At 45.6% G+C, this 109,872-nt stretch overlaps 3 protein-coding genes and 1 long non-coding RNA gene across 13 annotated transcripts; 2 read left to right on the forward strand and 2 right to left on the reverse strand.

Moving 5' to 3' along the window:
• Positions 1–844: 844 nt before the first annotated feature.
• Positions 845–9,434, forward strand: LOC310757188 (killer cell lectin-like receptor subfamily F member 1). Of its 3 annotated transcripts, none has more exons than XM_083602428.1 (6): positions 845–1,054; positions 3,506–3,604; positions 6,065–6,214; positions 7,125–7,279; positions 7,668–7,780; positions 9,082–9,434. In XM_083602428.1, the coding sequence occupies exons 1-6, from the start codon at positions 967–969 to the stop codon at positions 9,203–9,205; spliced, it is 729 nt and encodes a 242-aa protein (XP_083458554.1). In that variant the 5' UTR covers positions 845–966; the 3' UTR covers positions 9,206–9,434. The 3 variants fall into 3 exon arrangements, with proteins under 3 accessions (XP_083458554.1, XP_083458555.1, XP_083458553.1); XM_083602427.1 differs by lacking the exon at positions 845–1,054 and adding an exon at positions 1,511–2,749; XM_083602429.1 differs by lacking the exon at positions 3,506–3,604.
• A 6,066-nt stretch (positions 9,435–15,500) lies between these two features.
• On the reverse strand, positions 15,501–55,356 carry LOC310757344. Of its 4 annotated transcripts, none has more exons than XR_014545078.1 (9): positions 55,202–55,339; positions 45,282–45,617; positions 24,210–24,418; positions 22,581–22,783; positions 21,387–21,559; positions 20,172–20,272; positions 18,033–18,483; positions 16,724–16,838; positions 15,501–15,892 (listed from the first exon to the last, which is right to left on the reverse strand). It is a non-coding gene; the product is annotated as an uncharacterized lncRNA (long non-coding RNA). The 4 variants fall into 4 exon arrangements; XR_014545079.1 differs by having other exon boundaries at positions 21,387–21,574; positions 22,667–22,783; positions 55,202–55,336; XR_014545080.1 differs by lacking the exons at positions 45,282–45,617; positions 55,202–55,339 and adding an exon at positions 29,325–29,438 and having other exon boundaries at positions 21,387–21,574; positions 22,667–22,783; positions 24,210–24,380.
• A 2,173-nt stretch (positions 55,357–57,529) lies between these two features.
• Positions 57,530–71,319, reverse strand: GTF2H4 (general transcription factor IIH subunit 4). Of its 3 annotated transcripts, none has more exons than XM_083601925.1 (14): positions 71,189–71,319; positions 69,765–69,901; positions 68,102–68,206; positions 67,709–67,840; positions 66,375–66,471; positions 65,521–65,609; positions 64,183–64,294; positions 64,014–64,082; positions 62,949–63,032; positions 62,549–62,681; positions 60,738–60,868; positions 60,488–60,535; positions 59,357–59,435; positions 57,530–58,240 (listed from the first exon to the last, which is right to left on the reverse strand). In XM_083601925.1, the coding sequence occupies exons 2-14, from the start codon at positions 69,893–69,895 to the stop codon at positions 58,068–58,070; spliced, it is 1,383 nt and encodes a 460-aa protein (XP_083458051.1). In that variant the 5' UTR covers positions 69,896–69,901; positions 71,189–71,319; the 3' UTR covers positions 57,530–58,067. The 3 variants fall into 3 exon arrangements, with proteins under 3 accessions (XP_083458051.1, XP_083458052.1, XP_083458050.1); XM_083601926.1 differs by having other exon boundaries at positions 68,102–68,234; positions 71,078–71,232; XM_083601924.1 differs by having other exon boundaries at positions 71,078–71,203.
• Positions 71,309–105,479, forward strand: VARS2 (valyl-tRNA synthetase 2, mitochondrial). Of its 3 annotated transcripts, none has more exons than XM_083600527.1 (30): positions 71,309–71,441; positions 72,468–72,840; positions 74,835–74,919; positions 75,120–75,220; positions 76,157–76,278; positions 78,232–78,298; positions 78,502–78,599; positions 78,908–78,989; positions 79,678–79,797; positions 79,888–79,999; positions 81,690–81,778; positions 84,109–84,199; positions 85,061–85,188; positions 86,437–86,540; positions 87,432–87,513; positions 88,921–88,997; positions 90,865–90,952; positions 91,088–91,196; positions 91,927–91,997; positions 93,271–93,396; positions 95,167–95,271; positions 96,186–96,254; positions 96,364–96,442; positions 97,212–97,339; positions 98,243–98,395; positions 99,872–100,081; positions 101,658–101,769; positions 102,120–102,301; positions 103,244–103,393; positions 104,986–105,479. In XM_083600527.1, the coding sequence occupies exons 2-30, from the start codon at positions 72,562–72,564 to the stop codon at positions 105,088–105,090; spliced, it is 3,324 nt and encodes a 1,107-aa protein (XP_083456653.1). In that variant the 5' UTR covers positions 71,309–71,441; positions 72,468–72,561; the 3' UTR covers positions 105,091–105,479. The 3 variants fall into 3 exon arrangements, with proteins under 3 accessions (XP_083456653.1, XP_083456654.1, XP_083456655.1); XM_083600528.1 differs by having other exon boundaries at positions 91,091–91,196; XM_083600529.1 differs by lacking the exons at positions 71,309–71,441; positions 72,468–72,840; positions 74,835–74,919; positions 75,120–75,220 and having other exon boundaries at positions 76,155–76,270.
• The last annotated feature ends 4,393 nt before the right edge of the window (positions 105,480–109,872 follow it).

Below are 109,872 nucleotides of genomic sequence, written 5' to 3' on the forward strand. Positions count from 1 at the left end.
GTGTGTGTAGGTCAGTTGCAGTTTTACCCAGTGCTTTTTTCTGGGGATACGCAAGGGTACGCATATCCCTAAACATTTTGTGAATCTAAGTTTGGCCTAATTGAGGGGCAGTATTTCAGTATGAGTAGGAAAGTGAGAGTACCCCTAAACATATTTTTTTAAGGGAAAAAAACACTGGTTTTACCTGTGTACTGCATATGAGATCCTGGGTTTTGGTTTTGTTCATTCAGTGATATAAATTATACTGCAGGATGTGCAGGTTGAGCTGTCCTGTGGCAAAACGCTAGAACAGGAGGCTTGTTGATCGCTTTAGCAAGCCTTTCAGAGTTGCTAACAACAGGTAGCTTTCTCTAATTGCCAGGTTCTAGTTAGGAGGTGCTGGATGGAAACTGCAACAGGATTTGGAACACTGTATGTGGATTAGGCTCCCTGCATCCCTGCATCTATTGACAAGAGCTGCTGTACAATGTACATCCATTAGCTTAGTCTAGCCTGCCTCGCAGGCTGTTGCAATGTGCAAATAAAAAAGGCAGGAGGAGAGGGGAGGAAAATAGACAACATTGAGCTCCTGGGTGGAAGAGCAAGAAACAAATATATGGCCACCAACATGGATGGCTTAAAAAGAGGACTAGATGAATTCAGGAAGGATGAGGCTCTCAGTGGCTTCTAGCGTTGCTGCCAGTCGCGGCCAGTGTGCTTTTGAATACTGCTATATTGGCAGCCTGCATATGCATTTGAGATCTGGTACCCAAGAAAAGTGCTAGACCTTGCCTGCTATATACTGTGTTAGATTACTATCTATTATGGTCACTTTTAAGACCTTACCTGTGGTTTCACAGTTGAGACGCCGGAAAGGGTGCTTGCATTTCCTTTGCAACCCTGAGCCCCACATTCAAGAGAACTAGCCAACATCTAGTCAAGCTCATTCTTTTTCATAAGTCTCTTGAGATTTAACCATTTGGGGCCATGGAAGATGTAGACGGCTACATGGCGTTAAGTCCCCGGCCAAGTAATAAAAATTCTGCACGCTGGGCAGAAGCTAAGAGGATGCAAGGTATGGGGGTTTTTTAATTAAAAAAAAAATCTTCGTTTGCACTTTTATGTTATTATTAAACAGTGCCCTTTCTGGGGCACACAACCCTCTCTGAATTAGGTTTGAGCAACTTTTTGGGGTATCACTGCTAGTTCATATTTTGTTGGTTGTATTCAACTAAATTTTTACTCAATGTAGATTCGTTGCAATTTATGCACCGCAAACCTAACCGTGTCTACTGAGGAGTAAGTTCTGCTGAATTCAATGGAGTTTACTTTCCAGGTGAAAGTGGGCTTAGGAAGATAGCCTTGGTCATGTGCATTAATTTCAGTGGGTCTACTCAGAGTAACATCTAGTTGAATACCACTGCGTAAGTGAGTTTGATACTTTGTAAGCTGCTTAGCAGTAAATGCAGAGAGCAGGGAGCAGTTGGGCATAAGGTTCATTTTATTTCATACTTTGCATGACAGTGTTGTGCTAATCTTTTTTATTATTTATATTTGTGTTAAAATTCACAACATCAGGGGCATCAGTGGCAGCTAGGGAGAGGCTGACATTGCTTGTTATTTGAGATTGGACATCTGGAAAGGGAACCAAAAGGGGGAAACAAAATGATCTGGAGAGCCGGTAGAAAAAGAAGACAAGGTCATGAATACAGACGCATAACATAAAGAAAATTTACAAAGTTCTCCTTCTCTCCTAATCTAAGAACTAGGGTTCATACAATAAAGCTGGATGTTGGGAGATTCAGGACAGACAAAGGGACAGTGCATGTTGAAATTATAGAATCCACTCCTTCAAAACTTGGATGGCTTTGAAAGGGTATTAAACAAAATCATGGAGAATAAGGCTGCCAGTGGCAACTAGCAGTAGCGTCTTTTTAATCGTGCTTTTCACTGTTAAAATTTGTATGGTTTTGTTTTTAGGTTTTCATTGGTGTTTGTAATTTATTTAAACGTGAGCCACTTTGAGGTACCTTGCAATAAGAGTACCTAAGAAATATAACAATGTTACAACAGTCGTGCGCTCTCTGCTGAGTGGTGGCAAGAGGCCATGGGGTTCCAGGCATTCACCTGGGGTCTGTGTTCCTTTGGAGAATTGAGACACGGTGGAGACTGTTGTGGCTTTAAGAAATAATAAGGTCAAGAGCTGGCCGTGTCTTTGAGGCAGGAGAATCTGGCCAAAAGCAAGGCTAGTCTAGAGCAGTTGATATACTTCTGAATATAATGCACTGTCTGCTCTGCACACTTTCAGTGCAATTTTTGACAGGGTCAAGTTGTTGTTATCATCATCATCATCATCATTTATTAATCTTGAGGCCAGAGTGCTAGATACTTGTGGTACTGTTTTGTGATAAACTACTATTTCTAAAAGTACTGTACAGGTTGAACAGGGGGAGCAGGAATGAATGCATGCTGGCAGTGTGATTTCTTAAAACAGCCCTGGGCCCACAAAGCTGGCCGAAGCCTCTTGCGTTGCTTCTTGTCTATCAGCTGCACAAATGCAACATTCATTGCTGTCCAACTGCAAATTACAATAATATTCCTTCCAGCACTCACCAGAGGAAGTTGGATGTGACACAAATTTCAATGCCCTGGAAGGGACCAAGATATCTGAGGGAACTTCTGGCCTGCTGTATCCCCTTCCCTTCCCTGTCCTGCCCAGAAACTGTGCTCCTCAGATGGGGCACTGCTGAAAGTATCATGCACTCCAGAGGTGTGCTTAGCCTGGACTAGAAACCAGGCTTTTAGTGCTGCAGCTCCTGCTCTCTGGAATCAGATACCAGCCAAAATCAGATAGATATGCTATGTGTGATAATGTTCAGTCACCTGCTGAAGACTTTGTTTGGGAAGGTTTTAACCCAGTCCTTTATGGAAGATTCCTTTTGTATCTGATGAAATTGTGTTGCATTGCAAGTTTTATTGTTTTTAGAACCTGTGTTTTGTGTTTGGCTATATTTTTAATCATGGAGATTGCTTTGATGACTTTATACTGTGATGCATTCTTTAAATTTGTTTATATTATTATTATTATTATTAATAATAATAATAATAATAATAATAGCTGCTATGGTCTACCTCTGGGTACCAGTTACTGGAGATTACGTGCCAGTCAGACATTGCAAAACCTTAGTGCATGGAAGCCCCTGCAGAGAACCAATAAGGCATGCTTACAACAACAGCTTCTCTGTCCTGAATATAATGATTGTTTCTGATTCAGGACATACGGTTGTTTCCAGGATGTTGTTGTTGTTTAGTCGTTTAGTTGTGTCCGATTCTTGGTGACCCCATGGACCAGAGCACGCCAGGCACTTCTGTCTTCCACTGCCTCCCGCAGTTTGGTCAGACTCAAGTTGAGACAGGGCAATCTTAGTGCTGCGTTGAATATGTATGCTGGGGCGGGGGGGGGGGATTAGCTGCCAAGGGTCAGAACTGTGGCTAAGTTTCCTCACTCCACATTGAATTCTTGCAGGCAATTCTAGGCTAATCGCTCAGTACAAAATCTCACTGGGGATATTAGGGGCAACCTGTGTCATTCTGGGTTCGGCCGTGATTGCGCTGATCGTGTTTGGTAAGTTCTTAGATGTCTGTCTTCGTTTTCCAAAAAACAAACAAACAAACCCAAAAACCCTTTATTTTAAAACCACATGGCATGTGTAGTGCACAGTTCCTTGATCAAAACTCTGGGGGAAAACGGAAATAATATTCAGAGTGAGGGGAGGGGGAGACAACGAAGGGGATTTGTGTGCCCTACCCCAGTAAATGTTCAGGAAAGGTGGATCATCTTAAACTAGAGCACTTGGTATCTTCTCAGTTTAGATAGAGGTTGTCTGACTCTCAGGCCCGGCTTGCCCATGAAGTGAGGTGAGGCGTTGATCTCAGGGTGGCAGGCCTTCAGACAGCTGGAAGGGGCGTGTGCCCACCCAAATAATGGCTGGCTGTGCTGACCATCAGACTAGAGCATGGGTAGGCAAACTAAGGCCTGGGGGCCGGATGCGGCCCAATCGCCTTCTCAATCTGGCCCGTGGACGGTCCGGGAATCAGTGTGTTTTTACATGAGTAGAATGTGTGCTTTTATTTAAAATGCATCTCTGGGTTATTTGTAGGGCATAGGAATTCGTTCACCCCCCCCAAAAAAAATAGTCTGCCCTCCCCAAGGTCTGAGGGACAGTGGACCAGCCCCCTGCTGAAAAAGTTTGCTGACCCCTGGTCTAGACCTCAGGGTGCAAGGTGCCTCTGCCCAAAGCTGAAACGCAGTGCCTAATTCTCTCCCTCTCCCTGGTGACGTCTAGTAATGCAAAATATTATGGTAGGCTTGTTGCATGCAAAGTGTTTTTCAGTCCAGGCAAGGGTCAACCAAGGAAGCAGGGAGGTGGGGCACTGTAACATTAGGTGACATCGTATTACACATAGCATAAGATGTTGAGAGAGAGAGAGGGAAAACTCAAGTTTGCTGCTTTGGGCAAAAGACACATGACTATCATAATGTTTCATTGCAGCCTTAAGAGTATGCATTTGCCCTGAGCAGTGGTGCAGTGATGATTTGTGAAGTACATGCACTGTTAATGGCAACCAACGTAGTCAAACCCCTTCTAAGACAATATAACAAAACTGCACTGTTGAGCGTTGCAGGCATTCCAGCTTCCTAGTTAAGTCAGCTTTTTTCTATTTTATCCCTTCCCCCCCCAAAAAAGACATTAAAAGTTGAAGATAACATAGAGTTACGACCGTGAGGGTCATCTAGTTCACCTCTGTGGGGGGGTTGGGGGGGTAGTTCCCTTTCTTTCAAGGGGGGAAGAAACATTTGTGAGTGTCTATTCTTTCATCCTTCAAATCATCTCTCTGGTGCTCTATCTACACCTCACATTAGTGGTTATTGTTGGAATAGGGAGGTACGTGATTAAAAGCTCCCCTCATAAGCGAGAGGCTAGACCAGGGTTGTCTAAATTTTTTTCAAAGAGGGCCAAATTTGATGAAGTGAACCAAAGGGCTGACCACCAAAGTTGTTGACCTTTTTTTAGGATTGAAGTTGTTGAGCTATTTTTACGATTTTACCACCGGAAAAAATGTACATGCTTGGGCTAGAAGGACTTCCTCTTTGTTTCCCTTCCTCTGGCAGGTTAAGACCTTATTAATCAGACAGACCACTGAAAACTGAAGTGCAGATGATGTTGACCACCTAGCTGCTGCCAGAGCAAACTGCACTTTAGTGCTGGTTCTGAGTGTGTCTTAATGTATTTTTAACTATTGGTTTATTACTTTGCATTTTATAATGATGTTTCTAAAGCCGCCGTGAATCCCAGTTTGGAAGAAAGGTGGACTATATTAAATAAATAAGTCGGTATTTTGGGATGAGGGAGTGCAGTGTGACATGCATCTGCAACCCCATCATCTGGAGGTTTTCAAGGCTGGGAGGGTTAAATAAAGATTTTTAAGTAATGGTTCAGTTTGGCTCCCTGCCTTTGATGGTGGGAGGGAATAGAGAGGTATAGCAGGTAAAAAGGGATGGCTTAGCCCTTGCTGCTCCCATCATATTTAACTTGCAGCAAAGGTTTGCATCCAGAAAGGGGGAAATGGCCTGAAGAACAGTGTTTTTTTGGGGGGGGAGCAGCAGGAGGTGAGTTTTCCTGCAGTTTCTCCACTTCAGTGTCCCACCACCCAATTCATTTTAGGCCTCAGATGTTAGAAATCCAGTGATTGTTGTCTAAGGGCACTTCCTGACTGTCACTATTTTTGGGCGAGATCCAGTCCCCTACTGGCAAGATTCTGGTTGCGCAGTTGTCATGGATTGAGCACTTTTATGCAAGAAACCCACTTCTCTAAAAGCCTGGATTTAATTTAATTGTATTAAATTTATATACTGCCCTTCATCTGAAGATATCCGGGTGGTTCACAATATTTCTGGCAACAAAGAAAGAGAAGGGGGAGGGATGCATTTGAAATTGTGGGATAACACTTGCTTTGTGCTGCCTCGCACTGCTATTTATTGTAAAATGGCTTTCTGGTATCATCTGCCCCTCTGCGGCTCAAGCTTTGGAGAGAGGCTTATGGAAAGGTGAAACTCGTGGAACAGCTGCCAATGCTACTGAGGATGAAGCAGGAACCTTGAAAAGCCCAACGAGAGCAGATAGAAGCCCCTGTTCTGAACAGATGGCCATTCACCTGTGTGAGCCATTTACAGGTAAGCTCCCATCTCTTCCTCCTGCGATGCCTGAAACATTTGCCTATTATTGGTGAAAATGAGGTTCTTATGTAGGGACGGAGCTGAAAATAGTGAGATCTTTGAGTCCCACATCCTTTAGGACTTCTGAAACTAACCTGTGCACCCTGAATTGGGATTGAACACTAATAGTCAAGCCGTGTGGCTGCTTCATGCTCCTTCTCACAGCCATCCCCAGCAGCAATCTGGCTGCTGCATTCTGTAGTTTCCCAAACAGTTTTCAGGGGAGCTTCACATAGAACACCTTGCAGCTACCAGAGCATGGAGTATTGGTTCAGTCTTCATTTGTGTGAACAATCATAATACAGTGGTACCTCGGTTCTCAAACGCCTTGGTACTCAAACAACTTGGTACCCAAACACTGCAAACCCAGAAGTAACTGTTCCGGTTTGCGAACTTTTTCCGGAAGCTGAACATGCTCCGTTTTGAGCGTTATGCTTCTGATTTAAGTGCCACACTGAGGTCTGTCTTTTTGTTTTTGCAGCTCTTTTTTGTTTTGTTTTTGTGACTGTGTGGAACCTAGTTCAGCTACTGATTGATTGATTGATTGCGTGACTGCAGTACATTTTTGGTTTCATTTTTTTTCATTTTCAATGAATTGCTTTCATTTTATGTATCAATAGTCTCATTAGATAGTAAAATTCATGTTAAATTGCTGTTTTAGGGATTGTTTTTAAAAGTCTCGAACAGATTAATCCATTTTGCATTACTTTCTATGGGGAAGCGCACCTTGGTTTTGGAACGCTTTGGTTTTGGAGCAGACTTCCGGAACAGATTTGAGAACCATGGTACCACTGTATGTAAAGAGCTGAAATGATGACTAGACTAAAATAACCAAATGCCTTTTCTTTCTCTTTTTTCCTGCTTATAGAAAGTGCCAGGTGTAAGCTCTGTCCAAACAACTGGGTTGCACGGGAGGGGAAGTGCTACTGGCTTTCTAAAGAGAAATGGCAATGGCTTCGGGGCTACAACGACTGTTCCAGGAAGAGATCTCAAATGCTCGTGGTCCAGGATTGGGCAGAAATGGTAGGGAAAACAACACGACTATGGATTTTGCAATGCAGGTCATCAGTCAAGTGCTGTGTACAAAAATGTACATACTGGAGTTATGAAGCATGCATTATGAACCTTGCATAAAAATGCATGCATTAATAAAAATATAAAATGCACTGTATTAGGGAAGCTTCCTTTGCAAAAAAGAAAAATGTATGCATTAGGCAAAGCTGCTTCTAAAATAGGTATATTAGAAGAAATTCTCACACCCAAAACACTGATGTGAAAATGTAGAGAACTGTGTTGAAGGTTGGAAAAATTAGACACAGAGAAACTGAAACTGAACCATCCCTGCTCAACAGTTTTTGACAAAGAAACAAGAACACTAGCAGAATTACAAATTCCCTTGTGTTATTGACAGGAATTCATACAGGACTTCACTCAAGAGAAATATCCTGTCTGGATTGGACTTAATGTTACACATCTGCACAACACCTGGACCTGGGTGGAAGGCTCAGCCTTAAATCAAGCCTTGTAAGTGTTTTCCTACATTTGTACAAACACCACCTTTCCTGTACAGTAATAGCTTTCTCTGAATTGCAGATGCCTCATTTCCATATTAGTGCCTTTGTCTTCTCTACACTGTTAGCTTAGAACTAGTATTTTTCTTTTCCAAGTTTTATGTACCTCCTATAATAAGTATCTTTATTATTTTCTCCTCTACAGATCTGTGTGTGTGTGTGTGAGAGAGAGAGAGCGAGAGAGAGAGAGAGAGAGAGAGAGAGAGAGCAACAAGTAATGCCTACTCTAACCAAATTCACAAGCCGCACTCCACACACCAAATTTCAATAGCTTCAAACTTGGTGTTTAGTGTGGAATTGCAATGCTTTATTTGCTCTCCTTTTATGGGACACCCACAGTATTTCCCTTGCAGTTCTTCCACCTTTTCTCAGATCGTAGCAAGATTAACTTTTTCCTAAAGAAAAGTAGCTCACGCTTCACAGGTTTCTTTAACACAACCCTACCATGGTAAGGGGAAGAATGTGGACATGGACTTTGAGATATTGGGAACATGAACCTATCGCAGCTCAGCACGTTGTCACACAACAAGCACAGTACAAGGTCCTCAAATTGCGGGCCAGATCTCCCTCACGAGGTACATTCAGACAATCAGGCTTGAGCAAGTGAGACTTCTTCCAAGGGCACATTGTGATTTTGCTCTAAAATTACTATGGCCACTCTTCTGTCATCTTAGTTCCTCAGTTAGGAGATTAGATGTTTGTGGGGTTAAAATCTGCAACCTGGGAAGTTCAGGTTAGCTTTCACAGTTGATTACTGTTATCCATGGTTATATCTAATCTGAATTTCCCAATCTGGAGATTATATGTCTTGGAGAAACAGGATTAAATAAATGATTGGAGGATAGACTGCAGACAGTGATTAGTTGTGACCACTAATTCAGACTGCTGTGTTTTAGATGCAGTATCCCTCAGAATATCAGATTTGGGGAGCAGAAGAAGGAAAATCCTCAGGAGCTTCTCAGAGACACTAGGCTGGATGGACTAGATCAGGGGAACCTTTCTTGGTCCAGCAGGCCAGATTCTTCTCTTACGACCTTGTGGTCCAACTTCCATAGGTGGACAGGACAATGTACCTGTCAACTGACATAATGGCATCAGTTGATTGACACCTGCTGGAGTCTGTTGGCAGCTCTTCTCAAGTTCCAGACAAATGGCTGGTCCCTGTTCCTGGACAAGATATACCTTTGGTCTAATCCTGCACGGTGCTTCATGCATTGTAAAATTACTGACTAGAGGTTTTCTCTGTTTCCACAGGTTCCCACTGCCTCTTCCAGGAACTGGAGCTGGTTGTGGAGTTGTGAAATCCGGTCAAGTTCGCTCTGAAATGTGCACCGCTGAATTTAGGTGGATTTGTGAAAAAGAAGCCATTTTGTTCTAACCTGTGAAAGCCAGCCATATGCTAATATGATAGACCATTTTTATTTCCCTGAACCACAAAGGCTTCATGAGGGAGAGCTGCTGTCCCAAGTAATCATCATTCCCCCTATTAGTGCACATGAGCCGTAAGTTCCTATCAGTTTGGAAACAGGGCAATCTAAAAATTAGGTGGTAGCTTCTAAATGCTCAGGGGACTCCTTAGATATGCAGACATATATATATATATATATATATATATATATATATATATATATATAAAACTTTGTAAATTAAATGTCCAAGTATTTTTATTTTTTAGTTCCTGAAACAACCTCCTGAACTCCATGACCCCCTTCAGCCCAAGCCCCATATCTCTGTCACACTCTGCTATCTTGCAGTGTTCATTTGTTTTTCTAGTGCAGCACTGGATGTGGCAAGTACACACTTGAGGACTGCCTTCTGCACTGAAGCCGCGCTGGAAATGGGCAGGGCAGGGCAGAGTGGGATAGAGGCGTCCTACTGTATGCCATGATGTGGTCTGGAGAATTTTCCATGTCATTTCTTCACTGGTTTCAAAGTTTTTGCATATTAGTAAAATGTAAGTAAAAGACAGTCATACCTCGAAAGTCAAAAGCCTTGCAATTCGAACTTTTGGCTCCCAAATGCCACAAACCCAGAAGTGAGTGTTCCGGTTTGCGAATGTTCTTTTGGAACCCAAATGTCCAACATGGGTACTGTGGCTTCCAAGCTGAGCCTTGGTTTCCAAACGTTTTGGAAGTCGAACGGACTTCCAGAACGGATTCTGTTTGACTTCCAAGGTACGACTGTAAACATGCCAAATTAGCTCACTGTCTAGGGCATCAGAACATTTTTCTATGTACATTATCCTGTGCAAATAACCTAATTTGCATAGAAGTAGATAAGTAGGTACCGCTATGGCAGGAAGGTTAACAGCTTTTCTGTGCACTCTGGTTTCCATCACAGTCTTCCATTGCGCCAGAAGCAGTTTAGTCAGGCTGGCCACATGGCCCAGAAAGCCAAGCCCAGGGCTAACAGTCATATATATTATATACTGTGTATCTATCTATCTATCTATCTATCTATCTATCTATCTATCTATCTCTGCATAACATTATTCAATAAATAAACAAAAGAACTTTAGCACTAGAGTTTGACATGTTGGAAAAGAAAATGCACAAGCACCTTAAATTCATCCTCTTAGCAATGCCCACCAGGGGCTGCTTAGCCAGGGAGACATCTCAGTAATGTAACCAAAACATTTTTATGGGGAAGTGGCTGTTGTATTATACCTCTCTAACTGGCCACATAAGAGAAGAAGGTTCCACAGGGGTACCTGCAAACCTGTTCCACCTGCTTTTGCCCCTCTTTACCTTAAGTTTTTGCTTGTCAGCTAAGGTAAGAGACCAAACTTTGCACCCCTGTCCCTGCAATGGGAACTGCATGGATGGCGATGCACGCAATGAGGAGCTCTTTCTAGCTAGGCAGCGGTTGTCAGATACAAGATTAAGTCTCTGTGTAACAAGCTGTCTGGTTAACAATGGTTGAAACCTCCTGTGTCTGCACCACAGAACAAGATCACGTATTATTATTATTAAATATATTATTATTATTATTATTATTATTATTATTATTATTATTATTAAAACATTGTGCCAATCTGGTTACACCCTTCCCATCGGAGCATACTCTCTGAGTTGGATTCACATGACATAACTTCACTGGGATAATACTCCAATGGTATCCCAGCTTAAGCATCCTTTCTCTCTCTCTCTGTCTCACTGTTTCATCCTAGATCCCCTTACAATACTGCTCAGAAATTTACCAGTGGTTCAGAGATTTGGGATAAAAGGGCTTGATGCAGAATTGTTACGACATCCTTCAATTTGGGGCTATCACTGTTGCAGCAGCGTTTGAAAGTCAGATCCCTGCATATAGACCCTTCTTTTTAGAGCTTTGCAAGAAGTCTGCATCTCGATTATTTGCAGCCAATTATGTCACGTTTTCCTCTAGCTTAGTTACATGAGCGTCATCTAGGGGCCAACCAGCCACAAGCAGGTCATTTGTCCAATAAAGCAAATTTGCCTCCCATCCTCTGTACTGCTGCGCTTTGCAGGGGCATGCAAAGCGGGGTGCGGGCTGCCTCGGGTGCCACCCTGGGGGGGTGACAAAATGGCCCGCTGTCTCACCCCCCAGCTGTAGGACGGCTGTCTGTATGGGTGCCACATGTGCACAGTTGTGCGGGCGCTGCCGGGTGGTTTGCACCGGTCCTATAGGTGGTTTGCCCCGCCCCTCGGCGCCCCACAACAGGTGCCGGAGAGGCTTTCTCCACTACTGGTGCTTTGCCTAAGATCTCAGAACGTTGGTGGAATAAGTACAACAACGTTGCTCTCAAAAATGGATTCGGGACCTTTTTAAGTTTAGTTAAGGATAATTTATTCAGGGATGGGATCACCCATATATGATGTGACCCAGTGGCCTAATGGGTAAGGCATCAACCTCCGGAGCTGGAGACTCTGGGTTCGAGTCCCATCTGGGCCGTTCCTTGTTCTTGTTTGGAAGGGAGCAGGTGGCACTGTAGTCTAAACCACTGAGCCTTGTTGGCTTGCCAATCGAAAGGTTGGCAGTTCGAGTCTGCACAATACTTCACAGCCTTTGGACAGAGGAGAAGAGACCCAGAAGTGTTTGACGTAGGCATGTCTAACAAAGGGACTTGGGGTTGAATAAATGTGCTGGTTTGAATGTTCTTGTCTGTGCAAGCGTATTAGAGAGGCTTGGACAACCCAGTCAGATGGGCAAGATATAACTGGTTGACATCCATTTGTCTTGGGAGACAATGGAGGACTGCGCCTTTGGGGTGAGGTCAAGCTGTTGGATGGTTGCAGCTCCTGCTGTGGCTGTAGAGACCGATGTGGGAGGACATGTTTTGTTGCATCTGGGGCAGGTGAAGACGTCCAATTGTGCTGCTGCAGATGCACCAGGGTGTTTCTTCTCTCTGCGCTCCTCCTCTGGTCACTGCTGTAGATGCACGACCTGACTGTGTCTCTGGGCACTGCGGTCGTCTGCAAGGGTTTATGTTGCCAGCCTTCATGTCATGTTTGCATACATTTTTGGTCTGCCAATTGGCCTTAAGCTGCCTGGGCAGGGCATCAGTGACTTCTTCTTCTTCTTCTTCTTCTTATTATTATTATTATTATTATTATACTCTCCCTGTGCTGTTCTGGGGTTATCCCACCCACCCAGGTAATTTGAGGGGCATGGGGGAAGGAGACCCCTTGCAAAGGGATGCCATTGACAGGGGTTCTGCAGACAGGGTTTGTGAGGTGAATCCCGTAGTTTTAAATAACTCCTGCCTGGTGCTTTGTGGGTTGCAAGTGTCATGTAATTCTACTCAATATTGATCCAGAGCAGAACTCCAATATATAGTTAGCAGAGTAAAAAACTTAAAGCACATTGCAGTATTCCCAGAAATAGACCAGAGGCAATTAATGTTTCATCCAGCAGAGCTTTACTGCTACTGAAGGCAAATGAGCATAATGGTCGCAAATCCAATACATTCAGGATTGGCCCTGTCCATAAGAAATCCAGTTGCAGCAGACTATGTACAGAACACCACACCAGAAGGAGAAGGAAAAGAGTTCTTCTTTTGCCTCACCAGGAAGTGGCAGTGCGTGGCAATGAAATTTGCAATTCTAAAGTAACAGGCCAGGGAATAACCCACCTTTGCCTGATTTGACAATAAAAACATGTATCTCTTACAAGGGGACGCTCAGGGCTTCAGAGAAAGCATGGCCTCCATGGGGCTGTCCCTGAATAAGTTTGACCCAACTCATAGCCACGGACATGCCTTAGACCTGGTGTTCACCTTTATGAACATGGGTGATCCGACCCTAAGTAATGCCATGGTCAGATCAGCTCCTGGTGCAACTACATCAAGGGGGTTGGGTGAGCAGGTAGGTTCTCACTCTGGAGCTACCTCCTAGGATTCCCCTGCATGGAGAGAGACTCGGCTATAAAGACGATGCAAACTTTTCATGGGATATAATTAATGAACACCGAGGTGAGGGGGAAGGTCCTCTTCCCTTTCTAGCACCCTGCATCCCCCTCTGAAAGCTGAGAGCATGCAGCTGAACCATGCAGGTGGCCAAACTTATTAAAAGGACGATGATGAAATAGAAGTAATAGAAATGGACCGGTTAAAAAGTTAAAAGAAATGGCTTTTTAGCTTTAACTGGCTAGAAAGCACGTTAACTTTAAAAGTAGAAAACCTGGCTTTCCCAGGGGTTTCCCTGGCACTGCCCACTCTCTAGGGCTCTCCATATGGCAAAATGGCATTTTATTGCCGCTGTCTTGGGCTTCTTGAGAGTGGTTGTTGAACAGCTTGGTAGGTTTCTGGAGGAAACATTGGCTTTAGATCCATTTCAGTCCGGGTTCCGTCCTGGTTTCGGGACCGAGACGGCTCTGGTTGCCCTAACAGATGATCTCCGTAGACAACTGGATCAAGGCGGGTCAGTTCTGCTGATTCTTTTAGATTTGTCAGCAGCCTTTGACATGGTTGATCATGATCTTCTGGACCGCCGCCTTGCTGACATGGGGGTACAGGGCATAGCCCGTAAATGGCTGTGCTCTTTTATCTCTGGTCGGGGACAGAGGGTGGTGCTAGGGAGGGAGATGTCGTCGCGCCACTCCTTGGTGTGTGGAGTGCCGCAGGGTGCAATCCTCTCCCCAATGCTTTTTAACATCTTTATGCGCCCCCTTGCCCAGATTGTCTGGAGCTTTGGGCTGGGCTGTCACCAATATGCTGATGACACTCAGCTCTATCTGCTGATGGATGGCCACATCGACTCGGCCCCGAACACACTGACCAGATGCTTGGAAGCTGTGGCTGGATGATTTCGTGGGAGCCGATTGAAACTAAATCCTTCGAAGACAGAGGTCCTCTGGCTGGGTCGGGATGGTATGGAGATGAGGGACCAACTCCCTTCTCTTGCGGGGGCCCAATTAGTGCCATTGCCTTCTGTTAAGAGTTTGGGTGTAATCCTTGACGCCTCCCTTTCCATGGAGGCGCAGGTTACAGCAACAGCCAAGGCGGCCACAGTGATCCATGCGACGGTCACCTCCAGGCTTGACTACTGTAAGTCGCTGTACGCGGGGCTGCCCTTGAAGCTGTCCCAGAAACTCCAGCGGGTGCAGAATGCTGCAGCAAGGCTCCTCACGGGGTCTCTGCCATGGGAGCATATTCACCCAGTGCTTTTCAAGCTGCACTGGCTCCCGGTGGAGTACAGGGTCAGATTTAAGGTGCTGGTTTTGACCTTTAAAGCCCTTCACAGCCTAGGACCCTCGTACCTATGGGACCGCATCTCCCAGTATGCCCCACGGAGGACCTTAAGGTCCATAAATAGCAACACCCTAGAGGTCCCGAGCCCTAAGGAAGTTAGATTAGCCTCAACCAGAGCCAGGGCCTTCTCAACACTGGCTCCGGCCTGGTGGAACGCTCTGCCTCATGAGACCAAGGCCCTGCAGGATCTGATTTCTTTCCGCAGGGCTTGTAAGACAGACTTGTTCCGCCTGGCCTTTGGCTTGGAGCCAGTTTGATTCGCTCCCCCTCTTTCTTTTTCCTTTCTCCTCCTGTGATGAGGCTGCATTTTAATTGTTTTAATGTTGTATTTTAATCTTGCTTTTAAGTTGTATTCATTCAACTCGTTTTTATTATTGGCTGTTAGCCACCCTGAGCCTGGCGTCGGCTGGGGAGGGCAGGATATATAAAAATTATTATTATTGTTATTATTATTATTATTATTATTATTATGGAGACGGAGATTTGGCCTCTTAAGAACTACACGTCCCCAAGCTCCACAGCTCATCCTGGCCATTTCTGCGCATTTCCCCAAGTCAGCAGGGCAGTCAGGTGGTGGCAGGAGAGAGAAGAGGCACAAGCAAGCAGAGACATGGATCCCAGGAAGAAGGGCAGCCACAGCCACTGCAATGGCTAAATCTGCAGACCCCAAAAGAGATATGCAAGGAAATAACCTATTTTTAATGTACAAGTTTATAAGCCTACTAGAGGCGAATCCTAGTGGGATTCTGTGGTAGAAACCACTTCAGAATTCTGGACGTTGCTAGAGTACTGTGAAGTTTCCTGAACGAATAAACCCCCATTTCATATTAAAATACAAGCTTCAGTGTGTTAGCTTATTTTGTCACTTAGGAAATCTTACTTCCTGGTTATTCTGGTATCCTTATGATTTTCGGGACGCTCCCCTTCTGGCCGAGTCCCGTATAAACATTGGCACATATCCTTTTTTTTTTTAACATAATTTTTATTAACAGGCCAATCATATCACATTATTTCAATTCACATTAGTTCCAAATTATACAGCCAAATTTTTCAATTTTGTTGGGGGTACCCATACATCAAGCTCCGAACAAGGATCCAAACATCACTTCTATTACTGCTTTAATTAAACAGTTCTATCCAGTTCTATCCAGATAGTCTCTTTATTACTTTCTTCATCTTCTTATTGTTGTCATATATTCCTTTCTTTGCGATCTCTGATAATCTTCACAAGCAGGTTAGAGCAAACATCGTCTGTGTGGGTTTTACACACTCCACAAGTCATATCTCGGGACAGCCGCCGTTCCCCTCCTCCTTCAAAGATTTATCTTCGGTCTGCCCTTTAGTTTCCCCAAGCTCGCAAAAATTTATCATTTGCCCAATAATAAATGTTAGAAATGTAAAGAGACTGAAGGTACATTCTTTCACCTTTGGTGGACATGCCCAAGGATTAAGACTTTCTGGGAGATGATCTATAATGAAATGAAAAAGGTATTTAAAGATACCTTTCTGAAGAAACCAGAGGCCTTTCTCCTGGGCATGGTCGGCCAATTGGTGCCAAAGAAGGATAGAACTTTCTTTATGTATGCTACAACAGCAGCAAGAATACTTATTGCAAAGTACTGGAAGACACAAGATCTACCCACCCGGGAAGAATGGCAGATGAAGGTGATGGACTACATGGAACTGGCGGAAATGACTGGCAGAATCCGAGACCAGGGAGAAGAGCGGTGGAAGAAGATTGGAAAAAAATTAAAGTTTATTTACAGAAACATTGTAAAATTAAGGAATGTTAGAAGGATGTTGGAATGAAGTTATGTGGTTTTAGCAGAAATGTTATAAAGGATTAAGTAAAAATAGATTGTTAATTAGTGAAAGGAGAGAATGTAAAGTTACATTATATTAAGATAAATTATAGGACAAAAACTGGGAAAGATGGAAAGGATTTGCTGAAATAGCTAACCGAACTAGAATACAAAAAAGGGAGGTGTGAGGAGGTCAAGGAAACAAGCAAATGAAAGATAAGTTATGGGAAGGTTTGATGTGTTTTTTAATTGTTTCTATTTTTCTGTTTTTTCTTTCTTTTTCTTTTTTTTTCTTTTTCCTTATTGTGTTGTCTTGTTTTTGGTTAATTTAGTGTTTTCTCTTTTTTATTTTTGTAACCTTTAAAACTTTAATAAATATTACCTTAAAAAAAAGTAAAATATCTCATAGAGGGCTCTGCCAGGTTAAATTCAAGTTCAATCATCATTCACATTCCAATGAGTCCTGGTTCTCCTCCCCCCGTCTTTCTTAAACAAGCCTGTCTTGCAAGACGCCATTTTAAACTGCGTCATAGAATTTTCCATTCTCCGATATTTACCAATCCTCTCTTCATTCATCATTAATTCATCCCACACAGTTTTTGAATTCCTGCTTATGATAAATAAAATCTGGCGGTTCTTCTTTCTTCTTTCTTTGGGGTGGAGGGTTATTATTAATGCTCACAAAGGATAAAGAAAAGAAAAGTTTTTTCCTCCACCCCCCTTCTCCAAACATACCAATCTCTTAATGGCGCTTCATCGCTTGATTTGTCTTCTCCCACCGCTCTGATCCCAGAGATCCATTAATCAGCAGCCTTATCTCTCGAACTTTGCTTGATGTATGTGCTTCAGCTCCTTTCCAATTATATATTTCCAATTGTGTTTCCGAGCTGAAACGAACCAGCACGCGCAGATTGGAGACGGCGTCTGGGAAGAGCCGACTTCACCGAGGGCTGTGCCAAGTGGCTGGCACCCCCTTCTCTCGATTCTGGGGGTGCATTATGGCCACCGCTGGCAAGACTGTCCCCCATCTCCTTGGGGGGTCAGGAAGACTGCATATTTCCCATAGCAGCCTCTTAATTACCTCGTGTGGGTCGGAGAGATGTTATTGTCGGCCATCTTCCAATGCGCCACCTGGTGGCCCCCAAACATTGGCACATATCCAGTAAGATTATGTGCGCACAGAATCAGCAGAGATCAGCAGAAGCAGAGTTGTGTTGGAATTGTAGCATCAAACTTTTTTTTACAGCAAAGAAATAAAAGTAACTGTTGTGTGAGCAGCTTTCTCACACATCCTCTTTGTGAGAGACGGAAAGAAAGAACAAAAAGCAGAAGTTTATCAGCCTGACTTCTGTTTAAAGAGACATTCATAACAAATGTAATCATCTGGTCATGTGACCCTTTGGGACAATACCAGTGAAAATACTGACAATGATACCATGACTTTTATAAAGTACACGGAAAGGGCAATAAGAATCATATATAATTTTCTGTTTTACAATTTAAAATACTCATCTTAACATCCCTAAAATATCAATGATTTCCCTTCTTCTCTTTCCATGGTTCATTTTGCGTATCATAAATCCCTGCATATTTTACAAAAACTAAACCATTCAGTATTCCATTATTGCATCCATCAAAACTTATTTACACTGTTGAATTTATCTTAATGCTGCCAAGGTTTTCAAGTATACATAATTCCACCCCATATATTCAATAAACATTTTCCAATCTTCTCTAAATGTATGTTCTTCTTGTTCACTTCTTCTATATGTTAAGTCTGTGAGTTGTGCATATTCTGTCAGCTTAATTTGCCATTCTTCTTTAGTTGGGACCTCGCTCATTTTCCATTTTGGGAATTTTTCAAATTGTGAGCTTAAAAAGGGATATAATTAATGATACAACCCACTCTTTCAAAAATAAGGCACTTATTCTTTAGGACCGTGTTAAGAAATTGGTAAAGCTTTTGTTTGGGGGTTTGGGGGTTTTGTGCTTTTGTGCTTTTGTGCTGGGAAGACTCTGAGCTCTCTTCAAGCTTGGAGATGAGGTCTTCTGCATATCCAGTGTCTTTTGTTTTCACAAAATGAAGAACTGATGTTTGGGGCATTTAAGAAAGCGCAGTGGCCATCTGCTCCAAAATTAAACCTGCAACATTTATTATTATTATTATTATTATTATTATTATTATTATTATTATTATTAAAATTTGTATACTGCCCTTCACCCAAATAACATACAACATAAAAATGCAACATGAGAATACAAAATACCTAATAAAACAAAAACAAATACAACCCCCCCTCCCACAAATATATTTAAAAGGCAAGGAATCTCCCAAAGGCTTGGTTGAAGAGAAATGTTTTCATCTGGTGCCTAGAGATATGTTATGATGGTGCCAGCAAGCCTCCCTGGGGACAGCATTCCACAAATGTGGACACAGTAGAGATAGCATCCAAGCGAGGTATCAATATGCAATTTATTAAGGACTGGTTAGAAACCTGTTAAAACAACATTATGCTGCTTCAAAATCAACAGTGACCAAGTCAGGATTACCCTCCTAGGCAGGAGGATAAAAATGTCTGCAATGGGTACCAAAACCGCAAAACAGTCAATGTCTATCAGATATCCATGGAAAGGGAGTTCCACAACATTGCTGCACTAAATGTCCTGCAGTGAGGCCTAATGGAGCAGCATAACACCCCTACATTGACAGGCCTGTGGCTTGGGCTTGGGCATGCCAATCAGAAGGTCGGCATTTCAAATGGGGTGAGTTCCCGTTGTTCTGTCCCAGCTCCTGTCAACCTAGCAGCTCAAAAGCACGCCAGTGCAAGTAGATAAATAGGTACCACTGTGGCGGGAAGGTAAACGGCATTTCTGTGCGCTCTGGTTTCCATCATGGTGTCGCATTGTGCCAGAAGTGGTTTAGTCATGCTGGCCACATGACCCAGAAAGCTGTCTGGGGACAAATGCTGACTCGCTTGGCCTGAAAGCAAGATGAGCATTGCAACCCCATAGTCACCTTTGACTGGACTTAGCTGTCCAGGGGTCCTTTACCTTTAACCTTCTACCTTCATACCAACCAGAGCAGCTCCCAAACTGGTGCAGCAAATAGGCACAGATTTGGCCTGCCTCCATCCAGGGGTGTATGAAGTGGAGGGGCGGAGGGGGTGGGTCGCCCTGGGTGCCACTCGGGGGGGGGTTGACAAGATGGCCCCTGCCTCCCCCCAGGTGTAGAGCAGCCAAGGGCATGCGCAGTCAGTATGGGCACATCTCACGTGCCATCCATACAGGCGACTGTACGGGCTGCCGTGCGTGCACACTCCATACATGATGCCGCATGTGTGCACTCTATATGGACGTCATGCGTGCATCACCGGGCGATTTGCCCCGCCCCGGGTGCCAGAGCGGGTTCCTCCGCTACTGCCTCCATCATGTGACAGCAGCAGAACTGTTTCAGAATCCAATGGATCCTGTGCCCCCGCTCTTGAAACAAGTCTGTTTTGAGGGATTCTGCTGCCTACTGCTAGCACGGTTACCACTGACCAAGCTTTGGGGGGGGGGGATACATTGGGGCACTGCTTGCCAGCAGGGCTCCCTCACCAGCATAGGCCAGAGATCTGGATGGGAGGGATGGGAGAAGGCACATCTCTGCCTCATCCAAGCCCCCTCCAGCACAGCGGATCATGAGACAGAGGTTTCATTTCTAATTCTTTTAAAAAGAGACACAACTTTTCTCTCTGGGTGTGTATTTAATGAAGCAATATTTAGGGGAAATCTCTCATCACGCAACCGCCTCAAGATAATCTGAAACCTGAATCAGATGGATACCTTACCATTGGTTGAAATCTGAGCCATTTGCCCATTTCCAGGGCTGTCCTTCCTTCCTCTGTAGCCCCATCCAATAATCAGCTGGGTCCTTCTTCAGTAGAAAATCCTGCAATATTTTTTTTTGGGGGGGGTGGTGAGAGAAGCAACTCAGTATTTGACAGACCCTTTTCAGAACATCATCATTTTCAAAAAGGAGAACCTCAGAAATTCTACCCACTTGGCAGGATTTTCTTCAAATATACTAACATGTTTAAACATTTGCCACAGCAGTTGATAAAAACAGTAATATAAAAGGTAACTGCAAAAACTAACAGTCTTTTTTTTTTTTTTAGTCTTCAAGGCTAATTTATATTTTAATATTATTCATTAGGGGTTTTTTTGTAGCCGCCATTCCATGCACTCTCCCTCATACCCTGAAATGATGCTGGGCCCAGGGCATTGTGGGGGATACAAAATGGCTGCCAGAATGCTCCTATAGTTGTTTCTGTTGCAGTAGCAACAGAAACAAAAACCTTAGGCGACAGTGGGAGGAGGAGAAAGAAGCTGTGGCCCTGCAACTGCTAATGGCGAGCCCCACGTCCAAGGAAACGGTTGGAGAATTTATCCTCCCTTCAGAAAAATCTGGCAAGATGGCTGCCAAAGTACCGTATTTTTCACTCTATAACACGCACCCGACCATAACACGCACGTAGTTTCTAGAGGAGGAAAATCCGTAGGCTTGCCACCCGTAGGCATTCCCTCCATAACACGCACAGACATTTCCCCTTACTTTTTAGGAGGAAAAAAGTGAGTGTTATGGTGCAAAAAATTCGGTAACTGTGGCCAGAGGGCCATTTATGCAGAGAGGCTGGAACACGGAGCAGCACTTGGTGGAAAGGCAGGACACAAATTAAAAACAACCAAGCAAAAGATGCTATGGGTTCATATAGCACATGCCATTGCACGACGGACTGTGTTTTACAGCAAAATGTATTTCTAAACACTCATCCAGGGGAGCCTCACAGAAAATACATTACTGTACAGTCCAGTAGTCCAGTTTGAAGCTACAACAGCAGAATGGTTCTCTTAAAATGTTTTTATGCCACTTTTTAGTTGCAAAAGAGAAATATTGAAGCAATTCACACAGTATCTAGTAAAAAGCAGTGATAAACAAAGTAACGAAGAACCAGCACTCCACAATAGAATCTTGGCCTAAGTCCACAGGGCTGGAATGCTCTCACCATTTCACTTGGAGTATCGATTGCTGTCAGGGAGCCACCCTGAGAAGAGCAGTTGCTCTGACTGGAGTTCCAGGTTGCCTCAGCAGTTGAAAAATAGTAGCACCAGGCTTCATGCACGACCCAGCCTTGCGGGCAGGAGTTGGCCCGTGAAGGGCATTGATCCCTTTGTGAGGCTTTCAATAAGATACCTAAAAGAAAGAAAGAAATTTAAGAGCAGCTAAACTAACTGCACAGCTACTGCTCTGGAAGTGGAGGGCCCTCATCCCCAGAAGTTCAGCTGGGACCTGGAAAACCCACACAATATTGAAGTGAAGGAATGAGGCAGGAGTTGATAATGCAGGTGAGCTGCACACAGGTGGGCTGCATGCAAGCTGCTGGCCAGCTCTGTGGAGCCTCCTTTTATTGAGACAAATATGCAAACCAGGCAGATACATTTTGGGCTGTGACCTTTGCACATCTTCCGGTCCCGAGATTGTGGGGTGGTACAAAGTTATTTTGGCACCTGTTTCCACTGCGCCATTTTCCCCTTGCACAGTGTATGACGAAGGAGACAAAAGGTCTCAGAGACAAAGGTTACAGACAGGGCACCGCAGACTACTGAGACCGCAAAAGGTTAGACAGAGGCAACGATGTTCAGACAGCCGTGGCTTTTTCTGTGCTGGGTGTGTGTGCTCCGCACCCCAAGGTCACATGTGCAGGCAGACTGTGGCTGCCTGCAGGTGGGAAGTGTGCTCCCTCCGGACCCCACGCCCCACTCCGCAATCATCCCTACACAATATAAGGCAATGCAAGGTGAATGCCTTCCGAAACAGAAGGCCTCTTCTAAGATGGTTCCTGACACCCACAGTTTCTGGAAGCTTTCATATTAAATGTGGGGCTGCTGCCCTGATTAAACACAGGACACATTTTTAGTTGATTAAAAAGGCTTTCCATTGATCAGTCAAGTGGGCATTGTAGTCCTAAAACCGTGATACATTATAGTCATTGCCAGAGCCGTCTCCTGCTGGTCTTATGGAAGCTAAGGCTGCGGTCCTCTGCACGCTGCAAAACACTAATTCACGGGCAAGCATTTTCAGGGGGGAAATTGGTTACGTGGAAGAGGAGCCCCATCTCCCTGAGAATGCCACCTGTTTCCTCCACATTTGTGTTACCTTGGCAAAAAGGCATACAAATGCGTGTTTGCCAAGGTCCCACTGTGCTGCCTGTTAAAGCACAGAAGCAAACAATGTCCACAAGGTAGCAGTCAAAGGTAATGAATAAGAGAAGAGCTGATAACTCACCGAGAACAATATTGCTAATAACAGAGAGAGAAAGTACAGCTCCGAATAAATACACAATCCAATCTTTAAAAGTATACGTTTTCCCCTTCTTCGCCACCTCTGGTTTATTTGCACCAACTACAAGGGAGGGAGGGAGAGAGAGAGAGAGAAATGCATATGCTACATGTCAGCTCCGTAATCAATTATCTTTTGGTCAGTTTTGTGAGTATTCTGTGCTAAAACAAACTGAAACCACACAACCAGTGGCGTAGCGTGGGTTGTCAGCACCCGGGGCAAGGCAAGTAATTTCCGCCCCCTAACCCATGGATTTGCGCCCCCTAACCCGTGGATTTGCGCCCCCTAACCCATGGATTTGCCCTAACCCCAGATGTTGCGCCCGGTGCGGCCCGCCCCCCCTGCACCCCCCACGCTACGCCACTGCACACAACCCTAAGTTTTTGCACCAAGGTGATCAAAGCTATGTGCAATTCTGAAACCTGTATAGATTATGCAAGCTCAACGTATTAGCATTAAAAAGCTTTGCGGATAAATGAAGATTCACCACCACAACCATCCTGGCTGTTAAATAAAACCTTCTTAGCCATTCTTTTGCTTCCAAGACCGAGTAGGCATTGTGGCATGGAACTATCTGGACTAGAAACTTTATTTTTAAAAAAGAAAAAAAGAATGAAATGTGGGATTCTGATAAAGTTGGATTTTGCACCAAATATCACAAATCATGGTTCCACAGCAGTGTATCATTCACGCTGTCTTGGCTGTAGTCATTCATGATTCTGGAAACACTTTTCAGACTTCTGGGCAATTAAATCATCACAACGGCTACAGGTGATTTTTTGTTAATGCTGTCTGGCAAGCTCGCTGGACATTTGACCCCCCTTCACTTCAGTTGATTTTAAATTATGGTGCTGGAGGAGAATCTTGAGAGTCCCATGGACTGCAAGAAGATCAAACCGATCCATTCTTAGGGAAATCAGACCTGAGTGCTCACTGGAAGGACAGATCCTGAAGCTGAGGCTCCAATACTTTGGCCACCTCATGAGAAGAGAAGACTCCCTGGAGAAGACACTGATGCTGGGAAAGATGGAGGGCACAAGGAGAAGGGGGCGACAGAGGACGAGATGGTTGGACAGTGTTCTCGAAGCTACCAGCATGAGTTTGACCAAACTGCGGGAGGCAGTGGAAGACAGAAGTGCCTGGTGTGCTCTGGTCCATGGGGTCACGAAGAGTCGGACACGACTAAACGACTAAACAACAACAACTTCAGTTGGTAACAAAATCTCCATGAAAGTTATTTGTTTCATTTGAAAATGGCCCACATTCATTTTCAGCCACGCTATCGTGAATATGGCCCATCGTCACCCTTGGCTACATAGGCTGGGCAGGATTTTGCCAACTTCCAAAACCTGCTTACAAAATGGAATGACTGCACATTCTGCAAAAAGAGATTCTTAAGAGCTCGCTCTTAAAAAAACCCAGAACCAACTACAATCTGTCTCCAGTCTACATCTTAATACTTTTAATGCATCAGAATTAACTTGCTTACCAGAATCTCTCGTCTCTGAATGTTCAGAATTGTAACTAGCTCCATTCTGTTGAGGTAAAAACACAACTTGTTCTGCTCCATTTACAGGTTTCTCGTAGGTATTGGCCTGTTCCACCATTTTTGGCTCACCTTCCAGCAGATCTTTCAACCTTCAGAAAGATAATAGAAAACCTTATTTACAAGCAAAACAACCCTTGCTTGCCTACATGCTATTAGGAACACCAGACGCCTTTATGAGAAACAAGAGGGAAGTATCAAAAATTGAGGTTTGCAAGGGTACAAATATTTAAGTGAAGAGGACAACCCCCTCAAAAAAAATATTTAAAAAATACATTGATGTCTAAGCATGCTCAGTAGCCATAGGAAAGAAGAGAGGTAGGAATCTTTCCCCCTCAAATTTCCTTCTGTGTCACATTCCACAAAGCTAGAAGCAAAGGGCAGCAGGGCAGCTACTGTAATTTTTGCCTTTGTACATAAGCTGTACATCTATAGAAGTTTATAAAATTATGCATGCCACAAAGAATATGGAAAGAGAAAAGCTACTAGCCACCTGTCCAATTGGGGGCAGCAGTGTTTCCGAATATTAGTTGCTGAAAATAGGGTTGCTATACAACTGTCATAGCCGGTATTCAGCCCCCTTAAGCAGTGTCTGTTTGGAAATCGCTGAAAAGTGGTGTGCGGATTTTCACTTTTCGAAATATGGCAACCCTACTGAAAACCATGGGAGGTGAGAGTGCTCTTACACTGATGGTCCCCACAGGCATCTGGCTGGCCCCAGTGAGAACAGGATGCTGGACTAGGTGGGCCATTGGCCTGATCCAGCAGGCTATTCTTACAGTCTTAAGCTAGTTTATACACTACTCTCACACCTCTCTCTGCCCTTGACACAGGCAGGCAAGCATTTGGATTTCAAAGCCACATTCCAGTCGGGCCAAAAGAGTGGGTGCAAGATACAGTGGTACCTCGGGTTAAGTACTTAATTTGTTCCGGAGGTCCGTTTTTAACCTGAAACTGTTCTTAACCTGAAGCACCACTTTAGCTAATGGGGCCTCCTGCTGCCGCCGGGCTGCTGGAGCACGATTTCTGTTCTCATCCTGAAGCAAAGTTCTTGAGAGCCAGTGTGGTGTAGTGGTTAAGAGCGGTAGTCTCGTAATCTGGTGAACCAGGTTCGCTTCCCCGCTCCTCCACATGCAGCTGCTGGGTGACCTTGGGCCAGTCACACTTCTCTGAAGTCTCTCAGCCCCACTCACCTCACAGAGTGTTTGTTGTGGGGGAGGAAGGGAAAGGAAACTCCTTAAAGGGGGTGAAAGGCAAGATATCAAATCCAAACTCTTCTTCTTCTTCTTCTTAACCTGAAGCACTATTTCTGGGTTAGCGGAGTCTGTAACCTGAAGCGTCTGTAACCCGAAGCGTCTGTAACCCAAGGTACCACTGTACATCTCCTCTTCCTAATACTATAACACTCCTCTGTGGGGAGGAAATTCCACTACTCAGGGCCTGCTGCAGATAATGCCTTCTGCCAAAAATTTTCAAGGGCAGTGGAACTACCAAAGGGGACCCCTCTGCCGATCTTGCCCCCCAACCTCCCAAGGAACTGTAGGGAAGCAGTGTCACAGTGCCAACTCGCTGTGGCCTTACAGCCCACAAGAAGTGGGCGGGTTATCAGTTTCCTCTCTTTTTTTGTATATACAGAGGTACCTTGGGTTAAGTACTTAATTCGTTCTGGAGGTCCATTCTTAACCTGAAACTGTTCTTAACCCGAAACACCACTTTAGCTAATGGGGCCTCCTACTGCCGCGGTGCCGCCGAAGCACAATTTCTGTTTTCATTCTGAAGTATAGTTCTTAACCTGAAGCACTATTTCTGGGTTAGCGGAGCCTGTAACCTGAAGCGCATGTAACCCGAGGTACCACTGTAAATGAGTCCCAAGGGAGACCCGGAGGGCTGCCAACAGAACAGCCTCCAAATCGGTTCTATCCCATCTAATGCCTATGGTTTCTGTCCCCATACTTTCCTCCCCTCTCGCGGGTTTTAGGGACATCCTTTATTTGTTTACGCGCTCGTCCTAAATAGCGAGAGAGGAAGCAGAAAGGGCTTTGATTCCGAGTAAACCTGTTGGATTGGCGGCACGTGAGAGGGACGTGAGAAGGGTAGAAACATAAATCAAGTTCTGTCTTTTAATACTGCGCACCACCCCAGTAACTAACTTAGGAAAAAAAATTGGCTTTAAGGCTCCTGTCCATGCGCATTCGCCAAGCAACATCTTGTTACACAGACGGTGACAAACTTCTTTAAGCACCTCCGGAACTGCAGCTTCGTCATCGCTTGTACTTTTCTGCTCCTTTAAGTACCCTGCCCACCTCCTGCCTGCCGATCGGGCTGTGAGCGGCGAGGGAATCCAAAATACCAGTACGTGTCAGCCCACACCCTCAATGGCAACTCAGATGGTGCTCCACCTTGCCTTGGATGTGGACTGGATTGAGCCAGCCGCCTTTCCTCGGCGCGCTTTTCTATTGAACCACGCCGCCGCCGGCTGCTCCATAGCATTCTTATCTCCACGATGCCATTGGCTACTCATACTTGTGATGAGCACCTAGACATAAGAAGTTAAGTAGAGTGATCCGCTTGGCTTCCGATTTCATTCCCTCCCCCCTACACCAGAAGCAAACCTGCCCATACCCATAGAAACCCAATGAGAGATCCAGTATTTTAAAATAGCCGTGTTTGGGCATTCTCTCTCTCACTCTCTCTCTCTCTCACTCTCTCTCTCTCTCTCTCTCTCTCTCTCTCTCTCTGACCGTGAAGTTGAGCTTGATCGAGAGCATAGCTGTCAACCTTCCCTTTTTTGCGGGAAATTCCCTTATTCCAGCACCGTTTCCCGCTGCTTCCCGCTGCCATCCCGATCCCGGATTGTTAGATATCCCGTAGACTGTCCCCGGGACAGGTGAGGCTGCTGATCCCTTATTTTCGAGGCTGCTGATCCCTTATTTTCAAATCTGCAAGTTGATCGAGAGGAGGGAAACTGATCGAGAGGAGGGAAACTGAGGCTGACTGACCTTCGCTGCAGCCTGCAGGTTTGTGTACAGGAGAGTTTTGGCTGGAAATTCAGTCCCGCCGCAGCCCGCACTCCGGAAGAGCATTGTCTACACTGCAGGGTTGTTGCAAGTCTCTCTCTCAGCCCCGGCTCAACCCGCAGTGTGGACAAACAGCAGCGCGCAACTCCGAGGAAAAAGTTGTTGCAGGCCACCATGTCCGCCAACAACAGACTGGCTTGCAGGGCTTTTTGTATGCGCTCTACGTGGGGCTACCTTTGAAGGTGACCCGGAAACTACAACTAATCCAGAATGAGGCAGCCAGACTGGTGACTGGGAGCATCCGCCGGGACCACATAACACCGGTCTTGAAAGACCTACATGGGCTCCCAGTACGTTTCCGAGCACAATTCCTAGTGTTGGTGCTGACCTTTAAAGCCCTAAACTGCCTCGGTCCTGTATACCTGAAGGAGCGTCTCCACCCCCATTGTTCAGCCGGGACACTGAGGTCCAGCGCAGTGGCGTAGCGTGGGGGGTGCAGGGGGGGCCGGCCGCACCGGGCGCAACATCTGGGGTTAGGGCAAATCCACGGGTTAGGGGGCGCAAATCCATGGGTTAGGGGGCGCAAATTACTTGCCTTGCCCCGGGTGCTGACAACCCACGCTACGCCACTGGTCCAGCGCCAAGGGCCTTCTGGCGGTTCCCTCATTGCGAGAAGCAAAGCTACAGGGAACCAAGCAGAGGGCCTTCTCGGTGGTGGCACCTGCCCTGTGGAACGCCCTCCCATCAGATGTCAAAGCGATAAACAACTACCTGACATTCAGAAGACATCTTAAGGCAGCCCTGTTCAGGGAAGTTTTTAAGGTGTGATATTTGAGTGTATTTTTGGTCTCTGTGGAAGCCGCCCAGAGTGGCTGGGGAAACCCAACCAGATGGGCGGGAAACAAATAAATTATTATTATTATTATTATTATTATTATTATTATATTATGTCCCTTCCAGTGGGTACTTTCTCATGCCACCACGGTAGCCTAACTGGAGGAATCTCCGCGGCCGAGCGCGCTTACCCCACCGCCGGAGCCCACTATCCCGAAGGCCTCTAGGATCAGAGGTGCCGCCTTCTCTCTTCTCCGACCCCCCTCCTCCCCGCCTGTTTGTTAAGTGCATCTGAAAAGCAAACTGAAATCCCACTCTCTGGGACGGCCACACTCCGATCACAGTGCCTACTAGTGAAGCAGGTGCAATAAAATAAAACTATTTGGCTATAACTTCTGCTATTCACACAGTGACCGCTGTCAGAGAAGGAGCAGCGCCTATTTAAGGATGGGATGGTAAGTTTGGAGGAAAGGAAGAGCTTTACACGTGTTGGGCGCGAAACCAAGCCTACGAATCTGGGATGTTATCTAGGCTGCGTCTTTCCCGCTCGCCCTCCCTCCTGCATTAGCCCTTTCTCGCCCGGGCGCATTTCTGTCCCCGTGTCTGTGCGCACACCTTCAATGAAAAACGAACCGAAGAGGGGCGCAACCGCAAGCACTATCCAACAGCGGTGCCAACTTGAATAAACTACTTTTGCGCGGAAGGCGACAGGTAAGCCCCGCCCCATAATCAATGACAAGATGTGGTGCACGCCCACCATTTGAATGGCAATTCCTATGGACTTTGTGGGGTCCCGGCCCCTTCTCAAATGGGGGGGTCCGCCCCTATAATTTGGCTCCTACGTTATCAGAGGCAAAGTGCGAGCTTAACTTCAGACCTGGCGTGGCTGGGAACTGGGCTGCTAAAGCGGGGGGGGGGGCGCGCGAAGAAGCCCAGTTTGCTATGTATATTTAGAGTCTGACTTCCGTAGCGCTGTAAGGCACAGTGCTTTACAACTGCTAAACAAGAAGTAGAAAATGTATGTATAGTGGCGGAGTTAGCTGCATGGGCGCCCGGAGCGGCGGCTACGCAGCGCACAAGGGCGAGGGCGCAAGCACCCCCCCCCCCCGCGGTGTGCCTTTTTGTCACCCCCCCCCCAGCCTCAGGAATGACACCAGGTGGGGTGCCCCCCCTTCCTACACCCCTGCGTATGATGCCTCCCAGTCACCCCCACTCGCAGGAAGAAGACCCCCATCCCCGCAAGGGTCTGCTTACATCGCGGCAGGGCCTCGCTGAGCATCCTTCTGCCTTCGGGGGAAAGTGGCAGCTCGTCGACGTCGGACTGCCTTTATCTGACCTCAGTACGCGCACCAGCCCCGCCCCCGCTTCCCGCCCCGGAGCAGTGGCGTAGCGTGGGGGGTGCAGGGGGGCCGGCCGCACCGGGCGCAACATCTGGGGGTTAGGGTTAGGGGGCGCAAATCCACGGGTTAGGGGGCGCAAATTACTTGCCTTGCCCCGGGTGCTGACAACCCACGCTACGCCACTGCCCCGGAGCACCGCAGGCATGTCCAACAGGTCTCGGGAGTCGGAGGTGCCTCCCCGAGCCGATGGAATGGCAGTCGAATCCTCGCGCACCCCTTTCCCTCCTTTTAATCTCCCTCGCCTATTTCCCTTGTCTTATCACAGTACGGTACACGGCGGACACTTTTTAAAAAAGGACGGGAGGAAAACCGGGCTTCCTGCTCAACTTAGTGAAGTGCCAGCCCTAGCCCTCATGAGCCAAACAAGCAAGCAAGCAAGCAAAGTCCTTCCTGTAGGTTTTTAAAGACACTTTTTTTCCTTCTGAAACCGCCCCCCCCAAAAAAAACCCATTCATTTATGCTCACAAACTAGAGGAAAGAAAACTTGCTCGCCACTGCATCTTCTTAAATGCACCCAATTCCACGTAAATAATGAAATGTAGCTGCCTGTGCCAAATAGAGCTTTGCCAGTAACTCCCCCCCCCCTTATTTGAGAATTGTGTGTCTTCTCCTGTCGGTGCACAGAGTTCATTATGCAGCGAGATCTTTAAACATTTTCAAGGGTTAATCAGAGGACTCACAAAGGAGGGGGAAGGGGTAGAATTAGAGACTGGATTCCACGAAGAGCAGAACCCCGTTCAGCCAATTTTGAAACCTTATTTTCAGCGCTACAAACGCAGGTGTGACAATGCCGGTTGGTTTCCGGACCTGATTTAAGGTGCTTGACTCAGTGCTTAAAGCTCCGAATGATGCAGACCCCAAATATCTGAAAGCTCCTCCTTCCCTAAAGACCTTATGATCTTACTGTCATTCCACGGGGAATTCTGACTTGACAGCCCCTTTGGGCAACCATCTTTTCTCCTTTCTTGCTGTTGGATGGCTACAGCATGAAGGCTTTTTTTTAAAAAGTAATAAAAGCAGAGGGGCTTGGGCTGTCCCATTTGACATATGGCTATCATATGTGAAAGGTCATAAATACCCCCCTTTTGTAAGGCGAATGGCCTGCAAAAAGGTGAGGCAGATATCAGACACATCTGTCATCCAATCTTCTTCCTCAGAGTGACCTCACAGGCTATTATTTCTCAGATGGGCCTTGGCCAGGCTTGAGGAATGTGGGAACCCAGAACATAGCTGTCAAGTGTCCCTTATTTGGCGGGACAGTCCCTTATCCCAGCGCCATGTCCCGCTGCTGTCCCTTATTGATGATGTCCCTTAAATAAGCTACTGAAGGGAATGGGGCCCTTTCTATGTCCAGCTGCCCTTCGTCAACAACAAATTGTTGCTGTTTTTTGTGTTGAATATATGCTATATGGTAATTTATGGACCTAATAGGTATCTAGGGACGCGGGTGGCACTGTGGGTAAAAGCCTCAGCGCCTAGGACTTGCCGATCGAAAGGTCGGCGGTTCGAATCCCCGCGGCAGGGTGCGCTCCCAGCGCTCGGTCCCAGCGCCTGCCCACCTAGCAGTTCGAAAGCACCCTTAAGTGCAAGTAGATAAATAGGGACCGCTTACTAGCGGGAAGGTAAACGGCGTTCCGCTTCGTCACGCTGGCCACGTGACACGGAAGTGTCTGTGGACAGCGCTGGCTCCCGGCCTATAGAGTGAGATGAGCGCACAACCCTAGAGTCTGTCAAGACTGGCCCGTACGGGCAGGGGTACCTTTACCTTTACCTTTACCTTTAATAGGTATCTAAAGCCATTTGCACGCAACAAAATAGATATTTTATAAAAGTAATTGTTGATCCCTTGTTTTGGCTGCTGATTCCTTATTTTCGAGGCTGCTGGTCCCTTATTTTCAAATCTGTAAATTGACAGCTATGACCCAGAAGCAGACTCCAGCTGAGCCAAAACTACACAGGCCCCTTCTAGTCCAGCCCCCTTTCTCTTTCTCGATCCTTCTGTTCCTTAAAGTCTGGAAGTGGTCCAAGCTGCAGATGTAAGAAGGGTGCTTTATTCTGCTGCTAACAATGACAGGGCAGGTCAGATTAGGCTGCTGTCAGAGACACTTCTTGTCTTGTCCTGTTAGGAAGTGTTAGGAAGTCTCTTGGCTGTCGCAGCTCCCTCAGCAGTTTGCATAGCAGCAGGCCAGGTGAAGCCATTCCCTTTGACAGTCCCTAAGCTGGGGAATTCCCTCCCCATGGAGGTGATTCTGGCTGTTGGCATCTTCATTATGCCCCTTTTGGAAAATGCTGAGATGTACCTCTCAACCCTGGCCTTGACACCCGACTATGTGTTTTCAGAGCCCACCCTGCTTTAATTGTTTTCCATTTTTAATTCTTGAAAGCTGCCCTGGAACCTGCTGGTGAAGGGCAGACAACAAAAATAATAATTTTAATAATCCTATGCACTCTTACCTGGGAGGAGATGACATAGAAATCAGCAGGACTTGTTTCTCAGTAGTTTTAAGTAGTTTTAATTAACTTTTTTAAAATGTTAACTTTTTAAAAAGGCTCCAAGAATCAATTCTGTCTGGAAGCGATACCTTCTCTAGCCGTATTAGAGAGGGCAATGCTTTCCAAAGATTTCCAGAGGCACTCTTCCCCTCCTTTTTTTTTAAAAAAAAATCTCTCCCATGAACAGATTTGAGGTCTATACTCTGCTGCCTCTTGCAACCCCTATGTGATGCTCCTTACAACCACAGAAATTAAGGCTGCCCTTGTCTCTGCACTGCTGCTGTCCCTTCCCAGTTCTACCAGTCAGGGCTGACAATTGGAACTGTTGTAAACAAAATCTGCCCTTTTCCCCTTATGGGGTATCCAAGAGCCCATATAGAGTCCTTACGTGGGTTCCCTATTGGTAGGAGAAAATAACAGAGGCCAACCAGAGAATATTGAGAAGCAAAGCAGCTAGTAAGCCTGATCTTTATTAAAGCTGTTGGAACAGTGTGCTCTCCCACATGCAGAAGGGAGGAGGAGACCCAGAACCCAGTTGTGCCTGTCCTTACATAGACATTTTAAATTCCCTGCCCTGGAGCCCAAGACCACCCCTCCATACATCATACATACATCACAGAAGGGGTGTAACCCAAGACCACCCCCCACAAACATCGTACCTATATCATAGAAAAGGCGGTCTACAACAGAAATTTGAATGTTGTTGTTTTTCCTGTCTGCCAGGTTATCTGATAATGCCTTATCTGATTGCCTTTCCTGGTAGTCTGGCCATTCCTTTGAGATGGTGATTACCCAATTCCTGAGACAATGGGAAGGTTCCCTCACGCCCTCTCTCCTTGCAGAGAAAACATTTGGTCAGTTTGGGAGTCAAAATGGTTTCGGGGCGGTCTTCCTGTGCTGCTTCAGACATGTTGTTTATATATTTATGTACGTGTTTGCTTGGTACATTTATGAACATTTATTACATATCCAAGACTTTAAAATTCTTATAACAGAACCTACCCTTAGGGCGGACTGCATGCCCAAGAGTCCATAGTTTCCAAATAGTGCCGGAGTCCAATAGTACCAGAATTTATATTTCCAAAAACTGAGCATTTGCCCTTTCCCCGCTTTTATCTCTGCTGCCCTAGGAGCATTTTGAAAACTTCCTGGCACCCAAGGGCATACAGTGGATTCCTATACATATCTACTTGGAATTAAGTCCCGGACCCAGCTAAGTGGGTAAGGCATGAGAAGAGCCTGGTGGATCAGACCAAATCCCTATTTAGTCCAGCCAGAGGCATACCTGGGGGTTGGGCTTGCTTATTTATGTATTTGAGACATTGTAGACTACTTACAACTGCCATTATCCCTGACTATTGGCCCTGCTGGCCCAGGATTATGGGAGTTGCAGTCCAACAACATCTGGAAGGCTACACTTATCCAGAGCTACGATAAAGCATGTCATTTAAACACAAATCTACTTGTAGGGTTGTGCAGGTCTCTACAAGCATGTTTTAAAGTTATTTGAGCACTTTAGGTCAGGGGTCGACAGACTTTAGGCTTGAGGGGTCTGGACGTGAGAGGGGTATTCACCAAGCCGAGAGAGGGTTTTGTCCTGTGTGCATCATTGTCATCATCATTAATTTGTATCCAAGTAACTTTTACTCAAAGTAAGTCCATTGAAATGAACAGAGCTAAGCTATTCAGGCTGCTTAGTGGGTCTACTCTGAGTAAGACTAACAGATTCAATCTATAAATAACAACTTCTTCTTCTTCTTCTTCTTCTTCTTCTTCTTATTCTTATTATTATTATTATTATTATTATTATTATTACTGTGCTCCAAGAGTGTTTAAGGAACATGCCAGCGCTGGATGAGTTACTTTTCATCCCGGCTCACACCTCCTGAGGTGTGGAGAGTCACAACTCCAAGAGGTGGTGGAGGTGGTGGAGCACAGTTGCCCTTTTCTTTCCTCCTGGGCGAGGAAGCAAAGATTCTGCCTCCAGCCTTTTGGAGAGACGCCAGCCTTGGAGATTCACAACTCTCTTGCATAACGTCTCTCCCAAAGGCAGAGGGGCGGCTGGAGCCGGAATCTTTGCTCCTCCACCAGGAGGGAAGGAAAGGGCAACTGTGCTCCACCACCTACTAACCTCATGGCTTTTCAATGAGTCAGCTATATTAGGCACGTCAAGTATCCAATATCAAAACCTGACCGTGACCTACCACCATGCTTGCCCACTGTCATTCTTCAACTTAAACATATTCTATTTGGCTGAGCTTATAGTTGGCTGCCTCAGCTGAGGACCATGTCCAGCCCTCCTCTGCAAAATGCAGTATCTTTCCAGGGTTGAGGAAGCTGCCTTATACCAAGACATATTCTGTTCTGAGGGGTAGAGGGTCAGGAGTGCCTGGGAGTGGGCCCCAGCCAACAGAATGGCTGGGGCAGGTTGGGGGGGGGGGAGAGAGAAGTGCACTCAGAAGCGTATGAAGGGGGGGAGGGGGGCTGCCCCGGGTGCCATCATGGGGGGTGGGGAGAGGTGAGCAGGAACCTGAACCTGCAGGACACTCCACCTCCTCCTCTCCTCAGGGAGGCCACGTGACAGCCCAGCTGCGCACTGGGCACGCCTGGTCTGGGTAGGAGCAGGAGCAGCGGGAGCGTGCTGTTCTTCCTCCCTGGACGGATCATGAGTCATGAGACGTCCTTTGCCTCTCAGAACAGAGACGCTTGCTTAGAAGAGGGGGTGGGAATTGCCATGCCTTCAAAGCCCTGTTTCCTCCATTCTCTGTGTTTGTGAGCCTCCTGGAAGGCAGAAAGCAGCATGCTGCCTTCCCTTCCTCCCTTCTCTCTGTGTTGTCTATCTCTACCCCCCCTCCTCACCCGTGAACTCTTCTCAATTCTCCCCTCTCCCCTTTGCTTTTTCACACATCTGTTTCCCCACCCCTAAACATCATTATTTGCTGCTGCTTCATTTTCTTCCCTCCACCCACCCCCACTGGCAGAAAACAAAGGGGGAGGGGTGAAATAGCTTCCCTCTTCCCTCCATATTAAAAATGGGGGGGATTAAAGGAAGCTAGCTCTTTGCTTGCTTGCCCCCTTCCCTTCGATAAAATGGGAGAGATTGGTGAGAAGGGAGCTTTCAAGGGGCTTTCAATAGGGGTTAATGGAGGGGGAGATTTAAGTGGCTGCCTTAACTTGAGGCTGCTTGAGTTGAGGTACCTCCATTGAGGGGTTGGACTGGATGACCCTCTGAGGTCTCTTCCAAATCTGTGATTCTGTGATCATCTCACAGTAGTACAGTGGTACCTCGGGTTAAGTACTTAATTCGTTCCGGAGGTCTGTTCTTAAGCCGAAACTTTTCTTAACCTGAAGCACCACTGAAGCACCTGCTGCCGCCGTGCCACTGGAGCACAATTACTGTTCTCATCCTGAAGCAAAGTTCTTAACCTGAAGCACTATTTCTGGGTTAGCGGAGTCTGTAACCTGAAGCGTCTGTAATCCGGAGTACCACTGTATTCTCAAACTCCGCTTCCAACTCTGCCCTCAGCTCTCTCTCTATCTCCTCTTCTAGACTTCTCAAGACAGCAAAACAGCTTTTGGGCACTGCTAGGATGCTTCCCATTTCCCTCACTTCTCCTTTAAAGAAGCTCTTTGGGCAAAAAAACTGCACACTTTCAAAAGTTTGGATTGCCTCAGAAATGAGAAAGAGCTCTGTCAAGGCTTGAGGAAAAACACAGGTTGGGATAGATGGGATAGGATGGGATGGAGGGGGAGCTTCTGACAGGACACTGCAACCTTCACCAAATCTCTTCAGAAGTGAATCCCATTCACCTCAGTGGGACTCACTGCCAGGTAGGTGGAGTCAATCTAGGATTGTCGGCTTTGAGGAGAAGATAGGAAGTGGGGAAAGCAAACCAGGGAGACAGTGAAGAAAGAAAACAGGGGCAGACACTAAGACTAAAGCAGCCCTTGTGTGTGTGTTGCTCTTGTGGATTCACGACAAGTGAAACTGCCATCTTGAGTGAAGGTGGAAGAAGCAGGGGACCAGACAGCTAGTGAAGGGCGAGTACTAGGCATTTGAAGTCACAGTGCAAGTGCCAAGGCAAAAACCCACCTATATCTCAAATCAATGAAGTTGTGGGCATTTCTAACCCAATCATTGTCTGCTTTTGTTTATTAATCACATCTTATATTTAGCCACTTCCCGGGGTGTGGGTTTGTGCCACTATGACTGGGCCCACAATCAATCAATCAATCAATCAATCATCTATCTATCTAACATCTCGTGGTGAGTTTCCCCACCTGTTTTTCCAGAAAGAAAGCACTACTCGGAACTCGCCTTGAAGCCTCTCTTGGTCTCTTATAATGACAATGGCACCCACCTGAAAGGGCCTGGAACTGAGTTCTGGCGAGTCCCAGCTGAAAAAAAGCACTGCCCATATCTCCAGCAACCATTTTTTGGTATTGCTAGGCTTAGCAATAATATCCATCTCTCTCTCTCTCTCTCTCTCTCTCTCTCTCTCTCTCTCTCTGTGTGTGTGTGTGTGTGTATGTGTCTATCTGTCAGCCTAGCTTTCTTTAAAAACATATAAAATAGCAACCCAATTCAAAATATAAAATACAAAATATACTTAAAAGCTGTTATGTAAATCATTTCTGATGACAACTTAGGGTCCATTCCATCATTTCTGAGGTGAGAGAGTCAACGTGACTTTGGTGATAAATGTTGGTTAAGTTTCTTTTGAGAATATTGGTCTTGAGATAATTTTAAGATGCTAGATCTTAGAGCAGATCCAGCCCAGTCTCTGATCAGTGGCTTGGCCTAGCAGCACTGAAAGATGTTCCACATTGCAGTGGTGTAGGGCGGGAGGGTGCGAGCCACTCCAGGTGTCATTACTGAGGAGGGTGACAAAATGGCAGCTCCTAGGCTGCTTCCTGGCTGCGGGGCGGGGGGCGGAGAGCCACGCTGCTTTGCCAGCGGCCTCCCCTTTCCCCTGAAGGCTCCAGGAAGGCTTGGGAGTCACGAGCAGACTGTGTGCTGTTGCCCCACACTCCTGGGCTGCTCTCTGGGTGTTATGTACTGAAGTTCTCACCCTGGGCCAGCAGGGGGATACTGTAGATAGTTATGCAAATAAGGGATCGAAAGTGAAGTTCAGTGATTGGATAGTTTTAGAAAGTTGTTACAATTATATTGTACTGGAGCTCTATATAAGCAGGCTGACTGAACCCTTCAGCTCAGTTCTGTTCTGGCCTCTGAATAAACAAGAGCTGTTTGAAGAATTGCTGTGTCGTCTGATATGTTCACCCACAACTTAACACTGCGGGTGGGGGTTGCGCTGCTTTGCAGGCAGCCTTCCCCCTTGGGGGAGGCTTGGGAGGCTCCCCCCTCCCGGAAGCAGCCCGGGAGGTGGGGCAATGGCAGCGCGCCACCCGCCCACAACTCCTAAGCCTCCCCCATGCTGTCAAAACATCAGGAAGTGGAAAGATCTCTCTTGGGAGGAGGTGGCCTTGTTGGGATTCGCAGGATACTAAGTCTGCAGGCTTCAACAGGATGATGCAATACTCTGTGAAGTGCTGGGTCAGAGTGACTCAGCAGGAGTGTGATTAATGTGATTGGCTATCACCTGTTTTAAAAGGAAAGCCTGTTCAACAGTGGGTGTTGGTGGTTGTGTTGGTGGTTGTGCTGTGGTGTGGTGATGCTGTGGAGGAGAGTATTCGTTTGCCTTAAGGAGCAGGTACTCTGTACAGACTGTTGTTGTAAATACCTGTATATAGTTCACATTAAAAGGACTGCACTGGGAAAAACCTGGGACTCTGAGCGTTTCTGCTGAAAGCGCCGCGAGGATTCGCGACAGGGTTATGGGCCCAGCACGCTTCCGCTGCGCAAGAGTATAGGTGGCAGTTATCTAGCCGTGGGTGCTGGAGGTGAGCTGCAGGGATGGAGCAGTCCAGAACTGGCGTGTTGCTGGAGAAGCTCACGGCCACGAACTACAGCATCTGGTCGGTCCGCATGCAACACTTCCTCAAGCGTGAGGGCCTGTGGAAGGTGGTGGAAACTCCACCGCAGCCCCCTGAGGAAGATGAGGACGATGATGAAAAGCTGGCACTAGCAGAGGCCCAGCTAGAAAAGGATGAGAAAGCTTTGGCTACGATCATCCTTGGAGTGGACGACAGCCAGCTAGTCTACGTAGCTGATAAGGTGACGGCAAGTGAGGCGTGGAATGCACTCAAGGCTGTCCATGTGCGAGAGACAGCTGGCTCACTGATAACACTGACCAGGAGAATGTACCGGTGTCGGAAGAAACCGGGGGACTCCCTGGTGAACCACCTAAAATTCCTAACAGGCTGTTTCCAGGAGCTAGCCTTAAGAGGGAGGCCTGTGGGGGAAGAGGACAAAGTCTTTATAGTCCTGAGTTCCCTTGATGACAGCTATGATATGCTGGTCAACTCCCTCGAGTCGGTAGAGACTGATAAGCTGACTCTGGAATACGTTACCGGACGGTTGTATGCAGAGGAGGACAGGCGTGCAGAGCGAAAGATGACCTCAGCCCAGCTGTTGGAGCATCCCAGAGGGAACAACAGTCGGGAAGAGCAGAGGTGTCGGGAGCCGGAGAAACAGCCAGGGGAGCTGCTGCAGACCAGCCGGTGGTCAACAAAGTAAAAAGGTGTTTTTGCTGCAAGTCCAGTGGACATCTGCTGCGGGACTGCCCGAGAAAACAACAAAAACAGCAGAAGCACAGGAGGCAGCAGAGAGAGTCTACCGCTTGGGTGTCTGCAGATAGTCAAGAAAAGGAAGAACTGTGGGTTCTGGACAGTGGAGCTTCTCAAACCTTTTGTAAAAGAAAAGGATTGCTAACTGATGCTAGGGCTTCAAACAAAAAACATGTAAGTCTTGCTACGGGCCAGAAAGCTAATGTGGTTTGTGAGGGGGAGGTTGTGTTCCCACAACTGGGACACACATTCAGGAATGTGTTGTGTGTGCCTAGTTTGCAAAACAATCCCCTGAGCATTCCTGACTTGGCAAAAGCAGGCTTTGAAGTAAACTTTGTGGGAGATCAGTGCCAGATAAAGCAAAATGGGGCAGTGTTGGCAAATGCTAACCTTAGAACTAATATGTATGTACTGCAGTGTGAATCTAGGGTTGCAAATGTGCAAAATGTCCCAACCCATGATATGTGTATTCATCTCCTGCACAGGCGTCTGGCTCATGCTAGCTATAAGGTGCTAAACAAAACATTGGAGTTGTGTGGGGGGATGAAAAGCATAAAAAGTTGTGATAATTACTTAGACTGTAATATCTGCAAGGAGGTTAAAAGCAGGGCTTGCCCAGTAGCAAGAGCAAGCCAAAGAGAAACCAAAAAACCACTGGAGTTGATTCATGCTGATGTAACTGGTCCTTTTCCACCAAGTGTCTCCCATAACAAGTACTGTTTGATCCTAGTGGATGACTATTCTAGATTTGGCTGGGTCTATCCATTAAAGCAAAAGTCTGACGTTGCCCAAACTTTGAAGTTCTGGGTAAGAAGGGTAGAAAGGCAACTTGGCGAAAAGGTGTGCTCTATACAGACAGACAGGGGAGGAGAGTTTATGGCAAACTCCCTAAGAAACTGGTTGCGTTCCCAAGGGATTAAACATAGACTTACCAATGTGGCAACGCCTCAGGAGAACGGAGTAGCAGAGCGTAGGGGAGGTGTCTTGCAGACACAAATGAAAGCATTGTTAGCAGATGCAAATCTTCCAATTAAGTACTGGGCTGAGAGTATTAAGACCGCGAATTATATTGGGAATCGCTTGTGGTCAAGGGTACTAGATGACATACGCTATAAAATTCTCTATAACAAAAGTCCCAGTTTGCAACATTTGAGAATCTTTGGGACAAAGGCATGGGTTGACATACCTGTAAAAAACCGAAGAAAAGGTGGAAAAAGGGCACAGCAGTTGCTATTTCTTGGGTATGAAAGTGGTACGAAAGCCTACAGGTTTGAAGATGATAAAAATCTTTTGAGTTATAGTCGATCAGCCAGCTTTAATGAGCAAAGAAATTGGCCCAAGATACATGCAAACCTGCTGCCAGAAAAAGTTTTACTGCCGAGCGTACCTGATAAGGCAGTTGAAACAAAGCTAAGAATTGGCAGCTCTCCCAGAGAAACTGAAAGGGAGGAGGTAAAGGTTGAGCATTTTTCTCCAGCTGCTAGCATGGAGCAGGGGAGAGAAGAAAGTGCAACAGGGACAGGAGGAGGTAGATCTACAGAGTCAATCCACCCCAAAAGCAGTCCTGAAGGTAGCCCAGGGGGTGAGGTTACTGAACCAAGGAGGTCTGCAAGAAGTAATAAAGGTCAACCTCCAGACCGTTATGGGTTCCCAGCCACCATAAACCTGGTTTGTATAACTGAGCCAGAAAACTTTGAAGAAGTGCAAGAGTTACCTACTCTAGAGAAAGAGGCGTGGTTAAAAGCAATGCAGGCAGAGTATAACTCTCTGCTAAACAACAATGTGTTTGTACCTACAGAATTGCCTGAAGGTAAAAAGCCCATAAGCTGTAAGTGGGTTTTTAAAGTGAAAAAGCTGGCTGATGGTAGTTGTCAGAGGAAAGCCAGGTTGGTTGCAAGGGGCTTTACACAAAGAAAAATGATACATTATGATGAAGTGTTTGCCCCAACAGCAAAGGCTGAAACAGTAAAATCAGTTTTAGCAATGGCAAGTCTGAGAGGGTTAAAAGTTAATCATTTTGATGTTGCCTCAGCATATTTAAATGCTCCTATTGACGCCGAGGTGTATTTACAGCAAATACCAGGTTATGAGCTGGAAAAAGACAGCATGGTGTTAAAGCTGCAAAGGGCACTATACGGTTTACACCAAAGTGCACGTCTATGGCATGAATGCATAGACACAACTTTGAAAAAGATGGGATTCAAACAAAGCCTGGCTGATTCCTGTTTATATTCAGCAATGGTGCAAGGAAGTGTTTGTTATTTACTTTTGTATGTTGATGATATCTGTCTAATAACAACTGCACAAAAGCAAGTGTCTTGGTTTATAAACAGCCTAGGTAACAAATACAAACTGAAGCATTTGGGAGAGATTCAGAATTACTTAGGAGTAGAGGTTCAGAGAAATGAAGAGGGCATCTACTCTCTGAGTCAGAAAGGAAAAATTGAAAAGTTACTGAAGACATATGGAATGGAGAGGGCAAATGAGGTTGACACTCCCATAACTACCAAGTACAAAAATGAACCAGAAGGGCAAAAATGTGAAAATGCAACAGCATTTCATTCTCTGTTGGGTTCTCTGTTATATTTAAGTTGTTGGACAAGACCCGACATAACATTGGCAGTGCACATGTTAAGCCAAAGAAGTGCAGACCCGGCTCAGAGAGATTGGGTAGCACTTAAAAGAATCCTAAGGTATCTGAAAGGCACAAAAGATTACAAACTGGTGCTGGATACAGGATATGATCAGCAAGTGTATGCATACGCTGATGCCAGCTGGGGGGACAGAGAAAATGGAAAGTCTACCACTGGCTATGCCATATATATTGGAAATGCCCTGGTTCAGTGGAAATCCCAGAAACAAACATTTGTTGCCACAAGTACTTGTGAAGCAGAGTACTCAGCCATAAGCGAATGTGTGTCACAAATAGAGTGGTTTGCTTGTCTAACGAAAGAACTTGGAATACCTTCTGAAATGCCAATCACTGTGCTAAGTGACAACATGGCTGCACAACAGCTTGCTAACCAACAGAACTTTAAAAGCAAGAGTAAACATATAGCTATAAGATACGGAAATGTGAAAAATGCTTTGGAAAGAAATTTGTTAAAGGTACAGCACTGTAACACAAAATGTAATGTGGCGGATTTGTATACAAAATGTTTGGATGCTCCTAAATTTCGAGACTTAAGAGAATTATTAGGTCTCAAGCCTTTGACTTAAGGAGGAGTGTTGGGATTCGCAGGATACTAAGTCTGCAGGCTTCAACAGGATGATGCAATACTCTGTGAAGTGCTGGGTCAGAGTGACTCAGCAGGAGTGTGATTAATGTGATTGGCTATCACCTGTTTTAAAAGGAAAGCCTGTTCAACAGTGGGTGTTGGTGGTTGTGTTGGTGGTTGTGCTGTGGTGTGGTGATGCTGTGGAGGAGAGTATTCGTTTGCCTTAAGGAGCAGGTACTCTGTACAGACTGTTGTTGTAAATACCTGTATATAGTTCACATTAAAAGGACTGCACTGGGAAAAACCTGGGACTCTGAGCGTTTCTGCTGAAAGCGCCGCGAGGATTCGCGACAGGCCTCTACTTCCTTGGAGGTCATAAACAGACGCTGGATGGCCATCGGTCAGGGATGGTCCTGCTGGAGATTCCTGCATTGCCCCAGGGGGTTGGTTAGATGACCCTCAGGGGTCCCTTCCAACTCTACAATTCTCTGGTGCAGGTTTGTGCAGGTTTTTAGGTACAAGTTGGATGCAAGGGGTGCATAGGATTGCAGCCCGTCTTATGCACCGTCGGCTCGGGAATAAGTGCCACTGATCATGACGAGACTCGCAGGTGAGCAGATTGCTGCTGTGCAGTCCTGCTTTTTAAACAACTGTTTTCCTCTTCAGATAATACAGAGCTTGGTGAAATCACAATAAATAAAACCTCCCCTTCAGTAGTTTCAAGCACTACTACAGGTACCACATTATATCTGTACTGCATTGTTTAGTGTGGCAGCACCTGCACTTTGGAACTCCCTGCCTATTGCAACAAAGCATGTGCCTTTGCTATACACTTTTCAGGCACCTGCTAAAAGCATTCTTAGATGCTTAGGAAGTTGAAGTAATTTTAATCTGTTTTAATATTTTAGCTTTTGTATTTTTTAAAGTAGGGTTGTTAATATTTCTTGATTTTACTGATGTGGTTTGTTGTTGTTGTTACTCCTGAAATCCCCCGCACCCCCAAATATTCATCATTTTAGGAGTATAATTGTGTTGGAGGAGGTCTTATGTCATTGCCATTGCCACTGCTAAACAATTAGGAGTCAGAAATCTTTGCCAATGATGAACTTCAAAGCACATCTTAATCTACCTTCTGCTCCCCATGCTCTAAAGTACTATCTAAAACAGGCAAAGGCAAACTCCAGCCCTCCAGATGTTTGGGACTACAATTCCCATCATCCCTGACCACTTTGCCTGATCTAAAAGCCAAATATGGTGCCATGAGAAGTGTTGAATTCTGAGCTTCAAAACATTTCCACTGAAAATCCACAAAAAACCCAGGCCAATGTCACTTTTCACAGTAGCCCCCACCCCAGCAGAACAATACAACATTGACAAGACGACAGTGGGTACCCAAAGTCATAAGATGGGTGTTCATAAGAATCTTTTCCATTCAAATATTTTAAACATTTTTTTTGTTCCATTTATCCTTTCAAAACATTTACACAACATTTACACCATGTGAAAATTTTATTTGCTCCTTTATGATTTAACAACTATTATGAACCCAAAACATGAAAAATCATTTGATGATTATGAGATCAAATTTAGCTCTTCCCAGAGTTTTCTGGAATGGACCTGCTAAATCTCTATGCAGAAGCTCCAGAAGTCACTTAGAATTTCTTTCACATTTTGTGTAAATGGGAGCTGTATAAGCAAAATATTTCAAATACATACATACATGCATGCATACATACATACATACATACATACATACATATATATTTCAGGCAAGCACACATATATAAAAAAGAACAAAAGAGAAAAAAAGAAGAAAAGAAAAAAGAAGAAGAAAAGTTGGAAGAATTTCTTCCAAATTTATTCTACAAATATCTCAATATGTTAATTAATTAATTAATTAAATTTCATTGATTGACTTCCATCGCTTACACTGCACTCCCTATATACATTTTAAGTTTTCTTTGATTTCTTTCCATTTTTTGATATAGTTGTCTTTAAATAAGTTCGTATTTTTATTTGTTATCCAAAGACCTAAATATTTGACCTTCTATTTGACCTTCTAAATATACTTGACCTTCTATTTTTAGCCCTGTTGTTTTCTCTAACTCTGTCTTTCTCTCCCATATTCTTTGCCAATAGTTTCAACTTTTCTTTGTTCAGCTTAAAACCCAAAACCTTGCCGAATTCCTTCATTTTTTTCTAGAGTTCTTTGAATACTTTCTAATGGTGCTTCCGTCGTTATAATCACATCATCTGCGAATCCTTTACCTTTATAGCACTGGTTTCCTACATTTATCCCTCTAATTTCCTTGTCTTTTCTTAATGCTCCTAGAAGGGTTTCCAGCGCCGTAATGAATAACAGTGACGACAGGGGGCATCCCTGTCTAACCCCTCCCTCAATATCAAATCCCTCTGTAATTTCATTATTTATCCTTAGCTTCACTTTTTGTTTTTTGTAGATAGCTTTAATTCCATTCATTATTCTATTTCCTGTTCTCAAACTTTCCATTGTCTCCATCAGGAAACTCCATGAGATACAATCAAACGCCTTTTCAGCGTCTATTAATAACATTACTATTTTTTTACTCAGGTTCATTTCGGCATATTCCAGTAAGTCAATAATTATCCTAGTGTTATCTTTTATTTGTCTTTCCGGTAGGAAACCAGTCTGGTCTTTCCTTAATAATTCTTTTTAAAATGATTTTCATCCTATTTGCTAAGACCCCAGTAAAAATTTTATAGTCTATATTCCACAGAGAAATCGGTCTATAATTTTTAATCAACTTCGGGTCTGCCCCTTGTTTTGGAAGGAGAGTTATCAAAGCATCTTGCCAGGATTCTGGAATTTCTCCTTTGTCTAATATTTCATCCATAATCATTTTAAGTTTGGGGGCCACTATATCAGAGCTGTTGTTGATTTACACTCCCTGCAAGTATTACACTCCATAAAGGATTTACATGGCTTTAACTTCATATCTGAGCACAATCCTGGCCTTTTACTTAATGTCTGAAAATTGGCATGTCCTAAACACCTATGGAACAAATGTGTGCACTCATCATGTGGAGGCTTTCCCCCCCTTTTACATTGTCATCTCTACTTTTAAATTTTCTTTGTTGTAAGATTCCAAACAATTTCCCCTTATAAGATACAATGAATTTTCTAGCTTTCCTGTTATGCAAACCTTTCCATTTCACATTTCTCTTCAACAAATCTAACTTCAAAATTCAAATAAGTTTTGAAATGGACATTAAATTATGTTCAAGTTGAGGAATAAACACAACATTAGTTACAATTGTTCCTATACACTTTACACACATGTCTAAAAAGGCAAACAGTGAAAACAAAACAACTTGTATATTCACCTGCATAGGCCAAGGTGGTCAACGGCCACAGCCCAAGCAAAAAGGCGTTACTTCTGCAGAGATGCCATCCAGCAGACCCATCAGCAAATATAATTCCATAAATTCATGGAGCCAATAGGAAAAGATACTTTCCGCCAGATACTTCATGCCAAGTGAGGCCGAGCCTTTTACTCTAGACACATCTGCCAAGGTTCAGGTGTGAAAATTCCTGTCTTCAGTGTCTCAGGTGGGCAACTGGAGAAACTTCTTCCAACCTGTTCTGTATAAGGTTATGTGTGATGACAACAGATCCAGTAAAATAAAGGTTCTCTCAGGGGACCCATGGTTTTTATTAACCTGGAAAGAAGAGATAATAAGGTATGGTGAGATAACAATGGCTCTCAGGTTGGACTGACATGAAATTGGGCTCATTTAGACTGCCCTTGCATCAAACAAGTGAGAAGCCTGGTTTGTATGACACAGTAAGCCACACTATGGCTTACTGGAACCATGCCGATGTGTAGGCTCCCACGGAGGAACCTGCAGCCACTTTGCCCCTCCCTGGTCCTTTTTGGGTGGTGCTGTTTTCTAAACCTCTTGGGCTTGCCGCTCAGAAGGTTGGCGGTTCGAATCCCTGTGACGGGGTGAGCTCCCATTGCTTTGTCCCATCTCCTGCCAACCTAGCAGTTCAAAAGCATGCCCGTGCAAGTAGATAAATAGGTACTGCTGTGGCGGGAAGGTAAACAGCATTTCCATGTGCTCTGGCACTTGTCACTGTGTCCCGTTGTGCCAGAAGCGGTTTAGCCATGCTGGCCACATGACCTGGAAAGCTGTCTGTGGACAAACACCGGCTCCCTCAGCCTGAAAGCGAGATGAACCCCATAGTTGCCTTTGACTGGACTTAACCGTCCAGGGGTCTTTTACCGTTACCTTTTACTTGCCATGCTGTGCTGAGTTGCCTGAACCAGGACTCGAGGTTAACCTCTCTTTTCACTAACCATTAGCCTAGGGTCACATTTGGTCAAGGCACTGGAAGGGCAAACAATTTCCAGAGGAAGTAATTCATTCTTTATTGCCAAAGGTCACACACAGGTTAGGGAAATTGTACCCGTCCATGACTCAGTCGCTGCAGAAGAAAGGCCACACCCCGACTTCAGCTTACGTATCTGTGCAAGCAAACACATTCTGCCTGCATGTAACCTGCAGGAGGTGTGGACGTCTGTGACTCTCTACCTGCCTTCCCTGTCTCGCCCTCCCCCTGCACTTATTCTCCACTCTGCCATCCTACAGCCTCTGCTGCATCTGACTCATCTCCCAGCTGCAACAGGTTCCCTCAGAAGACTGATCCCTTCCTTCTTCCAAGTCCATTTCCAACCCTGCTTTTCCTGGTGCCCATTCATCAGTATCCAGCCAGTCCCAGACACATATGCACCATACATTTATAAAGCCGTATCATGCCACTTTAAATCATCACATTTATTATTATTATTATTATTATTATTATTATTATTATTATTATTACTACTACTACTACTACTACTACTACTACTACTATTTATATTTTATATTTATATACTGCCCTATACCTGGAGGTTTCCGGGCAGTTCACGGAACAAAATCAAAATACAAAACCACAAAATATATAAAATAAAAACAACAACCCAATAACAGACCCTCCCCTCCCAACCCCAATCCCCAAACCCACCATATTTTAAAAGGGCATAGGATGTAAACTGGATCAACCAAAGGCCTGGTTAAAAAGGAACGTTTTTGCCTGGTGACTAAAGGTGTATAATGAAAGTGCCAGCCGAACTTCCCTGGTGGTACACCTGCAAACGGGTATTGAAAGAGAAATTTGTTTAGGAATGTATGAGAGACCTCACAATTGGGGAAATGAGACAACTTATTTTGACCGTGGAACTATCACTGTGTGGAGTGCAACAAAGGTAATGGAAGGCTACCACAAAATAAAAGACAAGATGAATAATGCATGCTTACATCAAATAAATGCACCTCTTTGTAGTAAGTTCTGAAAGACGCTCCTCAGGTAAAACTCTTCCCTAGGGTCTTTGGGGTATGTTACACTATAGAGGCTGGAGTGCACACTTCCCTACAAAGGGATAATTTGTTTTCTTTACAGCGTGATCCTATCAAATCCTACTCAAGGTACAAACTGGATAGGATTTGAGAGCAACATTAAAAGTTTTCTGTTGTGATACAGAAATGTTAGTTGGCAGGTACAAAAGAGAAGATATGTGATCCAGAAGAATAGGGAATTGGGAACACAGGCACAACCTAGCGAAACAATTTAACTGCACCAAAAGTGCCAAGTGCTTGTAGAACAGGATGCTCACGAGGCTGCCGTAGTACAATAGCAAGAGCATTCAGCATAATCTCATGCCTTCCTTTGTTATCACGAGATGGAGTGAAAAATGCTCTTTTGGTCCCAGATATTTTCTCAGTTAAGGCCAGCAGATGATGAGTATCAGCTCTGGGTGATGTAGATAGTTTCACAAGAGTTTGCTCATTTATAAAAATATTTATATACCACTATTCAGAAAAAAAGGGACGCAGGTGGCACTGTGGGTTAAACCACAGAGCCTAGGGCTTGCTGATCAGAAGGTCGGCGGTTCAAATTCCTGCGACGGGGTGAGCTCCCGTTGCTCAGTTCCAGCTCCTGCCCACCTAGCAGTTTGAAAGCACATCAAAGTACAAGTAGATAAATAGGTACTGCTCCTGCGGGAAGGTAAATGGTGTTTCCGTGTGCAGCTCTGGTTTGCCAGAAGCGCTTAGTTATGCTGGCCACATGACCTGGAAGCTGTATGCAGGCTCCCTCGGCCAATAAAGCGAGATGAGCACCACAACCCCAGAGTCGGTCACGACTGGACTTAATGGTTAGGGGTCCCTTTACCTTTACCTAATCAGAAAAAACCCCCAAAGCAGTTTAATAGTACATAAAACTATTAAAAATAAATAAATCAGCAATCAGGTAAGCATTGTGGAAAGATGTGTTCATAATTGCCTGCATGGGCCTAACAGAAAAGATTTCAGCAGGCGTTGTACAGAAGGGCAATGTTGAATCTGTTGAGACTTTGCGTTTTCCTGCAGCTTTTGGAGGAAACAATTAGTGGGTTGGCAACAAGGCAAGTCAAACATGTAGAAAGTCTGCTTGGAGATAAGGAAGCCGAGCAACAGGCGGTGATTGGCTAAGTTCTTCCTTATAAGCAGGATGACAAAACAGTTTTCTTGTTGGAGTATTGAAGTTTTGGAAAGAAGTTTGAATCTAGTCTGTGTATATAGTAACTTGTACAAAGCTGTGCTTTACTCTGCTGTATTATAATTAAGCTAACTAAAAATAAAGTATCAACTTTCTGTAACTTTCTGTAACTATAATTTATAGTTGATTACATTTGCATAAGGGACGCGGGTGGCACTGTGGGTTAAACCACAGAGCCTAGGACTTGCCGATCAGAAGGTTGGTGGTTCGAATCCCTGCGACAGGGTGAGCTCCCGATGCTCAGTCCCTGCTCCTGCCAACCTAGCAGTTTGAAAGCACGTCAAAGTGCAAGTAGATAAATAGGTACTGCTCCGGCGGGAAGGTAAACGGCGTTTCCGTGTGCAGCTCTGGTTTGCCAGAAGCGGCTTAGTCCAGCTGGCCACATGACCTGGAAGCTGTACGCAGGCTCCCTCGGCCAATAAAGCGAGATGAGCACCAAAACCCCAGAGTCGGTCACGACTGGACTTAATGGTTAGGGGTCCCTTTACCTTTACCTAATCAGAAAAAACCCCCAAAGCAGTTTAATAGTTCATAAAACTATTAAAAATAAATAAATCAGCAATCAGGTAAGCATTGTGGAAAGATGTGTTCATAATTGCCTGCATGGGCCTAACAGAAAAGATTTCAGCAGGCGTTGTACAGAAGGGCAATGTTGAATCTGTTGAGACTTTGAGTTTTCCTGCAGCTTTTGGAGGAAACAATTAGTGGGTTGGCAACAAGGCAAGTCAAACATGTAGAAAGTCTGCTTGGAGATAAGGAAGCCGAGCAACAGGCGGTGATTGGCTAAGTTCTTCCTTATAAGCAGGATGACAAAACAGTTTTCTTGTTGGAGTATTGAAGTTTTGGAAAGAAGTTTGAATCTAGTCTGTGTATATAGTAACTTGTACAAAGCTGTGCTTTATTCTGCTGCGTTATAATTAAGCTAACTAAAAATAAAGTTATTAGTCAGCAGGTTCTGTTCCTATTCATCGTCCTGGAAGTCACTGATTTGGCAGCTGGTAGCAAGAGTTATGGTTGAGATCCATCAACAGAATCTCTACAGACAGAGTTGCGGTTAGAAAATTCTAGTACAGTGGTACCTCTGGTTACGTACTTAATTCGTTCCAGAGCTCCATTCTTAACCTGAAAACGTTCTTAACCTGAGGTACCACTTCAGCTAATGGGGCCTCCCTCTGCCGCCGCCACGCAATTTCTGTTCTCATCCTGAGGTAAAGCTCTTAAGCAGAGGCACTACTTCTGGGTTAGCGGAGTCTGTAACCTGAAGCGTATGTAACCTGAGGTGTTTGTAACCCGAGGTACCACTGTACATAGCCTGTCAGGGCAGGGTGCAATATGAGCTCAGATTTTTATAGACACTCTTCCTGGGTTCTTTCTGTCAAATACCTACTAATCCTGGAGTAGATTTATCACAAAGTGTCCCTGAAAGCAGTTGGATGGGGAAGAAGTAAAATGTTGCACCACTGTGGTACACACAATATGTATGTGCATCTACACACACACACACACACACACCCTTTATGGTCAGTGGCCTAGCACCAACCAGCAAGGGCCAGTGCCCAGAAATACACATCTTGGCAGCTGAATGCTGAGTATACAACAAAATCTGGGTTGTGAGTTGAGGACCCGCTATCCGCATAGGAGTAGAATAAGATACAAAGACACATTATTTTAGGTTAATGTGAAAAATTAGGCCACAACTTTTATTGGTTACAGCATGTGAGTAGTATTGGCTTATGCATTGGATGAGACAGCAATACAAGACACCACCCCGCACAGCCGGGAGTCATATCAGGGTTAACAACCAATGGGAGGAGCTTGTTGATGCAAATACAACTGGAAGCTCCCCCATGACGTCACCGGGGGTCGTGCCGTGGCCCTAGGCACCAGCAGGGCATCGGACAGGATCCATGACCGCTGGATTCCTTTAACCGAATACCCAAAAGAGGAGGGGTAGATGATGGCCCATACCCAATTGTCAGAGCTACCCTAGGTCCCAGCTCACAAAGGACCAGCGCTGCTTCGTTGTTAAGTATAAAAGTCTTTATTGAAGTTCAGTTTCACTTCCAGAGCCGCAGCGCGCAGCTCCACGTCTCAAGTGTCAGACCGCTGATGCTCCGTCTGAGTCTCCTCCCCCTTGACACCAATTTAAGATTCTAGCCTTGCTCCACCTTCTCCGCTGCTCCTTCCTCCTCTGGGTCCGCCTGCCCGCCGGGGTTCCGCCCTTTCTAGCCTCTTCTCCCGCTGATTCCCCTGAGCCTTCTCCCTCCCTGGCGGGCTTTAGGAGCTGGTTCCCCATCCGGGTCTCCTGCTGTTCCGCGCGCCTGCACATTTGAACTTGGCGCGCGCGCCCAGCCAGCAGCTTTCCTCCTGACCGTTTCACTGCTGCTGTCACTGCTTCCCCCTTTGGGGGGGCTAGCTGCAACTGACCTCCCTTCCGTTCCCCCACTCTCCGATGGAGGCGTGGTCAGCCCTGACTCCCTCTCTGGAGGAGACACTGCCCCTGACACATGTGACTCTTCCCCCCCACTACGCTCTGGCGGGGAAACTGGTCCCGATCCTCCACTGCTGCTTTGGGGTTCCCCTCTGGCTCCTTGTTTCTGGTGCGTCCCCCCTGGGACCCCCCTTGCCCTGACCATCGGCGCCCCCTTCTGGGAATCTTCTGATTCGCTGGAGAAGCTCATGGAATCTCTCGGGCCACTGTCATACTCCCCTACGCTGCCCTCGGATTCTTCCCCTTCGCTCTCCCAATCCTCTCTCCCCAGTGCTCCTGCTCCTGATTCCCTGACACCAATCCTCCAACACAGCACACATATTCCAACCGCCAATACCAGAAAGTTGTGACGAATTGCTACGAGGTAGGCGAAAAAACCAAGAGGCTGGTGCCAGTTTGCCAAATGGATAAAAAAAGTCCTACCAGGCCCCTTGGGCAACCAAGGCTACCAACCGAAGTCAATATGCAAGGTCAATATGCAAAAAGAAGCTGACCTAAGAGGGAGGGAGGGTGGGAGATCCGAAGAAAGCAGGAACAGACTGGGAGCTGAGCCCTGCCGCGGCTGTTTAAATACATACAGGCCCGCCCACCAGGCGGCCCTATTGCAGAAGCAAACGTGAGCAGGGAGCTGAGTACGCCTCCCAGCCCCGGCAGAAAGCTGCTCCTGCTCACAACCCCTCCCCTCTGGGAGTAGGAGAGGCCTTGCGAGGTATATTTAGCCTGGAAAATATCCAGGAGACTGAGAGGAGGTATTATAACCATTTTCAAATATCTGAAGGGCTGTCCCATGGAAGAGGGAGCATGCTTGTTTTCTCCTGCTCTGGAGGGTAGGACCAATGGCTTCAAGTTGCAAGAAAGGAGATTCCGACTAAGCATTCAGAAAGCTGAGATTCCTGCATTGCAGGGGGTTGCGCTAGATGACCCTGAGTCCCTTCCAACTCTATGATTCTATTATTCTAAATTCTAACGGGAATACATTTCCCTTCTTTTATCTGCATTTTTAACTAGAGGTGCCCACAAGGTAGAAATACCAATATCAGGACTCAGGGACAGACTGTCCTCCTCAGTCAAGGAACAGCATGAGGTGGTCCACCTTGTGAGCCATTGTCACCCACTCTAACGTTGAGCAGAAAAGCTCCTGTCTCCCTATGGAAATACAGGAGCAAGGTATATTGACTCTGCCAAATCGCTGGAGGCACAGTCATGGAATCATAGAATTGTTTTCCCATTTTTACCAGTGCGGTATACCATCTGTACATCATTTTCATGTACGTAATTCTCTTTGAGCAATATAGTCCGTTAATTTTAAGTTCACTTTCCATAATTTTTCCCAGTCTTCAAATTGTATATTATGTCCTATATCTTGTGCTCACTTAATCTTTACTGATTTAACTTCTTCATCCTTAGTCTCCCATTCTAATAATAACTAATAATTAATTAATTATTAATTAATTAATTAATTAATTGAGTTTGTTGCTACATAAGCCATTCACCATTTCCCATCCAAATGCAATTCACAAAATAAATACAAAATAAGACGCAAACTACAGTCATACCTTGGGTTGAATGTGCTTCAGGTTGAGCGTTTTCGTGCGTTCCGCAGCAACCCGGAAGTACCAGTAACGGAGCATGATACTTCCGGGTTTCGCTGCTCGCTCATGTGCAGACGCTCAAAATGACGTCACACGCATGCGCGGAAGAGGCAAACCACGACCCGCGCACTGTCGCGTCTTACGTTCTATTCAGGATGCGAATGGGGCTCCAGGACGGATCCCGTTCGCATCCCGAGGCACCACTGTATGTCCACCCTTGCTTAGTCGTCCACTGTGGCACAAAACAAATACAAAACAAAACACACGCTAAGATAAATATTCCACGAGCGCAAGGATTTCTCCTTGTGCAAAGGAATGTTCTCCCCTCTCCCCCCTGTAGTTATTTTACTCTTTGTCTGGTGTCTCAGTGTCTGGGCAGAACAATGGGGGTGGAACAATTCCTAATGGAACAATTTTTTATTTAGAGATAGGGCAAAGTCTCTTTTCTCTCTACTGGAGAAACTGTAAACCAGTTTTTCCACATTGTCCCAGCCTCTTCACTCCCAACTTGGCTGTCTCAAATTCAGTCCTGGGCTGTCCGCATGGCAGGATGAAGTGGAAATCAAGAAGAACTTCTGAACAGGCCACACAACTTTAGACAGCAGATGTCTGACATTTTAAATTATCAATTTGCAACAAAAAAACCCCTCTGTGCAAGTAGAAAACCAGGAGATCAAGGAGAGGAGAGGACTGAGCTCTAAAGCCTTTCTCCAGCGGCATGCAGTTTCTCCCCTGACTCAACAAGATTTTCAGATGTGGGAGCCTTCAAAAAGAGCACCCCTACTTATAATTTAAAGCGGTACAGTCCATCTGTTCTGCAGGGGTGTATAGATCAGGCCACAGTGCAAGGGGATGCAGAACAGTGGGGGAAGCTAGGAAAGAATCTGCTCCATAGAACTAGGGAGGGCAGAACTGCATCGCTCAGTGGCAGAGCAGCAAATCTCAAGTTCAGTCTCTCAATGTTTCAGGCAACTCCCCTTTTTGAAATTGTGAGCAGTCACTGTCAATCCGTGTGTAGGGAATACTGAGCAAGATCAGGCCAATGGGAACAGAGCCGTTTTGCAGAAGCTCTTGGTAGTCATTTGTGAGTCTCTCCTATCCCTTGACAGGGCCAGGCCAAAGCCTTTTGGCACCTGAGGCAGACCCCCCAAAATGGCATCCCATCTCCCCGCCAGTATCAGGGAAGAAAGACTAACATTGGATCTGCTGCCTCTGTGGATCCTGCTGCCTGAGGCAGTCACCTGATCTCATGGGAGAGCTGGCCCCGTCCTTTGATTCGTGGTTCGCCATGTATAAGGTGCCTTCCCTTCTTTCAGTAACAAAACCCGCTCCCCATCTTGAACTGCTGTATTTTTCGTCCACACCAAACACTGCCCTTGGTGGCACTAGGCAGGTGTATATTGTATTATTACACGTCTGCCGAAAACTCCAGTAAGCCCGATTGCAGCCACATAATTTAATTACACTTAGAATCATAGAACTGAAGGGACCCTGGGGATCATCAAGTCCAACCCTCTGCAAGGAAGGAATATATGAGGATTGAACCCTATGGGGATTGAACCTGCGACCTTGACTTGTTTTAAAATGTTTAAATTTTACCTTGCTTGCAATAATGATTCCCTACACACTTGCTTTTATTGGTTTGGTATTATAGTCGCGTTTCTAAGTAGCAAAACATGTGCCCTGCTTGAATAATTTTGTTCAACAAGCGGCTTCCTCGTTTTCCAAATAAAAGAAGTACCGGTAAAACCACATATGGAGTTTGTATTGGTGTGTGTGTGTGTGTGTGTGTCCTTGAGCAGTCCCAACAATTTAAAATGTGGGTGGGCAGATTCAGATCCACGCAATTCTGAACAGATCAAGAAACAATAATCATAATGAACAGTGGCGCTCTTTCCTCTGCCCCCATCTAAATAAAATTATCTCAAGCTTAGCTTCGGCTGAAATGTGCGGCATGAACCTCAGAGAGTTGCCGTCCCGTGGCATAAAAGACGACCGTGCGAAACAGTCCCAAGGGTGGCAGAAATATTTCTTTCTTTCTTTTGGGTTATAAATAGATACAATACACAAGATACACCAAGAGAGACTCCTCTTCGTGCGGCTCCTCGCAGCTTTGTACTTATGATAAGGGAATGTGAGGTCTGGGCAGAAATCCGAAGGAAAGGAAGGGAACCAAATTCTTTCTCGGCTGCGTCAGCCATTCGCGATGGCAGGCGGCCAGGCAGAAGTTCGCCTTGCTAGTTTTCCTCCCGCCTGAACCACCCTTACCCAGCACTATATGATTTGAGAATAGCAACGTACATATATCACCATCCGCAGGTGGTTGCGCACGAAGCAAGAAACTCGCACATATTTCGTGCGCCCTTTTGGCTTCGCTTTAAAAGACACGGAGCTCCAAGCCTCGAGACCGCCGCCTCCCCGACTGCTGCACAAGACTAGTCGGCAGAAGCAGCGGGACGCTTTTCCCGCCACCCGCCTGTCCTGTTTCTCCTGCCCCCCCCCCTTTTAAAAAACCAATTATTGTACCTTAACGGTACAACCCTCCACCCCAACACAAAAAAAGCGAAATACATGTACTTACCCTCATTGCAAGCTCATTACCAAAACTTAAGGCGCCCAAAATGGCTGCACTATTGAAAGCGGAACGGACCGTTTCCTTATCGAGCACTACGTGGCGCTTGTTTCGCTTTGCTTTTTAGGCAGCCATCCAGTCTTCTTCACAATAGCAATTTGTGCGGCACCTGTTTAGGAAAGTGTGCCATTGCATATGTGCAGAGTGCCGTATCGCCCCCCCCCCCCACTCCAAATAAGCGAATGAATGAATACGTTTCTGGGGGCGGGGTTGGGGAAAAGGATTTGTTCCATCATTACTGTTTATTATTTTCATTAATCATCTTTATACAGTATAAGTAACTGAATGACTCCTCACCCCCACCCCGCTTCAAAAAAACGTGACCGAGAGAATGTCATTTGTTAGCCTCCATATAGCTCAGTGTGGGGCTGATAACACCAAGGTTGTAGGTTTCATCTTCCTGCATTGCAGGGGGGTTGGACTAGATGACCCCCAGGGTTCCTCCCAACTCTACAATTCTATGATAATAATAAAATTTGCGCGCGCCCCCGTTTCCTTTACACCCAGGTGCTTAAATGCTTATCAAGCCGGCAAATGATTTCAGACATCTAACGAAGTGGATTGTTGCCAGTGAACCTGACCAACCTGACCATACACACCTCTCAGACTCCGCGAGACGCTTCGGTTTCACACTGGGAGCGATTTGCAACAGCACATCACTGACATCTAGTGGCGGATGGTGCGAAACCGGCGCCAAAGACGCGAGAACAGATGTTAAAACAGCTGGACGCAGGCGCCTACGGGGAGTGGAACGTGACTCACCCAGCTCGGGTCCTCCCAGCGCTGCCCCCCGCCCCCGCTGCTTAAGTTATGGTCCCTCAGGGCTCCTGTGACCACGCGATGGAGGTGCCCCATAGTCAATCTGGCAGCAAGAGATGGGAGTCAGGTGGCCCCCCCAAGGACAGCAGAGGAACCTGCTGAGTATTGTAGTCAGAAACTCCCAGCTCAGGGTGTTGGCCCTTCAGTTTTCTGCTGCTTCTGGGGGTGCTTTCCGTGCTGTTAGAACGTTTATACTTTTAGTTCACAAAATGTATAAACCGCTTGATTGTAAAAAAAACCCCACCATCCTCAAAGCATTTACAAAAAAGGGTTCCTTTTGCCAAGCCCACCCAGATATGTAAAGCTGACATGTATTTTAATACACGATTTCATTTTATAATGTATATATTGAAAGTGCGGATTTCATTTGTATTTATGTCATTCTTTTAGTTTAAACTTGTTTTAAACTCTTATTTTATGTAAACCACATAAATAACAACAATAATAATAATTTATGATTTATACCCTGCCCATCTGGCTGAGTCTCCCCAGCTACTCTGGGCAGCTTCCAATCGAGTGTTAAAAACAATACAGCATTAAATATTAAAAACTTCCCTAAACAATAAAGGGTTTTTTTTTATTAACAGGTATCCAAATTCTGTCAAATTAAAAGAAATATTTTAATACCTAAACCTATCTATGCCGTTTTCTGCCAATACTGCACTTGTTATTTTGTAATTACCTTTATATCCCACCAGTGGCGTGCAGTCAGTGGGCGAGGGGGACTAGGCTAGTTGCCTAAATTTCCCCTGGTGCCTCCTTCTCAAAGCCCAGGAAGCTTCTGCCTGGTTCAGGAAATGAGGTGTGATGTTCACGGGCAGAATGTCACACACGTGACATTGCTGCTGCCCCCTCCCCACAAGCTGGCACCTATGGCTCTGTTCCCCTATGAAAAATTCACCACAAATCACTATATCCCACCTTTCGTCCAAGGAACACACCTTGGCACTACAAAAATGAGGAGGGGGTTAAGTCTGGCACCCCCAAACTTAGCCCTCCAGATGTTTTGGGACTACAACTCCCATCATCCCTAGTTAACAGGACCAGTGGTCAGGGATGATGGGAACTGTAGTCCCAAAACATCTAGCGGGCCGAGTTTGGGGGTCCCTGGGTTAAGCCAATCCTGTGCACTCTTACTCAGAGGAGCTGAATTGGGGGGGGGTGTTGTATTTCTAAGTAAGTGTGTGCAGGATTGCAGCCTGAAAGCCCAGTCACCCACTCGCAAGGGAGCAAGCCCAGATGGGATAAAATACATTTCATCTAGATTGCTCAGTTTTTTGTGGGCTACTTTCCATGGCTGATTAACCACCTGGCCCAAACAAGGGTTGATTCAACTTTGGCACATAGTCTAGCCTGTAGTTCTTGACCTCTCTTAGGGTTTCCTCGATGTACTCAGCAAACCGGTGTCCTGAGCTCCTCCGTAACACAAGGAGAGAAGGGAAAGGAACCCATCTAAAATAACTTCAGATGTGGGTGTTTTATTGATACTTCTATCGCAATAAAAACATTACAAAAAAGAGGCTATTTACAAATCTGATCCGATGTTGTTACCCTGCTTGATCCAGGTTTTAGATCCAACTTTCTGTTTAAACGGTGTGAGTCTGTTCCAAATCCATGCTGGCACCCTGGCACGTACATTTTAAACGGCTGCTTAGTTGTCTTAACCTATTCCGTATCAGCAATAGCCCAACTGGAACAGCGGGGCCACATCCGCTCAGAGAATGAGTGGCAGCCGGCAGCCGGCAAGCTTTAGCCACTTCTGTTAAGAGGAAGCTGAACCTAGAGACGTTTTCCTGCTCCTCTTAATCAGTTCTTGACCGGAGGGGGGTCATCAGACAATCCCTATGAAACCTTCTCCTCCTTCCTCTTTGTCTCTCTGCAACTCCTTGACAATTAGGGGCAGGGGGGATGCAGTTAATACCCCCACCCTGACTCCTGTTTCCCAGCAGAAAAGTGCAAGGAGAGAGATCTGGGAGTGCCGGCAGTTTCCCAGCCTTCAGGAACTGTGTTTCTGCCGCTTCCAGAAGCGCTTGACGTCCGAGTGGCCGGCGGGCGTCACCACCATGAGACGTTTGGCCGGGTTCTCGAAGACAAGGACCCCCAGCTCCTTTGCGTGGTTGCGCAGCAGCTCAAAGTCGACCTGGGACAGGAACTGGTTGTAGAGGACACCTGGTGGGGGAGAGAGAGATAGCAGGAAGACATGGTGAAAAAGCACAGAGGAGAGCTCCAGAGTTTGAGATGCGAGGAGAAGATGGGGAGGCAGGCAGAGAAGGGTCAGGGAAAGGAACAAGGTGGCAGGGAGAGGATTGAAGGGGAAGATGGTGGATGCAAAGAAGGGGGGATGAGAACCATGGTGGAATTGATTTAAATCAAATTGATTTAAATCACTAGTCAGTAAGACTTGATTTAAATCTCTCTCTCTCTTTTTTTTTTACAAAAAGACTCATTCTTGCTGGCATAATCTTAATATTTACAACCAGAGGAAGGTTTTCAGAGTACTTTTTCAGAGTACTTTTTACAGTTATATCAAAAATTACTGATTTGGTTATACTCTTAGAAATACATAGATAATTACGAAATGATTGTGAGGTTTAATAAGTTAACTATCTATATTGGTACAACTTTTCTGCTGTACTTTATTGGAAGGAGAAAAACAATCATTTCCTTAATAACAATTAAAAAATTTTATTTAACTAAAACAATAACATTATAGCATATGTATCCATGATTGTTAACTGATGTGGTTAAACAATTTTTTTTTCTTTAATGAGTTTTATAGCACACATGAAAAACTTAAAACAAATCCTTATTTCCAGACGAATAGCCTTTGGACTATAATGTAACTTAAATAGAAAACTATCTTTAGAAAGATTTTTTCCTCCAAAAGCATGTTATTTTAAAAACCCAATTTAAATTTAAAAAATCCGATTCAAATTTTAAAAAACCTGATACGTTTTTTTAAAAAACATTGATTTTTATCCACCCTGATGAGAACACAACTGGCGCGCTGCTCTTCCGTGGTTTCCAGAATCTGGTGTTCAGAAGCATTGCTGCATCTGACCATGGAGGCAAAAGAGCACTTGATGTGAAAGGAGGAAGAAAAAACACAACATGGGGGAACCCAGAAAGGTGGATCTGAAGCAAGAAGGAAGTTGGGTGGGGTGGAAGACGGGAAGATAATCTGCCAGAACGCAGATATATTTCCACTAGAGATACGCCCCTTCTCTTTCCCGTGTTCTTCTCTCTTTTCCACCCCACCGGAGTTCCTCACCCACAGACCCTCACCCTCAGAGAAGCGGAGTCTGTCTCGTTCCAGCTCCCACAGCCGAATCTGATCTGTGATGGTGGGAGGCAGCACCGGGGTCTATGGGGCAAGACATCAGAGAAAGAGTCAGGGACGCATATGGAAAAGACAACGGGGAAAACAAAAGATGATCAACCGTATTGGCCTGAAATATAAGCCTCACTTTCCCCCCAAATTCCGACCGTGAAAAGTTAAAGTGCGGCTTATATTCACGACCTTATGGTATGCAGCCAGGAGCTTGAGGAAAACAGCACCAGGAACAGTGAGGAATGCGGTGGCTTATATTCGGGTATTTTATATCCCCCCCCCATTCTAAAGGTGCGGCTTATATTCGGGTCAATACGGGATTCCTACTGCTGCAGCAGCAGAGGCTTCCATTGGAATCTCCCTAGCAGAGGTTACCCAGAATCCTCAAGGCCACATTCCAATTTCTCTTGCCAACATGTGACGCCCATCTTTCCATAAGAAGAGCCCTGCAGGATCAGGCCAATGACCCATCTAGTCCAGCATAATGTTCTGACAGTGGCCACCCAGATGCTCACGGGAAGCCCCAAAATGTAGCCTGAGTGCAACACTATTAATTAACAATAATAAAATTATATACAGTGGTACCTCTGGTACAAACTTAATTCATTCTGGAGGTCCGTTCTTAACCTTAAACCGTTCTTAACCTGAGGTACTACTTTAGCTAATGGGGCGTCCCGCTGCCGCCGCACGATTTCTGTTCTCATCCTGAGGTAAAGTTCTTAACCCGACGTACTACTTCCGCTAACCTAGAAATAGTACCTCAGGTTAAGAACTTTGCTTCAGGGTGAGAACGGAAATCATGCAGCAGTGGCGCAGCGGCAGCAGGAGGCCCCATTAGCTAAAGTAGTGCTTCAGGTTAAGAACAGACCTCCAGAACAAATTAAGTTCTTAACCCGAGATACCACTGTATCCCTCTCCCGACTTGCGATTCCAGGCAACTCGCATTCTGCCTCCAAACAGCTGAGCTGGAACATAGACTTATCCCACAAAGTCATAAAAACAGCACCAAACCCTTTGGAAAGGGAGGCGTGATCCTTTTATGCAGCGATCCACTGAGTGACCACACCCCGTGCCGTAATCCTCACCTGCTTCAGCATCACAGAGTGAGCTCTGGTACGTAGGAAATGAATGATCTGTGGGAGAGAGAAAAGAAAAAGGGAACAAGTAGAGCTGGCCTTAATACTATTTGACTGACACCATCACTTAACCGCTTCTACTATTCCCAGTGCTGGCTTTGTCTGTGCTGGGAAACCAGCCCAGTAGACAGAAGCGAACCACACTCTGCTAGGCTCGCTTTAATCTGGTTAACCCAACAGCCTCTCCCTGGTTCCCCACCTGGTCTGCCGTGATGCCATTGGCGATGGCTTGCTGCACGCTCTCCCGGGTGACTTGAGCCACCACCAAGTTGGGGAAGCGGTAGAGCATCTCGGAAAAGAGGGCGATGAGCGCAATCTGTAGTTCAGAATCTGGAAACCAGGGCAGAGACAGAGAAGTCAAGAGCTTAACTTTTGAAAGTAAGTACACCCCTTCTACCCAGAAAAATGTCTACCAAGCTCAGATTTTTTTGGTGCGTGTGAGATGGACAAAAAGTTACTCTGCACATGCTCACATATACTCTCTTTTAGTATTATTTCACAGCTGAACCCAAGAATGGAAAATTCTTAAAACCTGGGTGGTAAATAGTAAAGTAAAGTAAAGTAAAATTTATTTATACCCCCCATCTGGCTGGGTTTCCCCAGCCACTCTGGGCGGCTTCCACCAAAATATTAAAATACAATAATTCATCAAATATTAAAAGCTTCCCTGAACAGAGCTGCCTTCAGATGTCTTCTAAAAGTCAGATAGTTGTTTATTTCCTTGACATCTGATGGGAGGGCGTTCCACAGGGCGGGTGCCACTACCAAGAAGGCCCTCTTGTCTGGTTCCCCGTTTGAACCTACCCTACCTGCAGAAGGTCTCAGATTCAACCTCAGGCATTTCCAATCACAACAGCCTCTGTCTCCCGGAAAGCTGCTGCCAATCATAGCCAAAATTGAGTTTAGTGGACAAACAGTCTGACCTAGGAGCTTCCTAATCCTGAACTAGACCCCGGTGAACCTGGCATTCACAAAAGCCCTCCAACAGGGAGGATGATGGTCCTGAATAATTAGAGGCTACCTATCTTGGTCTCCTCTCCATTTAAGTGCCATTGGGTTACAAAACCAGCGTTATCATTTTGGATCTGCGGAGGTTGTGGCAGGGAGGCCCGCAAAACCACAAACAAGAGGACCACAGAAAGCTGTCTTAGACTGAGTTGCTCCAGTGAGCCATTGAGTTCAGTATTGTCTACCGGGGTTTCCCAAACTTGGGTCTCCAGCTTCTTTTGGACTACAACTCCCATCATCCCTAGCTATAGCAGGACCGGTAGCCAGCAATGATGGGGAACAGTAGTCCAAAAGCCACCAGAGACCCAAGTGCAGAATTCAGCAGCCAGGTTGCTCACCGGAGCAAGACGGTTTGAGCATATTACACAGTTCCTGGTCCAACTGCACTGGCTACCAATTAGTTTCCGGACCCAATTCAAAGTGCTGGTTTTGACCTACAAAGCCTTAAACAGCTCAGGACTGCAATACCTCAAGGATCACCTCTTTCCATATGAACCTACCCAGACCCTGAGATCATCTTCTGAGGCCCTTCTTCGTGTGCCTGCTCCCCAAGAGGTCCAGAGGGTGGCAGCACGAAAACAGGGCCTTCTCTGCAGTGGCTCCCCGTCTGTGGAATGCTCTCCCCAGGGAAGTTTGCCTGGTGCCTTCATTATACACCTTCAGGTGCCAGTCAAAAACGTTCCTTTTTAACTGGGGATTAACCGGGCATTTGGTTGATCTGGGTTGGGGGGGGCTGTTGGGTTGTAGTTTTCATTAGGTATTTTGTGGTTTTATATCTTGATTTTATTCTGTGAACTGCCCTGAGACCCCCAGGTGTAGGGCGGTATATCAATTTAATCAATCAATCAATCAATCAATCATTAATAATATGGGAAACACGGATTAGCTGAGGCTCCCCAAGGTTTCAGGCAGGGGACATTCACAGCCCTACTTGGAGATACCAGGAATTGCACCTGGGACACATGCAGAAGCTAAGATCCACCCTGGGAGTCAGCCTCTGACCTGTGTAAGCATAGATCCTGTAGTTGGTCTCCACAATTATGAAGCCTTGGTAATGGGTGTCCACTGCGGTGCCCGAGATGCCAGAGGAAAGGTTGATGGCCAGCCGTGTGGGGTAGTAACGGCGAGATTTCCTCTGGAAGGGGAGAAGGACGGATAATGGCAGCAAGGTGCCTGCAGGCTTGAAATCCCTCATACCTACCTAACTCTGTTTACAGGTGCCACTCTAAACTTCCACTTTGAACTCATTTAAGTTCCGCACCTTCGCAGCAGGTCCTCTAAAACGTTCTGTTCCCCAGCCTACAACAGGGGGCACAACTTTCTGCTGTTTCTTCCACCCTGTTCTTTCCCGGAAAAAACCCACATACGATCTAACTCGGCCAACGTCCTTGTGGGGTCTTACCTTTCTCTGAAAGACGAGGCCAAATTCCCGAAGGTGTTGGAGGAAATTCAGCAGAGACTCGCTCATCCCTTCCACGGAATAATCCTGGGAACAGATGGGTGGAAATGGGGGCTGATTTTCACACACATACACGGTGGGGGGGGCACCACTTGGATCATTCAGTGATTCATGCCAGGCCAAACTACTGAAAACCACCAGGAGGCAATGCAAAATTTCTCTCTGCTGCAGTGATGATAGCGCATTCACACATGTGGGTCAACATCACCGCCGGATGCTGCCGATATCAAGAACCTGCATGTGTGGAAGAGCCTACGGACATAACACACTTAACCATGCTTTGTTTTCCTGAAGCCCAATATAAACATCACCTCCAAGTGACTAAAGCTAAGAATGTGGTATTCTGAAATGAGGAGGGAGATGCAATCTGATTTTGGAAAAAGCATGATTCGTGCATTCCCCGCCCCCAGTCTTATAAAATCACAGAGCTGAAAGGGGGCAAGGACTCTTTTTCAGCCTTCCACTTTTGGGCAACCGTCTAGGCTGAAGCATATTCCCTTGAGGTAATGTAGCTTATGAGGGGAAATTTTTAAAGAAGGGACACAATAGAGATTTGTCAAGTTATAAATGGGAAAATAAACAGGAATCAATCCTAAAAGGCATCTGGGGGAAAGGGGAATGTTTACCTTGCAATGCAGAATTATGGAGTTGACCCCTCCTATCCTTTTGCTCCCTGCTTTATAGGCTCCACTAAAAGAGTGCTCCCCCCTTCCAATATCAACCATCACAGACCCTACGATCGACAGGGAGTGGTGCCACTACTGGTACTGCCTGGATGGAGCTGCAGGGCCTCTTCCGTGGTGGCTCCCTATCTCTGAAATGCCTTCCCTTGGTAAGCTGTACCTGCCTTTGCCCATGATTAACACCCAGGAGGAACTGGATGGCTGAAAGACCATGCTTCCTGGCAGCCCTGAAATTCTAGAGTGTGCTTTTCCTTGTATTTTCAATTGTCTTGTTTTGCCACTTTGCTGTTTGCCAAACTGGGAGCTGATGGGGGAAGATGCTCACCTTGCCAAGAGTGGAGAAGCTGAGCTGGAAGAGAAAGGAAAGAATCTCCACCAGATCCATGCCCCGGGTCTGTAGGGGGAAAGAAGAGGAGGTTAAAACACAACAGGGAGATTGCCAGAGACCGGGGGGGGGGGGCAAAGACGGGGAGGTTGCCCCCTCTTCTCCTCACCTCAGCCGACTGGAGATACTGCAGCATGAAATACCAGAGCTGAGATGAGGTATCCAGCAACAGGAACTGGAAGCCAGAAGATGTGATGCAGGGAGGCTCCCCAGGTTCAGAACTAAAGAGGAAACACACAGAGGCTGGAGGAAAACAGAATGAGGTCCTCCTCTGTGGTGTACTTAGGTCTAGTAGCTCCACCTGGTACGCAGGCTGAGACCCTACCTGCCCGCGGACTGTCTCGCCAGAGTGGTGCATGCTCTAGTTATCTCCCGCTTGGACTACTGCAATGCACTCTACGTGGGGCTACCTTTGAAGGTGACCCAGAAACTACAACTAATCCAGAATGCGGCAGCTAGTCTGGTGACTGGGAGTGGCCACCGAGACCACATAACACCGGTCCTGAAAGACCTACATTAGCTCCCAGTATGTTCCCGAGCACAACTCAAAGTGTTGGTGCTGACCTTTAAAGCCCAAACGGCCTCGGCCCAGTATACCTGAAGGAGCGTCTCCACCCCCATCATTCTGCCCGGACGCTGAGGTCCAGCACTGAGGGTTTACTGGGCCGAGGCCATTTAGGGATTTAAAGGTCAGCATCAACACTTCGAATTGTGCTCGGAAACATACTGGGAGCCAATGTAGGTCTTTCAAGACTGGTGTTATACACTGTATGCTTCATTAACTATTCTCAAGTAGGCGGTGAATGTGGATTTTAAAGCCCACCAACAACATGCAGTTACCTATAAAAGGTAAGATAAAGGACCCCTGGACAGTTAAGTCCTGTCAAAGATGACTATGGGGTTGCAGAGCTCATCTCGTTTCAGGCCGAGGGAGCGGGCGCTTGTTCACAGTTTTCCAGGTCATGTGGCCAGCATGACTAAACCGCTTCTGGTACAACAAGACACCGTGACAGAAGCCAGAGCACACGGAAACACCGTTTACCTTCCCGCCACAGTACCCATTTATCTACTTATACTGGCATGCTTTCAAACTGCTAGGTTGGCAGAAGCTGGGACAGAGCAATGGGAGCTCACCCCTTCGCAGGGACTCAAACTGCCGACCTTCTGATAAGCAAGCCCAAGAGGCTCAGTGGTTTAGACCACAGCGGCACCTGAGTTCCTATGCAGCAATCAGCACCACCATTGTGACATGGTTTGTTATGTTGCCCCCAAGTTGTTCAAGTCAGTGGGGCCTGCCAACTAGTGGCCATTCTTTTAAGAGTGACATGGCTTGTGACAGGACCAGTACTGAGAACTGCGCATGGGATGCTGAGATAGCTTCTTTTACCATTCATTCCTACTCCCTCAACCCCATAGTTTGTCTGCCCCCTTCTTCTTTGCCACTTACCTCTTCATCAGTCCGGCTTCAATGAGTAGCTGAGCTAAGTCCTGGCTCACGGCTGCACTTGGAGAGCCCACCATGAAATGCAGAATGACCTAGGAGGACGCACAAAAATGGAACCGGGTGGGAGACAAAGGGTTTGTCCAGACTGGTTCGCCACTGGAAACAGGCCCTGGTGCATCCACACTGTTCTACCACAGCTATGGCAAACGGCCAGGCAAACAATCCATCTTCCCACAACCCAGATGAGGTGGTGTCTCCAAAAGCCTCTTACAATGGAGCCCCGTCCTTGCACCACAAGGACAAACAAAGGTGAGGATATTTATAGCAAGAGTAATAAAAAGAAATTGTTACTTAGGGGAATTGAATTTAATTCTAAATTATATTCCGGAAACATGGGAGATTACAAGGGGTCAAAAAAAAAATGGATGTACCGTGCCATATTAGAAGCAAAAAAACTTTTTTTGATGAATTGGAAGAGCCACAAAAAGATTCCATTGAGCACATGGATTGATAATATGGACAGACTAGCTACATACAAACGAATTGCATGTCGACGCAAATTAAGAATGGCTAAATATGAAGAAATCTGGAAGGAATATTTAAGCAATAAGGCTGACAGTGGTGGGAAGTAGGGGGAGGAGAGGTGGGGAAATATTGTTAAAAAGGTGTAGTCATAGGTATATCAGTATTCAAATATGAATTGTCAAATTGTGTTATTAGTGTTATTGTGGTTTTCGTTGTATGTGTCTATTGCGGTTGTATGTATTGAAAAAATGATTAAATAAATTTTAAAAAACAAACAAACAAACAAACAATGGAGCCCTGTAACAGAGCACAAGGACAAACAAAACACTCACCTCCCACCTCTCCTCGGCGTACTTGTCAAGAGACGGGACATCCCGGGCATGCTTGTCTGGGCCCAGCTGGCCAGTGTCATCAGACCAGGCCTTACCTCTGCAGACACAGGATGAGATGCAAGGAATGCTGTTGGACAGTTATAGAGCCAGCAGAAAGCCGCAGGAGGGACAGAGCTTTCTCAAAGCCATAACCCCTGACAGAATAACACGAGAGGTGGCATTCTGAAACCGGCCACCATTGCCTTCCACAGGTATGAAAGCGACAATGTCGTTCTCAGTCAGAAAAAGATGGTTGTAATCTACGTGCTCTTTTGCTCCCAAACATCTTACCTTCCACATCATGGTCAATTGCGATCCATGACATGAAAAGCTCCTCCAGCTCTCAGGGGCAAATCCCAGTACAGGACTTCAAATCAATCACATTTGCTTGGTTTGTTTTGCTTCTAGTAATCATGGTTTCTTGAAGGGGAGATTGACAAGGAATACGCAGCATGCCATTCCCAATCACTGATTACACCAGGGTTTCCCAAACGTGGGTCTCCAGCTGTTTTTGGACTACAGTTCCCATCATCCACTGGTCTTGTTAGCTAGGGATGATGGGAGTTGTAGTCCAAAAACAGCTGGAGACCGAAGTTTGGGAAACCCTGGACTAGACGTAACCATGTCTGTGCCAATGCCAGCGTGAGCATTAAACGATGGCTAAAGCAAACCATAAAAATGTGTTAGTAGTAATAATAATAATTCACATGCAAGGAGCAGGCAAGTTTCTGAAAAATCCATGGTTTGCAAGTCGCCCCACTGTATCTGTGTGGGGCCATTAGAAAAGAAGTTTTCTTTATTTCATTGCTCTATTTATTAAGAAAAGCACTCCTAATTGCAATGCAACCAAAGCACGTCGGCAAGAGGCCTGGTTTGCGCTTAACACCTAACCATGGTTTATTTTGCAAATGTCTGATTGGTCTGAATGTCTGAATCCAGCCCAGCTGATTAACCACGGTTTGTTTCCTGGAAACAAGGTGAGCCCATGGCTTGTTGCTGGCTTGCAAACTGTGCCTTGTTTCAACTGTTGTTTGGCAATATGCCTCAGCCAACAACCTTGGTTAACCCATCCCACCCCAGAACCTCATATGCTACAAAGATACAAGGAAAGAGCAGCTTAAAAACAAACACGAGTGCGGAAGAAACAATCTGCGGCTTGTTGAACAAATCAAGGTTAAAGCAAACCATGGTTTAGCGTTGTGTGTGAACACAGCCACATACGGGATTATCTCGAGTGCATTAAATGCACTGAGCCTCTGCCTTGGTTCCTAATTCTCTCCATGGCTCTCGCTTACCCTCCCAGCAAAGCGATGCGCAGGTTCTCCTTAAAGATGGGGTTCAAGACGATTCCTTGGAGGCCGCCAGGGAGCAGCTGTGTGTGCCACAGCCGCAGCCCCAGCAAGACATCTGAGCTTTCATCCTGCTCCCTGAAAGGCAAGAAGCAATTGTGAGCTAAGCTGAGTGCAAAACCGGGCTCTGGGGAAGATAAGGATCAGCCGGGCTGTTCCCTTGTCGAAGCGAAGAATGTAATATATGAATTGGACCAGAAGATACTCAGAAACTCATGTGTGTGTATGAATCACTAGGCCCCCACAGAACAGCGGCTTGGTTTCTCTTGCTGTTCTGATACTTCGCTACACAACCCGAGCTTTTGCTTCCACACTGTCCTGTCACAACCAGCAACTCACTTGGTGAATTCCTTCTTGACCCATGAGGCCACAGCGGCCTGAGGGAGGGGCTGTTCCAGGAAAAGCATCCTCATGACGTAGTTCTTGGCCAACCCTGGCAGCTCTCTGAAAATGTAAGAATGCAAGGACAGTGCTGTGAACACAAAATAAATAATAATAATTTATACCCCGCACATCTGGCTGGGTTTCCCCAGCCACTCTGGGAGGCTTCCAGCAAAATTTTACAATATTCATCAAATATTAAAAGCTTCCCTAAAAAGGGCTGCCTTCAGATGTCTTCTAAAAGTCAGATAGCTTTTTATTTATTTGACAACTGATGGGAGGGCGTTCCACAGGGCGGGTGCCACTACAAGAAGGCCCTCTGCCTGGTTCCCTGTAATTTTGCTTCTCATAGCAAGGGAACTGCTAGAAGGCTTTAAAGGTCAGCACCAATACTTTGAATTGTGCTCGGAAACGTACTGGGAGCTAATGTAGGTCTTTCAGAACCGGTGTTATGTGGTCTCAGCAGCCACTCCCAGTCACCAGTCTAGCTGCCACATTCTGGATTAGTTGTAGTTTCTGGGTCACCTTCAAAGGTAGCCCCACATAGAGCACATTGCAGTAGTCCAAGGGAGAGATAACCAGAGCAGGCACTACTCTTGTGAGACAGTCCGCGGGCACTTAGGGCTTCAGCCTGCGTACAAGATGGAGCTTTTATAAAATACTTTTATACCATAATGCAGGGGGTGGCTAATCCGAGGCCCTCCAGACATTTCTGAAAAATAGCTCCCATTTTCCTTGCCCTTGACTCTGCTGATGGAAAACTGACGGGAACGGCAGCAACATCTGGAGAGTCGGAGATTAGCCACAGCATCTCCTGCTCAGAAGGCACCATTAAGAGTTGACTGTAGGGATGGGGAACCTTTGGCCCTTGAGATGTTGCTGGACCACAATTCCCATCCCTCTTGACCATTTGCCATGGTCCAAAAACGTATAGAAGGCATCAAGTTGGGGAAGCATGAGCTGAAATAAATTGCTTAAAACACACAGATCAATGCGCGGACGGTTTAGCGTGTAGCAAAACTGCTTTCACAAGCGACGCCAATCAAGTATTTTAAGCATCTACTTTTTTTAAACCTTGGAAACATGCTACTGTTTATTTTATTTATGTAATTACAAGATTTTTTATATAGCACCTGTTCACATAAACTAACAAGGGCAATGTGCAAAATGAAATAACAGAAAACAATACAAAATATAATCACAGGAATGACTGGCTCATTTAAAACAACAACCTGTTGGAATAATACTACTAAAAAAAAAGACTCCCCTTTTCCTGTTCTTGTGAATGGATGCAATTATATACTAAAAGCACCATTTAAGCAAGACACTAGAATGCATACAATAAAATAAAATATCTGCACATCTTGTTTACAGGATTCTCACCCAGTGCAGGCAACTTTAGAGAATCAAGGATTCGTGATTCAGTTAAGGTCAAGCCTAAGGCTGTAATCCTAACTCCACTTACCCAGGAGTAAGCCACATATAAACAGGACTTACTACTAAGTAAGCATGGTTAAGCTGGAAATGTAAATAATATAGTTCGGAAGTAAACTGATTCTTTTATTCCACCCTCCGCACTCTGGCCAGCACCCCAATATTTGGGAAGGGGGTTCTCGCTCACCGAAAGACGGCTAGGCATGTGGCAGGATGGTTGTAGAGCCGGTCTAAGATGCCAGGGCTGAGGCCCCGCAGGAATTCATGAAGGTTCTTGCATTTCAGCTGCACCCTCTGCAATTTCATCACCGACTCCATAATAATCTACAGGAGGAAGGAAGTTTTAAAAGGGTTTTTTTGGGGGGGGCAGGATTCTGAATCCAATTATTATCAGCACAGGTAAGCACCCTATTGTGAATCATTGAATTGCAGGGTGGGAAGAGACCACAAGTGTCATCTATAATAATAATAATAATAATAATAATAATAATAATAATAATTTATTTATACCCCGCCCATCTGGCTGGGTTTCCCCAGCCACTCTGGGCCGCTTCCAACAGAATATTAAAATACAATATCCTATTAAACATTAAAAGCTTCCATAATCTAGCCCAACCCCCTGCAATGAAGATCTTTTGCCCAACTTGGGGCTCAAACCCACAACCGTGATATTAAGAGTCTCTAGAAGAAAGTATAACAGTCTGAGCTTGTCCTGCTATGCAAAACATAGACACAAGTAGAGTCAGGATCTTTGCCCCTGTGCAACATTGCAAGCTCATTCTTCTTTTTCCAGATTCCTTACTCGCCTTTAACCAAAAAGGTGCCATATCAGGTTACAGTAATATGTGACTACTTAAGCGGGTTTTTTAATGATTAAGTGGAATACATAATTCTGTTCCATACACACACATAAATACTTATCGGTCAAAATAATATATAATCTGAAAAATAAGGTGTATGCGTTTAAAATAATAATTTTATTGGGGTTTTTTTAAATAAAACAGCAACAGAACAAGATGTCTGCATGAATATATGCAAGCTTAATATCTTACAAATACAAAGCCCTTACCCTGAGGCGGGAACCAGCTCAAGCAATAAAAGAATATTCCATATTTCTAATGAGGAAGTCTCTCCTCCCTCTCGCTGCCGGCCTCAATTGCCCTTACAGTACTTCCACTACAGGCTGCGATCCTGCTCAGCCGGGCTCTGAAGGTGCAACGTCTACTCAGGAGTAAGCCTCACTAAATCCAGCGGGAGCTACTCCTAGGCAGTAACTGCTTGAGAGCCGCCTTCGAAGGGTGCTAATTTACCTTGAAAGCCTGGATAGGAATTGCACCGATCGTTGCATGACATTTGCAAAAAGTCTTTTGCAATTTCTTGGCAATGCATGCGGCTTTGCGCTTGCACTTCCCCGTCCCACAACTAATTCCCAGCCAGTCCCGTCGCCTCGAGGAACCCCTTCTTCCTTTCTGCAACGCCCCCTTAGTCTGCAATCCTCACCTCGCTCCCGGGAGAGTAAGTCCCATTGAATTCAATGGGGCTTCCTTGCGAGCACGCGCTCCCAAAGCTGCAGCGCTGCGCTCTCTCCCCCAGCCTCGATCCAGACCTCACCTCGCATGCATTTTCCCGATCTTCAGCTCCTCCGGATTTCTCCTGGCTCAGACAACCCAGCAAAGCCCTTCCTCTTCCTAGGGCTCTAAGCTCCCGTCATGCATTTCACACGAGACAGACAGGAAACCCGCCAGAGAGCGGTCGGGGTCGGCCTCTCGCTCTGCACGTGAGCTTCTTGCGCTCCCCCCAACCCCCGGCTGCAGAAAAAAGCCGCGCGCCCCCTTCTCCCTTTTTGCAGCGGGTGCCTCCGAAGGTAAGAGTCTCTTAGGAAACTTCATTGCAAACATGTCTCTTTCGATCTCTGACCTGATCGGAGTCGTTGCCTCTCTCCGCCCCAGTATTTCAGATTGACATTTTCTTTCTGAAGCGCAGAGTTGTTGGGCTTTTTTGGCACCGTGGCTGTTTCCTATTTTCGGCATTGATTTCTTATTTTTTTTTGCTTTCTGCAAGAAAATGTCTCAAAGTGACTTGCGAATGCCATAATGTGTGAAAAGAACGTGACAGTCTGTTTAAAAAGACACAAAGAAAATGCAACAAATGTCCTTAAAGGATCGGTCAAGACCATGGCAAATTTCAAGTGATTTTGTGTGTGTTTTGGAAACCTGTACCTTATATTGTATTTCATTGGGTTGGCTATGTCTGAAGCAAGAGGGAGAACAAGCACACTAGTGGCCAAAATTGTTGAAACCTTTTGGAAAAAGGGTATTTCTGAGGTTTGATGGCTCATAACACCACTTTTTTTTGGGGGGGGGAGTAATACCATAAAGTCATTGGAAAGACAATTTAATGAAGAATGTAATGCAACAAAGTTTGTTCAATTATCTGTATTCTATCAAATGTTATAGCCAAATAACCAGAAACTGGAAGTGCAAATTGCTTAGGTTGATATGCAATAGCTTTCCTTCATTTGAATGTAGCCAATGAGTATGAGTGTTTAATAATAATATTATAATAATTTATTATTTATACCCTGCCCATCTGGCTGAGTTTCCCCAGCCACTCTGGACGGCTTCCAAACAAGTGTTAAAAACAATCCTGCATTAAATATTAAAAACTTCCCTAAACAGGGCTGAAAAAATCATGAAATTCCCACTAGTGGGCGGTAGGGACCAAGTTGACAACACCTTAGCTAACCATTCAGTATTACATTATTGCATCCACCAAAACTTATTTACAATGTTGAATTTATCTTGCTGCTGTCCGTGTTTTCAAATGTACAGAATTCCCCTCCCCCATATATTCAATAAACATTTAGTTTGCTTGGTTTTCTTTTCTGCAGGCTCCACCCACCCACCGTGCAAAGACGGAAAAGAGAGCTTATGGCACTGCGAGACGGGTAGCTGTGTGGTCCCTACCCCATGCCTGAGAACTGAATGCGTCCAATTCCAAGCATGCCATTGCCCCAGTACAATTCTGGGCCTGTCCAGCACCTGTGTTCTCTCTGCCGTCTGCTTCTCTGGGCTGAGAAGAGGCGCTGGGGGGCGCCTGGCGTTTGGAGGTCTTACTCCCAAGCGAGGAAGCCTGAAGGAAACCCTACGGATCTCCATAGCCAAGCAGGGAAAAGCCCCCACCTGAAAAATAAGGCAGAGAAACAGAAACGGCAGCGGGAGAAGCTGGAGGCCATTGAAGCTGGGCTGCTTGCTGGGTCCAAGGTGAGGCGGTGCTTGGAGGACCAGAGACTTTGGCTAGTTATTTAATAGGGGAGAGTCGAGTGAGGAAGGGCTGTTGCTCAGAGGGAGAACATCTGCTTTGAATGCTGAGGATCTCCGGTTCAATCCTTGACAGGATTGTTAAAAGTCATGATTTTTTAAAAATAATAATTAAAAAACGGATTTTTAAAATTTAAATTGCATTTTTTTAAATTTAAATGGCATTTTTAAAAATTTAAATGGGATTTTTAAAAATTTAAATAGGATTTTAAAAAATAAAATGCTTTTGGAGGAAAAATCTTTCTGAAGATAGTTTTCTATTTAAGTTACATTATAGTCCAAAGGCTATTCATCAGGAAATAAGGGTTTGTTTTTAATTATGTAGCATGAGGCTTTATATGCAATGTTTAAATTCTTCGGTAAATGAATTCCATTAATCCATTCGCAATGTCATGCTCTTCCAGAGGTTTCTGTAAGATTATTTGGGGCAGTTTTTCTAATGAGATGCTTGTTTTTGCAGTTCTCAAAAATGTGAAATTGTGTCTGCAGAGATAACATGCCTTTTCTTCAAAGGAAAAAAATGTTATAAAATAAACATACAGAGTTGAGGAAAAACCCTTAATCCCTTTGTTCTTTTGCAAATTTATATACACAGAATCAACTCCTTACCTCTTAAATGTTAAGTTCTAAGAGGTTCAATGAATAGATTGTTTGGAGTGGAATAGATCTGCACAAGTAGCTAAGTGTGAAGCCGTAAAAATGAAAGTGCAACCTTCTGAGCAGAATACTCCACAAGTCTTGGGATCTTTGTGTAATAATTGTGCAAGTTTCTTATTCCAAAAAATGAAACCTTCATCTGGTTGTAAATATTAAGATTATGCCGGCAAGAAAGAGTATTTCTGTCTTACTGACTAGTGATTTAAATTGTGATTTAAATCGAATTGATTTAAATCATATCCACCCTTTGTCCATTAGTTAATGAATTTTGGAAACAGATTGGTAAAGAAATACTGGGAATTGTGGGAAGGAACGTGGAAATAACTAAATTAATGGTTCTTATTACCTTGAGTAGTAACTGAGTTAAAAACAAAAGAGGAATGCAAATGGGTAAAATTGGTAATTGCAGCCAGGCAGGTTATAGCGAGTAATTGGAAAAATGCAGAAGAGCTAGGGGTGAACCAATGGAGGAAAAAACTGAATAACATTATAATTTTAGAATACCTAACTGTGAAGATACATAGAATGAAAGGGTTTAAGGTCAGTGAGAAAGAGGAGGATTGGTTTGAGAAGATGTTGAATTATTTGAGTAGGTTTGAACAATTTGGGGCAATTAAAATGTTAAAAGTTAAATAAACCTTGTGGAAGGAGGAGTGTTAAGGTATATAGAAGTGTGCACATGCTTAATTTGAATAGGATATTATTGAACATGTATATTATTGAATATTGTATACCCAATGTATCAGCCGCCTGGGGGGTTTCACTGTTTGTGTTTTAAAAAGGTAAAGGTAAAGGGACCCCTGACCATTAGGTCCAATCGTGGCCAACTCTGGGGTTGCGGCGCTCATCTCGCTTTACTGGCCGAGGGAGCTGGTGTACAGCTTTTGGGTCATGTGGCCAGCATGACTAAGCCGCTTCTAGCGAACCAGAGCAACACACAGAAACACCGTTTACCTTCCCGCTGGAGTGGTACCTATTTATCTACTTGCACATTGAGGTGCTTTCGAACTGCTAGGTTGGCAGGAGCAGGGACCAAACAACGGGAGCTCACCCCGTCATGGGGATTCGAACTGCCGACCTTCTGATCGGCAAGTTCTAGGCTCTGTGGTTTAACCCACAGCGCCACCCGCGTCCCTGTTTGTGTTTTGGTGGTTGTTAAAAAATAAAATTAAAAAAATTAATCCTATCCACGCTGATCCTCAGCCTCTCCAAGTAGGACTTGCGGAGGAAAAGCATGAGCCCCGCCCTGGGAGCCATTTTGTCTCTGCTGTATTTTGCAGGAGCAGCCGCCAAGCCAAGGCAGGAGCCGAGCCTTGAAAAGCACTGTTCTGTATGACATCCCAACCACAGCTGGAGAAAAGAAAGGTAACAGTGGGGGAAACAGAACTCCTTGCCCTTTCCATAGCCTCCTGCATCTATGTCTGTTGGGAAGCCGGTAGTTTCAGAATGCTGGGTTCCACACCTTGTACATTTTATACAGATCAGTTCTGGGATTTAATGGAAATACGCATTATTGGTTTTTTTGCTTTAATAACAGGAACCCTCTGTTGCATTCTTCCCCACAGATACCTCGGCACCGCTGCCTGTCTCGTATAGCCCACAATATGTCGAAGCTGCCTGGTATTCCTGGTGGGTGAAGGAGGGATTTTTTAAACCAGAGCACCAGGTAGAAAAATCGATGCTGTAAACAAGTGGTTTTAGGTGGGTTGTGCCGTAAACAGGCGAACCAAAGGTGTGCTGCCCTTGAGAGTTGACAGATGGCTGAATGGCAGAAATGATAACCCAAGAGGAACACTAGATGTAATAATCAAAGGGCTGAAGTTAACAGAAAAGTAGGTTTTGGTGGAGAAAAACACCTTGATAGAGAGTTTGACGGTGGAACCGATGACTTACAGCTGTCAAGCAATGACTTCCAACACCTGCTGGGAATGCACTAACTCTGGATTATTTGCATCCATCACGGGGTTTAACTCAGTTGCACACAAAAGCCTCCTCAATCCTGGGATTAGATGGGTCTTGGATCCTTGCCTGCAGGTCTCCCCTTACTTTTTTTCTTTTCTTTTTTAATATTTATTTATTTGTTTGTTTGTTTATTGGTTTTCACATATCACGTTACAATGCAGATGTACCAAAACCAACACCATTTCCTCCCCATCCCCCCATACATTTACATTTATATTTTCTCAATATTATTCTTTTCTCCTTCCTCCCACTTGCCTCCGCCCCCACTCGATTTCCCCCACATTATACAATTTACAATAATCTTTGCATTCTACAATCTTCTCAAATGATCTATATATTCTTATTATCTTTCCTTACTCATTTTTCTTCCATCCAGTACTTCACATTTTAATCTAGGCATATTAGCGTATTTTTTTGAGCAATATTTTGCCATATATTCATCAAAACATTTCCGCTCCTTTTTAAATTTTTGATTTGACTGATTTCTTATTATAGCAGTTAATTTTGCAAAAAAATACTTTTTTTTTGGCAAACCTTGAAATTAGCGGTTCTGCCATGGTTACCTTGGTGGTGCAGTAGCCACCAGGCTGTTCTGACCTTGGACGCTGCTGATCTCTCTTCCTGTTTCTCTTTCCCAAAGCACCTCTTGCCCCATCGGAAGCCAGAAACGTTTTCGCTCTCTCTCCCTCCGCCAAACGTCACGGGGTCCCTGCACCTGGGCCACGCCTTGACTGTGGCTCTTGAAGACGCTCTGGTACGTTGGTAAGTGATGCTCTGCGTGGTCATGTGGGTACTTTGCCTCCAGCAGCCGATGGCTCCCCTGCAGCTTCGTGTTTCTCGCTCATGTATTCATTTTTAGATTTATAGCCATCAAGCCCATTAAGATATAAGGGTGAGTGGCTTGCAGCAGGTATACATTGGTACCTCGGGTTAAGTACTTAATTCGTTCCGGAGGTCCGTTCTTAACCTGAAACTGTTCTTAACCTGAAGCACCACTTTAGCTAATGGGGCCTCCTGCTGCTGCCGTGCCGCCAGAGCCTGATTTCTGTTCTTATCCTGAAGCAAAGTTCTTAACCTGAAGCACTATTTCTGGGTTAGTGGAGTCTGTAACCTGAAGCGTATGTAACCCGAGGTACCAGTGTACAAATATGCACGAGGGGGGTTTGCAGTTCATGAAAAAGAGCCTGTGCTTTTGATATAAGGCAGCTTCTTTGCTTCCAATGAGAAGTCTAAAGCAGAGGCCTCAAACTTCTTTTATCCGGGCCACACTTCCAGAATAAAAATTTGCTCACACCACGCTGAATTTTCCATTGATAAGAAATACATTGGAAAACAAAAGAAACAACTGCTAGCAGAGTCATAAGAGCATCAGTTGGTGCTCTCGCTGTCCCTTTGAAAATATATTCTGCCAATAAAATATTGTCTTGAACTGCACTACACCGAAATGTTTAAATGTTTCTCCGATTGTCCTTGAATTTTCCCCGCCACACTTGCCACATTCCCCTGCCACATGGGTGTGGCGTGACACATCCTTTGAGAACCACTGGTTTAGAGAGAGGGGTCCACAGTCTTGAATGTATCACAGCCCGATTTACAGGGCTCCCAGAACTACAGCTCCCAGAATTCTCTTGGGGAAGGCATGCCTGTTTAAAGTGGTATATTACTCTCTGTTCCTCCACCAAATGTCACAGTGTGGATGGGGCATTGGCCTGATCCAACTTAGGACTCTTCCAATATTCTTAACTTTTGTACAGAAGGCTATGTTCCAGCTGTGCAAAATTCATAGGTTTCGACAGGCACACCCCATAGGCATCTGTCTCCGTCCAGGAAATGGGGAGGCATTATTACAAAGCAGGGACATGTTCCAGCAAGGCAAAAGTGCTTGAGGAGGTTGCAGAGCACGGCGTGGCCTCAGCAGTCCACTGAGGGCTAGGCAGAGAGGGCTGGTGGGCTGAATTTGGCCCCCGAACCTGAGGTTCTCCGCCTACGTTTAAAGCCCTATGTGGCCTAGGACCCTCGTACCTACGGGACCGCCTCTCCTGGTATGTCCCATGGAGGACCTGACGGTCTTCAAATAAAAACACCTTGGAGATCCTAGGCCACAAGGAGGTTAGGCGGGCCTTGACCAGAGTCAGGGCTTTTTCGGCAGTGGCCCCGATCTGGTGGAACGCTCTGTCACAAGAGACTAGGGCCCTGCGGGACTTGACATCTTTCCGCAGGGCCTGCAAGACAGAGCTGTTCCACCAGGCCTTTGGCCAAGGCACAGCCTGACCCCCTCCTTCGGCATTCCTCATAGAACTCTAGCCCAATGGTTGCCATTAATTTGATTCTGAATTGATTTTAGAATGAACTGGTTTTAGAATGTATTTCAATTAACTGATTGTGATTTTATGTAAACTGTGTTATTTTTACTGTTGTTAGCGGCTCTGAGACCGGCTTCGGCTGGGGAGGGCGGGATATAAATAAAATTTTATTTTTAAAAAATAATTATTATTATTATTATTATTATTATTATTATTATTATTATTTTATTATTATTACATTGTAGAGCCTGTGCTTTGTCCTTGGGATCTGCTTCCTCTTTATGCTGTTTTTTTTGGGGGGGGGCAGCTATTCAATTTGTAGAGATGCTGGTTCTGATCTGGCATCAGGTCACTGTGTTTAGCACCAGGGCAGTTCCTGAGTTCTGCGTTGTGGTCTTTCGGTGTCTTGCAGGAAAAGAATGCAAGGCTATAAAGTTCTGTGGGTTCCAGGGTCCGATCACGCTGGCATTGCCACTCAGGTGAGAAGAACCGCTCCTATCGCGTGATTCCCCATTCCTGACACGGAAGTAAGTCCCACTTTACCCAATGGGACTTGGTTCCTAGCACGTCGTCTTAGGATGGTAGCCCTAGAGGGGGATGGAATGAGAGTGTAGGGTTCTAGTCAAGTTTCCGGCATGGGCTGCATTCAGATTCCCATTGTTTTCTACTGTTGTCTGCCCAGGCTGTGGTGGAAAGAAAGATCTGGAAGGAGAGGGGAGTCCTCCGAAAAGATCTCAAGCGGGAGGAATTCCTCCAGGAGGTCTGGAACTGGAAAGAGGAGTGAGTATCCGAGGGACTCAGACCATTTGCCTTAAATGAAGGCGGCCCTGTTTAGGGAAGTTTTTAAATGTCTGATGCTGTCTTGTTTTTAATATTCAGTTGGAAGCTGCCCAGAGTGGTTGGGGAAACCCAGCCAGATGGGCGGGATATAAATAATAAATTGTTGTTGTTGTTATTATTATTATTATTATTATTATTATTATTAGCTTCTTGCATGGCAACCAAACAGAAAAATCTCCTTCTTGTTCTTCCTTTTACCTCTGTACATAAAAGGTTTGCTTTTGTTCTGCTTTTTCTCCTGAGATCAGGAAAGGGAACGAAATATTCCAGCAGCTGAAGGTGATGGGAGCCTCATTGGACTGGGACAGAGTCTGTTTCACCATGGACTCTGTGAGTAGCAGATTCTGAAAATGCAAATGTGGTTTGTATGTAACGACGTGTGTTATAGGAATGTCAGTCCGTGGTTGATTTCTTTGGTTGCCCTATCAAGTTCTGCTTCTTTTGTGCTGTCTCTACGTGAAACGAGAAAGATATAATATAAATAGGTAGCATTTTGGAAATTGCAATTGTAAATACAGTGGCACCTCAGGTTACAAACACTTTGGGTTACAAACTCGGCTAACCTGGAAGTAGTACCTCGGGTTAAGAACTTTGCCCCAGGATGAGAAAAGAAACCGCGCGGCGTGGCAGCAGCGGGAGGCCCCATTAGCGAAAGCACACCTCAGGTTAAGAACTGTTTCAGGTTAAGAATGGACCTCTGGAACGAATTAAGTTCGTAACCTGAGGTACCACTGTATGAGCAATGCTGTTACAGTTGCCAGAGCAACATATCTTTTTCTTTTACCGCTTCGTTAACTTTGTTGTATTAAATCTGAATATAAATAAAGGTGTGTTCTAAGGGGAAATGGTGGACGAAAATAGTGCAAATTTCCGTGGACTTCAAGTAATTTGCAAGCTGATGCAGAAAAAGGTGCAGACTGTGGCTTCCGTCGTTGTCACTGCTGCTACAGACTGGCTATAGCTGCCATCATTGTTTCTTTGCCTCCTTCCACCATTACCACAGCTCTTTCCTTCTTAGGGCTTCTCCCAAGCGGTGACTGAGGCCTTCGTGCGACTGCATGAGCAGGGCCTGGTGTACCGGGAGAGGCGTCTCGTGAACTGGTCATGCGCCTTGCGATCGGCCATTTCTGACATTGAGGTGAGTGGGAGGAGTCTGGCAGCACACGGTGGCTGGGAGAAGGGGGTGCTCTTTAGGACCGAGGTGACTCATGGATGGTGTCCCTGTCAGGTGGACAACAGGCAGCTCAAAGGACGGACGGAGCTCTCTGTGCCCGGATTCCAAGGCAAAGTGCCGTTTGGGGTCTTGGTGACATTTGCCTACAAAGTGGAAGGAGAGGATGGTGAGTAAACAGCGGCAAGATGTCGTTCCTGTTGCTTATTTTTGTATCTTTATTTTTGATTTGTGTTGGAATGGTTTGGTTTGGTTGTGTATCTTTGAATGTCGAACGGAATCCTTCCCGGAAGTCCATTCGACTTCCAAAGCATTCAAAAACCAAAGCGCGGCTTCTGATTGGCTGCAGGAAGCTCCTGCAGCCAATCGGAAGCCCCGTCAGATGTTCGGCTTCCAGAACAACATTCGAAAACCAGAACAGTCACTTCCAGGTTTTGATTGTTCAGGAGCCAAAATGTTTGATAACTAGGCTGTTCGAAAACCAAGGTACGACTGTATTGTGTTATGACTACTTTTGTTATTTTGTAATGGTGTATTTTTTATGTTGTAAGCCACCCTGAGCTGTGGAAAGGTGGCCTACAAATAGTAGAATCATGGAGCAAAGAGGAAGCTGGTAATAACCTAGATATGAACTTGAATGGGGACAGTTTAAGGTCAGCTATGTTCACTGCTATTTTTACTGTTTTGATTTTGAGTTTCCATCTGTTTCAATCGTGTTAGCCTCTTTCAAGGCTTCCGTTACATATAAACAAACGGAAGGCTCTCGTCACATTTGCAACTGCTCTTCGTCCTAAGAAACTCAAGGTAGCCACACTGAGGGCGAGGTGAACCTACCTGCTTTTTAACCTTGCAACAGCCCTGAAAGGTAGGTTAGCGGAGAGATTTTGGTTCAAGATCACTGTGCTTCACAGCTAAGAGATGCGAAGGACCCATATCTCCCTGTTCCAAGGCTTTGTCTGCAGCGTTGAATGCGGTCGGGTCCAGGTTGAGACACGCTATCTTTTCATAGACGTGGAAGATACCCTCCTAGCTGTGTTTTACAGGGAAAGTCAGTTCTTGGGACTCTTGGATGTTTCAGTTGGCAACCTATTGATAAAAAAACCCACAGAATCTCTTACAATCAATTGGTTCTCTTTTGTTACCGTATTTTTCCCTCCATAGGGCACACCTAGTTTTTAGGGGGGGGAATTCCCCCCCCCCAAAGAGCAAAGAAGCCAAGACAGATGTCTTGGCTTCCTCTTTAGCCACGTGCAACCTCTCCAGCTGGGAGAAGCTGAGCGCGGCTTTGTTTTTAGCTGCGGGGCTGGGACGAGGGAAGCCCGAGCTTCCCCCAACCCCAGCCCCCAAAACAGGCAGTTATCTGCAAGCCTTCGGAGCCCGGTGGGAACTCCCGCCACGCTCAGAAGGCTTGCAGATAGCTGCCTGAAGCCTGGAGAGCGAGAGGGGTCGGTGCGCACCGACCCCTCTTGCTCTCCAGGCTTCAGCAAAAGCCTGCATTCGCCCCATAGGACGCACACACATTTCCCCTTCATTTTTGGAGGGGAAAAAGTGCGTCCTATAGAGCGAAAAATACGGTAATTAACGGGAAGAGATGCAGCTTGGCTATTGGGCAGTGTAAGATAGCAGGCCAAGATTTTGCTCAGTTGGGTTAAAGGTGGAGGAGGCCTTATGGTGAAAGGGTGTGTAAGAAATCCAATAAGTAAATAAGGCAGCATAAATGGACATCCCATTCTCCTCACATGGCTACATCCTTTTCCCCCCATCTTGTGTGCTGACGAGCCCCACAGGAACGCTACCTTTCTGGCTAAAACACCTTTGTTTCCCCCTGTCTGGTCTCTGCTTCCTTTGACTGAGGGCAGGCGAGGAACTTCCTGTGGCCACAACCCGTCCGGAGACCATGTTGGGAGACGTGGCAGTCGCTGTCCATCCGGATGACCCGCGGTATAGAGTAAGACTTCTGCGCCCTGTTCTCCCTTCCGATGGGGCCATGGAACCGTAGTTTCAGAGGCGCAGCACAAGTGGGAATGCCTGGACTCAAAGCATAGCAAGGCCCAGCTTGAAATGCATACAGCGGTACCTCGGGTTACAGACGCTTCAGGTTACGGACTCCGCTAACCCAGAAATAGTATCTCGGGTTAAGAACTTTACCTCAGGATGAGAACAGTAATTGCACTGCGGCAGCGGGAGGCCCCATTAGCTAAAGTGGTACCTCAGGTTAAGAACAGTTTCAGGTTAAGAATGGACCTCCAGAACGAATTAAGTTCTTAACCCGAGGTACCACTGGTTGGCAGAGGCCTTGGGGGAACTAGATGTGAAACCTGACATGAGCAGCCTGTGACAGATTAATTTCATGCAGCCCACAAAAATGAGGTGCAGAGGAGAGAGAAAGAGAGAGAGATGGGATAGCACACAGAGAGCAAGAGAGATGGAGTGTGATAGAGAGCTGTATAATCCTGCAACCCATCATTGACAGCAGACCTGACTAAATTTTCCTATGAGTCAACAAACATTCCTATGAAAACAGTTTCCCACTCGGACTGCGTGGCTCAATTTGGCTTAGATGCTGTTGTGCCACAAAATCTCTACCTACCTTGAGTTGTTGGCCTGTGAGTCTCTGTCTCTCTCTCTCTCTCGCTAGCTGAGTGGTAGAATCACAGTATTGTTTTGCCCACAAATAGAAGGAAGAAAAAGTCCCAACAAAAGGAGGATTGGATAACCAAGATGATAGGCTATGCCGAAATGGCAAAAATGACCGTGAAGATCAGACACCAAGATGATGAGAAATTCAGTGAAGAGTGGGAAAATTTTATAGAGTATCTTAAAGATCACTGTAGACATTTAAAAACATTAGCAAGATGGCTGAAGGCAGCCCTGTTCAGGGAAGCTTTTAATGTGTGACATTTTGATGTATTTTTAATCTTTGTTGGAAGCCGCCCAGAGTGGCTGGGGAAACCCAGCCAGATGGGCAGGGCACAAATAAATTATTATTATTATTATTATTATTATTATTATTATTATTATTATTATTGTTATTGTTATTGTTATTGTTATTATTATTATTAAAATGTAACAAGGCGTAAGCTGAAAACCAATATAAAAGGAATTTGGAAAAATGTAATTAGATGCAGCAGAAAGAATAGAAATATTTTGGAAACCCGGGGGGGGGGCGGGGAAGCCCGGGGATTCAAATGTTAAAAATGGGAAATGATTTAAAGTTATAGAACATTCTTTATAAAATAAAATAAAATTTTTTTTTTAAAAAAGAATCAGAATTTTAGAACTGGAAGGGACCCCCGAGGGACATCTAGTCCAACCCCCCTGCAATGCAGGTGGATCAACTGCACTGCATGCAGAAGGTCCCAAGTTCAGTACCTGGCATCTCTAGCTGGGAAAGACTCTTGCTTTAAAACCTTGGAGAGCCACTGCCAGTCTAAGTACTAAACAAGAAGAGCCTGACTCAGTGGCAGGAAACTTCCTATGTTTCGATGAATCTGGGTGTGCAGATGAGGCAATACTGGGCAGGAGGGATCAGTTAGTGTGAAGCAGTTGCCCTACTCACTGGGGTGGCCGGAAGCATTATTGGTAGCATATCGGGACAGTTAATAATAATAATAATAATAATAATTATTATTATTATTATTATTATTTATTAATTTATACCCCGCCCTCCCCAGCCAGAGCCGGGCTCAGGGCAGCTAACACCAATAAAACCACAGTAAAAAACAAGGGGGGGGGGACCAATTTAAAATACAGGTTAAAATGCAATTTAAAATGCAGCCTCATTTTAAAAGTAGCCGATAAATCAAGACCATAAGGGGAGGGTCAGACTGAGTCCAAACCAAAGGCCAGGCGGAACAGCTCTGTCTTGCAGGCCCTGCAGAAAGATGTCAAGTCCCGCAGGGCCCTAGTCTCTTGTGACAGAGCGTTCCACCAAGTCGGGACCAGTACTGAAAGGGCCCTGGCCCTAGTTGAGACCCATCTAACCACCTTGCGACCTGGGACCTCCAAAATGTTGTCATTTGTGGACCCTCTGTGGGACATACCAGGAGAGGCGGTCCCGTAGGTACATGGGTCCTAGGTCGTGCAGGGCTTTAAAGGTCAAAACCAGCACTTAAACCTGACCCTGTACTCCACCGGGAGCCAGTGCAGTTGGTAAAGCGCTGGATGAATGTGTGGGACCCTCCCACCACCACCAAAGGGGAGCTCCTTTGAATTTTCTCTTTCTTGAGAGCTGACCGCAGTATGACCTGGTTTGTCTTTCTGGGTATTTTTTCCCAGCACCTTCACGGCAAGAGACTCTGCCACCCATTCACCGGCCGTCTCCTTCCTGTCCTTACCGACCCCTCTGTGGAGCAGGAGATGGGCACAGGTAGGCCTGCTTTCTGGAAGCTGGATGTTTGTGTTATTGCAGTCAATAAAGACAGACACGGGTTCTCCGAGGAAGGTCAGAATTCATTTAGCTGCACGGAGGCCAGCGAGATGTTTCTCAAATGCTGAGCCCCGATTGCTCGCTGGGGGCTGCCTTTTATAAGAACAAACAACTTCTTACAGGATTAAAAGGTAAAGGGACCCCTGACCATTAGGTCCAGTCGTGGACGACTCTGGGGTTGCGGCGCTCATCTCGCTTTATTGGCTGAGGGAGGCGGCGTACAGCTTCCGGGTCATGTGGCCAGCATGACTAAGCCACTTCTGGCGAACCAGAGCAGCGCACGGAAACGCCGTTTACCTTCCCCCTCGAGCGGTACCTATTTATCTACTTGCACTTTGATGTGCTTTCGAACTGCTAGGTTGGTAGGAGCAGGGACCAAGCAACGGAAGCTCACCCCATCGTGGGGATTTGAACTGCCGATCTTCTGATCGGCAAGCCCTGGGCTCTGTGGTTTAGACCACAGCACCACCCGCTCCCTTATCTTACAGGATTACTCAAGCGAAAAAGCAGAACTTTCCTCAAGTGGCAAAAAGCAGAACTTTTCTAGTCTCTCTTTCCACCCCCACCTGTCTGCCCAAGCTGCCAGCCTGTGCAAGTTTCCCCAAACTGTTGTCTTGTGCAAATTTAAAAACAGACACGAGTTAGCTCATCCCTTGTGACTGTCTTTCTCTTTCTGCTAGTCTCCAGAGTGGGAGCTGTTGGAGGAGATAGTCTCCATTCAGTGTGACGAACAGCGGCGTCCGGCGTGGGGTTTCTGTTCTCAGAGATGCCCCTTCTCACTTTTTCTCGCCACCTTTGCAGGGGCTGTGAAAGTGACCCCAGCACACAGCCATGCCGACTACGAACTGGCTCGGCGGCACAGCCTGCCGTTCATCTCGGTTATTGCAGAAGATGGCACGATGACGGCCGAGTGTGGGGATTGGCTACAGGTAAGCTTGGCCTTTTAAGGGGGCATCCATACAAGGTTCTGGTTGCTTGGAAGACTGAAGCAAGAGCCGTTTGCAGTCTCCACCACATCCCTCTGCGTTGGGGCTGACCCAACTGATGTAGCTTGCCAAAGATGGCAGATTCGGAGGCACTGTTAACTGGAAGGCAGTTGTTTCGATTCTTCAATGTAGATGGATTTCTTACATGAGAGGTGACATTTGCATTTTGTGCCCCAGTACCCAAATGTCTTAGATGGGGTCTGTGAATAAGAATAAGAATAAGAATAAGAATAAGAATAAGAATAATATATTATTTATACCCCGCCCATCTGGCTGGATTTCCCCAGCCACTCTGGGTGGCTTCCAACAGAATATTAAAAACAATACAGTGTCAGACATTAAAAACCTCCCTAAATAGGGCTGCCTTCAGTTGTCTTTTAAAAGTAAAATAGTTGTTTATTGCCTTGACATCTGCTGGGAGGGTGTTCCACAGGGCAGGCGCCACTACCGAGAAGGCCCTCTGCCTAGTTCCCTGTAACCTCACTTCTCACAGCAAGGGAACTGCCAGAAGGCCCTCGGAACTGGACCTCAGTGTCTGGGCTGAATGATGGGGGTGGAGACACTCCTTCACGTATACTGGGCTGAGGCCGTTTAGGGCTTTAAAGGTCAGCACCAACACTTTGAATTGTGCTCAGAAACATACTGGGAGCCAATGAAGATCTTTCAGGATCGGTGTTATGTGGTCCCGGTGGCCACTCCCAATCACTATGTGCATGAAAAAAAAGAACCCCAGGAAAACCTGTGTCGTAATAAAACCGTTAATTACCGTACTTTCCCGTGTATAAGACTAGGTTTCTTTCTTTTGAAATTATTCTTAAAAGTGGGGATTGTCTTATACATGGATAGTGCATTGGGTGGACATTTGATTGGCGCTGTCAGCAGCTGTTGGCCGTGTTATTGGTTTCTGCGTCGGGCTAGTGTTGACTGGCTGATGCTGCAGCAGTTGGGTGGGCGATTGGCTGCTTCTGCCAGTGAGGGGAGATTTTTGGCAACGCCCCCCCCCCTAAAAAAGCTCAACAACCTTGTGTCATCTCCCCCCTGAAAAGCTCAACAACTCTGAGCCATCCCCCCTCCCATTTTCTTAAATTTGAGCCCCCCAAAATAGGTGGCATCTTATACACAGAAAAATACGGTATATTTTTTAAAGTTAGCACAAGACACTGGATGATAGGAAAGGTATTCCCCTTTCAGGGGCTGCATAGATTCCTGGCCCGTGAGAAGGTGTTGTCTGCTTTGAAGGAAAGAGGACTCCATCGGGGGGCCAAGGAGCATCCCATGGTGCTTCCACTTTGCAGGTAATGGTAAAATTATTATTTTTTATACCTCTCCTCTCCCTCCCCAGCCATCCTTCAGTTTCCTCTAGCTGTCTTTATTGGTAATGGTGGTTAAAGCCCTGCTGAAACAGGGTGTTGTACATTATGGGTGGGGGTATCCCAGGCCCTGGGGGACAAATGCAGCCATCCAGTTTTTTGTGGGGAGGGGTGGCAAGTAACATTTTTGCCATTGTAGCCACATACATGAATAAATTTCTATACTGCTTGTGTAGTTCTGTCCCTATAATACCCAAAAGGAGAAAGACGTCCCCGCGAAAGAAGAATGGATACAAAAACCTATGGAATATGCAGAAATGGCAAAACTTACCGGGGTGGGGGTGGGGGGAGGAAAGAAAGAAATCAAGATAACAAACTTTTTTTAATAAAAGAATGGAAATGGTTTATTGAATATTTACAAATCAACTGTAAACAGATAAGACCATTGGCAGGAGAATAACCTGCTGTTTTATAAGAGTATATATTTAAAGCAGATGAATAAGTGAGCAAATTAAGTTAATTTGAATATGCAGAAAAAGAGGGGGAAGGAAGCTGAGTTTTGAAATGTTAAAATGAATGTGAAATTTTTGAAATGTATAGAACTGAAAATCATAAAATAAAAATAAAAATTTAAATGCAGCCATCCGGAGCTCACTCTCTCTCTCTGGTCCCTGCAAACAACTGAGATTGTGGTGCTCCTTGGGGCTGAGGCTTTTTATTAATATTATTACTTCTGCTCCACCTACGCCGATGCCCCTATATAAATAGTACTAACATCCTGAAGCTGGAGGATTTTAGCTTTGCAAGGTGGAAGGTATCCTGGGAATCAGAAGTGACCCTTTGTTCTCTCTCTCCCCCAACTCCCACCCTTCACAGCCGCTCTGGGGATGTGATCGAAACCCTCTTGAAGAACCAGTGGTTTGTCCGATGTGAAGAAATGGCTCGTGGGGCCTTGGAGGTAACTCCCCAAACGCTTTAACATTGCAAGGATAATCTGATACAGCCCACATTCTAAGACCGGAACTATAACAGTGGGGAGCATGCATGCGTTAGACTGCAGAGATCTTTTAGGGACCCATCAGACATAGGGTGGTTGAATTGCTATATAATAATAATAATAATAATAATTATTATTATTATTATTATTATTATTATTATTATAATTATAATAATTATAAATAATTTATTATTTATACCCCGCCCATCTGGCTGGGTTTCCCCAGCCACTCTGGGCGGCTTCCACCAAAATATTAAAATACAATAGTCTGTTAAACATTAAAAGCTTCCCTAAACAGGGCTGCCTTCAGATGTCTTCTAAAAGTCTGGCAGTTGTTTTTCTCTTTGACATCTGGTGGGAGGGCGTTCCACAGGGCGGGTGCCACTACTGAGAAGGCCCTCTGCCTGGTCCCCTGTAACCTGGCTTCTCGCAGTGAGGGAACCGCCAGAAGGCCCTCGGTGCTGGACCTCAGTGTCCGGGTAGAACGATGGGGGTGGAGAGGCTCCTTCAGGTGTACTGGGCCAAGGCCGTTTAGGGCTTTAAAGGTCAACGCCAACACTTTGAATTGCGCTTGGAAACGTACTGGGAGCCAATGTAGGTCTTTCAAGACTGGTGTTATGTGGTCTTGGCGTGTCCCATTGTGACTACAGTGCAAGATATAGTGATGCCCACCAATAGTGATGTGGTTTTATGCAAGGGGATTGGATTTAACTAAATAGTTGTGGCAGTGTGAGACAGCACAAAGAGTCCCGCTAATGCAACAGTACTTGCCCCCTTCTCCTCCTCTGCGATGCCTCCTTAAATCAGCTCTTTGGGTTCGGGAAAGTCCCCAGAACAGCTCGTGGGGGGAGGAGAGGGGAGATTGGTCCATCCAACAAGCAGAAATACTTGCTCTGGTGGAATGATCACATTACAGGATGTTGAATGCCACCAATGGAGTTACTGGCGATTACTAGTCATGGTGGCTAGATGCTACTTGCAGAATCAGAGGCAACCTTCATCTGAACTTCAGTCACCAGAGAACCAAGGGAGGGAAAGTGTTTTGGTTTGGCTCGTCACCTGCTTGCATGCTTCCTGGGGGCATCTCGTTGGTTACTAAGAGATAGAAAGACGCACTTCTCCACATTATAATAATAATAATAATAAATTTTATTTATACCCCGCCCTCCCCGGCCAAAGCTGGGCTCAGGGCAGCTAACACCAATAAAACCACAGTAAAAACATAATAGGGGAAAAGGGGGGGGGACCAATTTAAAATACAGGTTAGAATGCAATTTAAAATGCAGCCTCATTTTAAAGTAGCTGATAAATCAAGGTATCAGCTTGCCCTGAATTGAGTTAACCAAGTTTATCTGTTTTTTCCCTAAGGCTGTGGAGTCCGGATTCTTGAAGTTGACCCCTAAATTCCATGAGAAAAACTGGAGGACTTGGCTCTCGAATACCAGGTAAGATAAGGGAGTCCTGCCTCTTTGATCACTTGTGTTCTTCTTTTCCTCCTTCCAAGACTTGATGTATCTCTTAGGACTGGCCAATCAGAACTCATATGAGCAAGAGCCAGTTCAAATAATAGCTTCCCCTATGCTGGGTCGTGGAACTGCGCTCCCCGGGCTTCAGGCAGCTATGCGCAAACCTTCGGAGTGCTCCCCCAGCCCGCAGGCTCTGGGAGCGGCGGCAAGGCTGCGCAACCTTGCCTCCGCTCCCAGACCTGTTCTGGGGGCTGGGGTCAGAGGAAGCTTGGGCTTCCCCTGCCCCAGCCCCTTGGCTAAAAACGAAGCCGCGCGCAGCTTCTCCCGGCTGGAGAGGTTGTGCGTGGCTAAAGAGGAATCCAAGACAGCCAGCGGGATGGATCCCGCTGGCTGTCTTGGCTTCTTTGCTCTTTGGGGCTGGGGGGGGGGATATAATCCCCCCCTTTATTTCCCCCACTAAAAACTAGGTGCGCCCTATGGTCCGGTGTGCCCTATGGAGCAAAAAATACGGTAAACGCGCTTTTACTCTCCCAAGATTGAATGTATTGCCCTCAGCTGTTCTTGAGGGACGATTCCAACAGATTCCACACAAAAAATGCTTATGTCCCTGTGGAGATGGTAGTCCCGAATCAGTGGCACATGCCCTTCTGGCTTGCACTCTTTAAAAAGACTTAAGGAATGAGATTATCACCCCTCTCTTATTGTCCATTCTGGGTCGCCCAACCACTGCCACAGTGTCCTTTCTCTTGGCAGATCAAGATGAGCAGATGACAGCAAAGATTGCAAGGTTTTTAGCTGAGGCAACCAGAATAAGACCCACCATTTAACTATTGATTCAAAACCTCTAAATGTATTTTATATGATTGACTTTTTATTTCTATTCTTTGTATATTGTATTGTTGTTTTACTACTATGGCCGATGGCTGACGCAAATGAAGATTCATTCATTCATTCCTGTTGCTAAAGTAATGAAGAGGGATTTTGGCTGCTATTCTATGGCCGTCGGGGTGGGCTGGCAGCACTTACCTGACCTCCTGGCACCCGCTAGTGTGTTTGCACCACACCAACCTTGCTGCCACCTCTCCCTCTTAGTAAGCCAGTGTGGTGTAGTGGTTAAGAGCAGTAGACTCGTAATCTGATGAGCCGGGTTCGATTCCCTGCTCCTCCACATGCAGCTGCTGGGTGACCTTGGGCTAGTCACACTTCTCTGAAGACTCTCAGCCCCACTCACCTCACAGAGTGTTTGTTGTGGGGGAGGAAGGGAAAGGAGAATGGTAGCCGCTTTGAGACTCCTTAGAGTAGTGATAAAGCGGAATATCAAATCCAAACTCCTCCTCCTCCTCCTCCTCTTCTTCTTCTTCTTCTTCTTCTTCTTCTTCTTCTTCGCGGCGACACTGGTTATGGGTTGCTGCCGCCTGGGTGTAAGCCCCGTTGAACTTGATGGGACTTAACAGAGATGCTTCTATGAAATCTCCCTCTTGTACATGGGAGTTGCTGTTTTGGCTATGCAAGCAGAGGCGCTCACAGCCTGAACACCACAAATAAAGGGAATAATTATTCCAGAAGCATCCAGCTAGCCCAGCCTGATGCCATCCAGCCGCAGAGATCTTCTATTGAGCAAGCGTTATATAAATGTTGTTAAAGAAGGTTTGGGGACTACAAGTCCCATCATCCTCCACAAACTTGGCTAATGGCTAGGGATGATGGGAGTTGTAGTCCAAAACCTGGAGGGCACCATGTTGGGGAAAGCAGAGCTAGACGGACTTTCATTTGATCTTGCAAGTGGCCCTTGTGTTCTTGAAATCCAAATGGCATCATTTTGATTGATTTTCTCCCTCCCGCTCAGTGACTGGTGTATTTCTCGCCAGTTGTGGTGGGGTCATCAGATTCCAGCCTATCGGGTCACGGTTTCCGGATCGCCAGATGTAGTAGAGGTGAGTTTTAGCTTCTTTGACTGGGTATGAGCCACCATAGCTAAGGGGTTGGCAGGGTTGTGGTTGGAAACGAGTCTCTGGCGCCTCCGGTCCTAGTTGCAATGCGACTTTAGCTTCTTTTCATCTGCATTGCAGCAGGAGGAGAGCGATGGATTATGGGTAGTGGGCAGGACAGAAGCAGAAGCTCGGGGAAAAGCAACAGGCATGCTGGGAAAACCAGAAGAGGATCTGCAGCTGGTGAGAGGTAAGGCAGCAGCACAAATATTCGTACTTCTGGGAGGGAGAGTGCAAATGCATCTGGCCGAACGCAAGGAAGTGCTTGAAATGAAATTTGGTGGCCTTTGTGATGGAATTGAGCCAACGTCGTTCTCCATCACACATCCCTACTTTTTCTTTCCATCCCCGTCACCTTGAGAAATTGCTTACATTGCCAGATACTCTGCTCATTCCTATAAGGAAACCTTCTATGAACCATACATGGCCTCAACCCGGTATACCTGAAGGAGCATCTCCACCCCCATCGTTCAGCCTGGACACTGAGGGCCTTCTGGCGGTTCCCTCATTGCAAGAAGCAAAGTTACAGGGAACCAGGCAGAGGACCTTCTTGGTGGTGGCACCCGCCCTGTGGAACGCCCTCCCATCAAATGTCAAGGAAATAAACAACTATCTGACTTTTAGAAGACATCTGAAGGCAGCCCTGTTTAGGGAAGTTTTTAATGTCTGAAGTTCTTAATGTTTGATGTTTTATCGTGTTTTTAATATTCTGCCCAGAGTGGCTGGGGATATAAATACATTATTATTATTATTATTATTATTATTATTATTATTACTACTATACTACATTGCAGATGGAGTGGGGGACAATCTGGATTGGGACTCTGGGATGGGGACTGGAGGGCCTTTAAACTCATCCAGATCAGGCATCTTGGACCTTTTGGATAAAACATTCACATTGTGTTTTTTGTTTTCACCAGATGCCGATGTCCTGGACACTTGGTTCTCATCTGGACTTTTCCCTTTTGGTGCGCTGGGCTGGCCCCATAAGGTGAGTAGAACTGGGAGGGACAAGGAGCTGAAGAGCCACATGTTCACCCTGCCCCTGGCCAATAAGAAGATGGCCAGTGACTAGTCTTACCATACTTACCTCTCCCCTTACAGCAACCCCAGGCATACATCCTCATGACCTCAAACTCCCATCAGTCCTAGCCAGCATAGCCAATGATGGGGGATGATGGGAGATGGAGTCCAGCATCTCCAACCCTGCCTTGGAGGTAGCATGTATGGCTTCGTGTTCACTTGCCATGGGTGAAGCATGAACAGCAGGCAGGATATTTTTAAAGGGAGTCATGGCAGCAGTCTTCTTGTGATCAGTCCTCTGTATGATTAACTTTTTGCAGCAGAGATAGAGGTTTGGTTTTTTTTGGTTTTTTAGCTGAGCGCTTCGTAGTCTTTAAGCTCGTCTTTGCAATATGTTTTTGAGTTGGGTTAATACTCCTCCCATTTTCTAAACGGGGCGCCAAGACTTAAGTGGCTATTTCAAGGCTATTTGGTGAGTTGCTGGCTCTAGTTCTCCCAGCTCCATATCAGATGTTCAGCTTCACTAAACATTCTTGTGAGATTGGTACAGAAACAGAGGCAGGAGAAATGGAGCTACTATTACAGGTCTGATGTAGGTAGGCTTGCCATACATCTGGAAAATTCCGGACATGCACAGAAATTGGACGCCTAAAATGACGTCTGGGGGGAATTTTTGAATCTTAAGAGATGTCAGGAATTTCCGGGACGTATAGCAAACCAGGGTTTCTTTCAGTTTTCTGGGATTCCCCCCCCCCCCATGTTGGGTTTAAAAAATAATAATTCTGGGAGAGGCTCCTTCCAGGCAGCAGCGGAAGTGACAAGGTCATTTCCCTTGACCAGGGAATTGGGGGGAAAAGGAAGGAGGTGGGGAAGAGAGGAAGGTGCAGTTGCGGCGAGCTTGGCCATTTTCACTTTTTTCAAGGGGGTGTCTTTCCTGGGAGTTTTTTGCGTTTCATTTTTTTTTAAAAAAAGTTTCCTTTCAGAGCTGGGCAGAGTGGGCATCCAGATGTGCTGGGCGGCGATTGCCCGGCAGTGTCACAGTCTTGCGACAGGAAAGCCAGTGGATCTCCCCCTCCAGGGGTGGCGGTTATTCATAAAACCCTGCAAAATGTGCCAGTTCGGGGCAGAAAAGAAAAGCTCAACAGCTTTGGGGGTGTCAGGAACGTGACTTTTTGAAATATGGGGAGCCTAGATGTGGGGCGTGTGCTGACGCCACTGGTCCTGCCTTCGTCCCCCTGCAGACAGAAGATCTCCAGCAGTTCTACCCCAATAGCCTTTTGGAGACTGGGAGCGACCTTCTCTTCTTCTGGGTGGCCCGGATGGTGATGCTGGGGAAACAGTTGACCGGAGAGCTACCTTTTTCTCAGGTATGGATTGGATGCTAGAATTTCTGTACTTCGGTTCCTGGAGGGCATTATGAGAAGATCCATGGGACTAAGAGAAGCAAAGCGTGAGCCCTAACTATTTATCCACAACTTACAATGTACAGTGGTACCTCAGGTTACATACAGTTCAGGTTACATACGCTTCAGGTTACACACTCCGCTAACCCAGAAATAGTGCTTCAGGTTAAGAACTTTGCTTCAGGATAAGAACAGAAATCGTGCTCCGGTAGCGCAGCAGGAGGCCCCATTAGCTAAAGTTGTGCTTCAGGTTAAGAACAGTTTCAGGTTAAGTACGGACCTCCGGAACGAATTAAGTACTTAACCTGAGGTACCACTGTAATGTACTTCCGGATTATCAACACAGGATATGTGAACACAGCTGTTGAAGAGCTCCTGGCAATTGGTTCACCGCAACCTGCATTTAAAAAATACTATTTTTTAAGTAATCCTTGTCAATCCACTTAGTTCTGTCTGTACTCTACCTTTCTGTCCTCCTGAGTCTTAAAATTGGTGTGATAAGAACTTCATTCCCAGGTGGCCAGTTTTTTTTATTTTATTATGATTAATCCCCACCACTTGCTTTAACCTGAATTGTCGTGTTGTGCTTCTGTTCTCCTGGGTCATTGTGGTGGGGCTAGAATTACCTTTCAGACTCTCCTGCTGTGTGTTCTCTTTGAAGAAATGTAGTGCATACAGGGCATGGATAGGAAGCCAGCGGTCCTCCAATTGTTGTGTTACAACCCCCATTGCTGCTGACCATTGGCTATGCCAGTGGGGGCTGACGGAAGTCCAAACAGTATTTGGGCAGCCATGGGCAGCAGTGGCGCATCCCATTTGGCCACTTGAGGTGAAACAGGAAACGCCACCCTGCTGTGCCGCTCCTGCCACCCCCATCCCGACACTGCTGCCACAGGCTTCCTGTCCTTGGGCTAAGGATAACATCCAGCAGTTTGTGATCTTGAGAAACTGTAGCTGTTTCAGAAAAGAGAACTACTGTGTTGTTGTTTAGTCATTTAGATGTGTCCGACTCTTTGTGACCCCATGGACCAGAGCACGCCAGGCACTCCTGTCTTCCACTGCCTCCCGCAGTTTGGTCAAACTCATGCTGGTAGCTTCGAGAACACTGTCCAACCATCTCGTCCTCTGTCGTCCCCTTCTCCTTGTGCCCTCCATCTTTCCCAACATCAGGGTCTTTTCCAGGGAGTCTTCACTGCTCATGAGGTGGCCAAAGTATTGGAGCCTCAACTTCACGATCTGTCCTTTCAGTGAGCACTCAGGGCTGATTTCCTTCAGAATGGATCGGTTTGATCTTCTTGCAGTCCATGGGACTCTCAAGAGTCTCCTCCAGCACCATAATTCAAAAGCATCAATTCTTCGGCAATCAGCCTTCTTTATGGTCCAGCTCTCACTTCCATACATCACTACTGGGAAAACCATAGCTTTAACTATACGGACCTTTGTTGGCAAGGTGATGTCTCTGCTTTTTAACATGCAGCAGTTTGTGATCTTGAGAAACTGTAGCTGTTTCAGAAAAGAGAACCACTGTAGTCTGTGATTTGTAAGCGTACAGACCAAAGTCTCACAAATCTACCAATTCAAATAATAACACAAAGGCAGTATACCTTGTGTTCCTTGTGCCTTCCCATGGCTGTTATTTCATAGTACGGGTTGCCCTTGCTTTTCCTCAATATCCTGTTGGTGCTCTTTGCAGGGTTTTGAAGACATAACACATTTCCTGTCTCTCCCTTTCAGGTTTCCCTTCACTCAATGGTCCGTGATGCTCATAGCAGAAAGATGAGCAAATCTCTTGGGAATGTGATCAACCCTTTGGATGTGATTTATGGTGCCCCCTTGCAGGTACTTAACTGTTCAGAAAATTGGAACAAGTCTTTCTCTTCACCCTCTGTAGACTTTGACATCCCACTGGGTTGTCTGCACTTGTAAAGGACTGTGGCCCTAGTATTTTCCTTATTATACCACATGTCATTATGATAATGCCGTCAAAAGTCACTAATAAAAGGTTTCCTTATACCAGGCATGTCCTGCAATCTACTCACAGTATAAAAAAACCGCCCTCCATTATCATTGGAGAATTGACCAGAGTTAAGCTTTTTTTAGGGAGCCAGAGTTTGCTGAGCACCCTGCAGCCAATAGGAAGCCGTGCCTGACATTCAGCTTCCAAAAATCGTTCGAAAACAATCACTACTGTTCGAGTTCAAAGGCGTTCGGCTTCCAAGGTTCCACTGTATCCATAGCTAGGAGGTTTAGAAACCTGCTTTAAAAATAAAGTTCTAAATGCTGAGATGCTTGTCATGTTATATGCTATTTTTATTTTTATTATTATTATTATTTATTATTATTATTTATACTCCACCCATCTGGCTGATTTTCCCCAGCCACTCTGGGCGGCTTCCAATCAAGTGTTAAAAACAATACAGCATTAAATATTAAAAACTTCCCTAAACAGGGCTGCCTTCAGATGTCTTTTAAAGAGAAGATAGCTGCTTATTTCCTTCACATCTGGTGGGAGGGCGTTCCACAGGGCAGGTGCCACTACCGAGAAGGCCTTCTGTCTGGTCCCTGTAACTTCACTTCTCGCAATGAGGGAACCGCCAGAAGGCCCTCGGTGCTGGATCTCAGCCTAAGGTTCTGTATATATGGTATTATCCTAAGCAGGGAAAACCCGGGAAAGACAGTCTTGATTTCCCTTTATCTCTGGCTCCTCCTCTCCCTAAAGTTTTCCTCTTATTAATATTATTTATTGTTTTCAGGTGCTACAGGAGAAGCTTCAAAATAGCAATCTGGACCCGAGGGAGGTTGCCATTGCTATGGAAGGCCAGGTCGGTTCCTCCCCACACTTTACTCTGCCCTCCAGCCGGACCCACTCACCCTTTTGTTTTATGGGGTTCCTGTGTGTTCTCACTTCCTCCTATCATTGTCCCTTTCCAGCAGCGAGATTTTCCTCAAGGAATTCCCGAATGTGGAACCGATGCCCTCAGGTTCGCTCTCTGCTCCTATTCTGCCCAAGGTGAGAAGCTGGAACGTTCCCCTTTATTTTTCTGAGGGGCTCTGTCCATGAAATAACCAAAGTGGCTTCAGTCCCTGGCATTTGCAGCTGTGACTGGGAGAGATCCCTGTCTGAAATCCTGGAGATGCCAGTCATTGGCAGACAGAACTAAGCGAGATGGACCCAGTGATCTGGTTCAATATGAGGCAGCTTCACGTGTTTCTGTTTAGCATTGTAACCAGTAATAATAATAATAATAATAATAATAATAATAATAATAATAATAATTTTTATTTATACCCCGCCCTCCCCAGCCAAGGCCGGGCTCAGGGCGGCTAACAAGCAATAATAAAACAAGTTGAATGAATACAACTTAAAAACAAGATTAAAATACAACATTACAAATATAGAAACATTAAAATATTAAAATGCAGCCTCATCACAGGAGGAGAAAGGAAAAAGAAAGAGGGGGAGGGAATCAATTTGGCTCCAAGCCAAAGGCCAGGTGGAACAACTCTGTCTTACAGGCCCTGCGGAAAGAAGTCAGATCCTGCAGGGCCCTGGTCTCATGAGGCAGAGTGTTCCACCAGGCCGGAGCCAGTGTTGAGAAGGCCCTGGCTCTGGTTGAGGCTAATCTAATTTCCTTAGGGCTTGAGACCTCTAGGGTGTCGCTATTTATGGACCTTGAGGCTCTCCGTGGGGCATACCAGGAGAGGCGGTCCCGTAGGTACGGGGATGTGGCTGACATGGAAACTGAGGCCCTTAACATCACATGCACGCCCTTCCTCAGGTGACGGCATTAACCTTGACGTGGCTGCGGTGGAGAGCGCCAGTCGTTTCTGCAACAAAGTGTGGAATGCCCTGAAGTTTACTTTGGGAGCCTTGGGAGAAGGATTTATGCCAGTGGAGCCAGAGGAGGTAACTGGGAATGTGTGTATGGGGGAAAGGGGTGATTTGCTTACAGAATATGTTGGACGTCTGTCGGTCTGTCTTTGTGCTGTGTAAAATGTTGACTACATAATAGAGGTCTCCTGAAGAAACAGACGTCTCCTTAACCTTTCAGCACACCTAGGATTTGAATAGGAAGCATTTTCTGCACTCGTCTACCACACTGACAGCCTCGACACGCTGGCTCAAAAGTCAGTTCCACTGGGCGAAGTTTTTTATGTTTGCCACTACTGTGGCTTGTGTTTTGTTAGCCCCAAAATGGAAGATGAGTGAGGTCCCAACTAAAGAAGAATGGCAACTTAAACTGATGGAATACGTGCAGCTTGCGGACTTAACATATAGAACATGGGTAGGGAAACTAAGGGTCGTAGGCCAGATCCGCCCCAATCACCTTCTAAATCCGGCCCACGGACGGTCTGGGAATCAGCATGTTTTTACATGAGTAGAATGTGCCCTTTTATTTAAAATGCATCTCTGAGTTATTTTGGGGCATAGGAATTCGTTCATCCCTCCCCCCCGAAATATAGTCCGCCCCCCCCAAGGTCTGAGGGACAGTGGACCAGTGCCCTGCTGAAAAAGTTTGCTGACCCCTGATATACAATAAGAGAACAAGAAGAACATACGTTTGGAGAAGATTGGAAAATGTTTATTGAATATATGGGGGGGGAATAGTGTACACTTGAAAACGTTAAGATAAATTCAACAGTGTAAATAAGTTTTGATGGACGTAATAATGGAATACTGAATGGTTTAGTTTATGTAAAATATGCAGGGATTTATGGCCTCCGTCTTGAGTTGCATGAGAGAAGAAAGGTGGGGTAGAAATTTTAATACACTGGAATACTTCTGCTGCTCATTTACCTCTTCCTCCAGGTCTTCCCTAGCTCCCCGATGGAGCGCTGGATCCTCAGTCGTCTCTACCACACAGTGGAAGATTGTGCCCGGAGGTTTGAAGGGTACGAACTGCATTCTGTCGCTTCCTCGGTCCATCTTTTCTGGCTGCACGATTTCTGCGATAACTACTTGGTGAGCTCTGCCTGTGGGTTCAGATTCCTACCACCTCTCTTGGAGTGAGATGGGCAGGACTAGATCGTAGCCTGAGAAGTGAAAAACTTGCAGGTCAGGATACAGGTGGGCATCGTCTAGGGCAGCGGTTCTCGACCTGTGGGTCCCCAGATGTTGTTGGACTACAACTCCCATCATCCCTGAGCTCTGGCCTTGCTAGCTAGGGGTGATGGGAGTTGTAGTTCAACAACATCTGGGGACCCACAGTTCGAGGAAGGCTGGTCTAGGGAGTAGATTCTGGTTCTCATATTTTCCATGAGATTTTTCACCGGAGGTGAGGCTTTGAGTAATCTGGGTGCTCTTTACGCTGAAGCAGGGGTTGATTTATTGTGGATGGCAAGGATGATTGTGGGGGAAAGAGGGCATGGAGAAAGAAAGAGAGAGAGAGAGAGGTGGCAGCAGAAAGAGAATATGGAGCGCAAAAAAAGAAAGAATAGAATGTTGGGAGTGGCAGAGTGCTATTTCACTCATGTGCAGATTATTATTATTATTATTATTATTATTATTATTATTATTATTATTAATTTGAATTTATATACCGCCCTATACCCGGAGGTCTCAGGGCGGTTCATAGAAAAGATCACAATATATAAAATCAAAATAAAAACAATAACACCCCCCACACACACACATACAGTGGTACCTCGGGTTACAGACGCTTCAGGTTACAGACTCCACTAACCCAGAAATAGCACCTCGAGTTAAGAACTTTGCTTCAGGATGAGAACAGAAATTGCTCGGCAGTGGGCAGCCCCATTAGCTAAAGTGGTACCTCAGGTTAAGAACAGTTTCAGGTTAAGAACGGACCTCCAGAACGAATTAAGTTCTTAACCCGAGGCACCACTGTAGTCACATTTTAAAGGGTATAGGATGTCAATCGGGTCAACCAAAGGCCTGGTTAAAAAGGAACGTTTTTGCCTGGTGCCTAAAGGTGTATAATGAAGGCGCCAGGCGAACTTCCCTGGGGAGAGCATTCCACAGACGGGGAGCCACTGCAGAGAAGGCCCCATTCTCCAGGTGCAGGTTTCCCACAGGCATCTGGTCGGCCACGATGAGAAAAGGATGTTGGACTAGATGAGCCATTGGCTTGATCCAGCAGGCTCAATTTATGTCTTCCATCCTTTTTTTTGGCTCTCTTCCCACCCCTTGCTTGCATGTGCCCTCCAACAGGTTACCTCAAAGTAAAGGGAAAGTAAAGGAAAATATTCCCCCACCCCCATGCTGAACCATTTACAGATGCTGCATGAGGCCCTTGGTATGTTACAGGACTACAACTCCTATTAGCTCCAGCTAGCCCGGCTGACGATCAGGAGCGATGGGAGTTGTAGTCTGTCAACATCTGGAGGGCCGCAGCTTCCCAACCCTGGCATGGAGTTGGGTCTTCAGAAAGCATCTCTCTTCCCAGACGATGGTAACACGCCTGTTTTTCATCCACAGGAGTCTGTGAAGCCCATATTGAGGAGTGGGGATCCGTCTCAGCTACTCTCCACCCGCCGGACCTTGCACAGTTGTGCGGACGTGGCTCTGCGCCTCCTTTCTCCCTTTATGCCTTTCCTCACAGAGGAACTGTGGCAGCGCCTCCCCAGGATCGGATCCCAGTCTCCTCCCAGTATCTGCGTGGCCAGATATCCCAGTGCAGAGCAACTGGTGAGGGCGTTTCTGGGGACCTGAAAGAAGGAAATGTGTTAAGGGGGGGCGGCATTTCAAAATGATTCAGGGCTCACCTGTGCGTTTTCTGGAAGTCCTCGTACAAGTTTACTTCGTAAGCCTTGGAGTACAGTGCTACCTCGGTTCTCAAACTTAATCCGTTCTGGAAGTCCGTTCCAAAACCAAGGCGTGCTTTCCTGTAGAAAGTAATGCCCTTCAAGACTTTTTAAAACAACCCCTAAAACAGCAATTTAACATGAATTTTACTATCTAACAAGATCTTTGATCCATAAAATGAAAGCAATAATCAATGTACTGTCCTATCACATAAATAAGACAGTATTGGAGATGATAATAATAATAATAATAATAATAATAATAATAATAATAATAATAATAATAAAATCTTACCTGCACTGATGAAAGTCATTGTTTGGATGGGGGGCTTTTATCCATTTCCACAGTCACACACTCAGTCAATCAGTAGCTGAACTGGGTTCCACACAGTCACGAAAACAAATTAATTGAAAAAGCCTCAAAAACAAAAACACAAAATGAATTACAAAAGCAAAAGTGCCAAACTTAATCAGTTCCGGAAGTCCATTTGTCTTCCAAAATGTTCGAAAACCAAGGCGCAGCTTCTGATTGGTGCAGGCGCCCTGGAAACAATAGCTGACAGCCCGCGTTGCATGTTTGGCTTCTGAAAAGCGTTCCCAACCTGGAACACTTACTTCCAGGTTTTCAGAGTTTGAGAACCAAGGTACCACTGTACAGGGTCCCTCTTCTGAATATCCAGTAATGTAGATATTACAGCAAGTTCTAGTTTCAACTTTGGTCACATCTGCATCATACATTGAAAGCGCTGTGGTGCCATTTTGAAGGTGCTGTGAGTTGTTGGGAGACCGCGATTCTCCTCGGAGAGATACAATTCCCAGAGTTCCCTGGGAAAGAAATTGGATAATTAAACCACTCTGAGAATTGTAACTCTGTGAGGGGAATAGGCATCTCCTAACAAGTCTCAGCACCATTAATAAACTTCTGCTCCCACAATTCTTTGGGGGAAGCCATGGCACTTAAACTGGTGTAAGGTTTTCTACAATATGTAAGTTTCTTGAAATAGATATGAAATATAATAGTGAACTTTAAAGGTATGGTGCAGCCGTGGCTCTAATTCTACAAGGAAAGAAGGATCTTTTCAAGTCCCCCCCCCCCCATTTCTATACCACTTTACGTTTTTAAGAAAAATCTCAAAGTGGTTTACAGCATATTAAACATCAATAAAACAATCCAGAATCAAACATTGCTGAAGAACGTAAAATAAATCATATACAGTCAAAGAAACATAATTAACAGGAAACTAAAATATTATCTAAAAGATTTCAAAATAAAACATTACAGAGGAGGTCAGCTACGGAATACATATTTAACACAAAGTTTTTTAAAAATCTTAAACATTTCAAAAGGAAACATTGCTAAGTGAAGTCAAATATAAAATGCACATTTAAAACAGCATAATTAACAAGATAATAAAATATTATCATAAGCATGACAGTTTTCCCCTCCTCCACATTTCCAGGCTCACTGGCGTCATCCCGACGAAGAGGCAAACTTCCTGTTAGTACAGGAAGTCGTTAGAGCCGTCCGTGCCCTGAGGGCAACTTACCAGCTGACCAAAGCTCGGCCAACAGGTAAGACCTCTTCAGGTGTCTGCTGTGTGGAGAACTGTTCATTTGGCACAAGGGCTTACTAAGGAAATGTGGTCATTGGGGTAGAAAAATAGTTCCCTCACTCCTGATAGAGCAGGTACCCCCAAACTCGGCCCTCCAGATGTTTTGGGACTACAACTCCCATCATCCCTAGCTAACAGGACTAGTGGTCAGGGATGATGGGAATTGTAGTCCCAAAAACATCTGGAGGGCCGAATTTGGGTATGCCTGTGATAGAAGGTATAACTGGTGCCCCCTCCCTCCAATTGGCTGATACCTTTGATTGTCTGAGGACAGTGCCTGTATTTTTAAATCTCTGTGTCTGTCCCTAGTGTATCTGGTTTGCCCAGAGGCAGTTCCCCGTGGCGTATATCAGACCTATCGAGAGTCCCTGCAGACTTTGTCCTTGGCTGGAACTCTGAAACTCCTCTCAGGTATCGAGGGAGCAGAACTACCTGCGAGTTGCGTGGCTGCGAAGGGGCACGAGCACACTGCCATCTATGTGGATCTGCAGGTAAGACCCAAGTCGGGGCAACTGCTTGGTTCAAGGAAACAGGTTCATAAGGAAACCAAAGAAAGGTGGTGTTATAAGAAGAAAAAAAACTGCTCCCTTTCCCTTATGGGGTATTCCAGAGCCCATATAGAGTCCTTAAGTGGGTTCCCTATTGGTAGGAGAAAACAGAGTTATATTGAGAAGCAAAGCAGCTAGTAAGCCTGATCTTTATCAAAGAACTGTTGCAACAGGGTCACCGCACGCAGGAGGGATGAGAACCCTGAACAATGGTGCACAAGCCCCTATATAGACTTTTGAAATTGCCCGCCCAGTAGCCCAAGACCACCACCCCCTGAAACATCATAAATACATCACAGAAGGAGGCCATCTACAGCAGAAATCCTGCCTAACAGGATACCTGATAATGGTCACTGATTGCATTACCTGGGCAGTTTGACCATTCTTTTGTGATGGTAAATACTTTTAGATCCTGAATCTGGTTGTACTATTTTATTGTTGTTAGCTGCTCTGAGCCTGGCTTCGGCTGGGGAGGGTGGGATATTAATAACATTTATTATTATTATTATTATTAATAGGCTCACCCTATTCATACACAAATATGCCCTTAAGGCAGGATTTGCAAGCCAAAAGACAATGGGAAGGCTTTCCCTATTTGCCTCCCTTATTGTAGAGGAACATTTGAGGTCATTGGGAGAGTAAAAATGGCATCAGAATTGCTCTTCTGTACTATTTCAGACACATGGTTTCATATATTTAGATATGTGTGCATTTATGAATATTCTGCATTTGAGACCTTAAAATTCTTGTAACAGTGGTGACCAGGTGAAATGCATTGTGGGAGGATTATGGCCACCTTTCAGGGAGTAACTTCAATGGAGTCTAGAAGGAGGTTCTTTTACATGTGTATCATGCATTGAACCCGTGACTCTTCTCTCACCATAGGGATTGGTTGATCCCCAAAAGGAGCTCCTCAAATTTGCATCTCGGCAAAAGAAACTGGAGCGGCAGCTGGCAGATCTCACCGTACGGGTTCAAGGGGCCAGATATCAGGAGCAGGTCTCCCCAAAAGCCAAACTGGATCACCAGCAAAAGGTATTAACTGCTATGGGAGGTGGCTATGGTTGCACACCACATTAAACAACAGGTAATGTTGTGGGGGTAAATTGTGGGACTTGGGTGGCGCTGTGGGTTAAACCACAGAGCCTAGGACTTGCCAATCAGAAGGTTGGCAGTTCGAATCCCTGCGACGGGGTGAGCTCCCGTTGCTCGGTCCCTGCTCCTGCCAACCTAGCAGTTCGAAAGCACCTCAAAGTGCAAGTAGATAAATAGGTGCCGCTCCGGCGGGAAGGTAAACGGCGTTTCCGTGCGCTGCTCTGGTTCGCCAGAAGTGGCTTAGTCATGCTGGCCACATGACCTGGAAGCTGTACACCGGCTCCCTCAGCCAATAAAGCGAGATGAGCGCCGCAACCCCAGAGTCGGTCACGACTGGACCTAATGGTCAGGGGTCCCTTTACCTAATGTTTAATGTGCAACACGAGCAAGTGGCAATCTGGATTGTGTGGCTCAAAAGTTGCTTCTTTGCTCTGGATTGTAACAAACTTTATTGCATTGTCTGAGCCCAAACTCGTGACTTTATTTTCGCCGAACGAAACTGCAAATGGTACTATGGTTTGGCTGGAGAGAAACAAACCTTTTGAGTGTCACCAAAAAAAGCATATGGTTATTTTCGAAATACTTCATTTTTGTTCTGGAAAACAATACTTTTTCCCCCCTTTCATTTTAGACTTTCGACAATAAAAAATAATTCCTCATTATAATTTTCTTTTTCTTTTAACATCTTTATTGAAGGTTCAAAAAGTACATAGTTATATGTGCACTAAACATGGCAAGATGTAAATAAAAGAGAGAAAAGGAGAAATAGAAACAGCCCCCGTGTAGAAGGGAAAGTAAGGGGGGGAGAGGGAAAACCCCCCAAAACTGTATACCTTACAAGGTTATTATTGTACTTCACCAGATCTTAACCTGGTGTAAGAATGGATTCCAAATATCATTGAGTTTGTCCATGGCAAGTCTGCATTTATTTGCAAGTTGCTCATATGCTGCGAGTTTGTATAAGTCTTCAATCATAGAAGGGAGCTGCATTTTTCTTTTTCCAATTCATCAGTATCACTCTTTTTGCTGTGGAAAGGGTATGGAGCCTCAGTGCCCTCATTATAATTTTCTTCTGTTATAATAGTATATCTGTCCTGTGCTTTGCTATTCAACCATAAACTGTTTCTTGGGGCTGATGTCTATAGGATTATACTGCAAGTTTCAGCAAACGAAATAGCATAAATACGTGTTTGTGACATCCTTTGGGTATGAACTTGTGGGAAAATAAGTCTGTACAGTGGTACCTCTGGTTACGTACGTAATTCGTTCCGGAGGTCCATTCTTAACCTGAAACTGTTCTTAACCTGAAGCACCACTTTAGCTAATGGGGCCTCCTGCTGCTGCCGTGCCACCACGGCGCGATTTCTGTTCTCATCCTGAAGGAAAGTTCTTATCCCAAGGTTAGCGGAGTCTGTAACCTGAAGCGTATGTAACCCGAGGTACCACTGTATTAGTAACAGCCAACCCTCCTTATCTCACTGGTAGCAGTGATACTTCATCTGTGTGTTTAACTTTCTCCTTTTTTGTCACAGATTTCCTTGCTGCATTCCAAGCTGGAGCAAATAGAACAGGCCAAGTCAGCCCTGCAGAAGATGCCTGTGAGGCAGGGATTGTCTCCTGAATCACTTGAGCAGTGAGGACTGGCAGAATTAGCCTTAGGTGGATTAAATGAGAAGATATGGAAGACTGGGAAAATAAGTTGGAAACTCTGTCCGGTTCTGAGACACCCAGTTCTGCGATGGAGCCTGTCTTGCAGCAAGATAAAGGGTGGCGTTGGGTCGGCACACTGACTTGATTTTGAACACTTGGGGTCACCAGCTGGACTCCAGAAGCCTCCATGGACTGACATGCCACCTTCACAAGTTTAGAGAAGGGATATTTTATCGCCAACAACAACAACAATAATAATTTATTATTTGTACCCTGCCCATCTGGCTGGGTTTCCCCAGCCACTCTGGGCAGCTTCCACAAAAACCAAAAATACACTAAAATGTCATATATTAAAAACTTCCCTGAATGGGGCTGCTTAAGATGTCTTCTGAATGTCAGGTAGTTGTTTATCTCTTTGACATCTGAGGGGAGGGTGTTCCACAGGGCGGGCGCCACTACCGAGAAGGCCCTCTGCCTGGTTCCCTGTAGCTTTGCTTCTTGCAATGAGGGAACCGCCAGAAGGCCATTGGCGCTGGACCTCAGCGTCCGGGCAGAACAATGGGGGTGGAGACGCTCCTTCAGGTATACTGGTATACAAGGTTCAATGCCAGCCTTTACTGCTGCAGAAGCTGTGGAACCGTTACAGCATGCCCTTACCCAACCACCAAGGGCCAATCTTGTGTCACAGGATAACCACACACAGTATGCTTGATGGGTTCAGCTGTTCAAAACCTTCTCCAGGCAACTTGTTCTCACTCTCCGATGGGATGCATTCACACAGAGGGAATAAAGGACTTCCGGGTTGGTGCCACTGTTTAATGGCGGATTCCCTCCGAGCTCCGGAGGGAATCGGCTCCGTAGCGTCTGGGTCTGGCCGCTGCGGCGAAGCGGGGACCCTTAAAATCACAGGCGCGGATGCCTGTGAACACAGAGACTCGGCGGGCACCATTTGCGCCCCCCCAATCCGCGACGGAGCCTCTTTAAAGGCTTCGGAACGGAGGCAGGGTAAGGCGTGGTGCTGAGAGTACTCCCTCGTCTACGGAGTGAAGCCGCAAGCCATTGACAGAGAGCGCCAACTTCTTCTAAGAGTGATTGGATCCTAAAACATCAACCCGTGAGTAATACGGAGATTGGAACTTTAAAAAATTTCTTATCTTGGATTTGGAACGAGCGGGAAGGGGCTAAAAAGGAAGTCCACCCCCCCCTCTTTGTAAACAACTTAAAGCAAAGGACTGGGCAGCTAAGGTCGAGAGAATCTGTTTTTTGCTTTTCTTAACAAAGATCCTGACCTCACGGTTTGGACATTATAAGAAGATATTCTGGAGGATAAAAAGAATTTTGGGAGCTGAAACTACACCCCCCCCTAGACCCGGGAACGTCCGATGAGAAAGCCTGTTGCATGGAAGATTTTGACAGCTGTCAAGTGAGCTGCTAGTCAGCTAGTTGTCAGCTGGAAAAAGAGAACATTGTTTCTGCTGTTTTTGCTGGTTTATTCGGGATAACTTGTTGAAAATAAGGTTGATACAAAATAACTGGACTTTTGGTTTTTGAGCTGAAAGGAAGATTAAGGAATTAAATCCCCCTAGAGGGGTAACAAGGATACTACATTACAAAAATGGCTGGAGTGTCTAAATTCCAAGCAGAATTGGACAGAGCACTGGTTCTCTTGGGAAACTTACAAGATGAGTACGATGCTTTGTCTACAGAGGTATCGCTATTACACTGGACAGTAAACAACAGCTTGGAGTCTGATAAGGATTTGAAACAGGAAGCCTATTCAACTGAACAAATAAATGAAACCGAAAGCGTAGACACGATGGAGCAATATGTTCTTTTTGAAGAAAACGAAGGAGGAGATGGAGGTTTGCAGGAGTCAAAGGAGAGCTACAATATGAGGCCTGACATGATGATAAAAAAGGACAATAAAAACTGGATGTGGAAAGCCTGGTTTGATTGGGAATTTGGAAAATGGAGAGATCCTCTTTTGAGGAGATCTGAAGACCTGAGGATTATAAATTTGTTGAAGGTGGAAGCTGGAGCTGTGGGGACATTTGGATTTGAAAGAAATTTGAAACAAGAGTTGGAATACCCCATAGGCTTTGCTTTTGCTTTTAAGTATGGAGGACTGGCTAGAAGTAACACCGATTCTGTTGGGCCGGAGCCCCTCCGAGACCTGGGGCTTAACATCAAGGTCTATCAAAGAGACCGGCAGAAAGGAACTGAGAGAGACATAAGGGCCTCGGACCTGAGATCTCCAGGCTAAATAAATAATATAAAGACTGATGGATATTGGTTGGGGACTGGAACCGGGAGAAGGGTGGGTGGAGGTTGGGAATCCAAAGGGTACATAAGGATAATTTGCACTGCTTTATTTGTTTTATATTTTGTTAGTGGTAAGGAAATTGGGTAAACCGTGGAAGGGAAATTTTGGTCGACCTTAGGAAAAAGGTTTAAGAATAAATTAATGAGGTATAAGTATTGATGAGTAATTTCAATAAGGTGAAACTGGTTTTTTTTTCTTTTTTTTAAATTAAGTGAAAATAAGGCTGTTAAAAATAAATGGAGGAAATGGAAAAAAGAAATAAAGTAAAATAACAGTATGTTAGAATAAATGTTTAAGTTAAGGTGAAGAAATAAGTTAAGGACTTGCTGAATTGACAATTTAAATTGGAATACAAGAAGGGGAGGTGTGAGGAGGTCTGAGAAACAAGGTTGAGGAAAATAAGTATCAGAAACTGTATGTGTTTTTTCTATTTTTCTGTTTAGTTTCGAATATGCTTTTTTGTGTTGTTTTTATTTTGTTTATTTTTTTGTTTTTGTTTGTTGTGTGTTTTTTTGAAAATACCAATAAATATTTAATAAAAAAACACACAGAGGGAATAAATATGTGAGCCAGGCTGCCCATGGAGCCGCAGCCACCCACAAGTAATTCACACAACAGTGTTGCTGCGATTGTGGAAAAGTCTTCGCCTGTGGCTATCTGCTTTTTACACTAAATTTATCCATGCGAATGCACTCCAGAGACTGTTGGCACACACCATTCGGAAAAGGATTTGAACGCCTGAGCTTCTTGTCCCATCAATTTTATTTATTTTTTAAAGAAAGAAATTTGGTCTTTGTAGTCAAACCAAAAGGCTGTCTAAATTAATTTTCTTTCTTTTTCACTCCTTGCGATAATGCAGAGTTGAGAACGTATCCACCGGCAAGGTTAACTATGCAGATTTAAGAGGCTTTCATGCCAAGATGAAGTGTAAAATAATGTTTGGAATTACAGCTTCCTTTTAAGTCAATTCCTTTAAAGTCTTTCTTACTATTGCATTTTTGAACATGCAACGTGGATTTTGAACATGCAAAACATGTGCTTAACGCCCCCTGCAGGAGAGATTAAGGGCTGCAAATTGTGAAAGAGGTGTACAGGGAAAGAGAGCGGCTGGAACCCTTCCCCCCCCAACAGAGATGTCCCTCTCAAAGACCCCTAAAAGTTCAAGATGCAATCTAGGAGATTAGGCTCATGGGCAGCTCACTACAGTGGTGCCCCGCAAGACGAATGCCTCGCAAGACGGAAAACCCGCTAGACGAAAGGGTTTTCCGTTTTGGAGGTGCTTCGCAAAACGAATTTCCTATGGGCTTGCTTCGCAAGACGAAAATGTCTTGCGAGTTCCTGCGGGGTTTTTTCCCTCCCCCCCCCCTTTTTCCCAAGCCGCTAAGCCGCTTAACAGCTGATCCGCTAAGCCGCTTATCAGCTGATCCGCTAAGCCGCTTAACAGCTGATCCGCTAAGCCGCTAATAGCGCTAAGCCGCTCATGGGCTTGCTTCGCAAGACGAAAAAACCGCAAGACGAAGAGACTCGCGGAATGGATTCTTTTCGTCTTGCGAGGCACCACTGTACTTAACAAGATCTAGCGGGAGGCCAGGCCTGAAGTTTGAAAGAGTTGCTCTAGCAAATGGCTGGAGTGAAGTATAGGTTTACACAGACCTGCAGCCCAGGCGGGTGTCTCTTGGTCCATCACCTCCAGGTGCAAACTGCTTGAGGTTGATTCCAAACCTGTTGTAGCATGAGAACAAAGGAACAAGGGCTACAGCCAACTAAATTATTCTGTGAGCAGAATCATTGAAATTAATGCACCTAAGTTAATCGTGTCCATTACAGTGGTACCTCGGGTTAAATACTCAATTCGTTCCGGAGGTCCGTTCTTAACCTGAAACTGTTCTTAACCTGAAGCACTACTTTAGTTAATGGGGCCTTCTGCTGCCGCACCGCCACCACACATTTTCTGTTCTCATCCTGAAGCAAAGTTCTTAACCTGAAGCACTATTTCTGGGTTAGCGGAGTCTGTAATCTGAAACGTATGTAACCTGAAGCGTATGTAACCTGAGGTACCACTGTATTTTTAGTGGATCTACTATGAGTAGGGCTAACACCGATGAGCAACCCTTTTAATGACCAGTTTGCAGCTCAAACTGAACTAACTGGAAAGCAGCTGGAGGAGGAGCAGAAGCAGCCAAAGGCCAAAAACGCAACTGGTAGTATTGGGGGGGGGCTGAACTTTCCCCACCCTGAGGACCCCCTGGGAAACTTGCCCAAAGTGGCTCTAGCCTGGAACTGGCTTTGGGGAGTGCAGCTGACTGCTGCTTGGGCCACAGGTGCGGGTGGCCTGAGGAAGTTTTCTCCAATACTTTGCTTGTGCATAAAAAGCAAACCCAGAGAGGGAGAGACCGGGGGGTGGGGGTGTCAGCACTTTCCAGGGTTCCTCTCCGCGGTGAGCTGT

The sequence above is a fragment of the Podarcis filfolensis genome (genome assembly GCF_964270895.1).
Source record: "Podarcis filfolensis genome assembly, chromosome: 2".
Taxonomy (NCBI): domain Eukaryota; kingdom Metazoa; phylum Chordata; class Lepidosauria; order Squamata; family Lacertidae; genus Podarcis; species Podarcis filfolensis.

What these genes read in the sequence shown, in the direction of transcription:
- LOC310757188 (XM_083602427.1), top strand. Translation starts at nt 2,623, where the DNA reads ATGCCCTGGAAGGGACCAAGATATCTGAGGGAACTTCTGGCCTGCTGT. An exon ending in GATTGCGCTGATCGTGTTTG is followed by an intron (nt 3,605 to 6,064) that starts GTAAGTTCTTAG and finishes CTGCGGCTCAAG; the next exon opens with CTTTGGAGAGAGGCTTATGG. An exon ending in CCTGTGTGAGCCATTTACAG is followed by an intron (nt 6,215 to 7,124) that starts GTAAGCTCCCAT and finishes TCCTGCTTATAG; the next exon opens with AAAGTGCCAGGTGTAAGCTC.
- GTF2H4 (XM_083601925.1), bottom strand. Translation starts at nt 69,895, where the DNA reads ATGGAGTCGGTGATGAAATTGCAGAGGGTGCAGCTGAAATGCAAGAAC. An exon ending in ACATGCCTAGCCGTCTTTCG is followed by an intron (nt 68,207 to 69,764) that starts GTGAGCGAGAAC and finishes TTACATTTTCAG; the next exon opens with AGAGCTGCCAGGGTTGGCCA. An exon ending in GCTTCTCCACTCTTGGCAAG is followed by an intron (nt 63,033 to 64,013) that starts GTGAGCATCTTC and finishes ATCTGTTCCCAG; the next exon opens with GATTATTCCGTGGAAGGGAT.
- VARS2 (XM_083600527.1), top strand. Translation starts at nt 72,562, where the DNA reads ATGCGTCCAATTCCAAGCATGCCATTGCCCCAGTACAATTCTGGGCCT. An exon ending in CGGATGACCCGCGGTATAGA is followed by an intron (nt 81,779 to 84,108) that starts GTAAGACTTCTG and finishes ATTTTTTCCCAG; the next exon opens with CACCTTCACGGCAAGAGACT. An exon ending in ATGGTGCTTCCACTTTGCAG is followed by an intron (nt 86,541 to 87,431) that starts GTAATGGTAAAA and finishes CACCCTTCACAG; the next exon opens with CCGCTCTGGGGATGTGATCG.